This window comes from Adiantum capillus-veneris, chromosome 4, assembly GCF_014529385.1.
Source record: "Adiantum capillus-veneris isolate H3 chromosome 4, ASM1452938v2, whole genome shotgun sequence".
Taxonomy (NCBI): Eukaryota; Viridiplantae; Streptophyta; class Polypodiopsida; order Polypodiales; family Pteridaceae; genus Adiantum; species Adiantum capillus-veneris.
The window spans coordinates 15,065,927-15,210,105 of record NC_140934.1 but is presented as its reverse complement, the minus strand read 5'-3'; the positions used below and the strand labels follow the sequence as shown (position 1 = coordinate 15,210,105).

The following is a 144,179-nucleotide window of genomic DNA, read 5'->3' as shown; positions in this document are numbered from 1 at the left end:
AAGAAGAGAGATTTGTAGTTTGGGGAAATGTGTGTGGTGTAATGGCTGAAACGAGAACCTCTGGATTTCTCCCAAGCCATGATACATTGGCATTGTAAGAAGGCCTCATTAACTTGGGAGTCGATCGATGCATCCTTGACCAAGTGACATGCATCCCATCTTCCAAACCATTTCTTGATGTCAAGCATCCACCCCGAACTTAGTATTTTGCTCTTGCATGTCTTTTGGACCTTTTGACTTGCTTCATATGCGATTCTAGGAAGATGATACAAAGGGCTACATTGTGTCTTAGGCATGTACTCCACTTTAGAGATCCAGACTCAAGAAGTAAGAGCATGTAGGGTGTTTGTGTCTTGACTTGGAGAAAGTTGGTGAGAAAACATTTTTGGACATTCTCAAACTCTTTCCAAGTAGACTTCTCGATGCTACCACCCCACACCTCCACTCCATAAAGAAGCACCGGTGTCACCAATGTGTCAAAAAGATACTTTTTGAGAGCCCAACACCTGATCTCTTCAGCACTGCACATGTTCTCAAACGCATAATAAGCCCTCTTTCCGGCTTCCAAGCGATGCATTGCTCAATAGTGGTTAAGCCGTAGGCAAGCCCCGTAGGACTCCACTATTAAGACCATAGCTCTCGACGGTGATGCCCCGTTATCTGCACAAAGGCAGGCGCACTGCAAGGCTAAAAAATCCCTATTCTACTTACTCAATTGCAATTAATAATACCAACCATTTATAGCTAGCTTGAGGACCTCCCTTCTTGAACAAGAAAAGAGAAACCGTATGCTCTGATACCAATGTAACATTTAATGGCCTAGTAACTTGTGTGTAGCGGAAAATAGCATAGACATAGTGAGCATTTCATTAGAATAGATTCCTAATGAGCATAGCAAGAGTGCTTGGATGGAGAGAGCAACAAAAAGCATAACACCTAGTTAGATAGGCATGAACAATACTTCAAAAGAGAGAGAAATTAAGCTATTGACAACAATTGAGGACCGGATTTATATGGAGCCGGTCCCCCCTCCAAAAGGCTTTGTATTATAGGTTTCCCCCATCAAGGGAGACATTTTACAATACAATTCTTCGTGTTCCTTCAATAACTAGCTAGTGCAATGAAGATGGAAGCTTCAAGCACTAGCAAACACTTTAAAACACAACATCGATTCCCTCATGGTCTCAGACCCAAGACCTCACACACCTTCGAAGATGGTGAGAGCTAGCGGGGTATGAGAGTAGTATGAGAGGAAGAAGTACTAGTCTTACGAGAAAGATGTATATCTCCTCACATAATCACTCATATCAACATAGCATAGCTTAGTAATTAGCATGGTACAGGAGATGAGCATGCATTGAAGCTTGGCTCTTGGTTGGATTTGCATCACAAAGACAAGAGTTGTTGGTGTAGGCATCCCCTTCTCACAAGCTTGGAGTAGGTGATGAGCTTTCCATTAAAGCTTGAGAAGGAGAGAGAGAGTCTAATTGCTTCACACATGAGCTAGTGTGAATGTGTGTGGAATAATGCCTTTGACAAATCAGCCCCCTCTCTCTCTTAGTTGACCCCTCTTGCTAAATGCTCTTCTTGGCACCTCATTGGACCTCTCCAGGCTTAGCCAATAGGATTTAAGAAGCATAAGTGATAGCCTTCTGACATGTGTCCCCTTTTGTGAGAGCTTTAGGTAATTAATAATGCAACTAAACTCTCATTGGACCCCTTTGTCTCCTGGCCAATAGGAATCAGGCAAGCCATTGGGCTGTTGAATGCTCATTAGACCCTTTGGGAGACTATCCAATAGTCTTCTAGAGAGCTTAATTCTTATTGGTTCTTTTATTAAGTGTTTTTAAATGAATTAAACTAGATTTACTCTAGCCTAATTCTCATTGATCCACCTCCATGGCCATCCAATAGGATTCGAGTGCACCTTGTGGGCATCTCGGCTAGGGAGTTTACATGTGTCCCTCATTCCCTTTGTGTAAAGGGAGCCTGTGAGTGTGTGAGTGTGTGTGTGTGTGTGTGTGTGTGTGTTTCTCTCTCATCCCCTACTTACAGGGCTCGCCCCCTCCTATGTAGGAGCCTTGAAGACTATTTTTGGCACACTCACAAGCATCTAATTTTACTAAGCTTGAGGTATTGGACACAACCTTTGAATTTTGGAACCTTAGAATTTTGGAAGTCTTAATGGGCTGAACCTTAGGGTCTTCAAAGCCCATTGTTGCACATTGCTCTTTTGCAGATGGCCCCGCCTTTGGATCCCTATTTTCCCTCCTTTGGATCCCTACTGTGGCCAGTCTACCAGCTTAACCAATATTCTAGCTTTTTCTCTTCTTGCACTTCCCCATATTAAATGATCAGTTTACATGAGAAAATCATTTAGGAGAATTAGATATTAGTTATTATTACACACACACACACACACACACACCTCCTGCTATTTGTAGGCGATTCTCTGTGGGGCTACTATCCATGCCACCATTGAGGGCATTACCAGTAGCCAAGCATGCACAAATATGATCCATTGTTTTACATGGGTGGCTGTGTTGGCACGGCAGTAGATTTGCAACGGTGCTCTATATTGGCTTGCTTGGGAAGGTGATTATAATTAAGTATCGTCTAGTTCGTTTGTGCCTTGCCAGGTGGTGGTGTAGAGAGAGAGAGAGAAGAAGAAGAAGACGAGAATTTTAACATCGTGGGAAACTATCCCAAGAGACCTTAAAGATCTATCTGAAGAGAGAGAGAGAGAGAGAGAGAGAGAGAGAGAGAGAGAGAGAGAGAGAGAGAGAGAGAGAGAGAGAGAGAGAGTCTCCAGATGAGTGAGAAAGCGGGTGATAGTGGAGTAGAGAGAGAAGCAGGTTTGTTGTGCGGATGGGAAGAAGAGAATACACATCCCCACTTCACAATGAGAGAGAAAGAGAGGAAAGCTATCTGGTGTCTGGAAGCCGACAGGTGATAGAAGCTAACAAATCTATAAATTATAATCTATACTTCTATATTGTAATCTAGACTATAATAGAATGGAAAAGTGTTTGCCTTTACACATGTCCAAAATTGCGAGGTCTCGCACCCACATAATTGGGTGTGTGTGTGTGTGTGTGTGTGTGTGTGAGAGAGAGAGAGAGAGAGAGAGAGAGAGAGAGAGAGAGAGAGAGAGAGAGAGACTTAGTACATGGAGGTCTCGCACTCACAGAATTGGGTGTGTGTGTGTGTGTGTGTGTGTGTGTGTGTGTGTGTGAGAGAGAGAGAGAGAGAGAGAGAGAGAGAGAGAGAGAGAGAGAGAGAGAGAGAGAGAGAGAGAGAGAGACAGAGAGCCTTAGTACATGGAGCGCTCCTGCCTCCACTCCACAAAGCAGGCTGGGCGGCCAACGACCCTACATGATTGAGCACATGGGCATGCAGCCGGGAAGCGCAAAGGCAAGGAAGAGACCATCATTTGTGGGCAAAGAAACCAAATGATTTTATTGGCCCAACCACTTGCAAGTCGGTTGGCTAGACTTCGGTAACCCTTGAGCTTTCTTGGCAAGCGGCCAACCAAAAAGTGGTTTCCCCATCATGAAACTAGCGGTCAGTTGTCCATTGTGCTCATTATAAGAGATCAGCTATTTTCTAATCTCTTTTCTTTGTTGTGCATTAGAGTAGATAAGTGGGAGCAGCTATGTGAGAGAGAGAGAGAGAGAGAGAGAGAGAGAGAGAGAGAGAGAGAGAGAGAGAGAGAGAGACTCGTGAATCAGCTGGCTAGAAGAGGGAGCCCTTGAGCTTTCTTGGTGAGCAGCCAACTAAAAAGAGATTTCCATGTCATTAAATTAGCGGCCACTTGCAGCCAATAAATGATTTCCACATCACGAAATTGGCGGCTGATTCCATTGTGCTTATTACAAGAGACATTTTCAAATCACTTTTCTCTCTTATCATAGGTAGGCTACATAATGCATCTCTCTCTCTCTCTCTCTCTCTCTCTCTCCACATGTAGAATTTCCTCCCACTTACCTACTCTACTAGACAACAAGTCAGCTGGCTAGAAAAGGTAGCCCATGAGCTTTCTGGTGAGTAGCCAACTGAAAAGAGATTTCCATGTCATTAATTAGCGGCCACTTGCAACCAATAAATGATTTCCACATCACGAAATTGGCGGCCGATTCCATTGATTTCCACATCAGGAAATTGGTGGTCGATTCCATTGTGCTTATTACAAGAGACATTTTCAAAATCCTTTTCTTTGTTGTGTAGTAGAGTAGGTAAGTGGGAGGCAACTCTACATGTGTAGAGAGAGAGAGAGAGAGAGAGAGAGAGAGAGAGAGAGAGGAGAGAGAGAGAGAGAGAGAGAGAGAGAGAGAGAGAGAGAGAGAGAGAGAGAGAGAGATGCATTATGTAGCCTACCTATGATAAGAGAGAAAAGAACAAAAATGATGCAATAGACAGAGAGATTGGAAAGCGATCAAGTGGTTTTTGTGTTTGTGAATGCTTTTCTTGATGTATTTGTGCGCATGTGTGAAGTAACACAGAGGGGTACTAACCACCAACAGCGCAGTGTCCCACTAAAATGAAAATGTGTGCAAGTTGCCATGGTGGATGGTGGTGGCCAAGAGCTATATTGAGGTGGTAGGATTAGAGAATGAACAAGACACTTTTGCACACACACACACACAGAGAAAGAAAGAGAGAGAGAGAGAGAGAGAGAGAGAGAGAGAGAGAGGTGTATATGTGCATGAGTGTGTGTGAGAGAGGCTCCGTGTGTTTGTAGGCAAAAATAGAAGGCATACAACAGAGAGAGAGAGAGAGAGAGAGAGAGAGAGAGAGAGAGAGAGGTGTACGTGAGATAGGCTCTATGTGTAGGCCCCAATAGAAGGCATGTGACAAAGTGCAGTGGGAGGGTAGGGAGGTGCTACCTGTGTAAACAGGGACTATGATGGCATATGAGAAATGGTAGTGGGAGGGTAGGGGAGGTGTTACAAAGGAGGTGTTGCAAAGGGTGATCAAAGGTGGACGGATGATGAGGGCTTTGTTGAGAGAAAGGCCGATTAAGGGGTGCTTTGGCTATTATAGTGAGATAGAGGTTGTAAAGGGCAAAAATGGAGTCTTAAAGCAAACGACGCAACACATAAGGAAGACAATAAGGGGAGTGAGTCTAGATCCCTCCTCAAGCTCACGTAGTGACATCTACAGAGGCCTAACTTTGGCAAAACGTACATGCAAAAAGTGACTGTCAAATACCGGCATGATATTGGGTTGTCATTTGGGTGAATAAGGTCTATCCATTCAAAGCTTGGGTAGGCTTTTCCAAACTATTGAAGCTTTGTGATACCTACTTGCTATTATCTCCCTCACCTTGATTGTCAATCCTAAAACTCTAACACTCTCTCTCTCTCTCTCACACACACACACACACACACATACTAGAGGTGTTGTGAGGCTTAGGAATTTATGTTTTTTAATTGACTATTACTGTTAGAGCATTGCCTTGGCTATATTTGAAGGGTTTCTATAAGAAGTCACTTCAAATTTTGTAGGTTTTCTCATCTATAAAATTTAGAGGAAAATTTTGAATTTTTTAGGTGGGATAACACTAAACCTAGGTTTTTTATCAAGCATTGCCATGTTTGCCACAATGGGAGTTGAACCACCTTGACCCCTCACTTATCATGAGCATTGTGCTAACACACAATGGTTTTTGTGCAAAGAATAATAATTGAGTATGACCTATAGATGCTCCAATTTTACACGAGACACATTTCCAGTTGCGTATCAATAGTACACCTCAAGCATTTGAGGTACTTATGAAGGGTCTCACGTTTTTGCTGACAACACTATGCTGATAACAAGCAATTTTGTTGCACGCTGATTTATGAGTATTTCTAGCCTCATCCAACAAAGAAAAGTGGTAGGGGTAGATAGAGCATTTTGTAATTTTACCAAAAACTAAAACATTACACCCATGTCAATATTGTTTTGTTAGCAAAGCATCAGTTAACCTCTCCCTATGTGAATGCTCTCCCTGTCTCGTAAGCCTAATGAACCTAAAAATCTATCTAAAGAGAAAAAGACAATGGGTAATAAATGTTTGCAAGCATAAGTGAAAAACTACAATTTAACTATATATATTCGACACAAGTATGTGCCAACGATGTTCGAAAATTTCAGTTGATGGGAATCTTCGTAGGATTCCTCCTCGGCGACTCGATAGCTCTTCACATGCTTGTGTGAGCGGCATTGCAAGCCGCTTGAATGGCCATTGAGCTGGATGCGAGTCGTTGCCAGGCGAGGAAGGCAATGACCTCCAAGTGCAGTATGAGACCAAACACAAGGGCGTAGTCGCATCTAGATGACGGACGACAGGAGGAGACGCAGGCAGTGACGAGGAAGACGGGGGTGCCGATAATGGTGAGGATGCGTGCAGAAAGTGGGAGCAAGAGGAGGCCTGTCCAGCCAGGCCAACTTTCTTTTTTTCTTATTTAAAAAAGTGGAACGATTGGCATCGTCCGAACACAGTCGAATGGTAGGCTTGGAGTGTTTAGAGGCGTTATTATCCAGCACCCGTGTTCGAATACTACGCAGAGCTTTTTGACAACTGCATCAAAAGGGGAGAAGCAAAGGGATCTTGTGAGATTGGTGAGGAGCAAAAGGGGGATCTCATGAGATTCTAGTGGATTATAATAACAGATCTATCTACCAGCATGTCACGGTATATATATATTCAACACAAATGACGATAACAAAAAAGGAAGATGTATCTACATTAACGTCCTCTCTCTCTCTCTCTCTCTCTCTCTCGTGTCGAAGACGGAGTGGGACAAACTTGCATTTTGAGCATGGGTGGGAAATGTAAACACGCACTCTCTCTCTCTCTCTCTCTCTCTCACACACACACACACACACACACACACAAACCTTACCAATCTCGAAATTTCGAACACGCTCGGACTCAGCACTCGTCCTTCCAGAATGTTTACACGTGCTGCGAAATCTGCGAAATCTGTGTAATTCTAAGAGGGGTGAAGTACTTGTGTGCGATTATGCAGATTAGGGCTACTTCCATCGCCAGCCTCGTCACAAGGTGTCCTCTCTCTCGTTCCTGCAGGCCTTCAGCAGAGCGTCTTGCCTTTTTGCAGCGCCATCGCCACCCCCTCTTCTTCTCTCCCAGAATGGAGGTAACATCCTTGTGCAACTTTTCGAAGCGCAAAGTTTGCAGTCTCAGGTAGTCAATGATCATCCCCATTAGGGCATTGCCTATCTGGACTCGTCTGGATTCGTGGATATACTGAGGACTTTTCTTTCTTAATCAAGAGGCAAGCATGATGCCCAAGGTTTAGACTTCGCTTATTGCTAGACCTGTTGATGTCATGATACTGGGAAGGAACGTCACGTTGATATGAATCCTTTTGCAATGTATTGTTTGCCTCGCTAGGGTGAAAGTCAAAAGGCTCGGTGTTTAGGGATGTCTGGGTGCACCAACTCTTGAGATCTGTACGAGCGTGCAATGCATGATGTGTAGTCTTGCACTAATTGTCTTTTTTTGCCAGTTTTTCTGGGCACCGTCGCCAAATGACAACCATTCCTTAGTAGAGCTGCTACGACAGGGTGGCGTAATCAAATCTCAGAGGGTTGCGGAGGCCATGGAGAAGATTGATAGGAAACTGTTTGTTCCGGACAAAGCCTATGCGTACATGGACAACCCCATGCCCATTGGCTATAATGCCACCATTTCTGCTCCTCATATGCATGCTCTCTGTCTGCAGTTGCTGGAGAATCACTTGCAGCCAGGCATGCATGCCCTTGATGTGGGTTCAGGCAAGTTGATGCAAGTTTGATGTCGAACATGGGAGTGGTTGGCAGGCAGAGCTTACCGAGATTGGGTTTTGACTTGACAGGTACCGGGTACCTGACGTCATGCTTTGCCATCATGGTTGGCAAGGAAGGACGTGTAATGGGCGTCGAACATATTCCTCAGTTGGTTGAGCAATCGATAGAGAATGTCAAGGCCAGTGCAGCAGCACCGCTTCTAGAGTCTGGCAGGCTTTCATTTCACGTTGTAGGTTTGTATTTTGTGTTTTCGACGTAAGGAATGTAGGCGATTTTATCACTCTTTACTTAATAATGCAAGTATAAATGTCTTCCTACTCTTGATGCTCTTATTTCAGATGGGAGACTTGGTTGGCCAGATGAGGCCCCTTATGATGCAATTCATGTGGGTGCGGCTGCCTCGGAAGTGCCTGATGCTCTCCTTCAGCAGTTGAAACCTGGTGGGCGCATGGTCATTCCAGTAGGGGATGAATTTCAAGAATTGCGTGTAATTGACAAACAGAGTGATGGCACATTGAAAGAATGGTGTGAGACATCTGTCCGTTATGTTCCACTCACTAGCAGAAATGAGCAGCTCAGATGCTGATTCAGTTTTCGGCCTTTTATATACGTGTACATATACATCCCTGTTTTGAAGCCTGTATAAGGGACATTATAATGTATACGAGATACAAATTTTGTGATTTTGTAGCCCTAGCATTAGTGAGTGCAACCTCAACAACCACTCCCCCCCCCCCCCCCCCCCCCCCCCCCCCCCCCCCCCCCCCCCGCCGGGGCCTCCCTGGTTAAGAGGTAGAGTCTCCTTTTTTATGAGCTGTCTGTGGGCAACTTTCATGTGCTGCAGGTGGTGTTGTCCATATACATACCTGTTTTGAAGCCTGTTTAAGGGACTAATCTATACTAGACGAATTTTGTGATTTTGTAGCCCTAGCATTAGTGAGCCTATATAATCAAAGACAAGTTCACCCTATCAAATCAAGGATATATGCGATATAGTTATGGTAGATAGAGGTGGAATCTTTGCACTGAAATCTTAAAAAAGATTTCAGTGATATGTAACTTATTTCTAATGAAGTCCTTGAGTGAGCTTGAGTACAAGGGATTGTCGGACGCATGTTTTGACTTTATGTATAGCTCATGATTTTTCTTCCTATTTACGATCCATGGCATTTTTAGAGGAATAGTGAAAGCTTCACAACCAGTGGAGCTTATTCCGTTTACATTGTGGGAGGTTGCATTATATATCCGTGCCCTTTGTGAAGTGGAAAGGAAAAAGATACCCCAATTATGACATTTCCTATAGTTTGGGGCTTGAGAGCGTTGCATACGAGTTAGGTTTGGTAATTAGAGCCAGCTAGAGCCTTGCTCTTGTCAACACTTGTGCTATTGCCGCGTGTTAGATTTTTAGATTTTGAGCTTGTTGCCTTGTTACGACACTTCAAGCTTACATTTGAGGAGCTTTGGGTTGCACTTGTATGGGTCTAGTAGTAGTTGTTGTACTACTCAGTGCTTAATGCTTGAAGTGGTGGGCTGCTTCAATATCTAATTGTCAACATCAAGGATTTGCCCCGTTTGCAATCAGCAACAATTCATGATTGACTATTGGTCTAGTGCTTGTAGTACATTTTTTAGCATGGTCATATGGTCTTGAATGAAATCCTTGACGTGTTAAATTTTATTAGTAGCCATTGCGACCTAGGTTGAAAAATGTACATAAGCATGAAAGAACTAAAGGGAGTTGTAACATGCTTGGCGCTATTATAAGCAAACTCTAAAATAGGGGGAGAGAATCTTTTCAATTGGTTTGCTTCTTGCTAACCTATGCTCGTAGCATATCCTCCAGCACTTGGTTAACTCATTCAAACTACTTCACTCTCTCTGGATGATCTGTAGTATTGATATTGAGTTGGGTTTTTGATTGTTTACAGCCCTCTAAAAGTGATTGTTAAACTTGGGATTCCGATCATTCACAATGTTAGACAATCTATATAACCAATGCAAGTTGTCCACAGAGAGCTTGGTTAACTCTAGAGTCTTAATAGTAGACTTGGTTTGAATAATCTTGTAAAGTTTAGGTGATTGGTCTATAATCACACATATCTAGTCATGTCCGCGTAGCAGTTTATTGGTATATGATGAAATCCATCGAGATAATCTTGAGTCTTAATAGCAGACTTGGTCAAAATAAACTTATAAAGTTTAGGCAGCTATTCTATCCTCACCCACACCAAGTCATGTTTGCGTATGTTAGTTGGTAGGCCAACGATGAAATCCATTGAGATACTCGAGTCTTAATAGTGGACTTGGTTAGAATAAACTTGTAAAGTTTAGGTAACCAATCTATAATCACCCATATTGAGTCATATTCGCGTATGATAATTGGTAGGCCCACAATGAAAAATCCACTGAGATACTCTTCCATTTGCCATTGGGAATCTGCGAAGGATACAAGAGATCTCCTTCTAAAAGGTTTCATCTTGGTGATTCCCAATGGAAAATGGAAGAGGATCTCGATGGTTTGGGTGTATTGATTATACCAAAAGACATAACCAAAAACTCTTAATGTCCATCAGAAAGCATTTTAGGTGTATCAGCAAGCCGAATTTGCACTTATAAAATCTTGTTCACAAATTTATTTTCGTAAAAAATACAAGCATGGGTGAGCTTGTTGAACAACTCACTCATGCTCACTGACACTTATCCTTGATGGTAATTGTATTTAAACCATGGTAATCTACACATGTCTACTTCTGTCTCTTTTCTTCGCCAACAGAATGGGAGATGTCCACGATCAAGAACTAGGTCAAATAAACCCTTCTATTAAGGTATTCAGTAAGCAGACGTTCCATCTCAATGGCCTTAGAATGCCTCAGAATGACTCATCCTGTAGGGTGGTTTACTAATGGGTTTATTACTTGCAACCATATCTATGATGTATTGCAAAAAACGCATTGGTGGTAAACCCAAGAGGTAAATCTTTGGAGAATACATTGATGTATTTTCATAAAGGTTCCTTTGATTGACTAGCAACATTTGCTTGTGGTGACAGAGTAGTCGTAGGAGATTGAAAAGAAGAAAAATCATGCGTCATTGAGAAATTATCAACCATAATCAAAGTATTACTAACATTTGACAAAAAAAGACAAAGAATAACACAGAGTTATTTTATTTCATCATTAGAAGAAAGATTCATAAACTTGACTTAAAAATAAGTGGTAAGAAAGGCATATCCTTTCTTTCAAATAGTAGCACACACACACACACACCATTGGATTCAAATATTAAACTATTATGCTCATAGTTAGACACAATGATGACCTTAACCCATGCAACCACTCACGATTTAACACATCTACACTATTGAAACGAACAAACAGAGAGGATCTCCTAGCTATACGACCGCCTACAATGGACGAGCCACCCTGACCGTAGCCACCATTCGACAACACCCTGATGCTTGTCCAGCGTCCGAGGATGTAGGTTTGCACTTGTAAGACCGAAAAATACCATCCGGCCACACATCTTTGAGGTCTGTCCGGATACCGCATGTCCATCCTGATGTAGATCCCCTCTTCTACAAGCGGGAAAATACATACTTCCTCTCTTAATAACCATTGATGTCTTTATCAATGAAGTGGAGATATTCAGCCTTCTAAGCTCTAATTGATTCCCAAGTAGCAAACCTTTCAGATTAACCTTTCAATTTAATTAAGTACACATCATAAGCTTTTCGACGCGAATGACGGGTACACTGATCTAGAACAACCTCTGGTTCTTGAGGAATATACTCAGTTTTCATATCTTGCCATACATTTTCCTCAATAGACGTGACATTGTCGGCTTAAACTAACTTTTCTTTCAAGGTAGTTGACATGATACATTGGATATACGCTAAGATCCGAAGGGAGTATAGGCAATTTGGCCAATTTTCTTTGTGATCAAGAGCGGACCACAAAATCTAGCTAAAAGTTTATAATGATTTCCAGTTTGCATGGTTTTGGAATCCTTGGATATCTTCAGATAGACCCATTGTCCCACCTCTAGAGTCCTGGAGATTTCTTTTGATTAGTAGAAGTAGCAATTCAATCAGGAGCCATCCTTATACTATCCTTTGCCAATACGAGCATTTTTTGTGTAGCATACAAGAAATCACGAGCTTGGCGATCTTTGACTTTCTCTAAGCCACAAGCAATAGGGGATGTAGGCTCAAATCTATATCAACATTAATGAGTTAAATCCAATTACAGAATGCTTGCTATTATTATATGCAAAGTCTAATTGTGGAAGGTACCTTTCTCAATCAGATTGCATGTGACATACGCTCTCAACATGTACTTTGGTGTTTGATTCATTCTTTCATCGAACTCAGAATTCAGGATGATCAGAGGATGGCATACTCAAATTTGTTCGAGGTGAGCAAACACCTCTTGTCAAAAGTGCCTAGTGAACTTGGTGTCTCGATCTCTGACAATATTCTCTGGAAAACCATGTAGCTTATAAAGCTGATCGACAAATAAACCCGCTAACTCATGGCTTTTTACTGTCGACTTTATTGGTATAAACTTTGTCATTTTTGTGACCACAACCCAAATGGCATCATTGCCACGACTAGTATTTGGAAAACCAACAAGAAAATCTATAGAGATACCTCTGTCACTTGGCATTAGGGATTTCCAATGGATGTAGCAGGCCGGATTTCCTAAGGCACTCTACCTTATTGACCCGACAATGAGTGCATCTCTCACATCTCTTCACATAGCTCTCTATGTAAGAGCACATCCTTGGCCAATAGAAATATTGTTTGACCAATGCTAAAGTTTTTTTTATGCTTGGGTGCCAAGTGCTAGAAACATCCTGGAATTCAAACAAAATCCTTTGTCAGACCTCATTGATTTTTGACACGCATACTTTTTCATTTCTAAAAAATACTCCAGCTCTACTAGTATTTTATTGTCTCGTCTCTGCAACACGACTCACTTGGGTCTTCGGATCACCCAGGTTTGTATGCAAGTCATACCCCACTTCGATCTCGCTCCATATTTTACCAAAATAGCTATTGGAACGACATAGCCCTCGGAGAGAGAGTTAGAAATTCGCCAAAATTTCAACCATAGACAAGGCATTAATCTCAAAAATCTGGCTGAGGGTGTCAACAGCTCGATCGTTGGATACTTTTTTGTAATGGATCTCGAAGTCAAACTCTTGCATAAGCTCAACCCATCTAGCTTTCCGGTATGTGAGATCATCGACATCACATACATAGCGCAAATAGTGATTGTATGTCCATGCAACGAAAGTAGAGCCATCCAAGTAGTGTCATCACTTCTTCAAAGCGTGGACTACGACATAGAACTCGTTTTCAAACGTTGGATAATGCATTTCAATGTGAGAAAGTTTCTTACTTTCAAATGCAACAGGACTTTCATCGTGATATAGTAGTGTTGCACCAATCACATAATCATTGGCATCCTTTTCAAGTACAAAGGCTTTCTAGGATCCACAATATGTATTATACTGGTGTTGTAGTCACCAAGTGCTTACGTGTCTAAAAGCTCTCGTCAAGACGCTCATTTCAGACAATAGGGGGATTACCTTTATGTTGAGGTCCCAAAGTCTTTGGTCCTTTCATCCCTCCTTTTAAGAGTTGTGTAAGCGGAGCAAAAACTTTAGAATAATGCTCGATAAACTTGTGAAAGAATTGTGTAAAGCATAGAAAGGACTTGACTTGGCGTACATTCTTCAAAATGGGGCATATCCAAAATTTCAAGGTCAACACAAATTCCATCGTGAGTAATGGTATGACCCAAATACAGAAGCTCTTTCTTACAACTTCGCACTTAGAGGCTTTAGCATAAAGCTTCTCAGCTCTCAATACCTCAAGAACAGTGCGTATATGCATCAAATGCTCAGACAAACTTTGACTGTAGATCAAGATGTCATTGAAAAATACAACAACAAAGCTGCTTAGAAACCTCCTCAACAGATCATTTATCATCTGTTGAGACGTACCTGGAGCGTTGATCAAACCAAAAGGCAATTTAGACCAAAAGTTCATAATGACCATAATGCGTATGAAAACTTGTTTTAAGAACATCTTCTAGTTTGATTCTATCTGATGATAGCCTGATCGTAGATCTATCTTCGTAAAATACAACACTACATGGAGTCAAACTATCAGATCATCCATTCGTGAGAACGGATACTTATTCTTGATAGTGAGCTTATTCAATTCCTTGTAATCCACTCAAAAGCGCATAGTGTTATCCTTCTTCCAAGAAAGTAACATTGGTGCTCCCCACAGAGATTTACTTGGAGGAACGAAACCCCTCTTAAGATAATCTTTCACCTGTCATTGAATCTCATCCTCTTCGGTTTTACTAAACTGATAGGGTTACTTTGGAAAATACTGACTAACAACCACTAGTTCAATGGCATGATTTACTCCTCTCAAAAGTGGCAAGCCAAGGGGTAGATCGTCAGGAAAAACATTCTCGAAATCAGTCATGATTTCTCGTATAAGGGTGGATTCATTAGAATGTCAAAATTCAACAGAAGAACATGAAACATTTTTACAAAATTCAGTGCGGGGCATGTTCTGTTTAACAAAAACAAGAGAGTGATGTACATAGTCTATAAACAATGTATCTTGTTTATCATAAAATCGTGGAATTCCTAGAATAACATTTGTTCTATCCAGGCACATGATGTGAAAATCCACGTTCTCTTTGTAATCAACTAGCTTGAGCGTCAAGTCAAGAACCATCTGATTCCATATATTTGTATCTTCACCATGAACCATCTTCACGTGATACTCATAGTCACTATCTCGCATCTCCAGACGTAGTTTCTGGACCAATTTTGCATCCACAAAAGTATGTGAGCTCCATTATCAAGGAGTACGGTCACGTCGTGACCATTGATCTTCCTGCAAAAATGAAGAAGATCGTGATTATCGAACACTTTGGTGCTAAAAGTACAATTGGTGCATGAACTATGCACTAAGTGATGGATGTCAACTTGTATAACATCACAGTTACCTCAACTCTCGTGAATTTGAACCAAAGTGTGTCCTTGCAGTTTCTTGGGCTTCTTCTTTGGGTAGTCTTTAATTTGATGGCCCGTTTGGCCACACCCAAAGTAAGCTCCCTTTTTCACTGCATCAATGATGGCAGCATTCCTAGCTTTCTTCTTCTCTTGAGCACCATGACAACGGTTGTCAAGAGAAAGTCTCGATGGCAATTTAGAACTTTGCTGGAATCAAGGATGCTTTCTCGAAGTGCCCTCATCAGATTGGTGATTAGTACTTCTTTTCTTCTCATAAGTCGCTCCATTTATCAAATGGAACATTCTGGCCTTTGCCATAACATCCTCAACGTCAGTCGGGGCTTTATCTTTGATCAAGACCCAATGGTAATCGTCATGCAAACCCAGCAAATACATATGTAGAGCATGTGTAGAATCCACCTTGCAAAAAGTGAGCGCTTCTTTGAAAGCCCTTGTATACTTATCGAAAGACAAAGTTTTCATCGAAAGGCTATAATTTTACATAGGCTTTCAATAGGTCCATTTTGGCAAAATCCTTTTTGAATTTCACACCATGTCATGTCACCAGTCATGTCATGTCACCAGTTAAGTGCCTTACTGTGGAAATAGAGAGGAATTGTCTGAATCCTTTGTTCGTCATGCTCCCCATGGAGATCAAAGTACGTGGTCCACTAATGAAGCCTATTATTTACAGCCAAGCCAATTCATGTAATCCATGTGTCTAGAGTATGTGTGAAGGGAATTTGAATGTTACCTAGTGCGTCTTTACGTTGTGTATATCCGAGCTAGAGGAATCCATGGAAAAATCCGATGAAAACTGAAAGTTTCATGTGAAAATGAGCCTTTTTTTGTATTGAATTTTTGGGAGGCTTTGCACGTTGGCGGACGTGAGCATCCGGAGGCAGGTAGGTGGTGGCAGGAACACATGAGCCTGAGCGAAAGTGAGAGAAGAGTGTCGAAACAGGAGCCCCTGGAACTTAAATATGAAATTTTTGCAGAGTTTTCACTTTTGTAAGTGAGTTTATGTGGTGAGACTCATGTGTCATACTCTCTTTAAAAAGAAAAACAAAGTGTCCTCACTTAAGGAAAATCTTTGACCATATCAAAGGCCACTTAATAAACTTAACGTAAAAGAATAGATTTGCATCAAAAAATCGACAAAGAGGCTCAATTGTTGTTGATGCATGGAGAGAAAAACGCAAATGGGCGTGTGCCCAACACATTGATGCATGGAGAGAGAAAAACGCATCTGGTCATGTGCCCAACGCGTTGGAGCCAGCGTTGCCCTTTCCCTCCACGCTGGAAACTTCTCTTTGTTTATTCAGCGCAACGTTTTCCACTATGTCTTCCCATGCTACAGCAGCAGGAGAGTGACAATTCATTCTCTCTCTCTCTCTCTCTCTCTCTCTCTCTCTCTCTCTCTCTCTCTCTCTCTCTCTTTCTCTGTGCTTCGCACAAAGAATGGATACAGAGAGGGACTGAGAAAGGTGCTTTATGATTAAACTCCTTGAATTTTCAAAAAATTCAGCAAAGGAGGTATTAAATTCTCTCATTTTCTTCAAATACCAGAATAAAGATCAATTTTACTGTAGACAAATGCACCACTTAACTTATTTATCAAATAAGAAATAGGAAATGGACTCTTTATGGCGACGTTCATAAGTGCTTTATAGTCAATGCACATACGATAAGTTTTCTTTTTTATCAAGACCATTGGTGCACCAAAAGGTAAACTATTTGTTTAATCAAACCACGATTTATTAATTCATCAACTTACACTTGAATTTTCTTTTCTTCAATTTGAAGTTGATGATACGGTGTTGTACATGGTGTTGGATTACATGGGAGGAACTTTATGTATAGTTCTTTACTTTCATTCAAAAGCCAAATGTCCCATTTTTCCACAAAAGAAATATTTGTTATCATTTTTGTAGGATTGGACTTATGTTTTTTGAAGAATCTGTATTTAGGTCTTCTTTTGAACTTCTTCTTCTGCTTGTCCTTCTTTTCACATTTGCTAAAACATTTCTTTTTAGATTCTATATAGCCCATTTTTTTTTTTGATTTTTGGCAAACATCAATATAAACTAGTTATCGCACATGTTAAATCTTTGATTTGTATCAAAAATCAACAAAAAGAACATGAATTGTCACTTGCTCACATAGTCGTGAGAACAAAAACAGATAATTTCAGCAATTAGTCATAAAAAATAAGAGCAAACCGAGGTTATCCGGCTCGAACCGATCCATAGGTATGCACATGGTCTTTCTTGCAGCTAACCCGGCTTTGATACCATGAAACAAACAAACGGAGAGGATATTCCGGCTACAGGGACCACCTACAGACACGCACCAAACAAACCACCTGGCCGTTAGCTACCATCCAGAAGCACCCCTATGGACCAATGTTGGACGACGTAAGCATGCACCTGTAAGACCGAGTATCCCATACTACCCGACCTCACCTCCTCGAGGTAACTTTGCGCACTCCTAGACTCATGCGCTAACCACTGGCACTCTGCCAGTGGCGGTTGATAACTACAAATGAGGCCTTGGTCTCCCTTTTATAAAGTGGCCGGCCACACTGGTTGAGTTCACACTACATTCGCCCAGACATTGGATGCGCATCTGACGGTGTCTTAGACCAGATACCATCTCATAAGTGTGACATAACACCTATCCATATCATGACTTGAAATCCATGGTTGTCTGATACCCCTAAATCTCAAGTGGCCCCTTGTGTATCCCCACTTAAACATCATGGCCATTTATCATAGCTACCTTGTAGCAGTGGTGGGAACTAGGAGTCTATGGTAGACATTTGATCAACTTGTAGTTAATGGAATTGTGAGAGGCATCGTTATTTACCAAGATTCTCACTTTGTGACTTTTGATAGACCCATGCATTCTCACAAGCTCGTGTGGTCAAAGTCAGTTGCCACATAGAGGCCATAATACAAGACTCATGCACCTCTTCGGTATGTGTTACTTCTACTTTGGAATAGGGAGAAGAGAATTTTAGGAGAAGCAATTACACCATGTGAATAGCTTTCTCCTTGTGTTGGCAATAGATTTTTCCTTGGGCCATGTCCACTTCCCCAAGCAATCAAAACATAATTTTTTCTTCTTTGCGTTTTCAAATTCCTCACTTGTGACAGAGGACCTCTAGGTCCCTTAGGCTTTTTGGACGCATCAAACGAGGCCACCACAAATTTCCTTTTATTATGACTATGAGATGCAAGTGCATTTGAAGTATCATGCATGTGATCATCAAAATATGAGCCTGCACTATAGCTTTCATAAGCATTTTGGGACCTTGGGTTTTAACATGCTTCTCAAGCTCAGGATTTAACCCATGGATGAACCCTCGCACTTGTTGGAAGGCGTTTAGTGTTGGAAGGAGTTTAGACCCTCCAACTTAAGGATAACATCTCTATAGTGTGAGATATAGTCAAGCAGTGCCTTATGCTAATGTTTAGAATACTTATCCATGCAGTCAATTTCTGTCCTCCTCATTTGTGGGTAGAAATTCCTTAAAATAGCCTCAAAGGAAGCCCATGTACGTGACACGATGATGTTCTCCTTAAGAGACATTCACAATTTATAGGCTTTATTTTTTAGTGTCAAACTAGTTTGCAGTGCCTTGATTGCATTTGGAGTTTGATGCAGATCATATATACCATCCCATTTACTTAGGAAGATATTCAGTGCACCGTTGTTGATCGGCAGTTTTGTGTTTTTCAACAACTCGTCCACCTCTTTTTGAGTAAGAATGAGCAATAACTTGGAATGGAACCTTGCTTCGGCATGCCAGGGATAGAATTTGCAGGTACCATCCTTGACAAAACCCCAAGCTACACACTTGCAGGGCCGTCTTTGTTGATGCATTTATTGCACCATTAAATCAAAAAATTTAGTTACATTGTCATTCAAGCGTGCAAAATTTGTTTCAATGACATACATGCATGATTGTAATGCCCTAAATTCTTGCAAATCAAGCAACTTGATTCTATCATCCATGCTTGCTGCTATACAGGCACCCTCCATGAGAGTAGTCGACGACAAGACAACAATAGGTGTAATGTATACAGGATGTTCAAAGTCAAATTGATGATGCACATCAATGTTTAAATCCTCTGTGCTAATAGGAAGAAGTGTCGTGCATGCACCCTCCATGAGAGTAGCTGGCGATGAGGCTATTACATGTGCAACGGGTGTAGAACGTTCAAAGTTGAATTGATGATGCATGTCAATGTATGAATCCATGATGCAGTGATGTGTTAACAGGAAAAAGTAATACCTTGTATAAATTCCTCGTGCAAATTGTAGACCGAAATCACAACGTCCCTCGCAAACAATTTGTCGAAAAGAATGTTGATGGCGGTGCCGACGACTATCCAATGCCAACACCAAGGCCTTGCTTGATAATTTTTGTGAGTTTATTATTGCTTGATCAGACCTCTCTGACTCTGCGCGCGAAGATCGTAAAGGTACAAAGTTTAAGGGCTTCCTTGCTCGATCCTTGTCATGACATCTTTGGGTAGGGTTCAAATGGGAGAGAGTAGAAGATTGTGGGAACTTTGCTTAGCCCAAAATTTGACGAAAAAGAGGCTTTGAGTGTGAACTCAATGCAACTTGGCAATTTGCATAGGCAACGTAAGAGAGAGAGAGAGAGAGAGAGAGAGAGAGAGAGAGAGAGAGAGAGAGAGAGAGAGAGAGAGAGAGAGAGAGAGAGAGAGAGAGAGAGAGAGAGAGAGAGAGAGCGATGTGTGTGTTGTGCCAATGGTGGCGCTATAGAAACATGAATTATTGGGGATGCCCTTGCGCCCCCAACCAGCTGATTTGCATAATGTATGGTGCTCATCAATGCCGACCTTCCTGTGTGCAAGGACACGGTGCGAGATGTTTCCTCGACACCACCTCCTTGCCTCACCTTGCTCACTTTGCATGCATGCAAGCCCATGCATGAACTCGTGCAAGCAGAGCTCCACGACCCCCCTTTTACCAAGAGCATGAACTGATCTCATACCAATGAAAGGCCGAGAGGGCTCTAGGAGCCACTCACTCTACCCATCCTGCGTTGACCCTCTTTATAGGGTCGATCCCCCATGCTTAGTTCCCGTAGGGGCCCTGCCCAACTACTTTTGGCCTTATAGGTTGACAACCAATGGGCATGATCCACTAGATGTTCCAAGATTACCAATGATTTCGGGGGAAAGTAGAATTCCATTCAAACCATTTATAATGGATGCCTAGTAATATCATGGAGTGTTGTGAAAGATCAGAACACAATGCTACATAAATACAAAAAGAGGTTTTTGCAAGGTGCCTTACCACTAGGGGCATCGAAAGTGAAGGATTGCCAGCTCAAAAGAGACACATACGAGAATCAAGGGAGAAAATTCTATGGTGACCACATTTATACAAGAGATCATTATCTTAGCTAGACAATGTGTGGCGTTTCACAATCAAACTCAACACTTGTAAGAGGTACATATGGTTGTAGCATTCTCACCACTTTAATTTTGGTTGTACTTAAACTAGCTTTCTCTCACTAGAATTGGCCATTTTAAAGAGAGAAAAGAAGAGGGAAAGGATCAAGAATTATAAACATTGAAAAGAGGTGCATTCATACAAAATTAATGCCCAAAGGATGATGCTACCTTCAAAAGTTCCAAGGGAATTTATTTAGGATTCTAACATGTTTTTTACGGGTCAAAAATGGCATTTAAATTCCTTCTTCCTTCTCCCATAGGAGGATTGTCAACTATGGGAATGCCACATTCTAGAGTTTTCAATCTCCTTGATTCTAAAAATTTTAGGGTAAATGAGTTGATTCAAAGTCTCTCTTGTAGAGAAAGCTAATCAATACAATTCTTTTTTAGAGATTCAAGGATTTGTGGGGGATCCGCTCTGTAAATCCAACCCTCAATCGATTTCAATCTCCCTTTCTCTTTCTTATCAATACATGTGTCTATGTGTGATTGATCTAGACTTTTTTATCAGAGTTTTCACAACTTCATACATACAAGTTGATCTTAATTTAGTTGCATGAATCCAACTATCTGAAAATATTTGATTTTTATCATAAATTACATTAGTCACAAAGAATTACGAATTTACAATTTCCCTTTGGTAATGCGTTTGAGGGTGATAGGCTGATGGCAATTCTAGCTTTGTGCCCAAGTTTTCAAATAATCCTTATGAGAAGTTAGTCATTCTAAGATATCTATCTAAAAGTAGGTGTGGGTAAACTATGGTATTTGAAGATTTGAGAAATGAAAGGGAAATCCATATGATGTTCTTTGAGAGCCTTTTTGATAGATATGAAGTTAGCTCGTTTGTTAATCATGTCAACTAATGTTTCAAATTTTTATTCCCATTTATCAGCTTGGAAGCCCAAAGATAAAAGCCATGGCTATACTTTCCCATGTAGAATCAAGAGAAAAAAGTGGTTGTAGTAAGGACGTGGATTCTCTCTATCCTACTTAATCTCTTGCCAAATAAGACATTGAGATGCATAGTCTTTGATTTCTTTTTCCAATGTGGACGAGTAAAAGTATGTCTCAATTACAATCACTTTAGCTCGAATTCCATGATGCCGAACAAAGGATCGAGCATGTGATTCAAACATAATCTTGTTTCTTAAGGAGTGAGTAACACATGCATGAGCTATGCATAGAGAAGATAATCATCATGTAGCACATTCGATTCTTGTTTCTCGTTTAAGTGATCGAGTCTTGCAATTTTTTTTTATATGATGCATGTCTAAAGACAACAATGTTTAAGGTCGATTTTACTAAAGTTGCCAAATCCTTGTACCTTATCAAACATATCCTCTATCCTTGGCCCCAGAAAACAATTCTTTATTGTTATCTTGTTAAGCACACGATTGTCCGCACAAATACAATATGAACCATCCTTCTTTTGCAATAAAGGATATCTGAGTAGAAGGGTGAAGAGCTAGGCCCTACCATACCCTCTTCCACATAGCTCATTGACTTGTGTCGTAATCTGCTCTTGTTGAGTCGGTGTGACTCGATAAGGAGGTTTACATGGAAGATATCTTCCCTAGGATAGCACCTATGAACAAATCTTCATTCTCGTCAAGAAAACAAATCTTCATTCTCGTCTATTAGTAGAAAGAGAGTCAGCATGAGAAGACTCTTTGACCACTATTTCCTCTCTCATTGACATGGAGGTTCATCTCTATACCTCTTTGCTACAATTGAAAAACTCTATCTGGACACTTTAAAAAGGTTTCCATACAATCAAGCCATGGATCCCTAAATAAAACATCTTCATTTTTTAGTGGAGAGATACTGAAATCCAAAGATATGTCATGTGTAGAATCATGGGTGTAAGGCAATTGCGGGGCGGTCTGGCATGTTATTCTCCACCCATCCATGTGTAGAACCATGGAAGGCATTGTGGGGACTTGCATGCTATTTTCCAGCCATCCATGTGTGAAACCATGGGTGTAAGACATTGTGGGGATTGTCATGCTATTCTCCACCCATCCATACTCTTTGGATCCCTTCTTAAATAATTAGTGGGATAAAGAGTTGGAAAAATAAATGTAACCTGAAGGAATACACTCAAAAGATACCATATTGAAATTATTCAATCTAAGAGTGGCTCTTCATAGATGTGGGTTTCTTATGGTTCATAACTATGCTTATTGACAAGAAAGAGACATCATCCATTGCGTGCATATAAGGGTGAATAGATTCAATCATACATGAGCCATTTTTAATCCATAAGAGGCAAAATAAATGCCTAAAAGAAGTTATCCATGTCCTAAGCATAGTAAAAAATGCGTATAGGAAAAAGCAATTCCAACTAAAAAATAAAATTGTAAAATGTATGTTTAAGAACATGCCATGCACGTATATGTGCAGTCTCATGCATGAATTCATACCGAAGGTCTTGGAGGTGGGTGGATACACTTGTAGACATACGTACCCTTGTGCGTATTTTAATAGGGCACCTTTGTGCATAACCCTACATACTCTTGACCATCTATCCTCATGCTTCCTACAGAGGATGCAAGGTTGATTTGTTGAGCCAAATAAAGATGCCAAGCCGTTAAAGAATGCAAGTTGCTTGCCAATAGCTATATAGGCATTTTGCCATCAAAGAAAAGAACGTGCACTTGGTAAGGCCCATAGGGATTGTATATCCAATCATGAACTCGAATGGGTTTGTATCAGCAATGAGGTAGTATTTGTTGTAATAAACTCTCATAAATATATTACTTCAAAAATTAGTACCGTACAACAAAGTTTTGATCTGCAACATCCATGCGCATGTGCGCGCGCGCGCACACACACACACAAAATTGTGGATACAAGGAATTCTAAATTTACATGTTGAAATTGTAGCCCCACAATCATCGAGCTCAAAAGAGTTTTTCTTGTTGCAAAAACTCAAAATTAAAGGTCTAAAAATATTTAACAAATTATTGGATTCGAGTGAGACTATTTTAGGGCTTAACTACTCCCCTGTTCATACTCACGAGCACGACACAGACAACATACTTATCATCCGATGACATGACTAACCCGTAGGTGCACGTAGGCAATCTTGTTAGCTTGTCAGGCTGAGACCGATCTACACATGCGCACTTTTATGATGCATCAATCACTAACCCTGGTAGAATGCAACCCACCTTATCCCTTAACTCTCACAACATAGTTTACATGTCCAATGAACTCAGAATCGCATCAAACTTACTAGGCACCATCCTCTCACTAGGACATACTTACCTATAGGTCTAATCTCACCAGATTTGAACCCTAGCTATCTCGAATGCTGTCGCGATAGACCAACAGGTCATAATCCAAAAGTGGACGAAACTTAAGTTTATCAGTATCTATGTGTAGCTAATCTCTTTCTTATTCCATGAAGCACTTGATTATTGAAAACAGACACCGTTTGTGCTACTTACAAGCAAAACAAGCTCGAGGAAGAATCGATCGCGATCAACTCGAAACGGTGAATGTGTGGCGTGGGCGCGTAGCTCTCGAAGAGACTATCGCGGTGGTGTGGTCAGGTCGTGAATCCGGTGAGGGAGAAGCGTGTAGCGAAGAGGATAAGACTCTCTCTCTCTCTCTCTCTCTCTCTCTCTCTCTCAGACTCGTACAACACAGGATTAATTCAAATGTTCTCCAAAAAATGGTTCTAAGGTGACTTTTATACTTTAGTCACCTTAGCTCAAAAAATGTACATGGGGTTCTCTTGCTCATGATTACAAAAGTGGGAATAATTCTGAGTCCTGACTAATTGACTAATATTTACATAATCCAGACGAATGGATCAAAGTGATAAGACGTCTTTGACATAAAAAAATGGAATTTGATATGCTTTACAAATGGTCTCATTACAACAGTTGGACCAATCGGGCTCCAACACTCCCCCCCCTCCTAGTTCATGTCTACCACGACATGATCGTCTTTGTCTTTATTGTCATTGTCGCCTTTCTTGAGTGATTTGCTGTAGAAACGCATCATAGCGCATAGAGTCACTTGCCATTAATGGGCCAAATTTTTTTGACTTATACATGAAGAAGCCCGTGTAAAATGCTTCTTCAAATGTCTGGAGATGGTAGCTTGGCAGAAACATCAGCCGTTTGAAATAAGCATACAATACTGGCTTTGTCAGTGGCCCACTTAGATCGTATGACAATTCTGAGATGCTTCTTTCAATATTCATATACTCTGATGTCCAGCTTTCTGAGAAGGTTGTGAGACAGGCCAAAAATGTGCGAGCTATTTTACATAGCATCTTGCAGGATAGGTCAGGAGAGCCTCCGAATTCTGCTATGGCGCCCTGTAGGGTTTTCACCATGTAAGAACCGGATATTCTCTCTCCCTTTGCTGGCCCTGGCATTATCGGATAATTCAACCATGTCGAATTTCTGCTCTGTAGTGCTTTATGTTGGCTGTAGGTGTATGTTCGAGGAGTTGGGCAAAACGTTTTGTCATTCCTCAGCTTAGGCGGTACGTTGACTTAGTGGATCAAGTTATGAGGATGGTCCAATAGCCATTGACGCCTCCACTTTGGCTGGCTGTCCACTATTCTGTTTTGCCGTTCCCTATCTTGTACTTCTCCTTCAAATACTGGCACTTGTTCTTCTTTTTCGAGCTGCCGTTGATGTGTTAGAGTCTCATACTTCAGCAGAGCATAAGGTAACATAGGCGCATTCCATTCTTGCCGTAGCTCTACTGCTGTTCTGCCCGATTTGGAAAGCCCTTGTAGCAATTCCTTTTCGAGTTGCATAGCCTTGTACCATATCATTTCTGTTTGCTTTTCCATCTGCTCGGCTAGCCTCTGCTCTTCCATCTTCGTGACTGAATCTTCTTCTGTCTCTTGGTCTTTGGAGCCGGTTTGATCAGCCGGTTTGATCAGTCTCCTGTTCATCTGAATCTTCGTCGTACTCATCTTGACCCCCATAAACTTCGGCGAGTCCAGCAAATTCGTTGTTACTGGCTCCATGTGCACTCGTCCATGCCCTTGGTGCTGCCCTGCACTTTGTAGACTTGCGATTTGTGCGGTCATTGTTCTACTATTGATTTGGAGAGCTTGAAATTCCATGTATTTTTTAGCGGCCGACTCCTCTAACTGTTTTATCCTAATATGCAGGTTTTCATTTTCTTCCCTGAGAAGCCCCCATAGATCCTGTCATCACAATTATCAGTTAATGCACAAACATAGTACTACTCTCCTAAATTGATTACCACTTAATCATGCATCTAGATGAGCCTTCTTAATCCCAAGATTAGTTAAGATAAAATGTTAGCAGATAGACAAGTTCTTCCATTGTGCGACTTTGGCGGCTTTAAATTGATGTTGTTGGTGAAGGAGAACAAGTCCAAATGCCTTGAAAATTTGTGTGGTGTATTCTCTCATGGCATGTAAGGTCACTCCATAAGCTAAAGCTCAAAATCTGTCCCTTTGCTACTTTTTCTTAGTCTATCGCGATAGACTGGCATTTTTTTGATCTGGGTCGTTTTTTGCAGTTGTGACTCCACCACTTGGTTTCCCATACCTTGCACATGGTCTGATTCCCTTTTCACCTCAAATGAATGTCAAGTGACCCCTTTTTGGATCAACTCCCAATTTTCCAGATTCCCTTCAGAGAGATGTTGGTCTATCTCCTTCATTTTGTGTTGTTTTGGGCTCAAACTTAGTGGTGGTCATCTTGCATCATGTTGAAGACAACTGCTAATTCAGATTTTTGATAAGATGGTCCAGTATCCCTCTGCTTGGTCTGTCGTGATAGACTGGGACTTAGTGCCAGTTTGTCATTTTCTGGCTTTGTGACCATCTGTCTGCCTTCTCCTAGTTGATGTAAGGTTTCTTGACCCCTTACATGTAAATTTTACATTTTTGCCCTTGAGAATTTCTGTTCTGACTCTGAGTTGTCTGCATGTCTTTCTCAGCTTGCTATATGAGTCCATCTTGGCACCAAATTTGGTGTACTGCCTTCATTTGCTTCCCCAAGTCTAGCTTATAAAAATTTGAAAAGTCTTTCCCCCCAAAAATTGTTGCAGCAAGTCTATCGCGATAGACTGAGCTTTTTGGCCAAAATAGATTTTTCTGGCACTTTGACTTGATATTGGTGGTTAACATTCCTTGTTAGCACCCCTCATGAAGCCAAAGTCAAATTTTCCCTTATCTAAGTGCAAGTTCAAGTCTATCGTGATAGACTGGGCACTTTGTCATTTTTACCAGTTTTTTGATGTTAGTTGACATTCATGGTGTTAATAGGCCCTCCTAGACACACACATCAAGTTTTAATCAATTTAGTAGAATGTACTCCCTGTTTGCAGCACTTAGTTGGTCCTGAAGTCGAAGTAGACCACTTAGGTGATAGTCGCGGTTCCTTTTGGTCTTTGTATGATTCCGGTTGTCTTCTACTTCCTTTTGACCTTCCATCCAAGCAGTCGGTTGTTATTTTGGTGTTTGAAACACCAAGAACGACCATTTGGACATCTTTCTGGCCTGTTGCCGGCATTTGCCCTAGTGGAAGAACTTTTTTTTCTGAGTGGACACATTCCATCTCATAGTTGACCTCCTTTGGATGTTCCTTGTTGAATTTGGTGTAATTTTGTCACTTGGTCGGCCCGTTAGAGTATCGTGATGCTTTGTGCGGTTTTTGTCAGATAGGGACTTTAGGCTCCGTTTTGACGAACTTTTTCATAATCTAACCCTTCAGTCGGTTTGTCGAGGTCATTGGCTTGCTGCCTATGAATTTTGGCTCATTTCCGATCACCTTGGTTTTGTCGCCCATTTGCAGGTCCTGCTAAATTAGGGTTTTTTAAGCGGCTTCCTTCACGCTTACCGAGGTCATAGGCTCGATCCCTAAGCTATTAGCATTGTGCCTTTCACTTTTGGTCCCATTTGGTGGCCTCTAGGTCTCCCTAACAACCATTCTACCGTATGTGTGCACAGGTTGTGATTGTGATGCCGGCTAGGTTTTGCGACTAACTGAAGTAAACAACACTTAGAGTCAGTGTTGACGAGCATACCTCTTATATCTGATGTCGATCTGGCGACCGTGTGCGATGGATGAGCTCCTGGAATTCTCAACTGCTGTAGGGAGCTCTCTCTCTCTCACTATGGAAAATGACTCAAATGAGGGATTTCTAGCCTAGTCTCTCTATATGTAATCGAGACTCCGACACCAAATTTTTCCATCTTTTACTTGTGGCCATAACTTTTTGCGAGATGCGGTTTAAGCTCGCAAATTTCCTGATTTGGACTTCGGTTGCTCCAATTTTACCATTTTTGTAGATTTCTCCTTTTGGAGGTCCCTTCATGACGGTGGTCATTTTGCTTTGTCACCTTTGCAGTCCTTATTTTTTCTGTGTCTTCTTTACCTTGCTCTGATCAGGCGTCTCTTCTTTTGTGTTTCCATTTGGATTGCGGATTTTTTTCTATAATTTTTGTTAGAAAATGGCTAAAATAAAGCAAATAAATCCCAAAATAACCCGAAAATAGAAATTCTAACCTAGAAAAATACCAATGAGAAGCAAAACATTTTGTAGCTCACTTTTCTCTCGTCTATGTACAATTTCGCTCACTATCGTCAACCTTGGCCTATTTTTTGCTGTTTTTAGACAGTTTTTGGCCAGATTTGACTCTCTTTATAGTCTATACACATCCCTAGGGGCTCATGAATGATGATTTGGTCCCCGATTCTGATTAATTACGAGGGCATATTCTTTTTTCAAAAATCACACAATAAAACGCAAAAAATGGTTGAAAAATTGCTCGCAAACATTGCCCTCTAATATATGACATGATGAGTCCGCATTTGGAATGCCTCCCCCCCTCCTAGTCGGAGTCCTCCCGGACGACAGGGTATCGTCAAGGGTATGTGTTGTACATGGGTTTGAACTCGTGCTAATGCAGGCCTTGTAATATAGCCCTATATGCATGTACGGTCAATGCATGTAGAAAGAATGTATGCAGTGCAAGAGGAAGGTATAAGCGATTTGCTTATTGGCATTTGTCGTCGAGGTTTCCTGTGGTATCTTGAATTGGCTGGAAAATTTTCTTTGCAAGTAGTAGTTGTAACTCCGCCACCCGTTGTTTGATTGTTTTCCACTGGTTTTGAATTGGCGTATGTGGTTCCTTTGAAATTGCTATTGTCGTATCTAGTGGAACATTCTCTCTTGCTGCCTTGATGATTTGTGTCTGATACATCCTTGTAGTTTTCGTTGTTGATTCTGTTTGTTTCCTCGTGCTGTTTGTATGATGTTGCTTGACCTTGACGGTTGTAGATAGCTGCACGATTGTCATCTTTGTCCGTCCTTCTTTTGTTGTTGGCTCGTTTTGAATTGGCACTTTTGGCCTCCATACCAATATAGTCCGTTGCGTATTTGACAGATTGACTATGTTTCTCTGTAGATTTGCTGGCTTTCGGTGTTGTGTCTGTTCTTCAAACTCCTCTTTTATAGGAATTAGGCTGTCGCGCTTGATCCACACTTTGTATTGCCGCTTTTGATGTAATTGTGCCTCGGTCAGCTCTATACGCCGTACCCAAACTTGCATGGTTCCCTGCATGGTTGCTGATTTTTGATAAGACGTTGCTGGACTTGTAAAATTTGTTTGTTGTTGGACAGATTTTTGCGATTGTATTGACTTTTGTTTCCTCCTTGATATGAATTGGTTATATGATAAGAAGGGTTCTGAAAAGTTTTCCTTTCTGAACAGTGCCTCATTCGTATCCAAATCAATGATACCCTGTTAGCTTTCATCCATGACACTGCTAAGATACACGGAGTTACTGACCTACTTGGTGGCAGTACATGGAATTTTGTAGTGTACAGGTGTGCATGCACTGTGATTGGTATTATAATAGACCACATCGTGGTCCCCTCATCACCCGACGCTACTTTCAACCTGTGTGTCTCTGGAATCGTCTTCATTGGTCCAAGTTTCTGAAAGAGCTCAAAGCTGATGACATTCATTTTTGCTCCAGTGTCAAGCAATGCATAGATTTCAACTTGTTTTGTGCCTCCATAAGCTTTTATGTAAGGACTACACCATGTATCTTCCAAGTCGTTGATGATGCTATCGTCCTGAGCCCTAAGGTCTGTCATGGTCTTTTCTAATTCGTCGCTTTGTATATCCGCTTCAATTGTTTGGTATGTTGAAAGAGGATATTCGTCAGTCATCATTGGGGTGACCATGTTTATTGTCCTGAGAAACTGCTTTCGTTTAGCAATCCGTTCCTTTGCTTCTTGTTGTGCCTGGTCTTGAATTCGTTGTTGTTCCTGTCTATATGTTTTTCCATAATGCAGTTGAAACAACATTTCCGGTGTTAAAGGGAGATGATATTTTTTAAAACGACACCCACTAATCCAGTTCGGCATTTCTTTTCCATCTAGTGTCAACAGTTTTACTGCTCCACTGGACGATATTTCTTGGATCAAATAAGGTCCCATGCCCCTTTTCTTTATCTTTTTGGCATGCTGTTTAAGGGTGTATACTAAGACATAGTCGCCCATTTTAAAGTCCTTGTTCTTGACATGTTTGTCAAAAAACTCTTTCTGTTGTCTTTTTTTTGCATAGATGGCCGCTACAGCGTTGAGTCGTAACTCATCTAATTTTTCAAGGTCCTCTAACCGCTCTGAAAGTTCATGCCCCGTCCAGTCCAACTGTTTTGCTACCCTTAGTGTGGGGATCAAAAAGTCAATAGGCAATATTGCATTTAACCCATATACCATATTAAATGGTGTAGCATTGAGTGTTGTTTTATATGCAACTCGATAAGCCCACAATGCCGAATAGAGCATCTGATTCCAATCTGTTCTTGTTTCACTAACCAGTTTCGTGAGAACCGTGCACAATACTTTGTTGGTCGCTTCCGCTTGGCCATTGGCTTGTGGATGATAGGGTGCAGATTTGCGATGAATTACCATAAACTCATTTAAGAGATGTTGGATAACTTCATTTACAAAGTGTGTCCCTCTATCACTTACCAGCTCGATTGGAAGGCCATAACGTGTAAACATATATTCATATAAGAATTGTGCCGTGGTTCTAGCATCTGCTTTCGTTGTGGCTTTTGCTTCCATCCATTTGGTCATGTAGTCCGTGGCCACTATGATATATTGTGCTTGTGAACGATACGCTGGTGGAGTGATAGGACCAACAAAGTCCAATCCCCATTTAGCGAATGCTTGAGCACTCATCATTGGTCTTAAAGGCATTTCGTCTCTTTTAACTAGGAACTTAGTGCGTTGACATTCATCACACCTTTTCACAAATTCTTCTACGTCTTGAATCATGGTCGGCCACCAAATCCTTGCAACCATAATGATTTTTACAGTTCTCTCTGCTGAAAAATGACCACCTGCTATGCCTGCATGAGCCTGTTCCAATAATGGAAAGTAGTCATTTTCATGAGGAACTAACCTCAGCTGGTCATCAGTTCCTCTTTTATATAATTGGTCACTAATGATGGTATACCTATTCGCTTCGATTTGTAAAGCCTTTTGTCTGGCTTTAGACCAATCTCCTGGCAGCTCCTTATTAGTCAAATAATCCACAATAGCATGACTCCATGAGGGTGCTACTGTCACTTGGTATAATGTGGCATAATCCACAATGGTATTGGATGTGCAAAAGTCGCATTTCTTGATGTAATTGGCTACATCGCCTGCCATTCCTGGCCAATACACTCCAAGTCTTCTTAATTGTGCATACATCATTTGATTTCCTCTATGGAATCCCCCTGTTTGTGTGTGGGCCTCCTCTAGATACGCTTTGTACTCCTTTGGGCCTATACACAATCTTAGAATCCCATCGTTTCCATGATGGTACATTCTTCCCGCAAGCATTGTGTAATTTTGTGCTTGTCTAATGTCTTCCACCGTGTGTTTGTCGTCAAGATTCATTCCATATGTCAGCAACGGAATAATTTGCTTTGACCATTTCGGTACCATCTCTATATTAAACAGGTATGCGTCTGGGAGATCATCATCTACTCCGGTAGCTTTTTCGCCATGTAGTAATTGAGAAAGGTGGTTTGCTCTTTGATGAGTTTTTCCTTTCTTAACCACTACCGTAAAATCAAACTCCAGCAACACAATGAACCATCTTACAATTCGTCCCGTGTTGCAAGGTTTGTTTACTAAGTATAAGAGTGCCTGATGATCCACAAAGAATGTGAATTTGTTCGCGAGTAAGTAATGCAGAAATTTCTTTACGGCATATATCATACCCAATCCTTCTCTTTCAGTGGTAGTATAATTCTTTTCGTCACTGTTGAGTTGTCTACTAGCATAACTGATTGGAAAATCCGTCTTTCCCTCATCTGGTTGTGCTAGTATACAGCCTATTGCAAATGCCGAAGCATCTACATGTACATGGAAGATCTTTGACCAATCTGGTGCTTTTAGAATTGGTGCAGATACCAATGCATCTTTTAATTTTTGGAATGACTCCTCACATTCATTTGTCCAAATGAAGAGAGTGATTAGACTATACAAGGGTTTTGCTATTACAGCGTACATGTAGATAAAACGTCGATAGTATCCACAATGTCCCATAAATGATTGTACCTCTCGTACAGTGTTTGGTCTTGGCAATTCTATGATCACCTTCACCTTGTCTTCATCAGTGGTAATTCCATTAGCCGACACTATGTGGCCTAAGATTTTACCTTGTCGTACCATGAATACGCATTTTTCTGGGTTGAGGCAAATCCTATACGTTCTGCATTTTTCAAATACCTTTCTCAGATGATCTATATGGTCTTCTCTCAATAGCGAATAGACACACAAGTCGTCCATGTAAATATCCAAGAATTTTTGCAAGTATTCTTTAAAAGCGTGTGTCATTAATCTCTGAAATGTGGCTGGAGCATTGGTCAAGCCAAATGGCATTACCCTAAATGCTTATATGTCCCATTCTGTTGCAAATGCTGTTTTGTATTAATCTTTTAGTTTGACCCCCAATTGGTTATAACCAGAGAATCCGTCCATAAAGCTATAGGCTTGCTTGCCAGCCACTCGTTCCAGGACGTGTTCAGTGATAGGTAGAGGGTAGTTGTCTCTTATAGTTGCTGCGTTTACCTTCTTGAGATTTACACACACTCGTAATTTCTCGTTTTTCTTAGGTACCACCACTATCGGGGACACCTAGTCCGTGTGTTCTATCTCATAAATAAATTCAACCTCCATAAGTTTGTCTATCTCCTCTTTTATCCTTTTGGCGAATGTCTCATTGTACGTATATGGACGTTGTTTGCTTCGCTTTGCATCAGACTTCAGAGGGATTGAATGTTCACAAATGTTAGGATCCACTCCTTTCAAATCTCTGTACGACCAGGCAAATACATCTCGAAATTCCTTAAGTGTTTTGATCAGTAAGTCCTCCTCTTCTCGACCTAGATCTATGGCAATGTAAGCAGGTCGAGGATTTTCTCCTGGCTCTGCTAAGTCTATTTTCTTGGCGTTCTCTGGCCCGTCGTAGGACTCGTTTGATTTAGGCTCCCTCATTGGTTGCTGAACCACCAATCTTCTTTCCTGAATGGTGTACTTACAATAGTGAGGAGGTACATCTATCTTTTTATTCCCATCAGCGTTCGTTCCATCGCTACTTTCCATTTCAGTTGTCCATACATTTTTAATTTTTTGTTTCCACTCATTGTATCTCGTTTTCCGTTCAATTTTCGTCATAATTGGACTACCATAGACATTCAGTTTTTCTATTGGAACTTTTTTTTTGGTTTGTTGGTTTTCTTAGGTTTCAACAGTCTGGACTTAAATCCTGAGTCTTTAGCAACCTTAAGAAATCTTCCTAACACTTTATCCTTAGCACAATCAACAGCATGAATGTTCATAAGGAAATGTGTCTTACCCTCAAACTCCGGCATGGGTCTCAACCTGGTTGGTGTACTGATGTGGTGTCGTTTACTCTTGTATCTTTTTTGACGTCTCTCATTTTGGTTTGGGAAATTGTAGAAGACGTCATTGTCTTGATCTTGATTGTCGTCTCCCTCTGTATTTTTCGACTTCTCATCATCCGCGTTATCCTTGTTTTCACTTTGATTAGAAGAATCATAAAATTTTTCTCCTTCCTGCTTGATTTCCTTAGTGGGGATGTCCACATAGCCCGCTATCTTAATCTCAAGTTTCGTTTCTGTTTTATGGATCCTCGTATTCTCAGTATCTACCTCGTCCTCGTCCTCCTCCACAATTTTGCTCAACATGTAGTATGGTATGATATCGTAGCTATTCTCATCACAAAATTTAGTGGGAGTGACTTCATTGACGCATACATCCAATGTAGCTAAAATTTGAGACCATTCCAGGGGTTCTAGCTTCTCTTCAGGAAAAGGTTCTCGTATATAGGCATCGTCTTCCAAGACCCTCTCTAGTGTCTTTTCATCGTGGTCAAATTCACTACATTGAGATGCCCCACACATCCATATCTCTTTTTTCTTACAAAGCCACGCCGGGACTTCTGATCCACTAATGGTGGTTGAGTCAAATTCTTCCACTTGGATTCTCGTGACATCATGGTAGCTATGATTTTTCATGTTTACGCGTGTAGTAGTTTCAGCATGTCTTAGATACAAATAATCATACCCCCATTCCTGCACCATTTTGAGTTGCCTCATGAACGGCCTACCAAGGATAATTTCATAGTTGTTCTTCTTGCCGAAATCTACTATGGCAAAGGTATGTTCGTACTCTATGCCACAGGAAGATACCACGATTGCCTCAAGCAATCCTATAGGCCTTTCTATGTGCCCATCCGCCAGTTGCAATTTCATTCTAGTTGTTTGTATTGCTGGTTTTCCCCATTTTTCCCATAGCAATTTGGTCGCAATGGCAATGCCAGCTCCACTATCAAGTATTGCCTTAGTTTTTATGCCATTATACTCAATTGGTAGGGTCGTGTTGCCGTCTTCACCCTCACAATACTCTCCTACCTTGTTGAGTGACACTGGTCTAGTGTTGACTTTCTTCGGTTCTGTGTCATTAAGCTCGGTTTCGAAGAACTTAAAAGGCGTCCTTATGCCAAATTTTTCAAGACATTTGCCCACTTTCGTCCACATGCTTGGCCTATTTTTTAACAATTCTGTCAATGTGATTGTACACTTGACCGGAGTGGTCAACAAGTTTGTCAGAATTTTAATGTCCAATTGATTTGAACCGCCTATTCTCTGAGAAGGTACTCTTCGAATTTCTGATCTTGCCTCATAGTCCCCCATATATGATGGCAAAGTTCTGAGAGATTGTGGTCTGCTATCTTCGGATGCAACTGAACCATTATCCCCTTGAAATGATTTAACGTCCAAATCCCATGGAGTCTTATTCAAGTTCAGCTCCGAGAAAGGCGCTAACTCGGCTGTTTTTGTCTCATATTTTTCTTGAGCTTTTCGCACCGTTTCCCATAGCTCTTCAGGCCAATTTTCTTCCACAATAGGCAAATATGGTGGAAAATATTTCAGTGATTCATCAGTGCTATTAGGTACGTCTTTTGTATCCTCTACATCCGGCAAGGATTTAATGTTTTCTATCTTGTCGGGTATCCTTTGTTCGGTTTTGTGAGGTGTTTCATGGTTTGGTGGTTTGATTACTCTATCTCCCACTTCCATAGGTGGAGGCTCCAGTAAAGCTTGTGCAATTTCAATCAGCTGTTTGCACATCTCTAGTCTGTGTTTTTCTATCTCTGGATATGGATATGTCATCCACCTTTGCTCTAGGGTTTGTCTGTTCTTCAATCTTGCTTCATATGCTTGCAAGATTGCATTGAAAGGTTCATTGATCTTATCTACCAATACTGACCCTCCTGAGCTTGCACTCTTTGGTCCTTCCGTTGATTTTAGAGAGTCGGACTCTTTTTGTTGTTTAAGTTGTTCTCGAGCTATCGTTAGCTTAGCTTCTACATCTTTTTGTTTTCGCTCACGTCTAGCTTTCATTTTCGCTCTTCGTTCTTTCCAAAGATTATTACGACTAACACTAGACTTGTCAGTCTTGATTTCTTCTTGATTTTCATGGTTACTCTTTGGCTGATTGTCATTTTCCTTGCTTGGGCTCTCGTCAAGACCTTAACAGGAATCGGAGTTTCGTTTTCTGACCCTCCACTGGACGGTATCGCTCCTAGCATATTCAAGGTAGTTTTTGCTCCTTTGCTCGGGTTTTTAGGGCAATCAGGGATCAAGTGAGTAATTCCACACTCCGTGCAATATGCGTTGACCCTAATGATTTCGTCATGAGGGCAATCCCTCAGCCAATGGTCTCCTCCACACTTGTAGCATGGTCCTTTAGGTTGTTGAGGTGCTCCTGGAGCTCCTCTTTGTTGGTGCGCAATTCTTTGCCCGCTCATGCCTCCGTTGGCTATGAACAACAGTGTTCTTTCATCCAGGCTATATCGTCCTTCTCCCGCTGCCTGTGCAGCAGTTGGTGGTCCTGTATTTCCTATCATGCTCCATGGTTCTGGTGTAGAGGGTTCGTCCTGTGGATAATAGACAAAGTTTGCCGCATATCCATTGGGCTCGTCGTAGTATGCATACATAGGTACCAAAGCCTTCTCGTCCGACTCAGTTACTGTGGGTGTGTATCTTATGCCGACTGGTCGTAATGCTGGTAGGGGTGGTTGTTGTCCCAACACTGGTTGTGGTCTTTCTGCACCTACAGGTCCTGGTAGGTTGCCAGTCTGATATCTAGGCATCGGTTGGACTTGAGGAGATGTCGCCTGAGCTTGTGGAGCATACGGTCGTTCTCTCACATATCCCTTGTTATAATAACACTCCTCCATTCCATGGTTTGTCCGTTTTTGTTCAATCGCACACCATTTTGGTTGTTTAGCTTGAGATTTGGAATACAAGTTAATCTTTTTAAGCACTTCCTCTACAAGCTGCTCTTGGCTTACCGCTACTTCCCCCTTCAGTGTTGTCTTAGCAGACTTGCTCCCGCTTTGTTGTGAGGAAGAATCATCGTCAAGATCCTTGAACTCACCCTCTTTGTAGACCGCACAATTGTCCAAGGTATAGCGCTTCCTTGGTCAAATCATTCAACGTAGTGCTCCTTTTCATATGTAAGTCCTTTTGAAGATCTGCATTCCTTAGTCCTTGTATAAATATAAGCATAAGTCTGGACTGAGTTGGCAGTTCTTCCACAGGACAGAACTTAACATATCTTTTTAATCGGAGGGTGGCCTTTCGCACGGACTCTCCATCTTTCTGTTTGAATTTATGGATTTGCGAGACGCTATTATGAGCTATCCCCCTTTGTGAGAATTCCTCGATAAACTCATCAAACACTTCCTCCATAGACTCAAAGTCTCTTCGCTCCACCGAGTCAAACCATGTAGCCGCATCATCCTCTAAGGTTAAACCGAATCCTGTAAATTGGGTAGGAAATTCTAGCACCTCTTCATCTCTAATTACACGCACAAAGGCTGCTACATGATCTCTTGGATCCTTGCTTCCCGTATATTTCTTGTTTACCCATTTTTGCACTTGAGAAGATCTAATTCTATGATGGTCTCCAAATCTCATCATGGGATCTCCCCGTCGTAGTCGATATACCTCCTCTGGTCTTCTGTAGTGGCCAGGTTCTTCTCCCAATGGTGCTCCTAATCCATAATTTCTAACAGCTCTCGGGAGAGATGGTTCATCTCTCCGAACTCGTTCTCGGGGTGTTCTTTCAAGCTCAGTTGACCCCTGAGTCTTTGGCTTACTCTCTCCTTGATACTGTGCATAGAGTGGTGGTTCTTGTAAATCCCTTAACCCTCGTGCGGTTTGATAACCCTCTCGGGTTCGGTCTTGTTCTAGTGTAGCACTCTGTCAAAGCCATGCCTACAGTGATGGCTGAGTAGCTGGTTGGTCCTGGTAGTTGGTCGTCGGTGGTCGGGTAGAATGTGAGGTAGCATCATACTCTTCTAAAAAGGGATTAGTCGACTTGCTAGGGGAGTAGGTGGCTCTTGGTACCTCGTCGGGGCCATAGGTCGATGCTCCCGGAACTGTTGCCTTTTCAACCTCTTCTGGGAGAATACGTTTGTATTCTCGCCCGTATCTGTCAACAAAAACAATATCCTTCCCCATAGCAGTTTCATAAGAAAATAAGTAAAGAACCTTGTCTTTGCTTAATTCATTCGGGTAGGGTTCCTTGCATTGAAAGTAAGAGACTATTCCTTCGCTTTCATGCTTGTAAATCCCTACATTCTCATTATACGTTGGGACTCTGGTTGTTTTCTTATCATACATAAAAAGCGCTCCAGGTCGATCAATGTTAGGAGGCGGTTCTTGGGTTTCTGAAACCATTTTCCCTTTGGCCACGTTATCCCCATATCTGTTGTAATCCTCAAGGTTACTTACTATCAGATAGTGGTTTCCCTTTTCGTCTCTGAATCTGTCTCCATCATCATAGACTCGAATTATCTCTAGTCTCTGAGCCGGTCTTTCTTCAATACAGATACACTTGCGTCCCTGATAGTCAGAATAGACTAGGGCTCCCCTCGAGTTAGTTCCTTCCAAGAAGATTATAGTGAACTTGGTTTCGTTTAAAGGATGTAGGGAGGTGCTCCCCCCTGGCATTGGTCCTTCACCGTTGAAACCTACTGGCTGTTGACTCCCCATCATGAAGAAGGACTTTTCTGACGAAGTGTCAGTATCACTTCCCTCTTCAATGATTGGTGCCAATGGGTCTAGTTTCGTCTGAGTTACACTCTCTTCTGTGGACGTGGTGCTAACTTGACTTTTGACACTTTTAGCTCCCGACTTAACAAAGGCTCCTGACCTCAAATACATAAGAATGAAAGTTTTGTTGCAAACTTAAAGCTTACCTGGACTCCTTCTTCCTGTATAGCTTTGTGATGACCTCCTTCTGGGATCTACACAAGGATGGTTAGTCTGTTCACAAGTGTTTTCCCTGAATTACCAAAAAATCTTTCAAGTATATACAGCAACCACTTAGTCAGTCTTCTGGTGGTCCAATTTCGATGATGAAATGATGGCTGGGATCTATATAGAGAGTATGTCCTAGCAGTATAGTCACAAAATGCAAAAAATGTCTGACTCACTACTTCCTTAGTCTATCGCAATAGACTGACAGTTTGCTCAGCACAAGTCAGTTCAAAATTGTGACTTTACCCTTGGGTTCCAGTTACCCTCTATAGCCTATCCCTCAAGTTTTGTGAAGTTTGGACACTTGGGTTGGGTTTTGGTCCCCTTTTAGTATTTCAGTCAGAGCTTGATTCTCTATTTGACCCTCAGATTGACCTTTAGTGATCTAAATGCCTTGAATTTTGGTGTGTCTGCTATTTAGGCCCTGATAAAGCTCTCCCTAGGGAAAATTTGAAAGAAAAGTTCCCCAGCAGAAAGTTCCTTGGTCTATCGCGATAGACTAAGCTCTTTCTTCATTTTCAGCTTTTTTCCAAAGTTTTCCCCACAATTAGTTTAGTCTCCCCTTGTGTAGTGCATTGACCAATTTTGACACTGTTTGGACATCTGGTCAAAGACTTCTTGCCCTTGTCTCTGAATCCAGACTCCAAACACCAGTTTTGAAGTTTTGGGGTCAAAATTGGTGTTCAAATTCACTCAATTTTTGTGAGTACCCTTGTATTGATGTGTTAAGCTTGTGGTGTAAGGGTTTTTTGCTTGTTGCTAGACAAACACCACCTTCACCAGTCTATCGCGATAGACCAGGCAGTGAGCAGTTTTTGCATAATCTTGTTCCCTGTGCCCATACAAGTCTATCCCCCAAGTTTTGTGAAGTTTGGACTTATTTTGACTTCAAACTCAAGCACTTCAAAAATTTCACTTTTCTCTAACAATTCACAACTCCATTGCACTTGAAGTGATGCAAATTTGATGACACTGCATCTTAAACTTGTGCACATCAGTCATACCTCATGACACAATCAGTTTACCCTTGGCTAATGGTTATATCTCATCTTGACCTCTTTTAGGTTCACTTAGTGTTTCCTTATGACAATCACCTGTTTCTTTTTTTTTTTCTTTTTTTTTAAATTGGTTTTGGTCACAGTTTTTATGTTTTCTCGAGTGTTGAATCATAAATTTCAATGTCAACTCTTTTCACCCCTTTCAAGGGTATATGAGGTGGGTTTTGCTTTCAAGGCAAGCAAACAGCCTTATTGTTTCTTCTTTTTGTTTGTTTTTTGCGGTTTTACAACGTTTTTCTACTCTATTTCTTCACAAGTATAACAAGCACTCAAAACCAAAAACCATAACTCCTCATTATCCTATTTAACTAAATCTAACTAGTCGCAGACCCTCAGCAAGACACAGGCTTCCTCGCTATCCACTAGACCTCAGGATACTTTATCCTGGATCTTGTTCTAAAAGTTTTAAGCTCTCTCTAGTCAAAACTAAAGTAAGCTAACCATCACATGAGTGACGTAGATCTCCCTACTTAAGGTCTTGTGTCCCCGGCAGCGGCACCAATGTTTTAGGGCTTAACTACTCTCCTGTTCATACTCACGAGCACGACACAGACAACATACTTATCATCCGATGACACGACTAGCCCCTAGGTGCACGTAGACAATCTCGTTAGCTTGTCAGGCTGAGACCAATCTACACATACGCACTTTTAAGATGCATCAATCACTAACCCTGGTAGAATGCAACCCACCCTATCCCTTAACTCTCACAACAGAGTTTACACGTCCAATGAACTCAGAATCGTATCAAACTTACTAGGCACCATCCTCTCACTAGGACATACTTACCTATAAGTTTAATCTCACCAGATTTGAACCCTAGCTATCTCGAATGCTGTCGCGATAGACCAACATGTCATAATCCAAAAGTGGGCGAAACTTAAGTTTATCAATATCTATGTGTAGCTAATCTCTTTCTCATTCCATGAAGCACTTGATTATTGAAAACAGACACCGTTTGTGCTACTTACAAGCAAAACAAGCTCGAGGAAGAATTGATCGCGATCAACTCGAAACGGCGAATGCGTGGCGTGGGCGGGTAGCTCTCGGAGAGACTATCGCAGTGGTGTGGTCGCGTCGTGAATCCGGTGAGGGAGAAGCGCGTAGCGAAGAGGATAAGACACTCTCTCTCTCTCTCTCTCTCTCTCTCTCTCTCTCTCTCTCTCTCTCTCAGACTCGTACGACACAGGATTAATTCAAATGTTCTCCAAAAAATGGTTCTTAGGTGACTTTTATACTTTAGTCACCTTTGCTCAAAAAATGTACATGGGGTTCTCTTGCTCATGATTACAAAAGTTGGAATAATTCTGAGTCCTGACTAACTGACTAATATTTACATAATCCAGACGAATGGATCAAACTGATAAGACGTCTTTGACATAAAAAAATGGAATTTGATATGCTTTACAAATGGGCTCATTACAACAGTTGGACCAATAGGGCTCCAACAGAGACCAAAGCATGTGGACATGGTAGCCTTGAGTGCCCTTCACTAGCATGATAATGCATGGGTATAAATGTGGAAAGTATGCAATTTAAAGCTTCTAAAGCTCATGTTCTAGATTTGAACAAATCCACCTAGCAAGAGTTGTTAAAAATGGAAGAAGATTAATATGAGGGTTGTTCTTGTACCAACCGTTGTTCGAGATCACAAAGCCAAAGTTAAAAAGACTTCTTTGGGCTCAAGATTAACGTCAAGAAAGGTGACTTTATATTGGTACGATAGTTTGATGCATTGGATCCAATATGGCGAGGTGTTGTTGCCCAATTGAATGTTGAAGTTATGCAATCAAACACCACAAGATGTTTCTTATTCAATATACAATCCTAGTGTGCAAAAATAATGGAGCAATTAGTGAATATATTTAATGAATATTGCAATAATTAGTGGGCCTCAATATAACAAATCCATGTGTTTGAAAGAATTTTGATACAATTGTCGTTTCGTGGGACCAAAGAGGGCACTAAAGTGGGAGAGCACAATCTCTATCTATGGATGTTGCTCTGTTTCACACTTCAAACAAAGGTAAAACAATCAAGAAAAATATCATTGAAATTCTCTCCAAATAGAGAGAACACAACCATCTACTCTTAGCACTAAGATTGGACCGTCAGTGCTAACATGCCTTCGTTCTGCAACAGAAAAAGGTTTGGCATTTGAAGAACCTCCCCTATCAAACCAAAGTTTTGCCTCTTAGTTTGAGCCTTGCTTTCAGAGGAACCTACACTTACATTTTTCTTTGGTAGACATTGGTCCACAACATTTGTGGTTTTCTCAATAACATTCTGTTTTGAAGGACGATGAAACTACTAATGTTCTTTATCTTTTCATTGTTTTTGTTTCTTTGAATTCAATCTTGATAGAGCATGCCTTCGGTGAGCATCTCTAAAACATTTATTTGAGATTAAAGGGTCTCCCTTATAAAACCTATCTCCACCTCGAGATAGGACCCCCTTGCCCAAGAATCTTTTATAGACGTATAGATAAAAAAGGAACCTTGAAAGCTTCTACACATTTTGAACGAGCACAAAAAAAACAACATTAAATTATTGAAAATGCTTATCAACGTGATTTCCATTGTAGGAAATGCTCTTTCCTCCATCCTTGGGTTCCTTGAGATAGGGATTCACCTTTTACACATGCGAATTACATTGCTGCCCCGTTAACGCTTTGCTCCTATTTCCTCTTTAATTTTGCCCATCACCATTTGATGACAAGCTCAAAGAAACAATGTAAGAAGAGGGAATAGAAGAAGCCAAACGGTGTATATTGGAAGCTTATCCTGTACGACAAGGATGGCCATGCACATATTCTTTCTTTTCTTTTTTGAATTCTTGCATTATCTATAGGTTTAGACAAGTGATACTATTTTGTACCTCCTTAATTTGTGTTCTCGATTATCATTTTGAAAAAAAATTGCTATTTTTTATGTGCTCTTGCCTAAAACTACCAATAAATATAGTTTACTTCAAATGCAAATTTCATCTTGGACTACACGCAACAGACTTTCACCACCCACATATAGTTGAAAGGACCATAAAACATTACATATGGAGGACAACGGACAATCACCACTAAACAACACTTGTGCAAGGCCACCAAACACGAATTTAACTGTTGTGCAACACCCCAAACACAAGTGGGAAAGGAAAATAACTGCTTTAATATAATTACAATCTTTTTATGTGGGGAACAAACAAGAAAAGAAAAGAAAACCCAAAACCCTTCAAATTTGGGCTTCTCACCAAGATGTGAAGTAGGCAATCCACTCCATGTTCTCCTGTTTTGAACAAGTGAAAACTGGTGCAACCTTTACGTTGGTATTCCCTAGTACCTCATTAAGTGTTGAATCACAACGACACTCTTAAGCTAACACAGCTCTCTAACTTAGTTCAGCCTTGGGTGGTAATAACAAACATAAAGCAGATGTTCTGGACGACTTTGTAACCCGTTTCCCTCATCAGGCACACGTCGAGTGCAAGCCCAATGATACATCATTTATTTCACTTAGTCGACCTGATGTTATCCAATTTGATATTTACAAGGACGACCTTCAACCACCAAGTAATTGAGCAAGTAATAAGCCATCAGAACTGTAAACACAACCAGATAGTTAGCTCTGCAAGCTACTCCAACCATACCCTTGCCTACTATTCGAAAGCGTGTATTGATCATAAGGCATCTCAGAATGGCCCAGTCTGTCTGAAGGCAAACCTACATTGTAATTTTCAACGCCTGGACCCAGACCAAGCCCAGAAATTCCAAGCCCCGGTTTTCTTTCCTGGATCATTTGATGCTGATATGGATTGACTCCTGCAATCCCCTGAGATCCTTGAACATGGTTTCCTGGAAACCATCTGTCTGCCAGAGGGCTGATCCTTGGACCAGTGATTCTGGGATCAGGCATGCATTGACTTGGGTTGAAACCCATTTGTATTGACTCTGGATAACCTGCAGAAACAGAGGGAAGCACCCTGTATGTTCCTGCCAAACCAGAAGAACCCTGTTCAAAGTGTCCAGAAAGATGGCTGTTGCCAGCTCGAAGAAACTCTTCTTGAAATGGAAATAAGAGATTGTTTGGCGCATACATGCCTGTGGCATAGAGCGAATTTTCATGAATGAGATGGGGCTCATGCATTGGCTCAAGCTGCAACCTCTGAGAAGAGATCTCTGACGGTGGACGACGGTGACCCTCCAGCTGTTGCCTGTGACTTCCCTGGTAAGGGTGATGAGAGAACTTATTGTGACTGAAGTCACCAAATGATGCCCCATTTATTGATACCCCTCTTGAAGAAGGTGTATTCTTTGAAGCTTTCATAGGGGAATGGTGATGAACCGACACATCTGTCAAGAGATCACCTTGCAAATCCTGCAAGTCAGATCTTGAGGTGGTCTCTAAGCCTTTCTGCTCTGTCACAACAAGGCCATCGTAATTCCACCCAGCTTGTTCCTGAAACGGCACATCAGCATGCCCTGGTTTCCTTGCATGGCTCTTGTTGGACAAAACAGAATTGAGCAAACTGCCCTCGTTCCCAACATGAATGGAATCATCGACTATCTGCTTTGAGGAAACAGGCTCTCCCACTGCTCGCAATTCATTTACAAACTTCCTTCCAAAAAGAGTCTCAAGACTAATTATCTCTGCTGTATTAGATTGATCCTCTACATGGTCCTTTTGTCCCATTGACTGTGCGGATGTCTCTGTTGACATGATACTGGTTGAATCCTCCAAAGGTGAAGCCCTTCCAGCATTCTTCTGCAATAACAACATTAAATGCGTGGAAGCGCTTCCATCCATCATATTTTCTGACTCTTGCTCGGCAACCCAGCCCTGCTCTTTATTTCTGACTTCCCTTCTACTGGGACCCATCTGAAGAAGCTTCATCAGATTAACATTATTGTCCATATCAACCTGTTTATCTTCCATCCTCGTGTGGCTTCCAGTGTCGACTAATTCAGATAGCAAGGACTGTTCAAGGTCTTCACATGTTAAAAACACCGGAGGATTTTTCTTTCCAGGGATATTCTTCCTGGGAGGCTCTTGACTATCCAAGTTCTGAGCTGCATCATTCATGACTGCATCATTACTGTCTGACAAGAGATGACGATCCAGCGGCACATGGTTCTTCATCTTGAAATCTTCAGCTGATATTAGATCCTGCCCAAAGTCTGCTCCAGCAGTCATCACTTTTTCCACATCCTCCAGAGAGGGTCCAACTGGCATTGGAAGGACAGAGCCATTGCTTTTAGTGGGCATCAAGGAAGTGACAGGGTTTACTTTACTCGCAAGCATATTTTCACTGCTTCCGGCCAGCTCATGTTTTGCAGAAGAAAAGTCTGGAGACAATCCCGAATCCTCCTTTACCGTTACCACATTCAAGGGCTCTGAGTTCGATGAGCTTTCATCGAGCTTGGGTCCTGCTATTGAGAAAAGATGATCAAACACATTCTCAAACAAGCAAATCAGTCTTATGAAAACCAACATTGGATGAGACATAAAATTATCAGACAGCAAATAACCTAACATGGCTTTTACAAGAATAATGAAAACATCATTTATGATATAATAGTAGGCATCAAAAGAGCGCATTTACATGTGAGTTCCCTTGAAATGCAGACTACCAGCAAATTAAATACATGGTATCTGACCTGGCCAATAAATCTGATCTTTATTCAAGGCATTTCATCAACTACTCAACAGGTCAACAGCTAGATTAACCAATTTTATAAAGAAAAATTCTTTACCAGGTAGTTTTGCTACAGCATCGTGAATACGGCAACAAAAAAGGTCATGTCTGTTGAGGATTAACATACTGATGAGGGTTACATTAAGAGAGAAGTTTAATGATTGCTGGTACTACATGTGTCAGGACATCAAATCAGATAGCCCTTCCTCTTCTAACTAAATTGATGGTCAATAAACATATCACTACTATGCAAGTACCATATTTACTACGGTTTAGTCAAGGCTGGTGGCCTATGACCACTATTATACAAGAAACCAGTTAATATGGTCTCAAGCTGGTCTTGGAGGGTTGATCCAACTTCAAGGGCATGCATTCCAAAACTCGTTTAGATTGGCCAAATGGTGGAGAAAATAAAATTCAGCAAAGAACAATTGCTCAGTTAGGAAAGCATTATTGTCTCTCTCAGAAACAATTTCCGGAATGGGACACTAGGCTCCACCTTCTCCCTACAGATTATGTGCTTGTAAACAACTCGATTGCAAATTGTCTTGCTCTCAAATTTAAAATTTCAGTTCTTGATTGTAAAGTGAATATCCTTTTCTGTTACCATGGTATCAGAGCAAGCCCATTCCTCTTTTCCTGTGAAAAGGAATGACTCTTGGCCAACAAACCAATATGTCAGACCAAGCTAAGGAGAATGCTCTTCTCAAAGCACAGAGTTAAGAAATGCGGGCAGCCTTTGCCTTCATGTCCCCAATCTGGAGTCATTTGCAAATTGTCTCGCTCTCTATTGTTGAATTTCAGTGTTCGATTGTAATTGAGATAATTGAAGATTATACAATTCCTATTCGGTGAAAGTGGTACCAGAGCAAGGGCTTTCCTCCTTTTCTGTGAAAAGGAGCAACTCTTGGCAAAAAAACCAATATGTCAAGCAAAGCTGCGAAGAAACTCTTCTCAAAGCGCAGATTGAAGAAATGCAGGCAGCCCAGTCCTTGCCAGAAGTTCAGGAGCTACTCGGTTATATTGCTAAGGAGAAGGCTGAGGTGTCTCAAGAGTCCTCATGAACGACCAACAAGAAGTTCAAGAGCTCCTCTCTATCGACCTCGCAAAATTCAATAACAAATAGAACAAAATTCAAATCAGTTGAATACAGTGACTTCTCTATCTCTCCAGAATCAAAAAGTAGAAAAAGTGTGATCACTTCCAACAAGTGATCTGGCGGAAAACACAGAGATGACTACAATCCGCAAAAATCTCAAAAAACTTTATCACCAAAAACAACTTGAAATAACTAGACTGCAACCCTCATTAAGCACTCTTGCCGACCAACCTTGTCAACCCTAAAATCGAACATGTTACCGAAGGAAAATTGCAAATAGTACGAAAGTAGTAACCCAACATTGTACTACACCGGCCGTGCTCATTAGCACCCTTGCACGGAGTCTTGCTCATGGCAATACCGGTCATAGCCTTATTGACCATTACTGCTAGGCAACGTTGCCGCCCTACATAAACCATGAGGGTAATCAACTTGATAGAAACAAAATTGGAAGGGGTTACCTTGTTTCCGTTCTCGTATTCCAATATGGTGTATTCAAAGCCGTGCTTCGCCCATCATGTGCTAATGTTGGCCTTACTTTGGCCAGTCGTAATCCATACCGAGGCCCTTGAAATCCCGTTGGTCAAATAAACCGGGTCGGCTTCTCGCTCCCATCCCGCATGTGCAGGCCCTCCAAGTCCAAGTAAAGGAATTCTGAAGAAGGTGAATTCAATCAAGGGAGAATCGGGCAAGCCAGGAAAAGAATTGGGGGAGTTTATGTAAGAAAGAAATCGAGAGCATGAGCCTGGGGGATTGCCAAGATGCGAGCTGAGCAAGGTCGAAACAAACAAATCAAGGCAAGCAAGTGAGCACAATCTCCAAGCCATTATAAGTCAAATTTGGGCAGAGCTGTGAGAATTTCTGAGTAGTAAGTTTTGTAAGGCAGAGTCAAGCTCACAAACTAAATCAGGCAGCAATTAGCAGTGCTGGAGTCGGGCTTGAAAAAAATCGGAAGTAGCTCGCTGAGCGCAAGGGGAGTGAAGGCTTCAATCGTGCACAAATCTAGGTACAAGATTGAATTTCTCTTCAGCCTATCACCCACAAAAGGATTGCCAAAATGAGATAGCCAATCTGATCTACTAAAGACTTATGTTATAGAAGTAGATCAACGATCACAATGGGAGAAGTACTTACCCCTTGTAGAGTATGCATACAATAATATTGTCCATACTACTGGAGTGAAGGGAGATAGAGAGAAAATGTCGGAGCGGGATGCCCCAATACACAATCGGTGGCTGCCTGTTATGTCCCGCTTACAGGAGAGGGGATCTAGTCTAAGACACCGTTGGGACGGACGTCCGGTGTTCGGGGGGATAGAGAGAAAATGTCGGAGTGGGATGCCCCAATACACAATCGGTGGCTGCCTGTTATGTCCCGCTTACAGGAGAGGGGATCTAGTCTAAGACACCGTTGGGACGGACGTCCGGTGTTCGGGAGGACATAGTGTGAACCCGGCCAGTGTGGCCGGCCACTTTCATAACATCTTAAAGTCAGGAGACCCTATGGAGCTCAGGAACTATCACACTCTTCCTGCAGACTTGGCAATGTCATATGTAGCCGCCAAGTGTCCACTTTGCCTCTTTTGAGTTAATTTCCTAGTGCCCACCGACTTATAAGTATAGCGAGGGGGCCTAAATGACTTTGAACTAAGCCTAGACACCCTTTTACTGCTCGGATTCAAGTGCCGGTCCGACCAACTCGTGGCGACAAGGCCTTCCCGTCAGCATATGAAACTCTCGGCCATCGGCCATTTCACACTTGCCACACAATGTCTGGCTGATCCCAAAATTAAATAAAAATCACCGGAAAGAAACCAACAACTAAGGTTAGCAATTGCCACGTCCTCGTGACAGTAATTAACTGTTGCCACGTCCTCGTGACACCCTCCCTCTCTGCCTCATGACAGTAATTAACTGTTTCCACGTCCTCGTGACACCCTCCCTCTCCCAATTCTCATCCTATCAATGACCTTCTTCACCAGATCAAGGGTGGAAAAAGCACATGTATGTGGGTACAGTTCAGGGGGGTCAGGAAGGGGCGGTTGTCTAGGAACTGTGTACATAGATGATGCATACTGGCCCCATGCCTTTGTAGAAGTAATGGCAAAGGGAAGGGGAAGGGGGGGGGGGGGGTCATGAAAGAGTCGCCATGCCTCACCAGAGTCCTGACTCAAGAACAGCTTGTATAGATTTTTCTTTAGTTGAGCCAAAAATGCCATCTTCTTCTGCTGCACTTGGTGTCGGCAGTCAATCCGTGATTGTCTGTGAGTGATGTCCCCCAAAAGCACCTCCCTCTAAAGTCTGGCTTTGGTCATGCGGCATTCCTCATGAGTCATACCGGTTGTTCTATGCCATGCTCCCAGAGCGTTGTCTTTGTCCAGGTTGGGTGTGTGAATATGCCTCTGCTGCTGCTACATGCAATGTATGTGTCAGTATAGCAGTAAGCTCCTTCAAAGGTTGCCCTGGCTCCTCAGTGCACAAGTGTATATAGATCCCGTCTATGTATACCGATTCTGTCTCCCTACGTGAAGGTGTAGCGAGTAGGGGCTGCTACCGATGGCATGTGTACACACTAAACTGGAAAGAGATGGTCATCAACACAAGGGCATGATCTACTGCCACACCAACAGGTCTGGGTGCAACTGTGAGATCCTGGATACTAGAGATGAAGCTCGGTTGTGCCATGACATAATCCATTGTGCTAGCTCCATGTCTGTGTGGAAAGCATGTAAAGCCTCCCGCAGCAGGAAATCTCTGTAATCCATTCAAGATGGCCAGCCCATGTTGTGGGGGAGCAGGAGAGAGAGCCCACTTGCTATCCTATGCAATGAGAGTGAAGGAGGAGAGGAGATTGGCGCAGAAAGAGCATGCGCAGGGAAAACGTGAGAGAGAGAGAGAGCTCGTTGAAATCTGGAAAAAAAAAACCACGCTATTGTTCTTTTGGGCTTCATATTTGAGTATATGAGTAAGTGACTAGGGGGCCATTCACACTTGGGCCCCCTCACTTATAAGTCTTTTAACTTATAAGTTAGTAAATACAAGGCACTTAGGCCTTTATTCCCTAACAACCTCCCACCTAAAGGCAATGTACCTTGGGAGATCAAAGAATCAGCTAACTATGATACAACAGCTGATCATGCACTTACTCATCCAACACCCATCATCTGACGGCAATATGCAAACCGCTCTGCTGGAAGACTCTTGGTCAAAAGATCTGCAGGATTGTCATCTGTGTGCACCTTGACAAGTGTAATGCTCTTGTCATCAAGCACACTCCTGATAAAATGATACTTCACCTCTATGTGCTTTGTCTTGGCATGAAAAACCGGATTCCTTGCAAGCATAATAGCACTCTGACTATCAGTGTAGCACAGGAACCGGTGACTTAATGCCAAGCTCTTCTACCAAACGCATGAGCCACAAAGCTTCTTTGCATGCCTCAGTGGCAGCCACATACTCAGCCTCAGTGGTAGACAAAGCAACACATTTTTGCAGTCTAGAAATCCAAGAAACTGCACCTCCTGTGAATGTAAACACATATCCAGAGGTAGACTTCCTGCAATCTGGATGTCCAGCAAAATCTGCATCTGTAAAGCCATGCACAGATGTCTCACTCTTCCCAAAACAAATGCACAAGTCTTTAGTGCCTTTCAAGTATCTCAAGATACACTTCACTGCTTCCCAATGCTTTTTGCCAGGATTGCTCATGTACCTGCTTACCACTCCCACTGCAAATGCAATGTCCGGACGTGTAGCAACCATAGCATACATCAAACTGCCAACGGCTGATGCATAAGGAATCTTGGCCATTTCAGCCCGCATATCATCTGTGTTTGGGCAGTCATGTGCAGTCAGTTTTACATATGGAGGCAACGGAGTACCAAGTGCCTTTCCCCCATCCATATGAAAACGATGTAGCACCTTATTAACATAATCTCGTTGAGATAGATACAGACGCCTGTTAGGTCTATCTCGAGAGATACGCATGCCCAAAATATGATTAGCATCACCAAGATCCTTCATGTCAAAGCGATTCTTTAAGCTTTGCTGTAATGCATCCAACTCCGTGACATTTTTACCCGCAATAAGCATCTCATCAACATACAAAATCAGCAATAGAAGAGATCCATCACTTGCCGTTTTGATATACAAACAGTGATCAGAATTACTTCTTTTGTATCCTTGAGACCTCATGAATGTATCAAACTTGTGATACCATGCACGGGGAGACTGTTTCAAACCATACAAGCTCTTCAAGAGTCTACATACTTTCTTCTCTTGCCCTTTTGACACAAAACCTTCTGGCTGCATCATATAAATCATCTCAAGCAAATCGCCATGCAAAAACGCTGTTTTGACATCCATTTGCTTTAACTCCATATCTTCAGAAGTAACCAGGCCTAAAACAAGACGTAATGTGGCAAGCTTTACAACAGGAGAAAAAATCTCATCAAAATCCACACCATGCTTTTGCTTGTACCCTTTAGCAACCAAACGTGCCTTGTACTTAGAAGAAGCATCAGATGTGACCTTGGTCTTGTAGACCCATTTACATGGCAGAGCCTTATGCCCTTTAGGCAAATCAACCAAGTCCCATGTATGGTTTTTCTCCAAAGACTGCATTTCCGAAACCATTGCTTTGAACCATTTCTTACTGTCTTCCCGTTGCATAGCCTCTTTATAACAAGACGGCTCACCACAATCAGTAAGCATGACATAGTCCAAAGACGGTTCATATCTATCGGGGGGCCTTGTCACCCGAGTAGACCTATGCACCCAATGATCCATAACAGGTGGATTTTCAGCCTGTAAACCATCAAAAACAGCAGGCTGTTCAGCCGGTTGCATCGCAACGACGGGCGGTCTAGGAGCATCAACCTGTTCCCCTTCCTGTGGTGCATCAATGGCAACTTGTTGGAGCTGATTTTCAGCACCATTTTCAGCATGTAAAGGCTGCTGAACATTGGGCCTTCTTGGCTGTCCATATGTAACATCTTCACGAAAAACAACCCGGCGCACTTCCTCGACCTTTGTGGGCTGTTTGTGCATGCAATTCTCATTGAAGATGACATCATTGCTGCGTATGATTTTCCGTAATGCGGGATCCCATAATCTATACCCCATTTCACCATCCTCACCATATCCTAGGAAAATGCATTTATGAGACTTTGGTTCTAGTTTGGTGCGCAGTTCACTCCGGATGTGAACATAGGCCTCACAACCAAACACTCTCAAATGTGCATATGAGGGTGGCTTGCCAGACCAAACCTCCTCAGGCACCTTTCCACCCAAAGCCTTGCTAGGCGATTAATCAAGTGAATAGCTGTTTGCACAGCTTCTGCCCAAAAACCATGAGGTAATGCAGCATGTGACAGCATACTCCGAACTTTCTCTTGGATAGTCCGGTTCAACCTCTAAGCAACTCCATTCTGAGAGGGTTTAAAAGGAGCCGTGAGCTCTCTTTTAATACCTTTAGTAGCACAAAAGTCAATAAATGCTTTTGATACATACTCCCCCCCATTGTCTGAGCGCAAAGACCTAAGCTTCTTGTCAGTTTGATTCTCAACAAACGCAAGAAACTTCTTGAAAGTATCCAAAACATCGCTTTTAGCACGTATTGGATACACCCACACCTTACGTGTAGCATCATCGATAAACGAGACAAAATATTTCTTTCCCCCTAAGGACAACTGTGGCATTTCACATACATCGGAATGCACTAAGTCTAACCTGTCAGACTTCAAAGAAAGTGACCTTTTGTGCGGTGTTTGACTGTGCTTACCATAAATACAGTGCTCACAATCAGAAAAATCAGCATACCTCAAACACGGCAAATAACCACAACGAGACAGAGTTTCCATTCCTCTTTTACTCATGTGTCCCAACCGGCCATGCCACAAAGAAACACTTGGCTGCTCGGTTACGGCGACAACATGGTCACGCACACTAGATACATGCAAAGGATACAAAGTGTCCGATTTACAACCCTTGGCTACAATCCGGGCCCCCCTTTACAAATTTTCCACTTGTTATCACCAAAAGTGGTGTGATAGCCTGCATCATCTAGCTGCCCGGTACTAATCAAACTCTTCTTGAGTTGTGGCACATGGCGCACTTTGTGCAAAACAAAAGTCATACCATCAGCAAAGGAAAATTGGACACTGCCAATACCTGCAATGTCACATGCATAGTTATCTCCCAAATAAACAGTGCCCTGCACCTCACCTGAGTACTGTGTAAACCAATCCCTATGAGGTGTTACATGAAAGGGGCACCTGAATCAAGAATCCAAGTATGCATGTCCACATCAGAACCCATAGCAAGGGTATGTGCATCCACAGAAGAGGCATTGAGTACATCAGTGCTGCTGTCACTGTCACAACTACTAGCAACATTGATTTCCTCAATCAACACAGTACTCTTCTTGGCATTTCCCTTGTCCTTTGCATCAGTTTCAGCACCCTTGTTCTTCTCTTTCTTCCACTCATAGCATTCCCGTTTATAATGCCCTTTCTTTCCACAATGATGACACACAACATCTTTCCTACGAGATTTGTTGCGTGCCCTGTCCTTACTGTCAGATTTCTCCCTCTGTTGAGACCTGCCCCTCAAGTGCAATGCATTAGAAGACCCACCTGTGGTGTTCTTCCTGTTCATCTCTTCCATCAAGAGAGAACTCTCTACATCTGCATACTTAAGTGACGCACTTGAGTTACTAAGAGCTGTCCGGAATACATCCCAACTCTCGGGCAATGTGCATAGCAGAAAAGTAGCTTTGAACTCCTCATCAATCGTGAATTTCAGCCCTGTCAGTTGGCTGAAAATAGAATTGAATTCATTGAGGTGCACCGACATGTGCGTGTCCTCCTTCATGCGGAGATCCATAAGCTTCTTAAGCCAATACACTTTACTGGCAGCACTCTGCTGTGCATACAACTCGTCTAAACGCTTCCACATGCCCCATGCTGTCTGCTCATTCTCTACATTGAAGAGTAAATTGTCAGACACCGAAAGCATGATCGTGGAGCGAGCCAACTCGTCCACTTCTTCCCATTCTTCAACCTCCATATCATCCGGTTTCACACCCTGTAACTTAATAGGTTTCGCCTGTTTCTTCTGCAACATCACATTATAACATTGCTTCTTCCATATAGCAAAGTTATGGGCCCCTTCAAGCTTGCGAATGTGCAACAAATTGCCACTTTCACTGCTAGAAGCCATTCTGAGTGATTGCAAACACTGAAACCCTGTTTTGCCGACCTAAACACGCCCAAATGTGCGCAATCGGGCAAAAACAGCTTGCTGTTACAGAAAAACAGCGAGCAAATTTCACGCGAAATCATCCCAAAACGGCGTACATTCATTGCCAAACCCTTACCAAAGGTTTCCACAAGGTGTATACATCATTTGCTTGCTGAAATTCCCTGTTTTGGGGCAAAAATCAGACCTGTAAACACCTGTTTTGCTGAATTTTCAGAACCTCGTTGGTGGAAACACCTGTAAGATTGACCTGTGAGACTTGCCCTAATGAAATTGCATCAAATTGACCCCGAAATTGGTCAATTTCAGCAGAAATAGGCTGTTGTTCGCCAGTTTTTGAAACCCTAATTTTGGGGAAACTGTCACCGGAGGTCGATTCTACACGGTGAGAGGATCCCTTCGCGACAGAGTTGATCGAAAACGGTTGAATATCCTTCCCGCAGCGAGCAAAAAAAGAATTCTGATCTGTGTTGCGAAGATGGCTCTCTTGGAAACCCTAAAGCTCTGATACCATGTGTGGGGGAGCAGGAGAGAGAGCCCACTTGCTATCCTATGCAATGAGAGTGAAGGAGGAGAGGAGATTGGCGCAGAAAGAGCATGCGCAGGGAAAACGTGAGAGAGAGAGAGCTCGTTGAAATCTGGAAAAAAAAAAAACCACGCTATTGTTCTTTTGGGCTTCTATTTGAGTATATGAGTAAGTGACTAGGGGGCCATTCACACTTGGGCCCCCTCACTTATAAGTCTTTTAACTTATAAGTTAGTAAATACAAGGCACTTAGGCCTTTTTTCCCTAACACATGTGCAGTCCCCATGTCTATCAAGTGTCGCCCATACTCATCACTCCACATCCTGTGATAATCTAGACAGGCCAGTCTCTTCAACTTCCAGCTCCCTCAGCATCTCCTCTGAAGTATCATAAAATACTGTCTGATGATGGGCAGTCCTAGCATTGTACCTTGGGGTAGTGTTTAGCGGACCAGCGTTTTCACTGAGGAAAGCAACCGAGACTAGACTGATCGGAGACTATGCAGCATTGGGTGGATTGGAGAGGATGTGCTTATAGGTTCTGTTTCAAGAGCCTCAATCGAAGCTCTGGCTCTTTAGGAGAGGGGATCTAGCCTAGATGCTGTCGGGATGGGCATCCAGTGTCCGGGCAGACGTAGTGTGAACCCGGCCAATGAGGCCGGCCATTATTATAAAAGGGAGGCCAAGGCCTCATTTGCAGTTATCGACCCTACTGGCAGAGTGCCAATGGTTAGCCCGCGAGGCTAGGAGTGCACGAGGTCACCTCGAGGAGGTGAGGCCGAGTGGTATGGGACACCCGGTCTTACAGGTGCACGCCTACGTCTTCGGACGTTGGCCCTAGCACGAGGGAGCTGCCGAATGGTGGCTACGGTCGGGTGATTCGTCCGACGCGCATCTGTAGGCGGTCCGTGTGGTCGGGAGATCCTTTCTCCTCGTTCGTTTCACCTCCACACATACTCGGTATACCTTCACGAGGGAGACGGATCACGTGTACACTGATGAGATATACAGGCAGCTATGCACTCAGGAGCCAGGATGACCACTAGATGACCTCACCCACATTCTAACAGACGCTACATGATGCAGCCTCAGAGGCATATCCCCACAGCCAACCTATACACAGACGATCTCGAAGCATGCCTCAGAACAGTTGGTATGATGAGGAGTGTAGAGAGACGAGGCTCATGGGTACTACTACACATAGACAGTCACGGATTATCTTTCGCCGCCCAAGTGCGACGAAAGAAGAGGGCTTACCTATCTCAATTAGAGTGTGATCTATACCAGCTGTTTATGAGTCAGGACTTTAGTGAAGCATGGAGGGTTTTCAATGAGCACTCTCCACCGCCAGCCATCACTTCCACAGAGACATGGGGGGAATATGCTACATCTCTCTACACAGCATCGGGGCAGCCACCTTTGCCTGACCCTCCAGAGGCATGCCCAGAAACATGTACTTTCTTTACTACTGAGAGGGTAAGGAAAGCCATTGACAAGATGAAGACAGGAAGAGCACAGGATCATGATGGTCTGGTAGCAGAGCACTTTATCCATGCCAGAGATATGCTTGCAGAGCCTCTTGCTATGATGTTTAATAGAGCCATGCATGAGGGTCTCCCTAAGACTTGGAGTATGTCCACTATTGTGCCTATCTTCAAGTCGGGAGATCCTATGCTTCTCGGGAATTACCGAACCATCATGGCTGGTCACACTCTAGCTAGGCTATATGAATCAATTCTTGAGCATGAGCTGAGTGGATGGGCAGAGAGAGAGGGCATACGGACAGCAGGACACGCAGGGTTCAGGCGAGGTTTCTCCACTCTTTACCAGATTTTGACACTCAGAGCCATTATTGAGGAGGGTAGACACCATGGCAAGAGGATATATTGTAGGTTTGTGGATTTCCGCAAGGCCTTTGATACAGTGCCACGAGCCATACTCATACGCAGATTGCAGGACATGGGGCTGCCCACAGAGCTGATCTGGGGGATCTTAGCTTTATACAAGACAATGGTAGGAAAGGTACACACTACTCAGGGCATGTCCGACATGGTTCACTCCACAATTGGGGTGAAGCAGGGTTGTCCCCTATCTCCGACTCTCTTTGGGATATATGTAGATGAGGTTTCAGATTATGTACATACATAGGTTGATAGAGGTGCCCAGCTTGCATGGACATGGATTTCGTTGCTATTATATGCTGATGATATTGTGCTGATCTCCAATTCTCCAGAGGGGATGCAGCGTCATTTGGATGCATTGCATGGATTTGCATGGGACAGTGGATTGTCTATGAACCTTGGTAAGACCAAGGTAATGGTGTTTAACACCACGGCACAATGGGTAAGGAGGTCAGTCCCCACTTTTACATATGGTCAAGAGACTGTGGAGTATGCAGATACATACACTTATCTTGGGGTGGTTTTCAATGGTCCAGTATTTTCCCTCAGGCGAGCAGCAGATACACGATTGACTAGAGCCTATGCAGCATTGGGGAGACTTGAGAGGATATGTTCGCAGGTTCAGTTCTAAGAACCTCGGACAAAGCTTTGGCTCTTTGACACTTTGGTCACTTCGACCATGCTGTACGGAGTGGAGATATGGGGCCCCTCAATTGATCATCATAGCAGATCTGGCAGTACTGATGGATGGAGATGTATAGAGAAGCCCTTAATGTCTATGATTTCTCGGATGATTAGGGCCAAGGCCTCAGTACCACATGACATTGTTAGGGCGGAGCTCGCTGCTCCTCCATTGGTAGTGGAGGAACTCACTCAATCAGCTTCATTTATGCATAGCACTTGGGCTCTCCCTAGAGTCAGATATGCTCGATTAGCACTAGAGTCTTCGCGATAGCTGGCATTGCACGGAGATAGATCATGTTGGTATGCAGAGATGGCATCTTGGTTTCAGTTACATGGCTTTAGTATGGATCGGCTACCCCCATTTCAGTAATCTTTGGATGCACCCTCCATCTCCCTCACTAGGGCAGCGATTGCCACGCTCATCAGACAAGACTTGATTCAGCTGGATATGAAGAGGACATGGATACAACCTACACATCAGCTAGGTACGAAGATGACTTTCTATAGACAGCATCTTCTCCAACTCACGGAGGATGGTTTTGTGATCAGATCAGGATACACGGACACTCATCTATCCCACGAAATACGATGTGCTATTGGTCACATACACACATCCTCACATCAGCTACAGATCGAGACAGGCAGATTTAGAGAAGTACCCGCTGAGTCCGGGATTTGTCAGGTATGCCAGATAGAGCCAGAGACAGAGCTACATTACATATGTCACTGCCCAGTATAATATGAGATACGAGGCCGCTTTCACTGTCTATTCAGAGAGGATTTTGGACCACTTTCTAGAGTCATGAGACACCAGGATCAGAGATGCCTCGGATTATAGTTACTGGAGATTTGAGAGGACCTCTTGAAGAGGGACACAATGAGAGAGATCCAGCAACAGCAGAAAATTACAGATTTCTTTCAGTCATAGACAGGGGAGTCCGAGCAGCCCCAACAGCATAACAACACCAGAGGCATACTGCTTGATCAGGCGATAGAGTTGGGGCGGTCCCGTCGCCCACGGATGAGGGGGCCCTCTTGACATCGACGCAGACTGAGACAGAGGATCCATACCATACTGGCGCGACATAGGAGTCGTCCCGACAGAGTGCCTACCTTGGAGGACATTGAATCTCTATTGTCTTTTGGATACTGATGTATATGTATATGATGCCTCGACTGTCAGAGAGCTCCATTGTATCAGGCTCACCCTTGTATCAGCTTTCACCCCACCCCCCTACCTACTATTTTCTTTTCAGTTGTTTGTACTTTTTGTACCCAGACCTGGTATTAGATTCACCACATATAACCTTTTGGTCTCATAGGTCATTTTGGCCTTTTGAAGACGTTAATATTACATTTCATCTCTCTCTCTCTCTCTCTCTCTCTCTCTCTCTCTCTCTCTCTCTCTCTCTCTCTCTCTCTCTCTCTCTCTCTCTCTCTCTCTCTCTCTCTCTCTCTCTCTCTCTCTCTCTCTCTCTCACACACACACACACTATCACGAGGACGTGGCAACTGCTAACCTTAGTTGTTGGTTTCTTTTCAATGATTTTTGTTTAATTTTTGAGAACCTCTTTTTGAAGTTGCAAATGGTCGGACATTGTATGGCCAATGTGAACGGTAGTTTCACCTACAGACGGGAAGCTGGTCGGCACTGGAATTCGTATAGTAAGAGGATGTCTAGGCTCAGTGCAAGATCATGTAGGTCCCTTCATCGCACTTAGCAAGTTGGTGGATACTAGGAAGTAAACTCAATAAAGGCATAAAGTCCAGGTGAGATCACCAACAGAAAGTATCCGACAATTGGGCCACATTGCACTTTTGAATGCGGTACCAATGAGGATAGATGGTCAGAAGACCAATGGGAGCCCAATGAAAGCATCTTCTAAAATTTAGGAAACTGCTATTTTGGGCCATGAAATCTGTTCGCGTCATTAGCTTCAGAATGACAAGGGGAACATTTTATTACTTTGTTGCAAAGTCAACTGATGCAACAGTTGAGAGATTTTTAAGCAGGAAGCCCAATGCGGAGAAATTACATGTATGAGTGCCAAGTGGCACTTTTTGGTCAATTTACCAAGTCTGGGAGAACAGAACCCGTAACTGACTTATTGGAGCAGTTTTGGAGGCTGATAACTTTAATTTTCAGCCATTTCTCTCCATTTTTGAGCTTCCCATGACTTTACCTAGGACCAAGGAGCTCATTTTCAACATTGGAAGGCATCAGATGCGTGTTTACAGGGCTGTTTTGCTTCGTTTTCAACGATACGCAGGTTTTGGCAGCCATGGAAATCTTCCCCTTTTGCATCAATTTGTTCACAGATGCATTACAGGTCAAGGGCAGAAGAGGGGGCGCTCGATTTATGCTAGGGGGATTCTTCATTGAGAACTAGTCACAGGTTAAGAGCTATGGAGTGCTTCCTTTCCCTCTATGTACAGTGTGGTGCTAGGAGTGATGATCTGCACACGCACACTGCTCTCTCTCTGCCCTACGTGCAGTTATGTGATGCCCCACAAGAGGGCTTTTCATTTGACTGATGTACAGCTGTGTGGTTTCATGCTTTTGTGCTGAGGCAAGAGCCTCCTTGAGCAGGAACAGGGGTAGCTAACTGCTACTCCAAAGCAAGCACCGGTGAGGGTCATAACCTCACCGTACAAGTGCGTTTTCAGCGCTGTGTATGCACTGTAAATTGACTGTTTTTTAGCCATACGGACGCCAGAACCCTTGGGAATAGTGCCCCACTGGCAGAGGACAGTTAGGGGACTGTTTGGGGCTGAAAACAGGGCAAAAACCAGTAAATACAGCGTGCTGAATTTACTGTTTTTGGGCAAGAATCAGAGGGTTTATACCAGTGCAAGTGAGATCCAACAGGGGAATTGATTTCGCGCAAGTTTTGGGGCTGTTATGCTGCCGAAATTTGGCCAAATCAGGTAGTATCTAGTGTGATACAAGTAAAGGATTCCCAGGACCTTACTTTGTAAATTTACCCTCTCAAAGTATAAAGAAATACCGAAAGGGGTGCCAATTTTGGAACCTATAGGTTGTCGGCGTCTGCTCGGAGCGTTCTAGCTATTGAGCCGTGTGTGTGCACAAGTGTTAATTCCCGTCGCAGGTTCTCTTTGCAAAGTGCTCTGTGTGTGTGTCTAAAGTAAAGAATTTCGGGTAAAAGCCAAAGCCTACCACCCCCACGGGCCGGTTTCATGGTTCCGTTGCCGGGACATCAGTCACTTTTTCCTCAAGAAGTGAGCCTCGGTTGTTTTGGGTAAAGACACAGAGTACAAGAACGCGGGATTACACTATGGCCGACAAAGAAAGGGCATTATGGAAGAGGGTTCCTCTTCACAGGACAGACAGGAAATTCTGCATGTTCGCCCTGCCAAAAAGTGGTCAAATTAGGGCTGATTTTCTGTTGCTTTTAGGGTTTGCAAGTATGAACCAAGATGAGATAGGGAGAGGTCTCACGGTGGTAGATTGGCCACAGTGATGTGGGTCTGCTAGGTGACACGCTGCTTGCCGATTCTCTAAGGCGATTGCTTGGATTCTATGACACAATGGTAGATCATCTTGAAATTTGAGCTTGCTTGGTCGTGGGTGGTACGTCAGTGTTGTAGAATTATGCTCGTTTGCAGAGGCAAGAGCCTCTTGCACAGGTAAAAAGTTAAGGGACGGGTTGCAAGATGCTATGTGGTGAAGTTCAAGAACTATCCACCTATGGATGGAAAGTGGATGGAAGAGCATGAACTGTCAAAGTCACCAAATGTATTGCAGCTTTACCTTGAGATCCAACAGGGGAATTGATTTCGCGCAAGTTTTGGGACTGTTATGCTACCGAAATTTGGCCAAATCAGGTAGTATCTAGTGTGATACAAGTAAAGGATTCCCAGACCTTACTTTGTAAATTTACCCTCTCAAAGTATAAAGAAATACCTAAAGGGGCGCCAATTTTGGGGCCTAAAAATTGTCGGCGTCTGCTCGGAGCATTCTAGCTATCGAGCCGTGTGTGTGCACAAGTGTTAATTCCCGTCGCAAGTTCTCTTTGCAAAGTGCTCTGTGTGTGTGTGTGTCTAAAGTAAAGAATTTCGGGTGAAAGCCAAAGCCTACCGCCCCCACCGGCCGGTTTCACACACACACAATAACCTGCTCGATACTGCTCGAGTCCCAGACATCTCTGACCTTGGTATCTCATTACTCTAGATAGAGGCCCAAAACCCTCTCTAAAGAGGCTGGCATATATACTAGAGCTCTATCTTTGGCTCTTTGTGACACAGCTGGCACAACCTGGCCGCAGCTAAGATCTCTCGAAACCGGCCAGTCTCAATCTCCAACTCGTGTAAAGACGTGCGAATCTATTCAATAGCACATCGTAAGTAGTGGGACACATGAGTGCCCATGTAGGCAAACCTAGATAAGAACACATCCCCTATACATGAGCTGGGCACGAAGATGACTACATATAGAGAGTATTTTCTAGGCTGTCCCCATGTCCTCTAGGTATCCAATTGAAACGAGTCCTGTAATATAAGTCTAGTAACCTCCCTATGTGTCCGAGAGAGAGAGAGAGAGAGAGAGAGAGAGAGAGAGAGAGAGGGTGTGTGTTATGTCCCGCTCATAAGAGAGGGGATCTAGCCTAGACGTTGTCGGGATGGGCGTCCAGTGTTCAGGCGGACGTAGTGTGAACCCGACCAGTGTGGCCGTTCATTATTATAAAAGGGAGGCCAAGGCCTCATTTGGAGTTTTCGACCCCCACTCGCAAAGTGCCAATGGTTAGCCCGTGAGGCTAGGAGTGCGCGAGGTCACCTCAAAGAGGTGAGGCCGGGTGGTATGGGACGTTCGATCTTACAAGTGCACGCCTACATCCTCGGACGCAATTTTTACGCTGCCCTCCTTATTGTATTAAGTGGCTTTTTTAAAAAAACATGGCCAAGTGAGTTTTTAAGTGTGGTCGAACACTTTGAGTCTTTTTTTTTTTAAGGTCTGAAACCTGCAATTTACTAACACTCACTTACAAAGACTAATAAGTTTGCGGAGAATTCAGTTTTTGGCTCTGCTACTTCTCTTCCATCGCTCCACTCTCTCGTCTTCTTGCACTCCCGCCATCGCCTGCTCGCCTCAGACGCTCTCACCGACACGTAGAGCTTCTCAAAATCCAACTTTCCGCAATCCGAAAGTGCAGTTAAGGCCCGTTCTCGCGTAAAATTTTCGGTTTTTCACGCATTTTGCCATGGATTCCTCCAGCTCGGATGCGATGTGAGACAACGCGCCAAGTAACATTCAAATTCCGTTCACGCGCTCTGTACACATGGATCACAGGCACTTTCCAGAGCCTTGATCAGCGAATCTCCACTCTGAAAAACGTGAACGTTCAGACGAACATTCGCTTGGCCTCTCTCGAAGGGGCTACGCAAGGGCTTAATTCCCGACGTACCGCTCTGGAAAATACAGCTCATTAGACGGCTGCGAGTATTTTCGAGGGTGAAACCCATCTCCAGAAATTGCAGATGCAGGTTGTTGCTTTTGGGCGTTCACAAAATGGTCCTACTACCACGATTCCGTACAAAACCACTAATTTCTCAGGAGAAGAGAAAGAATGTACTTGGCTTCACCAGTGGACCAAGTATTTCTATCTCCATGGGGAGCATGATGAACAGAGGATTCAGACGATTCCTCTTTATCTGCGTAGTAAGGCGTTTACTTGGTGGTGCGACATGACAAAGAAGCCTACGATGTGGGCTGACTTCTGTGTGAAATTCATTCAAGAGGGATTTCGCCAAAATGGGCCCTTTGAAAGCTTATGCAAAATTGCAAAGTCTTTCGATGAAGACTCTGTCTTTAGATAAGTACACGACATCTTTCAAGGAAGCGCTCATATTTTGCAAGGTGGATGATGCGAATGGGATTGCGCTAGCTAGTGTGGATGAAAGAGAAACATTGTGCACACAAGTGAGTGTGTGCAGGCTAGATTATCACTCAAGCGAATTAGGTTCCAAGATGAATTAACTTGGACTCATAAACACGACCTTGAGTAGTTGCTAAGTGTCACAAACTACGGACGTGTCAAAGCCCTAGAGAAGGGAGCCAACTTGCAGATGTCGATCGAGGGGGCCTAAACCCTAGGAAGAACGAGTAACAAAAGAAGAAGTCCTACCAACTTATGGGGGACCCATCCGATGGGGCCCCAAGTGACATAAAGGATTAAAATAAAGCTCGACTCTCACACACACACAAAAGACTTGCGCAAACTCATGATGTGGCTAATTTCCGAAAATTGCGTTGACATGATGATGTGGCAGGCTGTACAAATTTCCGTGTTTTGCGTTGAGGTTGTACGAGCGTCCGTGAATTACGCTGGCAGCTTTTTAGCATTGCTTTTGGACCAGAAGCTTTTGAGTTTGAAGGCTTTTCATGTAAAACTGCTTTTCATAGGCCAAGGGCCGTTAAATATGTGCTAAGGGCTCATTCTCTGGCATGCTTCAGTGAGAAGGTGCAGAGCGCGAGTACCGGCATTGTACTGTGTTGATGCAATATGAAGAAATACCGAAAGGGGCGCCAAGGTTTGGGACCAATACTCTCTGGGGTGGAATCCGCAACAACGAACAAATTCTCGAGAATCCCGTGAAAACCAACCTCAACCGCCTCGTCTGACACAACGTCAACGAGACGCCTTGTTACAAGAAGGCCGATGCTTCGAATGTTTCCAAACAACGCATACGTTCGATACATGTCCTAAGCGAGCCTCGACGTCCTCAATGCAACCTTCTGCTCCCACGTCAGATAGATCCCCGAGGCCACCTCTGGCCAAGAAGGCTAGACCTGCTATTGGACTAGTACCCGATGTTTATGGTATACACCTCGAGAGTTTTAATGAATTATGCAGAGCTTATGGAAAAGTCAACGGCTTGAAAGCCCTTATTTTCTTTGACCCTGGAGCTATGGGGAACTCCATCCATCCAGAATTCTTGAAGCATATGCACTTTGATTATGATGCAGAGGGTGGAGAAATTGAAGCTGAGCTAGCCACGATGCAAACTCAAAAAGTGGTACCGCTCATTGGTTCACTTCCAGAAATTATACAAGATTATCATGGAAAAGCCGATTTCCATATCATGTAGTTGGGCAATTGCGACGTTCTCTTGGGCATGCCCTAGCACGACAAGAATGATGCAACTCTCAAGGTCCGGAACAGAACCATCACCGTGATGCAGAAGGGCAAGCCCGTTGTCCTCAAAGTTCGCTTGTCCGAACAAAACCCTAAATGACCTCTAATTCTTTTCTAGTTAGATACTTTTGAACATTGTTTGAGAAAGTATTGTTTGAAATTTGTTTGAAATGGATGCTATGTGTTTTAAATTTGTCTTGGTGCCGATTTGAATTGTTTGACTCTGGTTTTAATACTGGTTTCAATAATTGGTGATTTTAGTCCCGGGTGGAGAAGTGAGATATACTATTTTGGTATTGTTTGAACCTCGGAACCACGCAGGCCGATGCCTAGGGAATGTTCTCTTGTATGCTAAAAAACCTCCGAACAACGTAGGCCGATGCCTGGGGAGCGTTCTGTTGTATGCTAGAAAACCTCCGAACAATGAAGACCGATTCCTGGGAAGCAAGCGTTCTGTTGTATGCTTGAACCTCCAAGCGATGCAGACTACGGTCTGGGGAGAGTTTGGTTGTACAGTCCTCTGAGCTCATGGCCCGGACCATTTTAGATTATTTACGGGGGGAGTGACGATATAGTAGTTGAGTAGCTTCATACCGCAGACCGTCTGTCTCGGGGTGTTGCTAAATTGGCTTTATCTGACAGAAGAATAATTCTAAGTGAATTATTGGATTTATAAGTGAGAGGGTTTTCTCGCTTGGAACAACAGGAAAAAAATAATTCTAAAAGAATTATTGGAATTTTAAGTGAGAGGGTTTTTCTCACTGGAGACATCCGAGTACAGAGTATTCCTAGTGCGTCATTCAAAGTAATGACGGGAGCACTGTGAACGGGAATATCTGTAAGGCCACCAGGATAGGGTACTTCTGATGCGTCACATCGGATGGGTGACAGGGAGCATCGGAAAGAAGTATCCGACCATCCGGGAACCGACATCTCTGATGCGTCATAGGATGGGTGACATAGAGCATCGTGAAGGGGATTGTACCGTAAGTTCGGTAGGAAAGGACTAGGTGATGGGTATTCCTAATGCGTCACAAGGTGGGTGACGGGTGCATCGAAAAGGGGATATCCATAGTCGAGAGGAAATGGAACTGGAAAAGAGGAATACGCGTAAAGACACAAGCACAAGAATAAAGATGGGTTCTGAGAAGCTTTACTTAAAAAGCGGAAAATTTTAACGAGTTTTTCGGGAAGAGCAAACGCTTTCCCGCGAGGAATCTATGTCTGCATTGCATTTGTGCATGTGGTTGCATCCAGGGACGCCTGGGAAGTGTTGTGAAAAGCATTCTTATGAGGTTTTATTGAGTTTTTGGGCAGGTTCATACCAATTTTAAAATATGCCGACCGTCCACTTAATAAGTGGACAGCCACTTAGAAAATAAAGCAACAAAACCAGCCAGCGAATTCTCTCTCCCTATTTCGAGTAGAACACAAAAAAAAAATTATAAAAAGAAAAAAAAAAACGGCCATGATCTCTACGCGAGCAGCTATTCGTGCCGTGGTCAAGGAGCTATAAAAGCACCACATGCCCTCACTGGAAAGGAGTTACCAAGGTCAGCAAGAGAAGACTCTGCCGCCAGATAACGCAAGAGATCGCGAGACTACGAAGCACGGTAGTCGCTTTTCGCACGAAAGAGCGGCAGGTATCTATTGTGGATTCGCCATACGAATTGTTGTCCCGTGTTTGCGTGTGTGTTTGCAGGTACTTCATCGCGAAGGAGAAGCGAGAAGGCTTCGGCCTACGCTTGGGAATTCCGGAAACGGAATTCGGAACTTGTCTGCGGAGTCTCGGCTCCAAGTACAGACGGAAAAAGGATTGAGAGCTCGTCTCTCGGATTTCACTTACGCGAAGGAACGACCATCGAGTCAGAGATTTAGAACGGAGGGGTTTTCTCCGGTTCTTGTGCTTATAAAAAGATTCTCCCTAATAAAGGATTCTCTTTAAGGGGGGGGGGGACCAGCCCATCCTCTGGTCCCCAGTACTGTGTCGATCTTCTCTCTCTCTCTCTCTCTCTCTCTCTCTCTCTCTCTCTCTCTCTCTCTCTCTCTCTCTATATTTATTTATTTATTTATTTATTTATTTATTTATTTCTCTCTATATCCTTTGGCTTCAGTATTAAGTGATAAATTTTATTTATCCAAGTATATTTTATATTGTTATGCGCTCCCGTTTGTGACACGGGGGAGTGCTCAGCAGTGTTGTTTGTTGTATCTTGTAACATGCATATGTAAGCATTTGTGTTGCATTGTGATGTGCCAACTACTGAATATTCCTAATTGGATGAGATTGCCTGGGTATGTAACTTTAGTGCATCAAGACACCCGTGGAAGATCAGTACGCTCTGGGTGTGATGGCTAATTTTACTACGCCGGAATATCAAGAGTTCCGATATGGACGAAAGGAGAACCTAACTCCTTGATCAAAAGAGCCGAAAGGAGAAGCTAACTCCTTAACAAAAAGAGCAAACTGATTGTCCCTCAGAATGTCCCTCTGAATGACCCTCGGAAATTTTTGAGCTAACTTGAGTTTTTGTTTTTTCCAAAAAAAAGATCCTTCTATTAGTTAATGAAACTACCCATAGGGCTACAAACACCTCTTCGAGAGAGGGCTGCAACAACCATCATGGGGAGACTCTCCCAATGAAAAAACAGCATATGTACAATGAGGTTAAATCAAGAAATGGGAGGAGGGAAAAGCCACACAGGTGGACAGCATTGCCATCTGAGTACACCCTGGACCATGGTGAAAAAAGGCCCAGGACGCCAAAGTCGAAGGAAGGCCTCTCTGCGCTCCCGCATGCGGTCGGAGCTGCCTTGAAGTCTCTCGAGCTGTCCTTTGTGTGTGTGGATCAGCTCTAACCAAAGATCGCGAACAGTCTCTGCTGGTGGTACAGGGCGAGCCTCAAAGATGCGGAAGCGACGGGCCGGCCAGATGAACCTGAGTATCAGGCCACTGATAAGCTCCCAGCACTCCTCCCTCTCACTGCACCACTCCTGTGGAGGAGTAAGCTATGTGGCAGGCTGAAGTGTACGTCGCCCCCCCTCCATCACTGTCATCCTGCTGGTGGAAGATAGCTCAAGCTGAAGTGCCGGGCCCGTGAGGGTGGACCAAGCAGCTGCCTCCCAAGTGTACTGCCAAGCCGTGGAGAGAGCAGGCATCCGCCGAAGAACACAAAGCCACACCTGTTGTGCCAAGGGATGGTCCCAAAGACAGTGACGCTGACTCTCCACAAGATGGTCACAAGCTACACATGCGGCCGAGAGACCACTATGCACAAGCCAACTCCCAACTACTGTAGCTTTGTGTGCGACTAGCCACTGAAACAAAGTGACTCGCCTCGGCTTTCTGGAGTCCCACAACCTCTCCCAAAAAGTTGCCAAGAACTCAGTTGTCAGACCCTGCCAATAAGGTGTTGCAGCAGGGCGAGCCTCTCTCTGTGCTGCCAGTATGTGACGTCCCAGTTGAACAGTGTACTAAAAGAAAGGGACACTTGGGTGGTCTGCAAAAGAGAAAGGGTCCCTCCAAAGCCACTCTCCAGGATCCCATTGTACTCATGCCAGTGGACGGCACTCCCAAGCCCACAGTCTCCAATGTCCAGTCTCAAGAGCATTTGGGTCAAGATCGATGACACAAGTCCTCCCACACATGCCCACCACTCGGATCCTCTGAAAACAGCACTCTGCCACCTGTGGGGCCTCTACTGCAACACGTTGTAAGCGTCCCTCACACTATAACTCAAAAAACACGGAGGGAACAGTCTCTGAGCAAGCCCGAATTGAGATGAGAACCTCCAGCCGCGCGAAGGCTCCCATCCATACTCGAGAGGTGTGAGCCGCTCAGCTGGTACTCCCTATGAGATGTCCTAGCACATGCTCTGCACCTCTCTCATGCCCTGTAGTAGCTGAAAGCCCTGCAGCTCCTCTGACAAGCCTGAAAACTGTAACCAGTCACCTAGAGAGCGTGCCGGACCCGCTACCATGGGACCCCAGGAAACATGAGGCCGACTACCAACCAAGTGGCCTCTCTGAGTGCTAACCATGGGGATCCAAACAAGGGGCCGATGCAGGCGCTCCTCCGTGCAAGTAGGTTGCCGCTGCTCCAGGCCTCGCCGCAAATTCTCCCAAGATCAAAGCAAACCCACAGCGAAGCGGTCCTCCAGTCTCTTGCTCAAACCAACTCTACGCATCTCTGTGAAGATCCATCTCGTCGAAGGTTTGCCAGGGGCCTCCTGCTTGAGGCACCCTAGCACGAAGCCGCTATAGCAAGAACTCCTTCCAGGGCTCCACACCTGGAAGAAGTCCTCGGACAATGAACTTCCCAAGAAGGGCTCTGCTCTGCTGTGCTGGGTCTATGATCCCAAGCCCTCCCTGTGAACAAGGAAGAGTGATGACCTGCCCAGCCACTTTGGCCCGGGCTGTCTAAGTGTCACGCCTTGACCAAAGGAAGTTCCTGATTAGCCTCTCTACCTGGTTGATACAAGAACTCGAGAAGATCCAGCAAGAAGTGATGTACCACATAGTAGCCAACACACCTGGCTGGCCACTACAACTCTGTCAGCCAAAGAAAGTCGTGCGGAGCTCCAATGTAACAACTTCCTCCTGATAGACAGGAGGAGGGGAGCAATCTGCTGCTCGGGAGACAAGTTCAAACCAACCTGACAGCCCAAGTACCGAACTGCAGTCCCTGGGGGAATCCACCTGAAACCCTCACCTGGCATCCAATCGAGCACAGGAGCACTATGAACCGAGAAAGCCAGTGTCTTTCTCCAATTGATCAGTGCGCAAGATGCACAACAGAAGGTCTCAAGAGCCTGCTCACACCTGTGAAGGTTGGCCTCCTGGCCATCCAAGTACAAGGCTGAATCGTCAGCAAACTCAGTGTCTAGTAGCTCATCTCCCCGAATAGAGAGTGCTAAGCCCCGTAAACCAACCTACTGCGACACCAAAAACCTCCTCATCGCCTCAACATAGAACAGAAAGAGGAAGGGGGCAAGAGGCAGTCCTGTCTGCCCGAGCGTTTGAGCATGACACGATCGGCTCTACCTCCTGACAAACCTCCTGACAAAAGTACCTGACCGTGTGCCCGTCTGTACAAAGCTGACAACCCTCTGATCCAACCATCTGAGAAGCCCATCCTGCGTAAACTGCCCTCCAGAGTGTCCCAGTCAACTCTGTCGTAGGCCTTCTCAAAATCAAGAAGAATAATCACCAAATCCTCACCACGAAGCCGCGCTAGGACAGAAGCCTCCCAAAAAGTAAAGATGTTGTCAAGGATACTGCGCTCCTTGACAAAACGTGTCTGAGTCCCATGTATAAGACTCTCTAGAAGTGGTTGGATCCAACCTTGGCAAGAATTTTGTAGACTGAGTTGAGGACGATGATGGGGCGCCACTGTCGAATCTCATCCAAGTAGCCACCCTCCTTGAGGATGAGGTAGATCAGACCCTCACTCATGCTGTCAGGCATCTCTCCTGTGTGCAAGATGTATTGAAAAGCACTACAGAGATCTGGGCCAAGCAAGTCCCAGTAATCCAAGAAAAAACTGGGAGTCAAGCCATCCTCACCTGGACAGCCACCACGGGGAAGTACACTAAGAGCTATGTGCAACTCCTCAAGCTGAAGTGGCAGCTCAAGCCTCTGACGCATCTCCTCAGTCACAAGGCAAGGCATCTGTGCCCACACTTGCTCCCTGCATGCATCCTGACGCTCTGACTGAGGCTCTGCAGACAATAACTCACAGTAAAAGTCAGTAGCAACTGCACGCATGTCCTCTGGCTCAGAAGCAACTGACCCGTCGAGCCTCCTCAACTGACTGACCTTGGCATGTGTATGCCGAGGTCCCACTGCCTCGAAGAAAGCACCAGTCACTCTGTCACCCACCCGTGTCAAATGAGATGCCTGTCGATGGAAAGTAAATTCATGGCGCCGCTCCTCTATGCTAACAAGCTCCTGGCGAGCCTGCTGTAACTGCTCCTCCAACCAAGGACTGTCTGGATACTGCTCCTACATCCTCTGCAAGGAAGCAACGCCCCGTCTGAGTCGCTGCTCCTCCTCTCGCAGCAGCAGCCAGGCGAGCCAAAGACTCCTGGAGAAAGAAACGACTAATCTGAGCTATTCCTGAGGCCACTCTGTCAGCAGGAGAATCCTGCATGTCCAAGCTCTCTGTCCAAAGAGCCTCGACTCGCTCTCTGAGTACAGAGTCGAGCAAGACCCTCTCAGGGATGCGAAGCATCGTGCTCCCCCTCCTCTGCCTATCTGCCACTGTGAGGATCACTGGAGCATGGTCCGAGAAGGAAGTCCTTGCCAGAATGCCAACTGTCCCACCCAAGTCACAGAAATGGTCACTCTTGTAGAAGCGATCTATCCGCGATAGATTCACTCCTCCCACTCTGCTGTCCAAACGAGACAAGGCCAGGCTGTCTGGGGGCCTCACAAAGCTAGAGTGCTGCCACACATCCGAAACCCTCAGTCATACAAAACCTCTCACAAGCTGCCAGCTCAACTCCATGCACAGTAGCATGGTGTTATGTCCCGCTCACGGGAGAGGGGATCTAGCCCGGATATAATCGGGGGGTGTCCAATGTCCGGGCAAGCGTAGTGTGAACACAACCAATGTGGCCAGCCATTATTATAAGAGGGAGGCCAAGGCCTCATTTGCAGTTATCGACCCCCACTGGCAGAGTGCCAGTGGTTAGCCCGCGAGGCTAGGAGTGCGCGAGGTCACCTCGAGGAGGTGAGGCCGGGTGGTATGGGACGCTCGGTCTTACAGATACTGGATCGTGGCTATGGTCGGGTGGTTCGTTCAACGCATATCTGTAGGCGGTCTATGCAACCGGGAGATCAAGCCCCACGTTCGTTTCATGGTATCAGAGCCGGCTTGGCTGCACAAGCACACCTACAGACTGATTTAAGTCGGATAATATCTATTTCATGCAATTTTTGATGAATTGGTTATTTAATTAATCGTTTTTCTTCTCATGAGTGTGCGTGCAGGTGAAAATTAATGTTTCTTTGCTGTTTTTTTTTTTATAAAATTCAGCGATTTAAAAGGGGTACGTGCTGAAAATCAGAAGATTTTTATTGAATTTACTTTTACTGGTTTTCGATGAAAATCAGTGTATTTATCCTTAATCTGCTGATTTTATATTAAAATTCAGCATATTGTAACTCTTTCAATCTCTCTGTAAGTCTCTCTGTGCGAAGCATAGAGAGAGAAAGAAAGAGAGAGAGAGAGAGAGAGAGAGAGAGAGAGAGAGAGAGAGAGAGAGAGTACCTCTCTCTTGCAAGCAAGGGCCTGCTTGTTCTTCTGCTGTGAAGGGGAGAGACAGAGCAGTAGCGTGCCTTTGTTGCAACGCTACAGGAGAGAGAGAGGCCAGCCTTTTCCAGCGTGGAGGCTGCTCCAACGTGGACTTTGCCTTCGCGTGTTAGCCACAAGCCGGCACAAGCCCCAACGCCTCCTCTTTTCTCCACGCGGCATCTTGCTGTGGTCAACGCTCGATTTTTTCCCTCAGCGAGCGCTGGAGTTTATTTTACACTACCTTGTTTTAATACTTGACCAGGGACTTTTTTTTTAGAGTGACTTGGTCACTTGAGGTTTTTTTTTAAAAGTATGGATAGGACACTTTAATTTTTAAAGATGAGTGTGAAACCTGCACATTAATAAAAAAACTCACTTACAGACATTTGCAGAGCTTACACAGAACTCATTTCTCAAGTCTTCTGCTTCTCTCTTGCGCTTCCTCTCTCTCACCTGCTCGCGTTCCCGCGCTCCCGCCATCACCTGCTCGCGTTCAGACGCTCATGCCGACGCGTCGAGCTCCTTGAACTTCACTTTTCCGCGACCGAAAAGTGCAGAAAAGGCCCGGTATCGCGTGCAAACTCCAGTTTTTTCACCCACTTCGCCATGGATTCCTCCAGCTCAGATGTGCAGCGTGACGACGCACCAGATAACATCCAAATTCCATTCACGCATGCTCTCTATACATGGATTACAAGCACTTTCCAGAGTTTCGACCAGCATGTTACCGCTCTGGAAAACGCGAATGTTCAGACGAACCTTCGCTTGGCCTCTCTCGAAGGGGTCGTACAAGGGCTCAATTCTCGACTTTCTACTCTCGAAAATATGGCTCAGTCGACGACTGCGCGTATTTCTGAGGGGAAAACCCATCTCCAGCAATTGCGGACGCAGATTGCTGCTTTTGGGCGTTCGCAGGGTGGTTCGACTGCCACAATTCCGTACAAAACTACAAATTTCTCAGGTGAAGAGGAGTGTACGGAATTGGCCGTAAATAACTGGCTGCACCAGTGGACCACGTACTTTGATCTCCATGGAGAGCATGATGAACAGAGGATTCAAACGATTCCTCTCTTTGTGCAGTAAGGCGCTTACCTGGTGGCATGACATGACAGAGAAGCCTACGACGTGGACTGACTTTTGTGTGAAATTCAAGAGGGATTTCACCAAAATGGACCCTTTGAAAGCTTATGCCAAATTGCAGAGTCTTTCGATGAAAACTCTGTGTTTTGATAAATACACGACAGCTTTCAAAGAGACGCTCACCTTCTGCAAGGTGGATTCTACGCACGCTGTGCACATGTATCTGCTGGGATTGCATGAGGATTACCGTTGGGCCTTAATTAAAGATAAAGCCCCGACTGACGTCGAGGATGCAGTGGCAAAGGCCAGGACGTTCCATTTAATAAATGGAGTGAATTATGAGAAGAAAAGAACTGCAATCCGGTGAGGGTGCTTCGAGGAAGCAACCCCGATTCCAGCATAAGTCCAAATCACTGCCGAGATCTTCTCAGGAGAAGAAGAAAGCCAGAAATGCTTCGGTTGCTGATGCAGTAAAGAAAGGGGCTTGCTTCGGATGTGGCCAGACGGGTCACCAAATCAAGGATGCCCCAAGAAGAAGAAGACGCAGAAACCGCAAGGTCGTCCTTCGGTTCAGATTCACGAGATCTCAAGTAGCTCTGATGTTGTTCAAGTTGAAATCCATCATTTAGCGCACACTTCATGCACTAATTGTACTTTTAGCACCAAAGTGTTTGATAAGCACGATCTTCTCCGTTTCCCCAAGAAGATCAATGGTCACGACGTGACCGTACTCCTTGAAAATGGAAGCTCACACAATTTTGTGGATGCAAAATTGGTGTAGAAACTGAGCCTGCGGACACAGGACAGTGACCATGAGTATCACGTGAAGATTGCTCGTTACGTGGATACGGATGTATGGAATCGGATGGTTCCAGACTTGTCGCTCGAGCTGGCTGATTACAAAGAGAACCTGGATTTCCACATCATGCGCCTGGACAGAGCAGATGTTATTTTAGAAATTCCATGGTTTTATGATAAACAAGACTCATTGTATATAGACTATGTACATCACTCTCTTGTTTTTGTTAAGCAGAACATGCCTCATGTATCTGTGTCGCTTTGTAATTAGAAGTCTGTAAATAATGGTTTTGCAATACCAGTTGTTACTGCTTTGGAAATGTATAAAGAAATAAAGTCTTATGATGTTCACTTTTATCAATGTGTACCATCTGCTTGGTTTGATTCATTAGTGCTTGGTACTTCTGTCACTGAATTTTGTAGAAATGTTTCATGTTCTTCTGTTGAACTTGGGGATTCCGACGAATCCAACCTTATCCGCGAAATCATCACTGATTTCAATGATGTTTTTCCTGATGATCTACCTCCTGGCTTGCCGCCTTCGAGAGGAGTAGATCATGGCATTGAGTTGGTGGCTGGTAGCCAACCCTTCTCAAAGCAACCTATCGGTTTAGCAAAACCGAGGAGGACGAGATTCAGCGACAGCTGAAGGATTATCTAGACAGGGGTTTTGTTCGGCCTAGCAAATCCCCGTGGGGAGCGCCAGTGTTACTTTCTCGAAAGAAGGATAACACTATGCGCTTCTGCGTGGATTACAAGGGGTTGAATAAGCTCACTGTCAAGAACAAGTATCCGCTCCCAGGCATGGAGAATCAGATAGATCGGCTCCATGATAGACCTGCGATCAAGCTATCATCAGATACGGATCAAACTGGAAGATATTCCTAAGACAGGCTTCCATACGCGTTATGGTCACTACGAGTTTTTGGTCTTGCCTTTTGGTTTGACGAATGCTCCGGCTACATTTCAGCAGTTGATGAATGATCTGCTGAAACAATTTTTAGGCAGCTTCGTTGTTGTATTTCTCGATGATATCTTGATCTACAACCGAAGTTGCCTCAGCACCTAGCGCATATACGCGCTGTTCTCGAAGTACTGAGAACTGAGAAGCTTTACGCTAAGGCTTCTAAGTGTGAATTCTTTAAGAAAGAGCTTCTGTACTTGGGTCACATCATTACTCGCGATGGAATTCGCGTGGACCCTGAAAAGTTGGATAAAGTGCGAAATTGGCCCATTTTGATGAATGTACGCCAAGTAAATTCCTTTTTAGGCTTTATTGGATTCTTTCGCAAGTTTATCAAGGGTTACTCTCAAGTTGCTGCTCCGCTTTACGCAACTTCTAAAAGGAGGGGTGAAAGGGCCGAACACTTCGGGTCCTCATCGTAAAGGTAATCCCCCTGTTGTCTGGAGTGAGGATCTCGACGAGAGCTTTCGGACAATAAAGCACTTGGTGACTATTGCGCCAATATTACACATTGTGGATCCTGCAAAGCAATCTTTGCCGGCCAACTGTTGTACTCTGTTCGACATTAGCTTTTTTGCGTGCTAGCTACACTACATAAAAGCATTTATGAAAATGTGTAAAACCAGATGTTAAAAGAAAAGCATTAATTGCACCATGCTCTTGTTTGGTTTAGGTTTCGTTGCGGGGCTTTCCGTAAGCGGAAGCTGTTTTTTTGTTTCTTTTGTGCGGGGCATGCTTTTGGAATTGGAGAGGCTCTGAAACCTTGCGGCCTAGCACACCGTTTGTGGTTCAAAAGGACGCTAGTGATTATGCTATTGGTGCAGCATTATATCAGGATGGACATCCTGTTGCGTTTGAAAGTAAGAAGCTTTCTGACACTAAGATGCGTTATCCAACGTATGAGAAGGAGCTTTAGGCCGTAGTCCACGCCCTGAGGAAATGGCGGCACTACTTGTATGGCTCTACGTTTGTTGCATGGACAGATCATCATTCCTTGCGCTATGTCTGTGATCAGGGTGATCTCAGAGGCCGGAAGGCTAGATGGGTTGAGCTTATGCAAGAGTTTGACTTTAAGATCCGTTATAGAAAAGGGTCCAGCAATCGAGTTGCCGATGCACTCAGCAGGATTCCTGAGGTTAATGCCTTGTCTATGGCTGAAATCTCGACAGATTTCTATCTCTCTCCGAGGGCTATGTCGTTCCGATGGCCATTTTGGCAAGATATGGAACGAGATCGAAGCGGGGCATGACTCGCATACAGGCTTGGGTGGTCCGGAGACCCAAGTGAGTCGTGCTGGAGAGACAAGACAGCGACAATATTCCATTAGAGGTGGACTATTGTTCCGAAATGGTAAAGTCTGCGTGCCGGAGATCGATGAGATTCGACAAAGGATTTTGTGCGAATGCCACGATGTTCCTAGCGCTGGGCACCCAGGCATCCAGAGAACTTTGGCTTTGGTCAGGCGATATTTCTATTGGCCAAGAATGCGCTCTTACATAGAGAACTATGTGAAGAGATGCGCTGAGTGTCAGGTCAATAAGACAGAGCGCCTTAGGAAAGCTGGCTTGCAACACCCACTAGAAATCCCAGATGCCAAGTGGCAAAGTATTTCCATGGACTTTATCGTTGGTTTGCCAAAAACTAGTCGGGCCAATGACGCTATTTGGGTTGTGGTAGATAGACTCACAAAAATGGCGAAGTTTATACCAACGAAGTCGACAGTAAAAAGCCATGAGTTGGCGGTTTTATTTGTCGATCAGCTTTATAAGTTGTATGGTCTCCCAGAAGATATCGTCAGTGATCGAGATACTAAGTTCACTGGCCGATTTTGGCAAGATGTCTTTGCTCATCTTCAGACGAAGTTGAGTATGTCGTCTTCTGATGATCCCGAGTCCGACGGACAAACTGAGAGGATGAACCAGACATTAGAAGACATGTTGAGAGCCTATGTCTCTCATAGGCAATCTGATTGGGAAAGGTATCTCCCACAGTTAGAGTTTGCCTATAATAGTAGCAAGCATTCTGCTACTAGATTTAGCCCATTCATGCTGATGTATGGATTCGAGCCTAAATCCCCGATTGCTTTTGGCTTAGAGAAAGTCAAGGAACGCCAAGCTCGTGATTTCTTGTATGACATGCAAAAAATGCTCGAATTGGCTAAGGATAGTATAAAGACAACTCGTGATCGAGTCACTACTTATGCTAATCAAAAGAGGTCTCCAAGGACTTCAGATGTGGGACAATGGGTCTATCTGAAGATACCCAAGGATTCCAAGACTATGCGAACGGGAAAGCATTATAAGCTTCCAGCTAGATATTGTGGTCCGTTTTTTATCACAAAGAAAATCGGCCAAGTTGCCTACAAACTGGCTCTTCTTTCGGATGTTAGTGTACATCCAGTGTTTCATGTCAGCCGCCTTACAGTGAAATTGGGCGAAGCCGACGTTGTTGTGCCTATCAAGGAAATTGTATGGCAAGATATGCAAACTGAGTATATTCCTCGAGAACCAGAGGCGGTTCTAGATCATCGTACCCATCATTCGCGTCATAAGGCTTATGATGAGTACCTAATTAAATGGAAGGGTCAATCTGAAAGGTTCGCTACTTGGGAACCTGTTCGAGCTTTGAAGGCTCAGTATCCCCACTTCATTGATGAGGACATCAATGGTTCTTAAGGGGGGAAGTATGTTATGTCCCCCTCACGGGAGAGGGATCTAGCCCAAATGCCATCGGGATGGGCGTCCAGTGTCCGGGTGGACGCAGTGTGAACAAGGCCAGTGTGGCCGGCCATTATTATAAAAGGGAGGCCAAGGCCTAATTTGCAGTTATCGACCACCCACTGGCAGAGTGCCAGTGGTTAGCAGGCGAAGCTAGGAGTGCGCGAGGTCACCTTGAGGAGGTGAGCCGGGTGGTATGGGACGCTTGGTCTTATAGGTGCACGCCTACGTCCTCGGACGCTAGCCCCAGCACAGGGGAGCTTCCGGATGGTGGCTATGGTCGGGTGGTTCGTCCGACGCGTATCTGTAGGCGGTATGTGCAGCCGGGAGATCCATCCCCACGTTCGTTTCACATAGCTACCACCAATCCTGTCAGAAGGGTCCTCCAACATGTTGAAGTCACCCCCCTATGCACCACTGCTCTGCCTGAGGCAGAGACTCAACAATCTATGACCAAAACTCTGCTCGTGCACTCGCCACATTGGGCGCATATATGTTCAAGAAGCCCACAAGGCAACCCTGAACCTGCATAGTGATCCACCGAGCCCTGCCTGGCACAATAATCCCTCTACCCACAATGGCCTACTGCAAAGAATCCGCAATAGTCATACATACCCCACCCTAGATGCCTCCAGGGTCCAAAGCAGTTGACCAAAAGCTAACTTGAGTTGTTTTGCAGATAAGCTGTAATCGCTGACGATCAATCTCTTTCAAGAAGGGGAGATGTCACAAACTGCTGACATGTCAAAGCCCTGAAGAAGGGAGCCAACTTGCAGATGTCGGTCAAGGAGCCTAAACCCTAAGAAGAACAAGTAACAGAAGAAGAAGTCCTACCAACTTATGGGGACCCCGTTCGATGGGGCCCCAAGTGATATAAAGGATTAAAATAAAGCCAGACTCTCACACACACACAAAAGACTTGTGCAAACTGATGACGTGGCAGATTTCCGTAAATTGCGTTGACATGATGACGTGGCAGGTTGTACGGATTTCCACGTTTTGCGCTAACTGCTGTACGAACTTCCGTGATTTACGCTGGTAGCTTTTTGGCATTGCTTTTGAACCAGAAGCTTTTGAGTTTGAAGGCTTTTCATGTAAACTGCTTTTCATAGGCCAAGGGCCTTTAAATATGTGCTAAGGGCTCACGTTCCATTTAATAAACAAAGCGAATTCAAACCATCAATCCGGTGAGGGCGCTCCGAGGAAACGGCCTCAATTCCAGCAAAGGTCCAAATCCCCGTTGAGACCTTCTCGTGAGAAAAAGAAAGCCAAAAATGCTTTAGTTGCTGATCCAGTGAAGAAGGGGGCTTGCTTCGGATGTGGCGAGACAGGTTACCAAATCAAGGATTTCCCCAAGAAGAAGACTAAGAAACCGCACGGTCGTCCTTCGTTTCAAATTCACGAGATCTCAGGTAACTCATGTTATTCAAGTTGAAATCCATCACTAAGCGCACAATTCATGCACTAATTGTACTTTTAGCACCAAAGTGTTTGATAACCACGATCTTCGCCGCTTCCTCGGGAAGATCAATGGTCACGACATGACCATACTCCTTGATAATGGAAGCTCACACAATTTTGTGGATGCAAAATTCTTGCAGAAATTGAGCCTCCACACGCGAACAGTGACCATGATCATCCCGTGAAGATGGCTCATGGCAAGGATACGGATGTACGGAATCAGTGGTTCCAGATTTGTCGCTCGAGGTAGCTAATTACAAAGAGAACCTCGATTTCCACATCATGCGCTTGGACAGAGCAGATGTCATTTTATTCCATGGTTTTATGATAAACAAGACTCATTGTATATAGACTATGTATATCACTCTCTTGTTTTTGTTACACAGGACATGCCTCATGTATCTGTGTTGCTTTGTAATCAGATTTCTGTAAATATAATTTTGCCATACCAATTGTTACTGCTTTGGAAATGTTTTAAGGATACAAAGTCTTCTGATATTGACTTTTATCAATGTGTACCATCTATTTGATTAGTGCTTGGTACTTCTGTCACTGAATTTCGTTAAAATGTTTCATGTTCTTTTGTTGAACTTCGAGATTCTAACAAATCCAACCTGATCCAAGAAATCATGACTAATTTCAAGGATGTTTTTCCTAATTATCTACCTCCTAGCTTGCCGCCTTCGAGAGGAGTAGATCATGGCATTGAGTTGTGCGCCAAGTCATTTTAGGCTTTATAGGGTTCTTTCACAAATTTATCAAGGACTACTCTAAAGTTGCTACGCCGCTTACACAACTTTTAAAAGGAGGGGTGAAAGGATCGAAGACTTCGAACTCACCGTAAAGGTAACCCCCGTGTTTTCTAGAATGAGCGTCTCGATGAGAGCTTTCGAACACTAAAGCACTTGGTGACTACTGCACCAATATTGCACATTGTGGATCCTAGCAAATCGTTTGTGGTTGAAACGGATGCTAGTGATTATGCCATTGGTGTGACGATATACCAGGATGGACATCCTGTTGCGTTTGAAAGTAAGAAACTTTCTGACACTGAGATGTGTTATCCAACGTATGAGAAGGAGCTTTACGCCGTAGTCCACGCCTTGAGAAAGTGACGACACTACTTGTATGGCTCTATGTTTGTTGCATGGACAGATCATCACTCCTTGCGCTATGTCTGTGATTAGGGTGATCTCAGAGGCCGGAAGGCTAGATGGGTTGAACTTATAAAGAGTTTAACTTTGAGATCCGTTACAGAAAAGAATCCAGCAATCGAGTTGCAGATGCACTAAGCCGGATTCCTGAGTTAATGCCTTGTCTATGGCTGAAATCTCGACCTCTCTCTCCGAGGCTATGTTGTTCAGATAACTATTTTGGCAAGAAATGGAACGAGGTCGTAGCGGCTTGGGTGGTCTGAAGACCCAAGTGAGTCGTGTTGGAGAGATGAGACAGCGACATTATTCCATTAGAGGTGGACTATTGTTCAGAAATGGAAAGGTCTACATGCCGGAAATTGATGAGGTTCGACAAAAAAAATTGTTTGAATGCCACGATGTTCCTAGCGTCGGCACCCAGGCATCCAAAGAACTTTGGCTTTGGTTAAGGGATATTTCTATTGGCCAAGGATGCGCTCTTACATAGAGAGCTATGTGAAGAGATGCACTCAGTGTCAGGTCAATAAGGCAGAGCGCCTTAAGAAAGTTGGCCTGGTACATCCATTGTAAATCCCACATGCCAAGTGGCAAAGTATTTCCATGGATTTCATCGTTGGTTTGCCAAATACTAATCGGGGCAATGACACCATTTGGATTGTGGTCGATAGACTCACAAAAATGGCGAAGTTTATACCAACGAAGTCGACAATAAAAACCATGAGTTTGCAGTTTTATTTGTCGATCAGCTTTACAAGTTGTAAGGTCTGCCAGAGGATATCTTCAATGATCGAGATACTAAGTTCATTGGGCAATTTTGGCGAGATGTGTTTTCTCATCTTCAAATCAAGTTGAGTATGTCATCTTCTGACCATCCTAAGTCCGTCGGACAAACTGAGAGGATGAATCAGATGTTAGAGACATGTTGAGAGCTTATGTCTGTCACCGGCAGTCTGATTGGGAAAGGTATCTTCCACAATTAGAGTTAGCCTACAATAGTAGCAAACATTCTGCTACTGGATTTAGCCCATTCATGCTCATGTATGGATTCAAGCCTAAATCCCTGATTGCTATTGGCTTAGAGAAAGTCAAGGAACGCCAAACTTGTGATTTCCTGTATGACATGCAAGAAATGCTCGAATTGGCTAAGCATAGTATAAGAACCGCTCGTGATCAAGTCACCACTTATGCTAATCAAAAGAGATCTCCAAGAACTCTAGATGTGGGACAATGGGTCTATCTGAAGATACCCATCTCCAAAGCTGCGTGTGCTCTAGTCAATCTAATCTCTACCGCTCTCCTCATGGAGAAAATCAGGCCATTGAAAACCACCCCCAACGTAAGTACATATCTGTATAATCCACTTGCTCCTGTCCATAAGTAGAAGTGGGTGCTAATCGTCTGACCCATTGCGTTGTAGTATTGAATTACCATGACCTTGGTCTTCCCAAGGTTAACAGACATACTAGTATCCTACACAAATGATGGGACTGCATCTCCTCAGGTGAATCTGAAATAAGCACAATATCATCCGATATAACATAAGGGTATCCATGTCCCAGCCAACTGTGCTCCTCTATCACCCTCCCTCTCTATGTAGTCTGAAGCCTCATCCACACATACATTTCAAAAAGAGTGGGGGATAGTGGGAACCCTTGCTTCACCCCCCTGGTGGAGTGAATAATCTCCGACATCCCCTCAAGCGTACGCATTCATCCTGTAACTAACCTGTACAAGGCCATGATCCCCCATATGAGCTCTACAGGCACTTCCAGCTCCTGCAGTCTATGAAATAATCTGCCCCTCATCCTGTAACTAACCTGTACAAGGCCATGATCCCCCCATATGAGCTCTACAGGCACACCCAGCTCCTGCAGTCTACGCATCAATCTGCCCCTCGGGGGGTCCCGGGGGGGGGGGGGGGGGGGGGGGGGGGGGGGGGGGGGGGGCGGGAATTGACTGCTTTGTACGGAACACAATTTAAAAATCTGTAGACTTCCAAGGTGCAGCACCAATAACACATGACAAAGCACCATCCCCAGAGAATCAATGGCATTCATCAGTGCTGTTGACCTTGACTAGAATTTTGTGCATATAATATCACTCAGCTTTTAAAGCCTCCCTCAGAGTAGTCTCTGATAGGTGATTAATTAGAAATAAATCTCAAAGTTATTACATACCTTGACTAGGAAACCAGCGAGCAAACTTTGACATCATTGGCGACTGTGAAGGAGAAAAAGTCTTCTGATTTTCATCCTCAAGTTGATTCTGCATACCACAACAAGACTATTATCTCCGAAGTAGCGGTCAGTATCATAAGCACAATGGGAGGCAAAAATGGAAACATACAAGTTTCATCAGCAAGGAACTGAAGTGATCTTCATTTCGCATCTTGACCTCATCAGTAGAACTTGTATGCTTCAAAGCATCTATCTCATCATCCTTCACTTGGGACGAAAAGCTCTGTCAAACAACGCAAACTTTTTAGTAGTCAACACACACAACTAAATCTCTTCCTAAATCACAAAACAAATACAACTCATACAACTCCACTTCCTTAAAAATGCTTTTTCCCATAACTTCTGGTCAGAAAAAATTCACCCATACATTTGACCAATATTCAATACCAGCACAAAAAACGCATGAAAAATATCCTTTGATATTCTGCACACAAGCCAAATCACAAATGTCTACTCATGAGCCCTTGCAAAGGCCAGTGAGGTAGTACACAAAATACTACACCACGACAGACATTCTTCTATAGCCGGGTAAATGCAATGCATCCTGATAACAACAATGTTCCTAAAACAGATGCTGGCACTGTCTTCTACACGTTTACCAAGACACAACTGAAATAAAATAAATGGTTCTATTAACGTCTACAGCCAAAAGGACCTATGATGAGCAACAACCACCATATGACAGAGACAATCAATTAATGTGATCACAACTAAACTAGGGATTGATCTGGGCCGAACAGTGATAAAAAGGGAGGTAGAGGACAGTGAACTACAAATGTAGGTAGGGAAATGAAATGAAATGATATATTAACGTCTTCAAAAGGCCAAGATGACCTATGAGACCAATTCGTTACAAACATGTGAATCTGGTACCGTGTGTGAGTACAAAAAAATGAAATACTAAAATGAATCTAGAAGTGCTACTAGCTCGGATTGTGCGGGGTATGTGTGATCCCTGATACAATGGGTGTCAAATACAAGAGAAAGATACAATGGGTGATGGATCCATCCTCATCTGTACTCTGGATGTCAAGATAGTATGGCTCGAATCCTCTGTTGTAGTCTCTATCCATGTTGTGAAGCTCCTCTGCTCAATCGTGGGCGTCCCGACCTCCCTAGTTTCAATGCTTGGTCAATGAGAGCACCACGGGTGTGAGTATGAGCTGAGCTTTGCAATGGTGGCTGCTCCTCTATCTGTCCAGTGTTTGGTGTGAGGAAATCAGTAATCTGTCTCTGGGATTGTCTCGCTCCAGATCTCTTCAGTAAACTATATATGTGTCTCTGTAACTCAAGTAGATACAGGCCAACACATCTCTAGTCCTGATTGCTCATGACTCGAGAAGGGTCTGAAGCCTTCTCAGAATAGACAGCGGAAGCAACCCCGTATCTCGTAATACACTATGCACTGACATATATAATGTGTCTCCGTCTCTGGCTCTGTATAGCATAGATGGCATATCCTGCTAGCTGATGGTATCCCTCTGAATCTACCAGTCTCAATCTCAAGCTAGTGTGTCTCCGTCTCTGGCTCTGTATAGCATAGATGGCATATCCTGCTAGCTGATGGTATCCCTCTGAATCTACCAGTCTCAATCTCAAGCTAGTGTGAAGATGTCCGTATCTGACCAATGGCACACCGTAACCCATGAGATAGATGTGTCTCCATATAGCTGGGACGAATCACAAATCCATCCCCTGTGAGTTGAAGAAGATGCTCTCTATAGAAAGCCATCTTCGTGCCCAACTCCTGTGTCGGCTCTATCCATGTCCCTCTTGGTGTCCAACTGGGTCAGGTCCTCGCGAATGAGTCTAGTAATTTCCCCCTATGTAAGAGAAAACGATGGTGCATCAAGGGAGTACTGGAAGGGAGGCAAGCTGTCCATGTTGAATCCATGTACCTGGAACCATGATGACATTTGTGCATACCAGCATGATGTGTCCCCCTATAAAGCTAATCGTCTGGAGGACTCAAAAGGCCAATCTGGCATATATTGTCACCAGGAGGTGTATTTTTCCTGTTGCCTTCCATAAATAAGTACTAGATATTTTTATTCATTTTTATTTTTACTTGTTTTATCGGAACCCTTGAAAAGGTGCAAGTGGACATTGCATGGCCACTGTGAAACGGCTGCGGCCAAACAAGTAACTCGCATCGGGAGTCTAGGTCGGTCAGTCTGGGACTGGTTGGGCCAGTTAGCACTGAATTCTAATGACTATGGAAGCCTATGTGCGCCAAATGAAGTCTGGGCCAATCGGAAAGTCACTTATAATTTTATAAATCAGTGGGAACTAGAGAATTAACTCAAAGGGGCAAAATGGACACTTGGCAGGAGGAGGTCAATCTACAGGACATCTCAGCAAGAGGAGGCGCCCAATTTGAGAGAGGGGCTGAATTTTACACACAAGTGACCTACAGTGTGTGTGTGAGTAGTGGGTGCAGGTCTACACCTTTAATGGAAAGCTTGCCTTCTCCTCTGTCTCATGTAGCGCGATAATTTGCTCTCGTGCATCTCTCCCCCCTTTGGCACATATGGTAATGCCCCACTAGTTGGGCTACTCAGATGAACATGTATAATTCTGGGGGTTTATGCGCGGTTGCCAAGGCTCTCGAGAGCCTTCTGCACAGGAACCGGATTAGCTAATTGCTAATCCCCCATAGGTACGCTCAGTTCCATCGCGAAAGATTGCGAGTTTGGAGAGTTCTCTCGCGTGAAAACTCGTCCAATTCACAAGGGAACTGTCCTATTGTGTGCGGGAGCCCTTGGGACACGCCTACTCGCTCCGCTAACAGCGAATTACAGCTTGCTGTGTTTTTCTGCAGGTTTAGGGTTTCACACCTAAACTACAAGGGAACACCGGGGGAGCCTCGTGAGAGCCTTGAGATGTGTGTACAACAAGGTTGCATCCGTACGTACGTACGGATCAGTACAGTACGGTACGGTTCCGTACGTACGGATAGGTAGTGTAGCCTTTTTTTTTTCCCCATAAATTTTGTTTTTGGTTTTTTTGTTTTTTTAGGGACATCTTGCCATTAGTATCTAGATTTTAGACGTATTCAATCGAATACAGAATGGGGAGGTAGTAGCGGGATATTCCATTCGGGATAGCTACTTGATGAAGAAAACGTTGTTGTGCGTTACACAACCGTTGATATTGTTTTTAGGAACCAGATTGAAGCAGTATCTAATGGATGTTTGAAGTAGTATCTATGTCTAGACTCTATGTAGTTCCTAGTATGTATAGGCTGAAAAAGGCTAAAGTCACTATTCTTTTTGTTGTAACAAATGTTACGTACTGGTCACATACCTTAAAGGCCGATTGACAGCTTTGTGAAAGCTTGTGCTAAGTGGTCGGATCGTCTACCTTGATTTGAATAAAGAAATACCGAAAGGGGTGCCAATCTTTGGGGCGTACAGGGTGTCGGTCTCGTGTGCGCAGTGACATTCTAGTCGTTGGACACAACTGTGTTCTCTTCCCTTCTCAGCGCTCTGTGTAAAGTTAACAGGTAATTGAAATAGTACCGCCTTCTACGTTGTATAGGCCGGTTATATGGTTCCATCGACGGGATAGTCACTTTTTCTTCAAAAAGTGCAGCGTGGATTATTGTGGGTGAAAGCAACACAGAGCTTGTCGATATGGCAGAGAAGAGAGACCAAGTACCTGAAGAGGGATCTTCCTCACATGGCACAGAGAAAATTTCTTCAACTCTTCAAGAAGAGGACAGGTTGTTTAGAACTCAACTGCGTTGCTGCATGGACATGTTTCAGCAGTTGGCTAACAACCCAAGGATGCAGGAGTTCTTACAAGCTCCGACCCAGGGTTTTCAGCCTCCTACACAGGGCATGACTGAGCCGTAGCAGGAAAAGGAGATTTCCAATGCACAGAGGACTCATGATGCTCGAGGGAAAGCCCATGTGGTTGAGCAACTAGCGGTGTCCAATGATCCAAAGCAGCTTGCTTTAGCTGGAAAAAAACTGTTTGTGAATGGTCAAGGGAGTAATGAACAGGCTATGCGTCAGACCCTTCCATTACCTATTACTTATCCTAGTTATTTTGGAGGTGGTTCAGTGTTTCAAGCTATGGCTGGACCTTCCACAGGTTATATGCCAGGGAATGTGTTCAGGACAATGCAAACACGCATAAGTAACCCTATGTACGCGAACATGGGTGTCCAACCAGGTTTTCAGGGTGCCTATGGCGAGTCGAGTGCCTTGAACACAATTTGGTATGGCTGGTTTTTCGCAGCCATACGTACAAAATGCAGATATGACAGGTAAAACAGTTGATGCGAGTGTTGGAATGAACAATAATGGAGCACCATTGTTACAGGCACCTGTTTATGATAATGTGGCTCCTTTGAGTCAGCCTAAGGATTACAAGGAAGGTGGGCAAGGAGTGAAGTTTGAAACTTTCAGAGGAACTAAGGATCAATTGAAGGCTTTGACCTTTATACAGTAGTTCGATGCAGCTTATGCTGGAGGAAACTTCACAGAATCTTCAAAGATACGCAAGGCTGCCACTTTCTTGAAAGGGAATGCGCTTCAATGGTGGACCGCATTGTTGAACCAGGGTCAAGCCCCCAACAACGTGGGTCCAATTCAAACAGCTTTTGCACCTGCATGGTTGACAAACACTTTTAAAGTGGATGTGATGACGAATGGTACGAGTTGAATGCGAAACAGTGTGCGAATCTGGAAGAGTACAATAAACAGTTTTGGGCCGCAATGTTGCCAATCACCTCTTACAGGTTTGTGCCATTGTCAGAACAGATTGAGAAGTACTGTTGCGGATTGCCCAAGAAAATCAGGGACTACTGCACGAAGACTATTGTCATGAATATGTTTCAGTTGATAGAGAATGCAAGAGTGCCCAGCAATCTGTCGAAGGGAGATTCCAATGGATTTAATAGCCACAAGAAAGGGTCCCAGGGCAAACAATTTTCAGCCAAGGGCAATGTTGCAGCAAAGCCTTCTGAGCCTCCCACAAAGAAGCCCTCCACTGAAGAAGCTGATACGTCCAAGAAGCAGTCTAAATCTTCTTCGAGACGAAGACAAGGACAAAAAAGGCATTTTTCTGGCATAACTTTCGAAGAAAGGAAAGCTCTTAGGGAGGCCAAGAAATGCTATATTTGTGAACAAGAAGGACATTTTGCAAATGAATGCCCACAGAAGAAGTCACAGGATAAGGATGACAAGTCAGACCATAAAGGGAAGAAGCCAAAGCCAAGTGCAAGACTTGTTCCAGATTTGGTCGGAGATCAGCCAAACACAGATGCCACGGAGCTGTGCAGAGCTTGAGGCAAAGTTAGAGACCAGACAGTGTTGGTTTTCTTTGATCCAGGAGCCCGTGCAAATTTCATATCACCAGAATTGGCATCAAAGTTGGGCATTCGTGCAGAGGAGATGGGTATGACAGGGGAAGCAGGTTTGGCATGCCCAAATCATTCAGAGCCTGTTACTCCCATTTTGGGGAAGCTTCGTCTGCCCATTCAGAGCTATGTGGATGCGGAAGAATTTCATATTATGCCACTTGAGGCTTGTGATGTGTTACTGGGTATCCCATGGTGTTACAGGTTACATGCTATGGTGGATATTTACAACAAAAAGATTACCCTTGTACATAGAGGAAAGACTCGTGTCCTTGATGTAAAGCTTAAAGGCGAGTCTGTTCCAGTTGTTTCTGCTTCTGCTATTTCATCTGTAATAAAGAATCATCTTTCTGCGTACTTAATCTTTGCAAAAGAAGTACCTCAAGTTGTATCTAATTTGTCTACCTTAGATAAAGACAGGTCAACTTTTTTGAGTGGTTTCAGTGATTGTTTTTCGGACTCGTTGCCAGGGGAGTTACCTCCTGAGAGACTTGAGGATCATACCATAGATCTTGTGCCAGGTTCTAGTCCACGGAATAGACCACCATACAGGGTTAGTGCAGCCCAGCAGAAAGAGATTATGAGTCAGGTCAACGAGCTTTTAGAGAAGGGGCTGATTCAGCCCAGTTCATCCCCTTTTTGTTCGCCTGTAATCTTAGTGCAGAAGAAGGATGGTTCATGGCGCATGTGCATTGACTATCGCGCCTTGAATAAGAATACCATCAAGAACAAGTTCCCCATACCGAGGATAGATGACATTCTTGATTGACTTGAGGGAGCGTCATTGTTTACAAGGATAGACCTAAAGAGTGGTTACCATCAAATACGCATTAGGCCAGAAGATATCCATAAGACAGCGTTCAAGAACATTTGATCTCTATGAGTTTCTTGTTATGCCATTTGGTCTCACAAATGCTCCTGCCACCTTTAATAGAATGATGGACAGAATTTTTAGACCACATAGAAACTTCGTGGGTACCTTCTTTGATGACATGATTGTCTACTCGAAGTCTGAAGAGGAGCATAGGGATCACTTGACTGCAATTTTCAATGAGTTACGTAAGAACAGGCTACTCATTAATGCGAAGAAGAGTGAGTTCTTTTTGCAAGAGATTCAGTTCCTTGGGCACATTGTTTCAAAGGATGGGGTACGCATGGATCCTGCGAGAGTGGAAGCAATTAGGTCATGGCCAGACTTGAAGTCCATACATGACATTCGAAGCTTTCTAGGCTTATGTTTCTACTACAGGAGGTTCATCCGAAATTTTGCTAAGATTGCTTCTCCACTGCATGCACTGCAAGGAAAAGGAGTTACTTTCAAGTGGACAGCCAAGAAAATTTTAGCGTTCAAACACTTGAAAGAGAAGCTGACTTCAAATCCGGTAATCAATTTGCCAGATCTTTCCAAACCTTTTGTGGTTCAATGTGATGCGTGTGGCCATAGTCTTGGTGCAGTTCTGATGCAGAATGGCCGAGTAGTCGCATATGAAAGCAGAATTCTTTTGAAGATTGAAAGAAACTTGCAAGTCTACGAGAAAGAATTGCTAGCAGTAATTCATGCTCTGACTAGTTGAAAACACTATCTGCTAAGGGCTGATTTTGTTGTCCAAACGGATCATCAAACCTTGCGATATTTTCTCACATAGACGAAGTTGTCTGAGAAGCACATGCGATGGGCAAACATCTTGTCAATGTTCCATTTTCAGATTGTGCATGTGCAAGGGAAAAAGAACGTGGTGGCTGATGCGTTGTCACGAAAGCCCCAAATTTAAGCAGTGTCAAATTCCATACCATTGTGAACTAGATGAAATGAAGACACAATATGCTGAAGATTCAGATTTTGCAAGGATCTATGACCAGCTTGTTGATGGGCAACATCATGAGCACTATATGCTTAAGAATGACTTTCTCATGATGCATGGAAAGTTATGCGTTACTAAACAGTTACGGCCAAAGATTTTGATGGAAAGTCATGCTCCACCTTATGCTGGGCATCGTGGAATTGATGCGACAGTGAAAGGGGTTAAGGCATTCTTCTATTGGCCAACTTTGCGTCAAGATGTTGATACGTTTGTAAGATCATGCTTAGTTTGCCAAAAAGTCAAATTTGACAGGCAAAAGCAACCGGGATTGTTGCAGCCATTGCCGAACCCAGATAGGCCATGGGAAAGCATAGCAATGGACTTTATCTTTGATCTTCCAAGGACGCAAACAAGCAATGATGGGATTTGGACTATCATTTGTAGGTTCAGTAAGCAAGCCGAATTCATTCCTGTGAGGAAGAAGATAGAGTTAGAACACATGGTCAAGATATTCATGAGCAATATCTTTAAATATCACGGGATGCCTCAGTCAATTGTCAGTGTCAAGGATCCACGTATGACGAGTCTTTTCTGGAAGGCATTGTTTGAGAACATGGGCACTACGCTATAGTTCTCTTCTTCAATTCATCCGCAAACTTGATGGACAGTCAGAAGAGGCAAATTCTACTGTCCTGGACCTGCTCAAATGTTATGTGTCAGAGCACAAGGCAACTTGGGAACACCATCTTCCATTGGTTGAATATGCTTACAATAACACTGTGCATACGTCAATAGGTAAGGCACCATTTGAGATAGTGGAAGGAGGAAAGAAAGTCCTGCCCATTTTGCAGACTAAGGACAAGATTTTTGAGGCAGACAAGTATGTGCAAGATATGGATGAAACATAGAGAAAGATAAAGATTGCTCTTGAGAAGACTCTGGCTAAGCAAAAGAAAGCTGTTGATCGTCACCGTCGTGAACTTGTATTTTCACTTGGTGATTGGGTGCTTTTGCGCTTTGAAAAGGCCAGGTTAAGGAAAAGGAAAGGCAAGGAACGCTTGTTTCCTAAGCTCAGTATGCGATATTATGGTCCTTTTCAGATTTTAGAAAAGATCAGCGATGTAGCTTACAGGTTAAAGCTACCAGAAGGCTGGAAAATACATAATGCTTTTCATGTCAGCCTTCTAAGACCCTTTGTTGGTAATGTGCCAGAGAATATGCTTGATGAGGAACAACACGAAGTGGAAGAATTGGATGAGATCCTTGTTCCTGAACAGTTATTGGCACATAAGGAAAGAAAGGTTAGAGGAAAAGTTGCAAGACGTTATTTGGTGAAATTCAAGAACTATCCATCTTTGGATGCCAAATGGATGGAAGAGTCTGAATTGGTTGATTCACCTCAACTATTGCAATTGTATCTTGAAGCCTTTCAGATGGAACCCACAGTGACTTGATCTAGCCTTCTTGGAGCAAGGCAAGAGCATGGTTCATGATGCTCAAGAGAGTGGTTAAGCAATTGTATCTACTCTTTCCATACAAAATTTAGCTAGAGAAGTTTGTGCTTGAGAGTACACTAGAAGACTTCTATGCTTGATATATGTGTCGTAGCCAGGTTGGTGGGATTGTTTAATCGTCCAACGTTACATTTCCGGAAGCATGTATATCTTGGATTCCCATCATAGAATATGTGTGATATCAAGAGATACCGCATATATTATTGGCATGCAAGCGAGGTCGCTTGCAGTATTTCAAGGGTGGGGTGTGTCACCAGGAGGTGTATTTTTCTTGTTGTCTTCCATAAATAAGTACTAGATATTTTTATTTTTACTTGTTTTACCGGAACCCTTGAAAAGGTCCAAGTGGACATTGCATGGCCACTGTGAAACGGCTGCGGCCCAACAGGTTTCTCACGTCGGAAGTCTAGGTCGGTCAGTCTGGGACTGGTTGGGCCAGTTAGCACTGAATTCTGATGACTATGGAAGCCTATGTGCGCCAAATGAAGTCTGGGCCACTCGGAAAGTCACTTATAATTTATAAGTCAGTGGGAACTAGAGAATTAACTCAAAGGGGCAAACTGGACACTTGGCAGGAGGAGGTCAATCTGCAGGACACCTCAGCAAGAGGAGGCACCCAATTCGAGAGAGGGGCTGAATTTTACACACAAGTGACCTACAGTGTGTGTGTGTGAGTAATAGGTGCAGGTCTACAGCTTTAATGAAAAGCTTGCCTTCTCCTCTGTCTCATGTAGCGCGATGATTTGCTCTCATGCATCTCTCTCTCCCCTTTGGCACATATGGTAATGCCCCACTAGTTGGGCTACTCAGATGAACATGTACAATTCTGTGGGTTTATGCGCGTTTGCCAAGGCAAGAGCCTTCTGAACAGGAACCGGATTAGCTAATTGCTAATCCCCCACAGGTACGCATAGTTCCATCGCGAAAGATTGCGAGTTTGGAGAGTTTTCTCACGTGAAAACTCGTCCAATTCACAAGGGAACTGTCCCATTGTGTGCGGGAGCCCTTGGGACACGCCTACTCGCTCCGCTAAAACCGATCCGAAACAGGGAATTACAGCCTACTGTGTTTTTCTGCAGGTTTAGGGTTTCGCACCTAAACTACAAGGGAACACCGGGGGAGCCCCGTGAGAGCCTTGGGATGCGTGTACAGGCTTTTGGGCACCCGGCAGTGAAAAACAGAGAATTACAGCCCGCTGAATTTCTGTAACAGCTCACCAGAAAGCTTCCAAATAGCGAGGGAATCCGTCCTACACAGGTGCTTTTGACCTACAGGGGTTTTTGCGCCGTTATGTTGCCGAAATCAGGTCGAAAACCTGCGTTTTCAGCCCTCGCCAGGTTTGGACAGCTTTGTGAAAGCTTGTGCTAAGTGGTCGAATCGTCTACCTTAATTTGAATAAAGAAATACTGAAAGGGGCGCCAATCTTTGGGGCCTACAAGGTGTCGGTCTCGTGTGCGCAATGACATTCTAGTCGTTGGGCGCAATTGTGTTCTCTTCCCTTCTCAGTGCTCTGTGTAAAGTTAACAGGTAATTGAAATAGTACCGCCCTCTACGTTGTATAGGCCGGTTATATATGTCTCTCTGGTAGTATCCCATAAGCTGTGCATTAAGGAGAGTGATCTCGTAAGCGCCTCTATCTCCATAGGGGGCATCTCGTGTGGCACGGGGGCCTTGGCTCTAATGAGCCGAGAGATCATAGATACCAAGGGGCTCTCCATACCTCTCCACCCATCCTGACCCACAGAGGGTCCCCAAACCTGAACCCCATAGAGCATAGTTGAAGCTACCAAGGTAACAAAGAGCCAGAGCTTTGTTCTAGGTCTCTGGAATTGAACCTGCGACACATCCATTCCAATCCTTCCAAGTTCGCATACGCTCTAGTTAGTCTAGTCTCTGCTGCTCTCTTCATAGAAAACTTTGGCCCAGTGAAGACGACCCCAAGATAAGTGTATGCATTTGTGTACTCCACAGTCTCCTGACCGTAAGTGAATGTAGGTGCTGATCTCCTTATCCACTACGGTGTGGTGTTAAACACATAACCTTGGTTTTACCAAGGTTTACACACAATCCACTATCCTCCGCAAAGCTATGTAATGCATTTACGTGTTGCTGCATACCCTCCTCCCGTGAGTCAAAGATCAAGACAATATCATCAGCATATAACAACAATGGAATCCATGTCCGTGCCGGTTGGGCATCTCTATCACCCTCTCTATCAATGTAATCAGAAACCTCATCTATACACATACCAAATAGAGTAGGAGACAATGGACAGCCTTGTTTCACTTTAATAGTGGAGTGAACTAAATTAGACATCCCCTCTAGAGTGCGTACATGTCCCACCACTGATCTGTATATAGCCATGATTCCCCCAAATCAACTCAATGGGCACTCCCATCTCCTATAGTCTACACATCAATCTGACTCTGGGCACCATGTCAAATGCTTTGCGGAAATCCACAAAGCTACAATAAATCCATCTCCCATGTGCCCTACCCTCCTCAACGATGGCTCAGAGTGTCAGAATATGGTCAAGAGTGGAGAAGCCTCTCCTAAAACCGGCCTGTCCACTGCTCGTATGCCTTCGCTCTGCCCGTCTGCTCAATTGTTGCTCAAGGATAGATGCATACAACGGTGCCAATGTGTGTCCATCATAACAGTACGGTAGTTTCCAAGCTCCGTACGATCACCTGTCTTGAGGATAGGCACAACAGTAGACAGTCTCCAAGTCTCAGGTAGACCCTCACACACGACACGATTGAACAGAACTGCAAGAACCTCTGCCAGCATATCTCTAGCATGTAAAAAGTGCTCTGCTACTAGACCATCATAATTATATGTCCTCCCGGTCCTCACCCTGTCAATGGCCGTCTTTAACATCTCAATGGTAAAGAAGGTACTCGTAGATGGGCATGGCTCAGGAGGATCTGAAAGGGGTGTCTATCCAGGGACGTATATAAGGATGTTGCATATTGACCCTACACATCAGGAGAAGTAATCACTGGGGGAGGGGAGTGCTCATGAAAGAAACGCCATGCCTCTCCTGAGTCTCTACTCAAGAACAACTGGTATAAGTGAGAAAATCATCCAAAGAGCTGTTGCATGGGTTCTACAATATAGCATCAATCTCGTCCATCATCAAAGATCGAGTAGGCCTTGCATGATCCCTAACAATGATGCCATGCACACCCACAATTATATGGGGCACCTGTACAATGATCTCTCTCTAAGCCTCACCCATATGAAATGAATTGCTATTGAAAACACAAGCGGTGATGAGCAAAACAGACTTGAATCACACATGCAGAGCTAGAAACAACTGGAAACAACACATGCACAAGACACAAGAGGCGTAGAATTCCCCTCTCAGAGATGCCTCAACCAAAACACGCACCTGACCCACTTCGAGATTCTCTTTTGGCGAGCCTAGTTTTGAAAGAGTGGGTTTAGAAAACCCAGGAGGAACAAGAAGGCGAGGCGCTGATGATGTGGTCACAGATTTATTATGGGGTTTCAAAATATCATCCTTGGAGGAGGAGGATTGAGGAGTGCCCGGCGATGAGGATACAAAAGTCTCAGTACTTTGTGAGCCTTCTCCAAGCCAAGTGTCATTATGACTACGAACTGTATTTAATGGCTTCTTTCTTAACTCCTTCCGCATCTGCTCAAATTGATCTGTCAAACAACATAATGTCACTTTGAGCTCATGTAAACACAATATAAAAACTGCCTACATCTTGCCCAAGAGTTGAATATGGACCTCTGCGTTGGCGCTCTTGCTCGGACCTCTCTCCATGTGGCCAATCATCCGATCCAAATGTCTCATCACTAATCGAATCAGTATCCTCTCGGCGTGAATTTTGTGCACTTGGATAATTTCGTGACACCTGCAATTTCTTAGATCAGAAAAAAATATATTTTCTAGTAAAACAATCCCTTTCCAGTATCCTCCACCGGTAAATACATCAGAGAGGCTATCTGTACCTTTCCTCCACGAGTAGAATGGTACTGTTCTCCAGTGCGACCAATTCTGGTGGTTTTTTCAGCACGATGCCGATCATGTGTAGGTGTCGTCTGGATCATACCTCTGTGCACAATGGGACCACCACTCCCTAAGAGACCATCGTGCTCCTGAGAAACCACTAAACCAGAACGTGCAAACCCTCTGTTGTGTAGACGAGAACCTAAATCGACATTAAATCCTAATGAATAGTCTTATAAAAGAGGAATCCATTTGGCGCTGCACAAATTTTTTTTCTTCACAATTGTGACAAAAAGAGTACAAAAGCTTTGTAAAGTGGTACTTTAGGAAAAAAAGATCAGAATAGTCTAAACTTACAAATTATAAGAGAAGATAAAACACTCACAAAAGTACAAAAGCAAGGGATATAAGGAAACAGAAAAAGGAAAACTGGATCACTTTATTTGTTACTAAGCAAAACGAGATGAAAACAAACCATTATTCGCTTAAAAATGATTTTAGAAAAAAAATAAACAAAATAAGATAAAGAAGCTTAATTGACTAAAACTTGAAACACGTACTCAACTTTAAACTAACAAGGATAAGACATCAAAAAATCCTAGAAAAACTCCACACGACAACTTCTCAAAGAACAAATTCTTAAATTCTAAACTAACAAGGATAAGACATCGAAAAGACTTAGTCCTAAAAAGACCCCACACAACAACTTCTAAAAGAACAAATTCTTAAATTCTAATGTCAGCTAAATACTAGAATTGAATACTACTACGAACCTACCTAGAAGAGCCAAAACATAACCAAGGAACTACAAAGTTCAAAACTTGACAATATGCGACCTTAACTTCAACACTTGAAAATCAGCATTTGCATTTGCTACTTCCCTCCTAGAAAATCTTTTTCAGCATTCAAAGTGTCCAAGACCAACAGTGTACGTAGAAAAAGAACATGAATGCTCAAAAAAGAAATCTTTATTTTGTACTGTTGGTAGGTTATTTTGTTACTTTGTTACTCTGACTTTGTATCAGATCCACCACATTGTAACTTTCTGATCTCATAGGTCACTATGGCCTTTTGAAGACGTTAATATAACATTTCATTTCATTCTCCCACTTGTCTCATGGGATACGATGTGCTATTGGCCAGTTACGCACATCTTCTCACCAGTTGCGGATTGAGACTGGGAAATACAGCGGAGTACCAGCAAAGGACAGGACATGCCCCTTGTGTAACACGGAACCTGACACAGAGCTACACTATACATGCCGCTGCCCCGCCTACTACGAGATACGAGGTCGCTTCCACTGCCTGTTCAGAGAGGGTTTTGGACCACTCTCAAGAGTCATGGGATACGAAGATCAAAGATGTCTGGGTTTGTTCTTGCTCAAGTTGCGCAGACACAAAGATAGCCTGATGAATGGCGAGGCTAGCCAGTCTCAAAGACGGATCACAGACTTCTTCAGAGCAGACACGGGACAGCCGCAAGAGCCACTCCCACAACAGAGCTCCCCCTCATCTCACACTAGAGGCACACTGATTGACCGAGCGATTGAACTAGGGAAATCCAGGCGCCCGCGACTACGAAGAACTACACAGCATCGACGGGTTCTACGACAGAAAATTCGGAGCACGCTGGCCAGGCATGCACGACGCCCAGTCAGACTACTAACCATGGAAGAAATTGATGAGATTTGCCAACGACCGATGCTAGATCTCTTGTGATTCAGCCATCCCAACAAGCCGCCCAATTTTTTCGCTTAGTTTTTCTGCTTGGCTCACATCGACCAACTTAGGACCCCATAGTAGATATCTTTGTTTTGTACTGTTGTTAGGTTTTTTTTTTGTTACTCTGACTTTGTATCAGATCCACCACTTTGTAACTTTCGGGTCTCATAGGTCATTATGGCCTTTTGAAGACGTTAATATAACATTTCATTTCATCTCTCTCTCTCTCTCTCTCTCTCTCTCTCTCTCTCTCTCTCTCTCTCTCTCTCTCTCTCTCTCTCTCTCTCTCTCTCTCTCTCTCTCTCTCTCTCTCTCTCTCTCTCTCTCTCTCTCTCTCTCTCTCTCTCTCTCTCTCTCTGTGCGTGTGTGTGTGTGTGTGTGTGCCGCGCTCGCGTAGGTAGTTTGCACATGTGAATCAACGAGCAGGCCTCGCCATCACCCTCCTCATCGGATTGAACTGTTGGACCTGCACGCATTGAAGTGCTGGACAAGTGCGAAAGGGCTTTATGCGGGACCTGCTCCAACTCTGCGACGTACATGTGTTGCGCGTGCTGCTCAATCTCCACCTGCTCCTGCTAACAGCTGCACCTACCGACTTGGGCACCTGTTGCAGAACACCCGCCTGCGCTATTGGCTGCAGAGGCTCACACGTCACTTGCTGGCTGCCTTCCTGCGTGCACCTACAGCAGAACAGGTTCAAAGTGGTTGGAAGCTGCCTGGTTGCTTCAATTGGGAGCTCTCAGTAGTGCAAGGACCTTGCAAGTACCCCCTTGTGGACTGCAGCAAATTCAGAGATTTTTGCATAGATTTAGGGGTTTTGCTGGCATAGAATTCCCTCACACTGTAGCTTGAAAGAACCCCTTTTCTGCATTCCCACTGAAATTCAGAATTTCAGCAATTTCAGAAAGGCAGAAATTTTTCAAAATTTTCAGCTGTTCAGATTTTCAGAAATTCAGAAGGGCAGAGATTTTCAGATTTGCAGAGAATGTAGATGGGTGTGGCATAAGCATGTATGCGTGATGTGGGAGCCCAATACGCATGTATGCATAATGTGGAAACACGTATCTGCATAATACGGTCTTCTCCACTCTTTTCCCCTCCTCCCCCCCCCCACCCCCCGTGCTTCTCAACATGAGGGACAAGGACGGTCGACCCCCCTGGATAAGGCCATTGAAAAATGCAAAGAAGAAATGGGCGAGGTCATCAACAAAATTAATCGCAACCACCTAGGCACAATAAAGGCGCTCGAAGAACTCGTGCCGACCCAGGAAAGCAAGATAAACACACTTGAAAGTCGTGTGACTGCCCAAGAAGTGGAGATTGCATTTCTCAAGAAGGAGCTTGTAGAGGTGCAATCACAAAACACACTTGAAGAGGGAGAGCTCCAACCCTCAGTAATTGAAGAACTCCACACAATTAAAGAGCAAATGCGGGCCATCAAAGAGGGGGAGGAACAACACAAAGAAATGACAACTTCTCGGGTGGATGTTATCACAAAGACCCAACAGAGAGTGGACACGGCCGAGAAACAGATCGAGGTTGCAAAGAAAGGGAAAGGCAAAGAAACAACGTCCACACCTACCATTATTAACTTATCACTAGAAAGGCAAGGGGAAGCAGAAGAAGAGTACCTACAGCACCAAGCCAAGTACCAGCATCTTAGAGCTCGCTGCTGCTCACGCCCCCCCCCCCAGCTGCGCGCGCAGCTCCCTCGCCTCTGCTCCCGCATCCCCCCCCCCCCCCCTCCCTCGCACTGCGCGCTCCCCTGCTTGCTGCCCTGCCCGCCGCTGGCCAGCCCCCAGTGCGCTGCTGCACAGGTACAGCCAGCCCCCACGCCCCCTGTTGCCGCCACTTCAGCCTCCCGCCCCCTGGCCTCAGCCTTCGTACACCCCCCGCCCCCTTTTTTCCACCCCTTTTTCGCCTTCTTCGAGCCTGTAGGCTGTTTTTTCAGCTTGTTGGCATTCGCCTCGCCTCCAACGACCCTATCCTCTCAGCAACAGACACAGAATGGCGGCCTCTGCTCCACCTCAGAGGGACTCCACAGAAGCCCCCTCGCCGGACACCCCGGAGCCGACCCTTCGACTTGCTCTTTCGCCAGAAGAGCAAGCGAGCTTGTGGCCGAAGTGGAGCGCTTGCAGGCCACTTCGGTTATCTGTAAACTCATTGGCACTCGGCCCAGTCGGGGCGAAGTTCGGGATTTACTACAGGCCCATCTTCCCTCCGATGTGGGCAAGATTACAGATGTCCAGATCCTCGGGAGAGGGTACTACCAAGTCGAGTTCGAGTCTGCAGACATGGCGACCAAAGTGATCTCAATGAGCCCGCTCAACATCAGAGCAGCTCAAGCTTACTTCCGACGTTGGCATCACGGTTTCAACCCTACTACAGATGTGCTCAAGGAGGAGGCAAACTTCCCGATTTCGGTTTGCTTTTCAGGCCTGAGGCGAGAGTACCATCCCCTCCTACCCACGATTGGTTCCATGTTCGGGACAGTGTTGGAGTCTCCACGCACAGCAACTTCAGTTGTGGCCAAGGCCGCAAGTCTACCTACTGTGCGGGTTCTTGTTCGTGACACACTCCCTCCCCAACGTGGTACTGTTGCCTAGGGTGAGTGAGGGATGGATTAGACAAAGTGTGGAGTATTCGGGTCTCTTGAACCAATGTTTCATTTGCAGGCAGATGGGCCATATGGCAAAGGCCTGTCCTCGTAGGAGACCTCGACCCACAACGCATGCCCAACCGCCCAAGGCTGAGCATGCCAAGCAGCCAGGTACACAAGATACACAGGCTGGTACTTCGACAGAGACTAGTGACCAGCGAGCTGATGGTTGGCTGCAGATGCCTGGCCGTCGCCGTCAGGGGAGAGCTCACCCCACTGCTGAAACCGGCCTGTTCAATCCAAAAAGGGCGGTAGACTTTAGACTTAAACCTTATTTGCTTTCACCCATTTAATTTGTCGCCCACTTTACCTGTACTTTCAAGACACAACAAAGGGGAGAGGGATACAGGCTGCTAGATTGCACCTGTATGAGTAGACCGACACCAGATTGGCCCCTAGCTTAGGCGCCCCTTTCGGTATTTCTTTATTGATTAAAAGAGGGAATAAACGTTGTGGTTCCCTACGAGTTGTGCCCCGCACAAACTTGGTTGAATTCCAACTGTTCCGGCCCGATTTCGACAGCATAACTGTACTAGGATCCTTCACAGTCAGTATTCCCACACATTGAATGATTTTCCCGATGCATACGGGCACTTTGCCAAACCTGGCGAGAATCTACAGCACGCTGAATTCTCTGTTTTCAGCCCCGAAAATGCACCAGATCACTTATACAGCGGTCCCCTCACGTCCCCGAACCTCCTTGGGGTATTAGGGATCGTTTAGGGCCAAAACCCTAAACCTGCAAAAATACACAGCAGGCTGTAATTTACTGTTTCGGGCTCCGTTTCGCGTGCCGGTCGCATCTGTAGCAAGTCCTCAAGCTCCCGCACCTATAGGGCTACTTGCCCTTTGAATCGGACAAGATTTCTGGCGTGAAACCTCTCCGAATTCACATGTACCTGCGGGGATTAGCCGCGAGCTAATCCAGTACCTGTGCAAGAGGCTCTTGCCTCGGCAATCGCGCATGAACCCACACAACTATACATTGGTCAATTGAAAAGCCCACTAGTGGGGCATAACATACTGCCATAGAGGAGAGAGAGGGTAGTGCGTAGCGTGCAGGGCATCACTCCTGGCACCGCACTGTACATAGGAGGGAAAAGAAAGCACTCCATAGCTCTTAACCTATGACAAAATCTGAAAATGAGCCTCTCCCAGCTTAAAATTCAGCCCCACCTTCTCCTGCATGAGGAAAGTGCACCAAAATGTGCCACTTGGCGCATTTACAAGCAGTTTCCCGTTTCGGGGTTGCCGCCTAAAAAATCTCCCAACCGGTTGCCCAGTTGACTTCACGGAAGAGTAAGAAAATGTTCTCCTTGTCATTCCGGAGGTAATGACGCAAACACATTTTCAGGTCCCAAAATAGCAGTTCCCTAAATTTTAGGAGATGCTGCCATTGTATCTTTCTAGGTCATCTGACCCCCTTTGTACACTGCAGCCACACCCAGAACTGAAATGTAGCCTCTGTAGCAAAGGATTCCACTTTGGCTAGACCCCACTTTGGCTAACCATAGTCCTTGTCCAACCTTAGTGCTCTCTTGCCCTCAGGCCTGGACTCCCTCTGGACAATTCCACACTAGCTATGCAATGCAGGGCAGTTAGATTTCCCGAGGAGTGTTTCCAAAAAGGAAAGTAAATAAATAATAAGAAAGAAATCAACAAAAAGGATAGATAGCAATCACACGCTGGTGACATACCCCCCTCTTGAAATCTCAAACGTCCTCGTTTGCATCTATGTCGTACATGCTCATAGTCAACATTGATGTATTCAACACCTGTCGACACATGTACGACACATACATGCTCATTGTCAACCCTCGTGTATTCAACACCTTGTCGACACATGTATTGCTTGCGTGTGAACCCTGTCCCAATGACATAGTGGTAGCTTCGCACTCTGCCATTGCTTTGAGTCACTAACTTTCCAATGACAAAATGGTAGCTACACATTTTGCCATTGTCTTATAGTACACGTTGGGCCCAGTAACACTTTCGAGCATACCCAAACCGACAGTTTAAGAATGCAGTTACACATGTACCCTTTAATAGAAGCAATTACTGTATCCTTGACAAACTGACAAGAAATACTCACTTCTATAGCACTAACCAAACTTTTGGACATTTCATAAGAGCAATTGCCAAACTGACAATCTGTACAGCTCTAACATTCATGTAACAGGTATTTCATTTGAGCTCACTTTAAATACCATGTACATCATTTCTTTCAGAAGGCATTGTCACACTGACAATCCATGTAGCTTTGAAACTCAAGGGGTCAATGTCACCAGGAGGTGTATTTTTCCTGTTGCCTTCCGTAAATAAGTATTAGATATATTTATTTTATTTTTACTTGTTTGTCCCAAAACCCTTGAAAAGGTGCAAGTGGACATTGCATGGCCAGTGTGAAACGGCTGCAGCCAAATGGGTTTCTCACATCGGGGATCTAGGTCGGTCAGACAGGGACTGCCCGGGCCAATTAGCACTGAATTCTAATGAGTATGGAAGCTCGTGTGCCCCAAACTAGAATTTGGGCCACTCGTCAAGTCACTGCAACTTTATAAGTTGAAAGGGGCCAGTAAATTAACCCACATTGTAGATGTTGGTCAAATGGTAGTCTTCAATGATGGTCAGGAGACCGATAGGGACGCCATGGAAGCATCTCCTAAAATTTAGGGAACTGCTATTTTTGACCAGAAAATGTGTTCGCGTCATTAGCTCTGGAATGACAAGGGGAACATTTTATTGCTCTGCTGCCAAGTCAACTGACGCACCAGTTGAGATATTTTTAGCAGGGAAAGCCCAAACTCGGAAATTGGGCGACGTGTCAGCCTGTGAGCGATTCTGCCACTCTGGGAGGCAAAAACGAGCTGCATATCAACAAAGGGGGCGTCATTTTCAGCCTCAGGTGGATTGTAGCACGTACAGAAGCTATGGAATGCTTACCTTGCCCTCTATGCACAGTATGGTGACGGGAGTGATGCCCCGCACGCTACATACTGCTCTCTTTCTTCCCTACGTACAGTATGTTATGCCCCACTAGTGGGCTTCTCATTTGACCTATGTACAGTTCTGGGGGTTATGCTGAACAGGAACCTTCTGAACAGGCAAGAGCCTTCTGAACAGGAACCGGATTAGCTAATTGCTAATCCCCCACAGGTATGCACAGTTCCATCACGAAAGATTGCGAGTTTGGAGAGTTTTCTCGCGTGAAAACTCGTCCAATTCACAGGGGAACTGTCCCATTGCGTGCAGGAGCCCTTGGGACACGCGTAGGCGTGTTCGCTCCGCTAAAAACGATCCGAAACAGGGAATTACAGCCTGCTGTGTTTTTCTGCAGGTTTAGGGTTTCGCACCTAAACTGCAAGGGAACATCGGGGGAGCCTCGTGAGAGCCTTGGGATGCGTGTACAGGCTTTTGGGCTCCCGGCAGTGAAAAACAGAGAATTACAGCCCGCTGAATTTCTGTGACAGCTCACCAGAAAGCTTCCAGATATCGAGGGAATCCGTCCTAGACAGGTGTTTTTGACCTACAGGGGTTTTTGCGTCGTTATGCTGTCGAAATCCGGTCGAAAACCTGCGTTTTCAGCCCTCGCCAGGTTTGGACAGCTTTGTGAAAGCTTGTGCTCAGTGGTCGGATCGTCTACCTTAATTTGAATAAAGAAATACCGAAAGGGGCGCCAGTCTTTGGGGCCTACAGGGTGTCGGTCTCGTGTGCGCAGTGACATTCTAGTCGCTCGACGCAACTGTGTTCTCTTCCCTTCTCAGTGCTCTGTGTAAAGTTAACAGGTAATTGAAATAGTACCGCCCTCTACGTTGTATAGGCCGGTTATAGTCAAGGTAGGTTGCAAATCGAAGGCTTCAAGGTAAAGTGATAACACAGTTGGTGACTCTGCAAGTTCACCTTCTTCCATCCACTTAGCATCCATTGGTGGATAGTTTCTAAATTTTACCAAGTAACGCCTAGCAACCTTGCCTTTCACTTTCCTTTCTTTGTGTGCCAAAATCTGTTCCGGGACCAAGATCTCGTCAAGTTCCTCGACTTCCGGCTGATCTTCAGCTGGCATATCTTCTGGCACATCACCCACATAGGGTCTGAGAAGACTCACATGAAACGCATTGTGAATCTTCCAACTGTCAGGCAATTTCAGCCTATATGCAACATCACTGATTATGTCGCACACTTGAAAAGGCCCATAGTAACGCATGCTGAGCTTTGGAATAGTCTTTCCTTGCCCTTCATCTTCTTTAACCTTGCCTTTTCAAAGCGTAGAAGCACCCAATCACCAAGTGAAAATACCACTTCACGACGGTGACGATCAGCTGCTTTCTTTCGCTTTGCCCGAGTCTTTTCCAAGGCCACTTTGACCTTCTTGTACATTTCATCCATGTCCTGAACATACTTATCTGCTTCAAATATCTTGTCCTTTGTATGCAGTATGGGAGGAACTTTCTTGCCACCTTCAACTATCTCAAAAGGTGCCTTGCCAGTTGATGAATGCATTGTATTATTGTATGCATACTCCACCAATGGCAAATACTGCTCCCACTTTCCTTTATGCTCTGACACATAGCACTTCAGCAGATCTAGGACAATAGAATTTGCCTCTTCTGACTGCCCATCTATTTGAGGATGAAATGACGAAGAGAATTTGAGCGTTGTGCCCATATTCTCAAACAAGCCTCTCCAGAACAAACTTGTCATGCATGGATCATGATCGCTAACAATCGACTGTGGCATGCCATGATACTTGAAAATATTGCTCATAAACAAGCGTGCCATCTGATCTGGCTTTATCTTCTTCCTGACAGGAATAAAATGAGCCTGCTTGCTGAATTTGCAAATGATGGTCCAAATACCATCGTTTCCTGTCTGCATTCTCGGAAGATCAAAGATAAAATCCATAGCAATACTTTCCCATGGTTTATCTGAAATAGGTAGTGGTTGCAATAACCCTGGTGCCTTTTGCCTGTCAAACTTGACCTTCTGGCAAATTAGGCATTCTCGCACAAAGGCATCCACATCTCTTCTCAATGTAGGCCAATAGAAGAATGTCTCAACCGCTTTAACTGTAGCATCGATACCACGATGCCCTACATACGGTGGGACATGACTCTCTTCCATAACTTTGCGTCGCAATGGCTTTGTGACACACAATCTGCCATGCATCATCATGAACCCATCTCTGAGAAGATAGTGTTCATGACGTTGTCCATCCATTAGCTGCTCGAAGACCCTTGCAAAATCTTCATCATTTGCATACTGTTCTCTCATATCATAAAGTTCATGATGATAAGGAATTGACACAGCTGAAATTTGTGGCTTCCTTGACAAGGCATCAGCCACAACGTTCTTCTTGCCTTCCACATGCACAATCTAAAAATGGAACATGGACAAGATATTTGCCCATCACATATGCTTCTCAGATAACTTTGTCTGTGTCAAGAAGTATCGCAAGGTCTGATGGTCCGTTTGGACAACGAAATCTACACCTAGCAGGTAGTGTTTCCAACTTAAGAGCGCATGAATCACACCCAGTAACTCTTTCTCATAGACCTGCATGGTCATCTCTGGCCCTTGTAAAATTCTGCTCTCATAGGCTACTACCCTGCCATCTTGCATTAGCACTGCACCAATGCTACTACCACAGGCGTCACAATGGACCACAAATGACTTCCTAAGATCTGGCAACACAATGACTAGATCTGAAGTCATCTTTTCCTTTAAGAGATTAAAAGCTGAAATCTCTTTCTGTGTCCATCTAAAGGTGACTGCCTTCTTTTGAAGAGCATGTAAAGGTGAAGCAATCTCAGCGAAATTTCGGATAAACCTTCTGTAATAGGAGCATAGTCCCAAGAAGCTTCGAACATCATGCACCGTCTTCAAATCTAGCCATGACTTGATCGCTTCAACTTTTGCAGGATCCATTCTGACACAATCCTTTGAGACAATGTGTCCCAGAAAGTGGATCTCTTCCAGAAAAATTTCACTTTTCTTTGCATTGATGAGCAACCTATGACTGCGTAGCTCTTCGAACACAATGGCCAAGTGATGCCTATGCTCCTCTTCATTCTTTGAGTAGACTATCATGTCATCAAAGAATGTACCAACAAACTGCTGGTGTGGACACAAAATTCTGTCCATCATCCTATTGAACGTAGCAACAGCATTTGTGAGACCAAAGGGCATCACTAAAAATTTGTAAAGGACAAACATTGTTCTAAAAGCAGTCTTGTGCACATCCTCTGATCTAATGCGGATCTGATGGTACCCACTCTTTAGATCTATCCTACTAAACATAGCTGCTCCTTCTAATTTGTCCAGAATATCATCAATTCTAGGTATAGGGAACCTATTCTTGATGGTATTCTTGTTCAGTGCACGGTAGTCGATGCACATACGCCATGAGCCATCCTTTTTCTGCACCAACAACACTGGAGAACAGAATGGGGATGAACTGGGCTGAATCAGCCCCTTTTCTAACAGCTCCTGTACTTGGCCCATTATCTCTTTCTGCTGAGCCGCACTAACCTTGTACGGAGGCTTATTTGGTGGGCTACTGCCTTGCACCAAATCTATCACATGGTCCTCGGGTCTCTCTGGCGGTAATTGAGACGGTAATGAATCGGAAAAACAGTCACTATACTGTTGTAAAACATTGACCTTTCTTTATCTAGCACAGATAAATTTGATTCATCACAATCTAACACTTCACGTGCAAAAACCAAGTACGCAGAAAGATGCTTTTTCATTACAGAAGTAATAGCAGAAGCTGATACAGTGGGAATAGACTCCCCTTTAAGCTTTACATCCAGAATGTGAGTCTTTCCCCTGCTCTGTACAGTGATCTTTTTGTTGTAGGCATCCATGATTCCCTGTACACGAAACAACCAAGGAATACCTAACAACACATCACATCCGTCCAGTGGCATGATGTAAAATTCTTCAGCGTCTACATAGGATTGGATATGTAGGCGCAACTTTCCGATGATGGGTGTCACAGCCTCTGTATGGCCAGGACATGCCAAACCTGCCTCAGCTGTATACCCCATCTCTTCAAGTCTGATTCCCAACTTTGAAGCCAATTCTGGGGAAATGAAGTTTGCTTTGGCACCTGGATCAAAAAAAATAAGCAATGTTTGATCCCTAACCTTTCCCCATGCTTTGCAAAGCTCACTTGCATCTGAATTTGGCTTGTCGCCCACCATATCTGGCACTAGACCAGCCATGGGCTTCTTTCCTTTCCTGTCCTCCTTGTCTTCAGAATCAACTGGCCTTTTCTTTGTAGGATAGTTGTAAGCAATGTGGCCAGGCTGCTCACAGATAAAGCATTTGTTCTCTAACCTCAGGACCTTCTTTTGCTCTTCCGACTTGCGAGGAAAACATCTTTTCCATTTTTTCGCTGGTCCCTTTTCTGATTCAGCCGAAGCTTTGCCTTTCCCGGCGTTGGCTGGCTCCTGAGTCACTTTCGGAGCCTCCTTGGGAACATACTTCTTCGCTAAATTTTTCTTGGTTGATCCTTCCTTGACGCCAGTATTGAATTCACAATCTTCTCCCTTGAGCAAACCATTGCCAGTGTTTGCTACCTCGATGAGCTGCGTCAAAGTAGTGACTTTGGTCTTCGTGTAGTACTTTCTCAATCCTTTGGGTAGGCCACAACAGTATTTTTCAATCTGTTCTGTCAATGGCACAAACCTATAGGAAGTTACTGGAAGTAGAGCTTTCCAAAACTTCCGATTGTAGTCATCCAGATTCTTGCAAGTAGCAGCATTAAGCTGGTGCCATTCTGTCATGACATCTGCTTCAAAGTCATCAGATAACCATGCTGTTGCAAAAATCTGCTTGAAGTAAATCCATGTGGACGGAGCTTGCCCTTGAAGCAATAAAGTTGTCCACCATTGTCCCGCATTCCCTGTCAAGAAAGTGGCTGCCTTGCGGACCTTTGAAGCCTCTGTAAAGTTTCCCCCTGCATAGGCCTTGTCAAACTGCTAGAGGAATGAGAGAGCCTTCTTCCTGTCATCAAACCCTGTAAAGGTCGTGAAAGTCACACCTTTGCCACCTTCTTTGTACGGAGTTGGCCTCTCCAGCGGCGTTAAATTGTCATATGGAAGTGACTGAAACATGGGAACACTGTTAGGGTTCATTTATGTTCCCTGACCGCAATTAAGTTGACCTGGAAATGCCATATTTGGCTGCTGATTTGTAATTCCAGCCATACCAAAATTTGCTTGTGACATCCCAAATTGGCCCTGAGTGCTTTGAAACCCTGGTAGCGTGCCTGTGACACCATACATGGGGTTAGGCATCATCGTTTGAGCACCCCCGAACACTGTTCCTGACGTGTAAAACTGATTTCCATGTGCATGACCAGCCATGCTCTGGAATACCGATCCACCTCCATAATAGCCAGGGTGTACTGAAGGTGGTGGGAAGACCTGTTGCATAGCCTGTAGGTTGCTTCCCTGCCCATTAGCACCAGCTATAGGCTGCTGAAAGGTGGCTGGCTGAGCTGGTACAGCTTGAAAGACTGGCATCTCAGCCACCTGTTCTTGCACCTTAGGCACAGGTTGTGAAGACTACATGTTCTTCGTCAAGTGTACAGGTGTTTCCATTGACTCTGCAGTCTGAATCACCTATGCTCGAGCCTTGACAGGCTTTTGAATATGATCCAGTGACCCAACTTGCTGAGATGGAAGAGGAGGTTGCAGAAAGGCTAAAAACCTCGGGTTCTGCATTACTTGCCTGAACATAGCCACAGCAATAGCCAACTGGGTCCTTAATATATCATCATCCGTCTGTGGTGGTCTTGAAGACTCACCCACTTCATGTGTCTGTTGACCCTGTGAAGAGGAAACCTCTTCAGTCACATCATTTGGTCTGTCAGCCATAATTGCAATTCCTTGTGTCTGGTCTATGATCCCCTATGTCTTCAAGCCCAAACTGACCAAGGCTCACTTCTATGGGAAAAAAGTGATTTAATCCCGGGGATGGAACCATGAAACCGGCCTGTTCAATCCAAAAAGGGCGGTAGACTTTAGACTTAAACCTTATTTGCTTTCACCCATTTAATTTGTCGGTCACTTTACCTATACTTTCAAGACACAACAAAGGGGAGAGGGATACAGGCTGCTAGATTGCACCTGTATGAGTAGACCGACACCAGATTGGCCCCTAACTTAGGCGCCCCTTTCGGTATTTCTTTATTGTTTAAAAGAGGGAATAAACGGTGTGGTTCCCTACGAGCTGCCCCGCACAAACTTGGCTGAATTCCAACTGTTCCGGCCCAATTTCGGCAACATAACTGTACTAGGATCCTTCACAGTCAATATTCCCACGCATTGAATGATTTTCCCGATGCATACGGGCACTTTGCAAAACTTGGCGAGAATCTACAGCACGCTGAATTCTCTGTTTTCAGCCCCGAAAATGCGCCAGATCACCTATACAGCGGTCCCCTCGCGTCCCCGAACCTCCTAGGGGTATTAGGGATCGTTTAGGGCCAAAACCCTAAACCTGCAAAAATACACAGCAGGCTGTAATTTACTGTTTCGGGCTCCGTTTCGCGTGCCGGTCGCATCCGTAGCAAGTCCTCGAGCTCCCGCACCTATAGGGCTACTTGCCCTTTGAATCGGACGAGATTTCTGGAGTGAAACCTCTCCGAATTCACCTGTACCTGCGGGGGATTAGCCGCTAGCTAATCCAGTACTTGTGCAAGAGGCTCTTGCCTCGGCAATCGCGCATGAACCCACACAACTATACATTGGTCAATTGAAGAGCCCACTAGTGGGGCATAACATACTGCCATAGGGGAGAGAGAGGGTAGTGCGTAGCGTGCAGGGCATCACTCCTGGCGCCGCACTGTACATAGGAGGGAAAAGAAAGCACTCCATAGCTCTTAACCTGTGACAAAATCTGAAAATGAGCCTCTCCCAGCTTAAAATTCAGCCCCACCTTCTCCTGCATGAGGAAAGTGCACCAGAATGTGCCCCTTGGCGCATTTACAAGCAGTTTCCCGTTTCGGGGTTGCCGCCTAAAAAATCTCCCAACCGGTTGCCCAGTTGACTTCACGGCAGAGTAAGAAAATGTTCTCCTTGTCATTCCGGAGGTAATGACGCAAACACATTTTCAGGTCCCAAAATAGCAGTTCCCTAAATTTTAGGAGATGCTGCCATTGTATCTTTCTAGGTCATCGACCCCCTTTGTACACTGCAGCCACACCCAGAACTGAAATGTAGCCTCTGTAGCAAAGGATTCCACTTTGGCTAGTTAATGACCCCACTTTGGCTAACCATAGTCCTTGTCCAACCTTAGTGCTCTCTTGCCCTCGGGCCTGGACTCCCTCTGGACAGTTCCACACTAGCTATGCAATGCAAGGCAGCTAGATTTCCCGAGGGGTGTTTCCAAAAAAGAAAGTAAATAAATAATAAGAAAGAAATCAACAAAAAGGATAGATAGCAATCACACGCTGGTGACAACTGCTGCTCTTGGTGGTCGACCTGCTGCAACTTAGCAGCACTGGGTTCGACTAGGAACCGTGACCTACCTGAGGAGGCCCCGTCCGCTTCTGTTCCTCCACCACCGCCTCCTCCTCCCTCAGCCGCTGCCGCCCCGCCTCCTTCCCCCCCCCCCACCTCCACCTTCATCCCCCGCCCCTCCCCTCTCCTCGATGGGGCCCACAGCCTCGTCTTTGGACCTTCCGCCGCTCCTCCTCAGACATAGGGTACTAGCCACGCTTTTGCCGCGAGGCGTTCTCTTTGTAGTGCTTTCGCTACGAGCCGTGTGGCTCGTGAGGACAGCCCCACTTGAGGCCGCCTTTTTTAGTGCTCACTTCTCCCTTTGCAACGATCCCCAGAGGTCTGACCAGCTTCGACATTCGCAGACGTTGGGATTTCTTCGATTATAGCTTCACTCAGTTTCTGGGTGATTCCTCTTCCGACTTGGAGAAGGCCAGCTTTGGAATCCACGTCCTCTTTCTTGCAGCTAGAGGCAGTGGACACAACGATGGATTTCTCCTTTCCGTTGTGTGGTAGGGATACCACAGAGTGGACCCAGCACACAGTCCTGGACTGGAGTGGACAGGGAGCCTGAGGAGCAACCTAAAGTAGAAGAGAAAAAGGAGATTCTCGTTCCAAAACAGATAATGGCTCACAAGGAAAGGAAAGTGAAAGGTAAGCTGATACGCCAGTATCTAGTCAAGTTCAAGAACTATCCGGCATTGGATGCGAAATGGATGGAGGAGGACCTAGGAGATACTCCTCAGATTTTAGAGCTTTACCTTGAGGCTTTTGGTTTAGCTTCAACTATTCCGAGAGTTACCGATGTTCAGCGGGTCAAATCTGGTGCGGTGTGGACTGCACGAGGGAAGTTCCTCCGCTCCTTTGTCACAGATTACCCAGATGGATTAAAGTCACTGATTTCTCTTGAGATTTCAGAGCTATTGATGGGCTGACAGTATTTTGCTATATGACTTTAAGACAAGAAGTACTTTGAAATCGGAATTCCTCAAATGAATTTGATATATGTGCTCTCTCATGTGTGAGTTGTTTGAGTGCATGATTGAAAGACAAAATGACTAAAGCATTTCGGTCTTATTCACATGAGGGGTGATGTGGATATGATAGTAACAAGATTTAGTCAATCCCGACATCTACTAGAGATCGGTGAGATCTGGATGTGATTGCTAAATACGTTATGATGATCATGATTCTCATCAAACATCTCGACGGGGAAAGTGATGTGAATGCCATGTGAATGTTCAATGACTGTCTTCTTCGTGCAAGTACTAGATATGTGTAGTCTAGTGCATCAGTACTTCCAGTCAATGTCTACTGAACTAGTTGTTCGCTTATGTTGGTTTTGCATGCGTAATCGAGGGGGAATACATTTCTTTCAAGAGCAGGGTATGTCACAAAGTGATGACCATGACCTACAGGACAGACTACGGATAAAAGAGGTCAGAGCCCCACTGAAAGATGCAGAAGAAGTTGTGATAACTTGCAAAATCAATCCGAGAGGCCAAAACTAAAAGGACACTAATTTTTATAAGTTGTACCAACTTATGGGGTCATGTCCAATGAGGCCCAAAAGGGACAAAGGCTAAAAAGAGGAGCGCAAAAGGCTGATGACGTGGCCGCTGTACGGATTTCCGCAAAACGCGTTGGCTGCCATAGCGCTAGCTTTTGGGACCCATATGCTTTTAGACTTGAAGGTTTTCATGTACATTGCTTTAGGAAGGCCCAGGGCCTATAAATAAAGTGTCGAGTCTCAGTCTCAGGCACATAATCTTGGGAGCACTGCTAAGACGAGGACCCTCGGACATTGTACTTTGTGAAGCATTAATAATAAAGAAATACCGAAAGGGGCGCCAGTCTTTGGGGCCTATCTCTCAGGGCGCGAAACTTCGTTGTGCCATGTCGTCTCTCTCTCAGTTTTGTTCAGTTTTTTCAGTTTTCTCACGTGTTGTGGTAGATTCCTGACTTGGGGTGTCCAAGTCTGTTACATGGAAACCGGCTGAAGAAGCTTGGTAGAAAGAACTACCCCGAACAAACCAACCACGAACAAGCAACAACCAAAACAAAAACCAAAACCCCAAACAAACAACCCAAGCCAACCAAAAGAAAGCAAAAAGAGCAAAAACAACAAAAACAAAACAAAATGGCAGAGACAAAAAGCAAACAACACAAAACTTAAGACACACTCGCACACGCACACACCCGAAAGCAAACCTTAAGGACACACACCCCCACAGACTCTAAAGGCAAGCTTCCACGCACATGCACTCAAACCCACACACACCCAAGAGCAAACCATCAGAGGGACGCATAAAACACACACCAACGCAAACACAAAAGCATAAACAAAACAAGAACCAGAAAGGAAAGACCAAGGGACACACAGACGTACACCAACACAAGCACAAAAGCAAAAACAAAACCAGAACCAAAAAGCAAACCCGAAACTGGCAGGGCACTGACAAACTAGCAAAACCAACGTAAGGAGAAACATCCAAACAAGTGCCAGGGAGTTTGGAGCACCAGGAGGGGCAGCTGGTGTGGGAGCAAGGGCACGGAAGCAGCCTTCTCCAGGTAGAGACAGTTGTCCTGACGGGCTCCGTGTTGAAGGAGGTAGATCAAGCATCAAGACGGAGAAGCTAAAGGATGAGACCACGAAGCGAAGCTATACAGGCCAGCGGCGGTGCAGTAATAGCCGGCACCCACAACTCTCTCTCTCTCTCTCTCTCTCTCTCTCTCTCTCTCTCTCTCTCTCTCTCTCTCTCTCTCTCTCTCTCTCTCTCTCTCTCTCTCAACCCGAGACACTTTTCATATGCACTTCCACATCATGCCATTAAGAACTTCCAATGCTCCTCTATGCAATATATCCTCATGGACTATTCACAACTTTTCCTTGCAATTTAGGATAAAAAACTTAATCATTGATCTATTATACCAATGGTTACCTAAACGCTTGCTTCTCAATTGACATTCACACTCAAACCTTTGTTTTAAACACTAAATATCTAAACTCTTTTTTCATGAATCCTCACTCTCATAAAATGTGGTTTGGCATCTTGGAGCTCAAACCGGAAGTGATTGTGCAAATTGAGTGGCGAGAGAGAAAACAAACACAAAGCATCGAGACTATGTTTGTGCGGTTCCTTAAGTTAAATGCATTGACAGTGGTAAGGCTTGTGGCAAGAGATTAGTTGTTAGTGAAGAGCCTATATCAAGGGAGGGTTTTGTTTTAGTTCCTACTTGCAATCAAGTTCTCTAAGCTTAAGGGGAGAAGCAATGATGGTGCACATTCAATACCTGATTGGATCACTCAATGGCAGGGGAATTTGAATAGGAATCTTCCAATTGTGCAGCTCAAAGCAGTGTGCCCAAAACATCATTGTAAAAGGTGGAGGGAGAAAAAGTGCTTTTTTTTTTTGTCTCAGACCCAGCTTTCAAAGCACCTGCAAGAAATCATGTGCCATCTACAGTACCCAAGTCTGAACCTTCTGGCCCTTTCTGTAAGGCCTTTGCACAGGAAACAAGATTTCTTTATTTAAGGCCTTCGCAAGAAAGGTACCATACAGTCAACCAAAAAACCTTTGAATGCTATTAGAACATTTATCCAATATCCTCACGCCTCACCATCTTCAATTACGACTGACCCCTCATGCCTCATTATGAATCATGATTGCAAAAACAAAACCTCTCCCTGTTCTCCGGTCCTATACAGAATGTGGAGTTGAACTTTATCTGGCTATCACATATAAGAGAGAACAAGCTCAGTAACCAATATTGCAACCTAACAACTAATGTAATCTACCTGATTCAGTTGGTGATGATAACTCCCACTCAAAAGGGTTGCGATTGACGTCTCTGTCTCGGTCTTCCCCATTTGAACGCAGCTCCCATCGAGCAGAGCCAGATCTACCCATGATGCTTCGTGCGGAGTTACCAGCTCGTGCAGGTCCAGGCCTTGGACTAGAAATCTTTGGTTCAGCCTGCCTTGGACCAGGCTTAAGAAAAGGACTTCCTGGAAGGCTGCAAGGTCGTCTCCATTCAGGCACATCCGGCGGGCTCTCAGAACAAGCATCACTGAAAGATCGAGAGAAAATCTTGTACGGAGCATAAAGCGACGTGATGAAGCATTAAGAACACCACACTTCAAAAAGCTGGAACAAACACTTACTTTTCTCTCATTGTACGGATTAAACCTCTTGAGGAGGCCCCTGGTATCGCAACTCCTTTTTCGTCCAGCTTGGACTGAGTTTCCCTAATGATCAGTACCATCAATAACATGAGATAATATAATCATGCTGTATACACCATCACAAAATAACCCTTGCTTGAGAGCATGGGGCCCAACCTCAAAAGGGAAGAATCCAGGCCAGCAGGCACTCTTTTGCATTCTTCAAGCTCAGCAATGGAAAGCAGAAATTCCTTGGAATACACATGCTTCAAGTGCCTAAAGGCCATCAAGGACAACTTATGTTCTGACTACAACTTAAACCTCAAACAATCAATAAAGTCTTTTCAAATCAAGGATACAATGTCATTGCTAATGCAGTTGTATGAAGACCTTCAGACAGTCCATTCTGTTCTGTTGCCTCCTGCCCCATGACTCAAGACAAACAAAGATTGACAAAGAGCCCAAAACCACCCCGTACTGTCTACCAAATCACATTCAGGCTGCACACTCCATTTTGATCTGTGTAAGGTAACTGTCCCACGATTGGTGACACAAAGTGATAGGCAACCCAAATGAATATGCTATCACAGGACCTAAGGGTGGACAACTTGATTTATGTTAGATCAATTACAAATTGCATCATCGTCATGGCATCCCAGTGTTGACCTTGCTTATGTCATCGATTGCCCACAGATTGTATTTTTATTGTCATGAATTGTGGCAGCAGCATCAAGGAAAGAGTTCACCTCAATCACTATAATGACGTTCGCCCAGATCAGCACAGTTATTGATTAGAGTCAGCTGCCTTTTATAGCTGACATAATCTATCCCTGTACCGAACTCCTTGATCCTCTGCTGTCATCAAAGCATTTGCCAACTACTAGCTTGAGATCTTTTGACCAAGTTGGATGGATGGTGCAGCTACACAAGAAAAAGAGACTGTGAGAACATGTGGAAAAACCAATTCGCCTAAGATCGACTCTCGTCATCAAATAGCATGGAGTTAAGCAGTTATTAGCACTCGCTTTAGAAGAGCAAATACACATGGCAGAAAGGGCACACAAGGCTCTCATAACGAAAAGGGGAGGAGGCAAAGAGAGGGAGAGGAGGCCAAGACAAGAGTAGCAAGGGCACGAGAGGAAGAAAAAGAGGCGATCAGGAGATACACAGGGAGACAAAAATGCATCACAAATGTACACGCACAGAGAAATACAGAGAAAACAGCCAGCAAAAGGATGGTGGGTAACTGTATAGAGAGAAAGGAGTAAGCTAACCTGACAAAGAGAAGGCGGAGCGGCACGCAGAAGAGAGCGTCGATGAGAGATGGCAGCAACGACTTTATTGCGATGGATCGAAGAGGAAGAGGACGACGATTTGGGAGGGACGAGAGAGGGACGACCCTCAGCACCATCATGCGGGGGTGCCTTGTATGCTACTGTTTACTCCTTCACCCTCCTCTCACTCAACATTTTCTAAATTCTTCGTAATTTTCAATGTTCACCTCCTTATAATCTTTATCCAAAGTCGCTCCAACTATCCTGCATTCTCTTCCTTAGCTATAAGTTACACATTGGCACAACGTCTCGTGATCAGTAGCCATACATGATAGTGTATGACCAAGGAGAAGTTGCGGATTTGGTATGTCAATTGACCAAATGACATGAAGTTTATTAAAAAAAAGTTGGTGCTAGTTAGGACGAGAGTGTAGCTTTTGAGGATGTATGTCGGGAATTTCAAACATTGAGTTGCCTATGGATAAGCCATAGGGTGGCATGTAAATTATTACAAATGTATATGAAAAAGGAAAGAAGAAAGTTGGTGAGCCTTTTGTGGTGTTAAATTTATGGGGAACTCGTTCTATTTTTTTTGTTGTGATTTGAATGGCTTGGAGACAAATTTTGATGATGAGCTTGGAATTCTCTTTTTTTGGAAATTATACCTGAATATATTAGAAAGAACAAAAGATCACAATCTCATAAGATGGAGCTTGAGAGGGCATAATACATTTGAGCGAAGTACAATCAAGCGTGCACAATGCCTCATTGATGTCTAGTACAAAAAATAGATACAGAATTCTGTAACTCTAGTGCTTATGGACACTTGCGAACAACTAGACATAGGTATCTGAAACCTTCTGAATATGCTTCTGTAAATATCCAATCCCACTAGCAATGGCTCGGCAAAATCCACCAATTCTCCTTTCCAATCATAGATAGGCTTCATTTATGCATCCATGTGCTCCACAAGATCTTTATCGCATCTTTTTTCTTGAGCTTTAACATATCTTTTCAGGTTACGTTGTCGCATGAGGGTCTAGCTACATAGACAATCTTCACTTCCGAATCTTGAAGCAGCATCATGAAGTGCCAATCATCGCCATTTGGATGTTTATTGTCAAAAAGTTTACACCTTTTAATCCAAAGAGGCCATAAATATTCATCTCTTACGGCATCTTGGAGAGTGGTAGGTAAGCCCATAAAAGTCCCTAGCAGTATATGATGCCAAGTCGATAAGAGCATTTAATACTTGTAAAGTGATTCAAAATTTATAAATCCTCTTTATTATACTTGCAAAAAATAAATAAATGAAAAATGCAGAGTTGCACCGCTGGCATAGCAAGGCCTGAATGCTTCTACGTTCCTCTTTGTGGTAGGGTGCGGTTGCACGGCATGATGGAGAGCTCGTGATGGTTGTGTAGCCGAGGATACTAGACCATAGTTCTCCTTGACCCTTGCGAACAACTAGACAAAGGTATTTGAAACCTTGTGAACATGCTTCTAAAAATATCCAATCCCACTAGCAACAACTCTGCAAAGTCCACCGATTCACTTTTTGAGTCATGAATACGCTTCAGACATGCATCCACGTGCTCCACGAGATCTTTGTTGCATCTTTTATCTTGAGCTTTAACATATCTTTGCACGTTACGGAGTCGCATGAGGATCTAGCTACATAGACGGTCTTCACTTCTGAATCTTGCAACAAGACCATAAAGTGCCAATCATTGCCGATTGGATGTTTATTGTCAAAACTTTTATGACACCTTTTAATCCAAAGAGGCAATAAATATTCAGCTCTTCCAACATCTTGGAGAGTGGTAGAGAAGCTCATAAAAGTCCCCAGTAGAATATGCCGCCAAGGTCAATTAAGAGCAATTAATACTTGCAGAGTAATTATAAATCCTCTTTATTATCCTTGCAAAAAATATATATATGAAAAATGCAAAGTCGCATCGCTGGCATAGCAAGGCTTGAATGCTTCTACGTTCCTCTTGTGGTAGGGTGTAGTTGCACAGCATGATGGAGAGTGGGGATGGCTGTGCAACTGAGGATACTAGACCATAGTTCTTCTGGACACTTGCGAACAACTAGACATAGGTATCTGAAACCTTGTGAATATGCTTTTGTAAATATTGAATCCCACCAGCGACGACTCCGCAAAATCTACCAATTCACTTTCCCAATTGTAGATAGGCTTCGTACATGCATCCACGTGCTCCACAAGATCTGAGAGAGAGAGAGAGAGAAGGTAAGAACTATTGAACCCTAATGTACACTAGTCCTTACGAGTAGTTTTGAGGAAGAGACAAATAGCTAATAAGCAAGCTAGCATAAACGCCATCTCAAACCTTCAAGTATCATACTAGTCGTCGAACGATAAGTATTTAGTGTCAACTATAACAGCTGTGCATCTTTCCACTAGTAGAGAGAGGTGTTACTTGCTCCATGTTGCATTCAAGGTTCTCTCCTCAATAAAATAGAGTTTTGAGATCCTTTATTTGATGATGTCTTTTGGGAATCTAAAGTACCAACAGCCTTTGGAAGATGCCTTGTGTGCTTTAGGATAGGTGTTTAAATTTTAAGCCATGTTGTCTCTTGGAACACAGTATTGTAAGATATGTCCGACAAGGGCAGGGCCTAGAAGCTCTGGGCTGTTTCTAGTGGATGAAAAGCAAGGGCATTCTCTAGATACAATCACCTTTAAAGGCATGTGGCACTATGCAAGACACTGACATAGGCCAAAATATTCTTGATGATATTGTTAGTCAGAGGTGGCACTACCTTGGTCAACATGTAGTCCAAATATGGTGTACTTCAAAAAGCACAAAACTTGCATCAGGAGATTCTTGTTCAGTATGTTGTCTCTTGGAGTGCATTGATTGAGGGATATGCCCAACATGGACAAGGCTAGGAAGATTTGGGCTTCTCTCCATATGCAATCACTCTGAAGGCATGTGGCGCTACACATGACTCCAATATGGGCAATGATGATATTGTTAGATAGGGACTGCATGCTTGGCATTGCATTGATTGACATGTATGCTAGATGTGGTGTGCTTGAGAAAGGACAAAAAGTGCTAGAGGAGCTTTCTATCCAGAATGTTGTCTCTTGAAATGCATTGTGGGGATAGTTACGGAGTGAGCTCAATGAAGCGAGCTTTGGAGCGAGCTTTTTTTTTTTCATCCCACCACCACTAACTCCCATTGCCGCCCCTTAGCAACCATCACCACCACCACCCTAGCCCACCATTGGTGGTTAGTGGTGCTAGCTTACTACCACCATGTGATGCCCCTACTCCTACCACCACCGCCCATTGCCGCCTCTCCCTCCAGTGGAGTAGCCAAGGACCTTCTCCTCTCTCTCTCTCTCTCTCCCTCTCTCTCTCTCTCTCTCTCTCTCTCTCTCTCTCTCTCATCCCTTCTTCTTCTCGTTCTTCTCTCCCTCTCTCTCTCTCTCTTGTTATTAAAATTATCTTCTCTCTCTCTCTCTCTCTCTCTCTCTCTCTCTCTCTCTCTCTCTCTCTCTCTCTCTCTCTCTCTCTCTCTCTCTCTATGTCCGCCCCTCCATCTTTCCTCTCTCTGGCCCTTCCTCTCTCCTCCCCCCCCCCCCCCCCCTCTCTATAGCCTTTCTATCACCCAAGTGTGGTAGATTGGTTATGCCATTTCCCTCTTGAATAACAGATATCGAGTTCAACTCTCCTCGTCGGATAGATCTTTAAGGTCTCTTAGGATATTTTCCTATGACGTTAAAATTCTATTCTTCTTCTTCTTCTTCTCTCTAAAAAAAAGAGGCCCCAACGATATCGCCAGTGCCTCATTTACTTTAATTGGCTCCCCCCCCCCCCCCCCCCCCCCCCTCTCTCTCTCTCTCTCTCTCTCTCTCTCTCTCTCTCTCTCTCTCTCTCTCTCTCTCTCTCTCTCTCCACCACACCGCCCGATCCTAGAAGAAATAAAATGAGATGGATTGAAACATTAAATTAACCAAAATGGAATAAAATGTTATATTAAGCGTTTTCATAAGGCCAAAATGACCTATGAGACCAAGCTAATACAATCTTGGTGGATCTAATACAATGCATGGGTACAAAATAAAATGAGAGAGAAAGAGAGAAAGAGGGGGGGGGGGGGGGGGGGGGGGGGGAGAGAGAGAGAGAGAAAGAGAGAGAGAGAGAGAGAGAGAGAGAGAGAGAGAGAAGGAAGGGAGCAGTTGGCAGGGGAGGGAGAGAGAGAGAGAGAGAGAGAGAGAGATAGAGAGAGATAGATTTTATTATCGTCTTTGAACGTCAAATATGACCTATGACACCAAAGTTACATGTGATGTAGTATGTGTATGATTGATGAGAGATCCTCGGTGCTCCAAATATGCGTGGGGACAATATGCGTGGTGTAATGCATGAAGCATGACCCCCCGAATTTCTCCTGGGCCATAATACATTGGTGTTGTATAAAAGCTTCATTCAATAGGAAGTCTATTGAGGCATCATGTGACAAGTGTAATGCATCCCATCTTCCAAACCACGTCTTCATATCATGCCGAGAACGGGGGTTTGGGGGGGAGGGGGAGGTAGGGAGGGCGGCAAGAGGAGGAAGGGGAGGTAGGGAGGGCGGCCCTCCAAAAAAAAAAAGCTTGCTCCGTTGAGCTCGCTCGAAAACCTAACTCATTGTATATAGTTAACGTCAAGACTGCAGCTAGGGAGGATGAAGCCGAAGGGCTGCCATGGCGTGGTGCAGCAGAAAAGAACGAGAGAGAAAGAGGAGAGAGCAGAGATTCGACACCATTAGAAAAATAACGCTATTGTTTATTACATCTTGTGTAAGAGCCTTACATTGTATATATAGAAAAAGTGTGCCATGCAAAGTAGGCTTATAACTGAACTTTAATGCATGCCTTATGAGACTTGTTCTCAGGGGCTGACCGAAAAAGGGCTTGAACCCAACAATCCCCCCCTCAAGCCCAAACTAGACATGCCGTCTCATGATATCTCAAGTTTTTGGTGTACTCGTCAACCGTGAGTTTTAGGTTTTCTCACAACCAAGGATTTCTGGTGTATCCATAACCTGGTGCTAGATTAGTAACCCCCTCTTGAACAGATAGGGTGTAGGTCAGAAAAAGTTAGCTACCAAAGAGTTTTTGGTTCACTGCCAAACCTTGGGTTTATGGTGTACCCATTAACCTCATGAGAGTGCAAAAAAAAAGGGCTGAGAACTGATAAAAATTGGGAGGTCTTACCACTTATCTGTGTGATGGCAGTGTTTATAACCCGTACAAAGTTTTTATCATGGCAGCATGACTGACAACAGATATAGTAAAGAGGCTTTGGCTGAAAAAGTGTATGATTGTCTTGATAGTAAACAAAATCTGACAAATCTATGACACTAAAAGTGGCAAAAATAATTTTGAAAACTTGTAATGCAATCTCAAGCAGATCTTGATGTTCAGCATTTGTTGATGTACCTCTTGGTTCTCGAAGCAAATCTTCTTTGAAAAGAGTCAGCAGTTGCTTTAGTGATAGAGCTTGCTTTGCATATACTTGATTTTTTTTTTTCATGTCGAACAGTGGTTTGAGAAGCCCTTTGTTAGGCAGCGCGCACCGCCAATTGCATTTGAAGTGCTTGATTTAGCCAATCGGTTTTCCTTTGTTCTTGCATGCATTTTTGACATGATGTTGCAAGTTAGAGACTAAAACTTTTAGTATCTCAAGATGTTCTTGTTAGGAAATAAGACATAGCTAAATAGATAATTGAGTAGATTACTTAATGGAGAAAGACAGATTTACATACACGAGATTATAGAGTAGAGAGAGAGAGAGAGAGAGAGAGTATACACGATATACGTGGTTCACCCAATGTGGGCTACGTCCACGGGAAAGCAGCCACTCAATGGCTTTAGTACTTCAAAACAAGAAGTAATTTACAAAGGGATTATACCCTTAATGGAGCTCCCGCCTTGCTTCACTCTCACCACCTCACACTCACCTTGTTGCATCAACTTCACACTATGAAATGTGTGTAGAAATGGCCTCCTTTTATAGGCCAAAAGGGCTACCCTCTCTTATGAGAGACAGCCATGTGTAGCCGCCCTTGTGCGAATAAGTCCAAATCGGACCCTCCAATTTGCCTATGTGTGGCCGCCCTTGAGAAGACAAGTCCCCTTTTGAATTCGGCCACCGGCCATTGAATTCGGCCATCGGCCACCGGCCATTGACTTCCGGCCATTGGCCATTGACTTCCGGCCATTGGCCATTGACTACCGGCCACCGGCCAACCGACCGGTTGTTTTTCGACCACTTTCCAGCCGCCGTCCGGCCATAATATTCCGGCGAAAAAAAAAGTCTCGGGGCCCTCCGCCCCCGAGGCCTTTAAAGTTGCCCCTGATTCTTGTCCGTGAAAATTTTGGTTTCCGATGAGTGATTTTCCTTCACACACGATGGCTTCTCCTCATAATGGGGGCCTTACAAATGTGCGCTTTTACCACTGAAAATTACAAGGGTAAATCGGGCTCCATACTTAACAATCTCCCACTTGGAGACTGATCTCCAAACCAAACCTGTGACTGCTTTCCATTCTGGCTTCTTATCCTTGAATGCCGATTGAAGATGAGCAAAAGCTCAACTTCTCCTCGTTGACCACCTTTGTAAACATGTCTGCAGGATTTTCACTTGTATGCACCTTTCCTAGCTTTAGTTGTCCCTCTTCCAAAAGAGTGCGTATGAAGTGATATCTCACCTCAATGTGCTTTGTCCTTGAATGAAAGGCTGAGTTCTTCGCAAGATGGATAGCGCTTTGGCTATCACTGTACAAGACACAATTGTCTTGTTTGAATCCAAGCTCTTCTAAGAATCTGTGAAGCCACAGAATTTCTTTGCTTGCCTCGGTCATTGCTACATACTCTGCTTCCGTGGTAGAAAGTGAAACCACTTTCTGCAGCTTTGAAGCCCAGCTTACTGCTGTGCCTCCAACCGTGAACACATAGCCAGTAGTGCTCCTTCTAGTATCTTTGTCACCTGCCATATCTGCATCAGCATACCCTTCTAGAAAAATATCAGTTCCTCCAAAATACAAAGCATTTGTTGTTGTCCCTTTTAGATACCTAAGTATCCACTTCACAGCTTGCCAATGCTCTTTACTTGGGTTGTCCATGAACCTACTCACAACTCCCACTGCATGTGCAATGTCTGGCCTTGTCCAGACCATAGCATACATTAGAGAACCTACCGTTGCAGCATATGGAACTTTAGACATATAGGCTATCTCCTCTTGTGTCTTTGGACACATATCCTTCGTTAGTTTAAAATGACCAGCCAAAGGTGTAGAAACTGGTTTTGCATTTTGCATTGCAAACCTTTATAGTACCTTCTTGATGTAATCTTCTTGAGATAGCTTTATTGTTTTCTTCGTCCTGTCCCTTGATATTTTCATACCAAGTATCCTCTTTGCAGCACCTAAATCTTTCATTGAAAAAGATTTGGACAGCTCCTCTTTTAGGTCTTTGATGTCCTGCATGTTAGCACTTGCAATCAACATGTCATCAACATACAACATTAGGATGATGAATTTCCCATCTCCCAAATTCTTCGTGTAGACGCAGTGATCCGAGTTGCATCTTGTGAATCCATGATCCAACATCCATCGATCAAACTTCAAGTACCATTGTCTTGATGCTTGCTTTAAACCATACAAGCTCTTCTTTAATCTGCAAACCATTTTCTCCTTACCTTTTACTTCATACCCCTTTGGTTGAAGCATGTAGATTTCCTCCTCTAAGTCACCGTGAGGGAATGTCGTATTTACATCCATTTGCTCGAGATTTAGATCATGAGCAGCCACAAGGCTTAAGACAAGCCTAATTGAGTTCATTTTTATAACAGGAGAAAATATTTCATTGAAGTCAATACCTTTCTTTTGAGAAAAACCTTTTACCACAAGCCTAGACTTGTACCTTTTCTTCCCACCTTCTTCTTCCTTTATCTTGTACACCCATTTGTTTTGAAGTGCCCGCTTACCTTTAGGCAACTCAACCAACTCCCATGTTTGGTTGTGATGTAGTGAGTCCATCTCCACTTGCATGCTCTTCGTCCATTCTTCTTTGGATTCATGTTGCATAGCTTCTTTATATGATTCCGGCTCTCCAGAATCTGAGATCAAGAGATGGTTGAAGGAAGGAACAAACCTTTCTGGAGGTCTACTTGCTCTTGTAGATCTTCGGGGAATAGGTTGAGGCTCCTCATTTGGTTGACGTTGTTGCACATTGTCACCGTTTGCAGTCCTTGAGTCTTCACCGTCCTCAAGCTCCATGTACTCATCACCTGTTTCTTTTGTTTGTTTTCTTTCCAAGTAATCTTTGTACATATTTTGTTCGTTAAAAATTACATCCCTACTCCTTAAGATTTTACCATCTTCAGGATTCCATAGGCGATACCCAAAGTCTCCTTCTCCATAGCCAATAAAGAAACACTTTTTGGACTTTGCATCTAACTTTGATCTTAGGCTTCTATCTATGTGCATGAAAGCCTCACACCCAAACACTTTGAGAAATGCATAATTCACCGGTTTACCTGTCCATGCCTCTTCTGGAACTCCCCCATCCAATGCCGTTGAGGGTGACCGATTGATTAAGTACACAGACGTACTTACAGCTTCTGCCCAAAGTTCAAGCGGTAGGCCTGCATGTAGCCGCATGCTTTGTGCTCGTTCCATGATTGTCCTGTTCATCCTTTCCGAAATCCCATTTTGTTGAGGTGTCCTTGGGGTTGTCCTTTGCCTCCGAATGACATTGCTAGCACAAAAGCTTTCAAAAGCTTGGCTGCAATATTCGCCTCCATTGTCGGATCTGAGGCATTTAACCTTGGTACCTGTTTCATTCTCCACAAAGGCTTTCCACCTTTGAAATATGGAAAATACATCGGATTTATTCTTCATGACATAAACCCATGTTTTTCTAGTCGCATCGTCTATGAATGTTACATAGTACAATGAGCCACCAAGTGATGGTGTACTTGCAGGACCCCAAACATCAGAATGAACCAACTCAAGTTTTTTATTCTTTCTTTCATTTCCTGATTTTTGAAATTTTACCCTCTTTTGTTTACCATAAACACAATCTTCACAGAACTCTAAGTCCACTTCTTTCAAACCTGGTAGAAGCTTCTTTGTTTGAAGGATTTGCATTCCTTTGGCACTCATATGCCCAAGTCGGTAGTGCCACACCGCACTGTCAACTTCTGTATTTGCTGCACAAGCTGAAGGTTGCGTGCTAACAGTACACAAGTAAAGTGTACCGACTTTTTCACCCTTGGCAACCACCAAAGATCCCTTTGAGATCTTCCACCGTTTGTTTCCAAATGCAATGTTGTGACCTTCATCGTCCAATGTCCTGTAGAGATCAAATTTTTGCGAAGAGAATGAACATGCCTAACATCTTTAAGCTTCCATTCATTTCCGTTAGCAGTTTTGACAGAAACTGTACCCTTGCCGACAATCTCACAAGCTTCATCATCTCCCAAGTATACATACCCAAAATTACCTTTAGTGTAGTCTTGGAAATGTTGCTTGTGTGGTGTTGCATGGAATGAAGCCCCGGAATCTACTATTCAGGAATTAGACACATTGTCTAATGAGAGAATTAGAGCATCTTGCTCTACTTTACCTGCCACATTGGCCTCCGATGTTGGCTTGTTGTCTTGAGACTCTGTCTCCTTCTTCTTCTTGGACCAGCAATCCTTCTTGACGTGGCCTTTCTTGCCGCAGTTCCAACATTCAAGAACTGACTTTGTGCGTGACTTGCTCCGCCTTGAGCGATCACGACCCTTTTGGTTTTTGAACCTCTCCTTAGGCCTTCCTCTTGTTTCCACTGATAGTGCAGCACTTGATGATTCTCCTGTGCTTCTCCTTCGCATTTCCTCGCTTAGGAGAACACCCACAACATCATCAAACTTAAGAGTATTTGTGCCAGAGATAGAATTACTTACAGCCATCACAAGGCTGTCCCAACTATCCGGTAGAGATGATAGTATAAGCAAAGCTCGTACTTCGTCATTGAAATTGATTTTCACTGATCGAAGTTGACTTATGTTTGTGTTAAAGTCATTTAGGTGTTCTGCAACTGAACCATTCTCTGCCATCTTTAGATTGAACAAGCGCTTCATAAGAAATACCTTATTGGATGCCGATGGTTTCTCGTAGAAGTCGTCAAGTGACTTCATCAAGTCCTCCGTGGTCTTCATCTCCGAAACATTGAAGGCCACCGTTGACGCCAAGCTTAACCGGATTGTTCCCAGTGCCTTTCGATCAAGGACAATCCATGCTTCATCTGCCATTGTTGCGGGCTTCTTCGCAAGACCGCCTAGTGGCAAATAGAGGTCCTTTTGGTAGAGATAGTCTTCAATCAGCATCTTCCAATGTTGGTAGTTTTTGCCGTTGAACTTCTCAATCTTGAGCTTCCCTTCCTCTGCCATAACTCCCACTCAATTCAAGGAATCCTTTCCTTGAGATAATTTAGCTACGAGCAAACCTTGCTCTGATACCAGTTGTTAGGAAATAAGACGTAGCTAAATAGATAATTGAGTAGATTACTTAATGGAGAAAGACAGATTTACATACACGAGATTATAGAGTAGAGAGAGAGAGAGAGAGAGTACACACGATATACGTGGTTCACCCAATGTGGGCTACGTCCACAGGAAAGCAGCCACTCAATGGCTTTAGTACTTCAAAACAAGAAGTAATTTACAAAGGGATTATACCCTTAATGGAGCTCCCGCCTTGCTTCACTCTCACCACCGCACACTCACCTTGTTGCATCAACTTCACACTATGAAATGTGTGTAGAAATAGCCTCCTTTTATAGGCCAAAAGGGCTGCCCTCTCTTATGAGAGACAGCCATGTGTAGCCGCCCTTGTGGGAATAAGTCCAAATCGGACCCTCCAATCCGCCCATGTGTGGCCGCCCTTGAGAAGACAAGTCCGCTTTTGAATTTGGCCACCGGCCACCGGCCATTGACTTCCGACCACCGGCCACCGGCCATTGACTTCCGACCACCAGCCATCGGCCATTGACTACCGGCCACCGGCCAACCGACCGGTTGTTTTCCAACCACTTTCCGGCCGTCGTCCGGCCATAATATTCCGGCGAAAAAAAGTATCGGGGGCCTCCGCCCCCGAGGCCTTTAAAGTTGCCCCTAATTCTTGTCCGTGAAAATTTTGGTTTCCGGTGAGTGATTTTCCTTCACGCACGATGGCTTCTCCTCATAATGGGGACCTTACAAATGTGCGCTTTTACCACTGAAAATTACAAGGGTAAATCGGGCTCCATACTTAACAGTTCTTGAACCGGTAGCAATTTGCCACATCTTCGCTTTTCAAAACCGTGATCGTATTTGTATTTTTGGAAGAGCGTAGTTGGCTTCGTCTTCATATAGTACTTGCAGCCCAAGGGAGGCCCATGTTTATATGTTGAAAACTATCAGTACCGTAGCTGTGAGCGGTTTTGCGATGCTTGTGAACCAGCTTCACGATTTTGACAAATGGGGTGTGAAGACCCTCTAAGTAAGGCTCCAAAGATAATGGCCACCTTGTATAAGGTGTGAAAAGGAAAAAAAATGGCGAGTGTTTGTAGCAGCGAACTCTGGAACCTGCGCCTTGATTATGGCCGTAGCTTAGAGATGAAAGCAAAACACTGTCGAGAGCTTCTTTTCAAGCCAGGGCGACCCTATTGAGAAGAGTTTGACTCAGTTTTATGCAGGTCGAAAAGCTTCTTGTTCCCTCTGCAAGCGACTGTACCCGCGAGCTTGAGTCGGGAGGCTAGAGCCAAGGCATGGTAGGGGCTCTGATACTAGTTGTTAGGACTGCGCTAGGGAGGATGAAGCCGAAGGGCTACCATGGCGTGGTGCAGCAGAAAATAACAAGAGAGAAAGAGGAGAGAGTAGAGATTCGACACCGGTAGAAAAATAACGCTATTGTTTATTACATCTTGTGTAAGAGCCTTACATTGTATATATAGAAAAAGTGTGTCATGCAAATTGGGCTTATAACTGAACTTTACTGCATGCCTATGAGACTTGTTCTCACGGGCTGACCGAAAAAGGGCTTGAACACAACAGTTAATAGGACAGGGCTAGAAAGCTTTGGGTTGTGAAGCGAGGGCATCTATCTAGATGCAATCACCTATGCTGGCATCTTGAATGGACTGCATCTTTGACGAGGCCATTATGAGCCATGTAAGACTCTCTCTAATGTGCAATAGCCACGTGCTTGTCTTCGGGGTGTAGCTCTTTGAGAGGGGTTCCAAGACCATGTTCACATGGGACCGTGGTTGCGAACATGTTCGCAATTAGTTGCAAATTATTTACGTTCACATGTGAGGTTTTCACAAATTTCTTAAGTAGTCGTTGCAGACTGGTTTGGTTGAGAGCCTGCTCCATGCCAAGGGGGTGGAGCATGAATGCAACCACAAAAAAAGAACAAGCACCAGATTCGTATTCGTGGCACGATGCTTTGACATTTACTGCTAAGGGGAATACAAGTAATAAAAAATAGTGTTGCATGAGAAGAAAATGCTGTAAAAGACGATTGCACAGAAAAAATCAAATCGCCATGGGAACATAAGCAGGGCTGGTTGTAGGTTGCGAACATGTTGGCAACCATGCACCCATGTGAACTGACTCCAAAACTCCATGCAAATATGAAGGGATCCACAACTTTGCATATCCCATGGCCGATCCTTTGCACCTGCTTCCACGGCCTTTGCAAAGGCTGCATCCACGTCATTTTTAACCACATGAAGGATGGCTATTGATCCCTTAAGTGAGCTTGGAGACTTGACATTGGGACCAGACTCTCTGACCTGGTTGCAAGGAGATGCTGCTAATTCTTCTCACTCACCTCAAGTTTGGCTCTACGGATATCATGCTGACTCTTGTGAAGTGTCTTTGCCACCTCCTTAGCTCCAGAGTCCAAAGGACGGCTTGTAGAAGGGAATGGCGTCTCTGCAGCATGGGGAGCCTCGACAATAAGATGAGAAATGCAGGCCTTGTAGATGCAAGAACCTTGCATGCCATTTGTAACTTGCTACTGCTCTCCCATGGCTATGAAGAGAGAAGAAAAGATAGGGAGAGGAGAAGACATGGAAGAGCTGGTGGCTGGTTGTGAATTACCACGATAGAGAGCAACGAGAAGGTCTAGCTATGGCGGACTCTGATTTTCCCTCTAATTTCATTTGCACCTTTCTCTTTGTCTAGGGAGCAATAGAAAGGTCTCACTTTGGCGGACTCTAATTTTCCTCTTTTGTTGGAACCACATTCTCTCTCTCTCTCTCTCTCTCTCTCTCCCTGTGTGTGTGTGTGTGTATGTGTGTGTGTGCCCACATGCATTTCTTCCAAAGTGGTGCCGAGAGAGAGAGAGAGAGAGAGAGAGAGAACATTATTGCAAGCAGAGAGGTTTGCAAGTATTAGTGTGCATAGCACCCATCGGTCACTACCTACATTGATAAACTATTTGAGCATGCTCTCCTTCTGTAGACCCATCGCACAAACCTCAGCAGGGCAAGCTCTATTGACTCTACATCGCGGGCCTACGAGAGAGAAAGCTAGAGGGAGAGAGAGAGAGAGAGGGAGAGAGAGAGAGAGAGAGAGAGAGAGAGAGAGAGAGAGAGAGAGAGAGAGAGAGAGGGAGAGAGAGAGAGAGAGAGAGAGAGAGAGACTCGTTGTGCTCAGTACACGGGGTAGAAATAGAGAGAGCGATGACATACTAGCCACATTTGAGCATGCAAACAACCCTTCTAGAATCCTCAGTGGTCACCATCCCCACAATTTTGGGATGGACTTTTCTCTCACTTAAAAATGCTAGCATCTTTAATAGATTCTTAATTTTCAAGCATTTGTTTGAAATCATGTGCACATACTTCCTTGAATCAATGGAGACCCATAACTATGATGGGCATTTTATACAAGATCCTAGTCAAAGTTATTGCTTTGAGGCTTTCTCCATTTCTCAGTAAGTTTATCCATAAGGCTCAATCTGGATTTATCTATGGCAGGTCTATCTATGATAATATTTTAGTTGTCATGTTGGACATTGAGGCAGTTAAGAAAAAACATCAACGTCTTGTGTTGCTTTCGTTAGACTTTGTCAAAGCCTTTGACACTATCCAGTGGGATTTTATAGCCTTAGTGATGCTTAAGATGTGCTTTGGACCTAGAATGGCCTTTGTATCGTATTGTTGGGGCAATGGAGCCACTTCGAGAATCATTACTAATGGTAAACTATCTACCCCTATATCTATTGCAGATCTCTTAGACAAGGATGTCCTTTGAGTCCACTTCTTTTCCTTGTAGCCACCCATCCCTCTTTTGTTTTCTTGAAATGCAAGTTATATTGGGTAATGTTAAAAGGGCTAGTGATTGGTTCTTAGCACATTGTTGCCTTGGGCTTCGCTAATGATATTATCACTTTTCTATTTGATGATAATCAAAATATTGAGAAATGTATGTCTCAGGTTGCTTTGTATACATTTGCTTCGAATCTTAATCTTGTCAAATCTCATTTAAAAATTAATCTTGAAAAATCTCAGATTATAAATATTTTTGCTGCTAATTTTGATGCCTTGGTCTGGAGGGGCAAAAGGTTATCTGCTAGTTCTGTTTTTAGACACTTGGGATATCCTATGAGCATTGTTGTTACCAATAAGCACATTACAAATTGGATTTTAAACAAAGTTCTTCAAAAAATTACATCTTGGCATTGTTTCGAGTAGCATTTTCATGTTAGACTGAGGATTGCACATGCTCTTCTATTTCCTTATTTGATGTTTTACCTACCCCTTATAGATTGGTCTTCCTATGCTCTCAAAAAATCTCACTTTGTTGCACTTCAATTCTTTTGGAAAACTTCTCATTGTTCTTAGATTGCATGGCATAATGTTCAGTTACCCATGGATCAAGGAGGATTGGGTACGTGGGATATGTCCAAGTAGAAGAGCCACACTTCATAAACACATGTTTTATAAGGATACTTTATGGGCTATTATATTGTGGGACATGCTTGATATTGCCTCTATGTACTTTCAAGGCCATTGGACACTGTCTTCTTGGGATAAATTGTTTTCATTACTGCACATTTAAGACTTGTGGCCACACCGATGATGTCCTTATTACATCTTGGAAGTATTTCCTCTCAAAATTGTCTTAGAATGACGGCTCTAAATATATTTGAAATTCTCTTCGTGCTGAAAATGTCTTTTGGAGTTTTTATTTAAGGAATATTGTCCTACTTTGTCTCATTGAAAGAAAGCCCTCTCCCTTTTTAAAAAGGTAGTCTGCTCTATTCAACAAGTACTAGACTCTCATACCAACTCTATTGCTTTTTTGGTTGCCATGAGAAAGTTCAGACTAGGACATGGGTTGCGGATTGCTTGGGAAAAACTTGGTGAGTTTTGTTCTGATATTTCACTACCATGTAACATGAATGAGGTGGACAAATTTAGAGATTGGTCTTTGCTTGCTTATACTACTAATTGGTGGACTTTGTCCACCAACAAATTTGATTTTTCTACCTTGTCAGATTTGTGTATTTTAGTTAGATGCAAAAGGATATGCATAGTCTATGCACAAACCCCAAGAATGTTGGATTGGTAAGATCCAGTTCATATGGTATTTGCATTTCTCTCTCAAGCACAAGGTCTTTCAGTGGTCATTGCTTGCAGGTGCTCTCCCTATAAGTGACTTGCTATTCAAAAAATCCTATACTAGTGAAAGATATTCCATATGTGGTAAGTTTGTGACTACTAAATGCATTTTTGGTCTTTCTCTATTGTGCACTCTTGGTGGTAGGATTTGCAGTTTAGATGGAAACCGGCCTGGGATGTTAGACTCTCCAAATTTAATGTCACATTTGATACATGTTGACCATCCTAATGCAAACCTAGCATATTGCTTATTGTTAGTTAGAGTATGGATGAAGTCCTTCATTTGGTATGCTAGAAATTCTATAGCCTTTGATATTGTTACCTTTACCACTTATTACCTACCTTGGTCCCTCTTGCTTGCTAAAATATTGAAAGGTAGGCCAGTTCTCCTTCCAACACAACATCACTTGTTGGATTTTAGACCCTAAGGTTTGCATACAATGGAGAATCTGACATGATGGAAGAAGGAGAAAGCTAAAGAGCAAAGAAGGGTCCTAGGAAGCAACATTCACTCCTAAAGACAAGGGTAGGGGCATTTAGAGCATGACCATGAAGAGGAAGCCAAAAACAAGGATAAACACAACAAAAATCTATGATGAAGGAGTAAAGTTGAAGCAATGGGCACAACATGGAAAAACTGATAGCCAGGCTACAAGAAATGCATTAAACTGCTTTGAACTTGATGCCGTTCAATTTAGTTTTTGGATTGGATGCCATCCTTGTGATGGAATTTTTTATTCCCACACTTAGGGTAACGAAAACATTTGAATAGAATGACCATGAACTATCAATTAGGATAGATGAACTAGAACATATTAACAAAATTTTGGGCTCTATTCTCACAAAAATTGTGAGTATGTGAAATATTGATCGAGAAACATGATTACATTTTGCAATATGGGCATGCTTAGTGGCATAAAATTTTTCTTTGAGCTTGATTCCATTCAATTTAGTTTTTGGATTGAATGCCATTCTTTCGATAGAGTTTTTGATTTCCACACTTAGGGTAGCCCCATGAGCTATCGACCAAGATAGATGAACTGGAACAACTAAATGAGCAATGGTTGTTAAGTATTACCCATATATATGTGCTGAAACAAAAACAAAAATAGTTCTTTGATTCCAAAGTACTAACCAAAGAGTCCTAAAAAAGGAGACCTAGTTTTGGTACACTCACTGAAACAACATGTACCAATTTAAGAAAAAAGGAAACGGGCCATTTGTCATTGAAAACATGTCTCTTGGTGGGGCAGTGCAACTTGCTACTCTCCAAGCGAAAGTAATGGCTAACTAATCAATGTGAAGGGCGGTTTCCCCGTGCGAGTGCAAGGAAAGGGGAAGGAGAAGAAGAAGAGAAGAGGTTTGGGGGAAACACGCAGTTGTAGTCTTTCAACTTGTGTCTCTTTATTGATAGTTTTTATATATGAGAAATGAAGTTAGTAAGTGTAGGTTAGTCTCATGCAGTGTCACACAAGTTGAGTCAGCCACGACGGCTTTTACCCAACAATCTCCCACTTAAAGACGAGTGTGGTCGTAAGTGGTGACTATGGAAAATATGTACAACCATGAAGCATGACAGCTTCACCCCTATTCAAAACTTCTCAACCTACACCCATTAACTCAATGCAATGTGCAAACCACTCCGTGGGGCTAGGCTCTTTGTGAGAGCATATGATGGGTTGTCCGCAATGTGGGCCTTGACAAGCTCCAACCGCTTATCTATCAACATACTCAGCCTCTGCAGTGGGAGAAGAAATACAATCTTGGAGAGATGATCACCAAGAAATGGCTCCTCTTGCAAATACAAAAATGTAGCCAGACATAGATCTCCTACTATCTCTACAACCCGCATAATTTGTATCTTGTAACCAACAATAAATGCATCACTATTGCCAAAACGTAAACACCTGCTTGTTGTACCCTTCAAGTATATGAGATATAAATCACCGCTATCCAATGCTGACTGCTAGGATTAGCCATTTACCGACTAACCACTCCCGATGCAGATGCAATGTCTAGCCTTGTAGCTACCATAGCATACATAAGGCTACCTACGGTCAAAGAGTATGTCACATCTACCATGTCTGCTCTCTCAACATCTGACCTAGGAGAATCTTCCTTGCTAAGTTTCAAATATGATGATAGTGAGGTACTCACTACCTTCCCCCTGCATATTAAAATGCTACAAGACTTTGTGGATATAGGATTCTTGAGATACCTCAAGAATGCCTCTTTTCCTGTCTCTCTGGATACGCATACCAAGAAAATGATTTTGCTTCACCCAAATCTTTCAAAGCAAAGTTTTTGCTCAACGTTTGCTTCAATTTGGCAATCTCCTCATTGAGCTTTCCTGCAATGAGCATGTCATCTACATATAAAATGAGAATGACCAAAGAACTATCATTAAGTTTCTTTGTATACAAGCAACGATCCTCTTGACTCCTTCTAAAACCCTAGAATCGCATAAAAGCGTCAAATTTTTTATACCACTGCTTAGAACCCTGCTTTAATCCATAAAGTACTTTCTTAAGTTTGCATACGAGCTCCTCCCTGCTAGGATGTTCAAAACCTTTAGTTTGCTTCATGTAAACATTCTCTTCTAGATTTTTGTGAAGAAAAGTTGTCTTCACATTTATTTGGACAAGCTCCATGTCCTCTATGGCTACTAGACCAAGCACTGTATGCAATGTAGTCATCTTACCACTGGTGATAAGATTTTGTCAAAATCAACTCCCTTTTGCTGCTTGAATCCCTTTGCAACCAATCTTGCCTTGTTCTTATGCTTAGGATCATCAGATGTAAAAAACTTATTGTAAACCCATTTGCAAGGTAAGGCGTGCTTGCCTTTTAGTGATTCAACCAAGTCCCATGTCTCATTATTCACAATTGAGTTATACTCAGATTCTATAGCTTGCTCCCACTTCACGCTATCTTCCATTTGAATAGCTTCTTTGTAACAAGTGAGCTCATCACACTCAATGGCTAACACATAGTCCAATCCTGACTCAAAATGCTCAAGTGCAAGATACACACGTAGATATCCTCACTGCCTAAAACCAGATTTCGCTCTCTCTAGAGAACTACTAGTACTAGGAACATCACCAATAGACTGAGTTGGTTTTCCCAAATTTTGGGAAAACCTCCACAAAATTTGGTTTTCCCAAATTTTGTGGAGGTTACGTCTTCAAATCTGACTTTCCCATATTCAACCTTTTTAATAGGCTGTATATGCATTTTAGACTCATTGAATATAACTTGTGAGCTGCGAATAACCTTTCTAGATTCTGGGTGCCAGAGACAATATCCCATCTCTCCATCTGTACCATAACCAATGAAGATGCACTTGTGTGACTTGGCATCTAGCTTCTCGCAAAGATCTCTAGGAATGTGTGAGAATCTTCACACCCAAACTCACATAATCTATCTTAATAAAAAGCTTTGTAAAAGGCAGCCATTCAATAAAAAGCTTTGTAAAAATGGAAAATAAATTGTGAACTAAAGATGGTACTAGGTCATTTATTCATAAAAGAAAGGTGGTATTCAGATAAAAAAAACACATAGACTAAGTGAACTATTGGGTTATACATATAACACATAACTCATTGGGCTTATGGTTTCTTTACAAGATCTATTGAAAGTTGGTAAAAAATGAAGAGCATTTACACTTTGGACTTTTGCTGAAAGATAAAATTTTGTAAGCTGGACATGGATAACAAGTGATATAGTTCCTTGACACCTGTAAAACGCATTCATGTCTAACATCTCTGTTGTCTTGATTGAATGGATGCAGGTGAGGACTCTATCCTTTCTTGGAATTTTTTTAGCTTGAAGCAATTTTTTGTCCTAGATTACATTGGCTCATATCACTTGGGAAGTACTTCTCTAATGGGTTACTATCATTGCATATTGGAATGAGGCATGATTCGTATATACCATGTACGAAGATAATTCTAAGACTAAGTTGTTTTTGTACTAATCTTTACCCTTTCTCTAAAGCCAGCTGTCTTTTGAATGATAAAGTTCATTTTTGTTTTATTATTTAAAGTAAAAACATCTACACACACGTCCTATACATAAGGTTTTTTCATTCATCCTGAAAAAACCAGGATGCTCGCTTTGGAAACTAATATGAATCTTAGTTCTAGGTTAGACCCACTACCTATAAATCCAGCAGGTGTTAGGTGGTCTTTCATAGACTAAGGTTCAAGTTACCTGCTCACAGCTATTATAGTCTCTGACTTTGACGGTTTAAGGATTTGCAGGCCCAACCTATAGGCCTAATTGTATATTTTCTTTTAGGATCACAACCACTTTAAATTGACAGGTTGCATGAGAGTAAACCACGACCCGGAGAAGCATACAAGGATTTTAGAACAAATTAGGTTTTACCTAAAGGACCACTCTTCAAAAAAAGCTTTAGCTATTAGAATTAGACCTTTTTTGGCTCAAAGGGCCAAATGTTGTGTTACATATTATCAGAAATAATCCCTAACTTACTCATAATTTTGTCTATTGTAGACACTTGCCCTCTCACAAGTCCTGGAACTATCTTTTGAGCCCCTCTATGTGACTACCTCTTTTGTTCGAAGATGTATTGGCAGTCTGGATGCTTCTCAATTAATATATGATTTGGCTCTTGCCTCGGATGAAAAACTATCCATCTTACACATGCCGTCTTTCAATGATTGGGTCAAGATTTTGGCCACCTTGGACAAGGATCCCAAAGATGGGCCTTATTTTCTTCACTTGGGGCCGAATTATCTAACTTTCTGAAAAATGTGGCCTTAATCCCTCTTTTCTCAGTACCCCTACTGCTTCAACTGTCCCTTCAAACTGGTGGTATCGTTTGTAGAGATAGTGCAACACTTGAAGCTATCAAGGAATTCCAAAACAATCATTGCTCCCTTACTGATTCTAATCTCCTGGAAATGGTACCCAAAGTGTCCAAAGTCTTTCCTTTTCTAGACAAATAGAAATTGAATCCTTTGTTGTGGACCATCAACTCTGGGTTCTTCCTAAGAAAGCCTTTTTGGCACCAATTCTTAGTGAAACTTGGGTCTATCTGGTTAATCTTCCCGCCTCCACAGTTGAGGATTTTAGACTTGGAATTTTGAAATGATGGCAATACTTAGACAAAGGAGAACTCATAAAAGCCCCTTTTAACCTTAACCTTATTGACCATTCCAAATGCTCTTCCAATATAGGTTTATACATTTGGACAAAAGGGAACATGGAGTTTGCAAACAAAAAGCAATCCTAACTTCTACACAGAATCATTTTGGAATGTCTTTCACCCTTATGTTAAATGTGCTTGCAAATTTTTGGACCCTAAAGCATCTCGCGAATCCAACATTATGTGGTTTGACCATGCTATTTGGTTTATCCTCAACCATCTGGACCAGCTCTTCCCTGAAAAGCCGGTGGACTTTTATCTATCCCTTATCTATTCTTGGTTAGGTGGCCAAGCTAAACGACTAGTCATTGCTCAGATTGCTTTCAATATTTTTCATGGGCTTATGCTAGATATTCTTAAAGATCTGAAATCAGATGAACCTGGGACTTATTTGACTACATATGCAAACTACAAAAGTGTTAAGATTATTACCAATTTACTCAAGCCATGTATTGAGGATGATGATTCCTATCATTGATAGATCACAACAACATGCTTATGGTAGCATGGGAAAGTCTTGGGGCTAAGGTTAAATATTGGCTACCTAGATTGCATGTAGGTGGAGGTAAGCAACTAGGCCAATCACTATGCTTTTTGGGGGGCTAGCATAAGCTTTAGGTATATGATCAATAGCTTGTCTTTTTCTTGCCATCACCCACATCTAGGGAGCATGTAGGAAAGATGGTAGGGCTTTCTATTGGGGATCTCAAGTTTGTGGGTTTTAGGCATACACATCCAAACCGCATTGATTATTTTGATAAACTAATGGGAGTTGATCATGTTTTCTAGCTTGGACTGCTTTGCCATGAGGGAAAGCAACCTAATATCTAACTAAAACCACATGTGGGTATTGCCATTCGAAAAGCTTCATTAGAAAGGGACGTTAGCTAAGTGAGTAGTTGATGAACTTATTTGGATCACGCTACATCACTCAATATTTGCGAAGGAAAGTGCATGTCTGGCATGCCTTGTAGCTCATCTTCCTACATATCCTACATTAATTGGAGCTCTACCTAAATACAGTAGTGGAGGAAAATAAAAGTTGTATATAGATTATGCTTGTGTTACCTAGATGTGGTTCCTATAGGTGTGCTTTAAAAAGGCTCACCTTACCCCACCAAAAAAAGCAGAGTGATCCCAAAAAAGGGTGGACGAGTCAGGCATTAATGCTAGAATTTGAAGAGCTCCATGTTCTATCGAAAGAAATGGACCAAAAAGTTTGTGAAAAGCACATTACGGCTTTGGACAAGTTGACATCTTAATCTCATGCTAGAAAGCTTGGGACTTTCTCCATGCTATTTCCATGAAGACTTTGAGTTGTCAACCATAAGTCTTTTTTGCTTGAATCATTGCTTGGTTTGTCTAGCTTTGAAGCTTGCTTTGGGTGCGAGTAGGCACAAAACATTAACGCCCTTACCATCCTCCTATGGGCTGATCTTGGGGGCTTGGAGATGAGAAGCAAAGATGGTGAATGGATTGTGTTAGGAAATAAGACGTAGCTAAATAGATAATTGAGTAGATTACTTAATGGAGAGAGACAAATTTACATACACAAGAGTATAGAGTAGAGAGAAAGAGAGAGAGAGAGAGAGAGAGAGAGAGAGAGAGTACACACGATATACGTGGTTCACCCAATGTGGGCTACGTCCACGGGAAAGCAGCCACTCAATGGCTTTAGTACTTCAAAACAAGAAGTAGTTTACAAAGGGATTATACCCTTAATGGAGCTCCCGCCTTGCTTCACTCTCACCACCTCACACTCACCTTGTTGCATCAACTTCACAATATGAAATGTGTGTAGAAATGGCCTCCTTTTATAGGCCAAAAGGACTGCCCTCTCTTATGAGAGACAGCCATGTGTAGCCGCCCTTGTGCGAATAAGTCCAAATCGGACCCTCCAATTTGCCCATGTGTGGCCGCCCTTGAGAAGACAAGTCCGCTTTTGAATTCGGCCACCGGCCATTGAATTCGGCCATCGGCCACCGGCCATTGACTTCCGGCCATTGGCCATTGACTACCGGCCACCGGCCAACCGACCGGTTGTTTTTCGACCACTTTCCAGCCGCCGTCCGGCCATAATATTCCGGCGAAAAAAAAAGTCTCGGGGGCCTCCGCCCCCGAGGCCTTTAAAGTTGCCCCTGATTCTTGTCCGTGAAAATTTTGGTTTCCGATGAGTGATTTTCCTTCACGCACGATGGCTTCTCCTCATAATGGGGGCCTTACAAATGTGCGCTTTTACCACAGAAAATTACAAGGGTAAATCAGGCTCCATACTTAACAATCTCCCACTTGGAGACTGATCTCCAAACCAAACCTGTGACTGCTTTCCATTCTGGCTTCTTATCCTTGAATGCCGATTGAAGATGAGCAAAAGCTCAACTTCTCCTTGTTGACCACCTTTGTAAACATGTCTGCAGGATTTTCACTTGTATGCACCTTTCCTAGCTTTAGTTGTCCCTCTTCCAAAAGAGTGCGTATGAAGTGATATCTCACCTCAATGTGCTTTGTCCTTGAATGAAAGGCTGAGTTCTTCACAAGATGGATAGCGCTTTGGCTATCACTGTACAAGACACAATTGTCTTGTTTGAATCCAAGCTCTTCTAAGAATCTGTGGAGCCACAGAATTTCTTTGCTTGCCTCCGTCATTGCTACATACTCTGCTTCCGTGGTAGAAAGTGAAACCACTTTCTGCAGCTTTGAAGCCCAGCTTACTGCTGTGCCTCCAACCGTGAACACATCGCCAGTAGTGCTCCTTCGAGTATCTTTGTCACCTGCCATATCTGCATCAGCATACCCTTCTAGAAAAATATCAGTTCCTCCAAAATACAAAGCATTTGTTGTTGTCCCTTTTAGATACCTAAGTATCCACTTCACAACTTGCCAATGCTCTTTATCTGGGTTGTCCATGAACCTACTCACAACTCCCACTGCATGTGCAATGTCTGGCCTTGTCCAGACCATAGCATACATTAAAGAACCTACCGCTGTAGCATATGGAACTTTAGACATATAGGCTATCTCCTCTTGTGTCTTTGGACACATATCCTTCGTTAGTTTAAAATGACCAGCCAAAGGTGTAGAAACTGGTTTTGCATTTTGCATTGCAAACCTTTCTAGTACCTTCTTGATGTAATCTTCTTGAGATAGCTTTATTGTTTTCTTCATCCTGTCCCTTGATATTTTCATACCAAGTATCCTCTTTGCAGCACCTAAATCTTTCATTGAAAAAGATTTGGACAGCTCCTCTTTTAGGTCTTTGATGTCCTGCATGTTAGCACTTGCAATCAACATGTCATCAACATACAACATTAGGATGATGAATTTCCCATCTCCCAAATTCTTCGTGTAGACGCAGTGATCCGAGTTGCATCTTGTGAATCCATGATCCAACATCCATCGATCAAACTTCAAGTACCATTGTCTTGATGCTTGCTTTAAACCATACAAGCTCTTCTTTAATCTGCAAACCATTTTCTCCTTACCTTTTACTTCATACCCCTTTGGTTGAAGCATGTAGATTTCCTCCTCTAAGTCACCGTGAGGGAATGTCGTATTTACATCCATTTGCTCGAGATTTAGATCATGAGCAGCCACAAGGCTTAAGACAAGCCTAATTGAGTTCATTTTTACAACAGGAGAAAATATTTCATTGAAGTCAATACCTTTCTTTTGAGAAAAACCTTTTACCACAAGCCTAGACTTGTACCTTTTCTTCCCACCTTCTTCTTCCTTTATCTTGTACACCCATTTGTTTTGAAGTGCCCGCTTACCTTTAGGCAACTCAACCAACTCCCATGTTTGGTTGTGATGTAGTGAGTCCATCTCCACTTGCATGCTCTTCGTCCATTCTTCTTTGGATTCATGTTGCATAGCTTCTTTATATGATTCCGGCTCTCCAGAATCTGAGATCAAGAGATGGTTGAAGGAAGGAACAAACCTTTCTGGAGGTCTACTTGCTCTTGTAGATCTTCGGGGAATAGGTTGAGGCTCCTCATTTGGTTGACGTTGTTGCACATTGTCACCGTTTGCAGTCCTTGAGTCTTCACCGTCCTCAAGCTCCATGTACTCATCACCTATTTCTTTTGTTTGTTTTCTTTCCAAGTAATCTTTGTACATATTTTGTTCGTTAAAAATTACATCCCTACTCCTTAAGATTTTACCATCTTCAGGATTCCATAGGCGATACCCAAAGTCTCCTTCTCCATAGCCAATGAAGAAACACTTTTTGGACTTTGCATCTAGCTTGATCTTAGGCTTCTATCTATGTGCATGAAAGCCTCACACCCAAACACTTTGAGAAATGCATAATTCACCGGTTTACCTGTCCATGCCTCTTCTGGAACTCCTCTATCCAAAGCCGTTGAGGGTAACCGTTTGATTAAGTACACAGACGTACTTACAGCTTCCGCCCAAAGCTCAAGCGGTAGGCCTGCATGTAGCCTTAGGCCTTCCTCTTGTTTCCACTGATAGTGCAGCACTTGATGATTCTCCTGTGCTTCTCCTTCGCATTTCCTCGCTTAGGAGAACACCCACAACATCATCAAACTTAAGAGTATTTGTGCCAGAGATAGAATTACTTACAGCCATCACAAGGCTGTCCCAACTATCCGGTAGAGATGATAGTATAAGCAGAGCTCGCACTTCATCATCGAAATTGATTTTCACTGATCGAAGTTGACTTATGTTTGTGTTAAAGTCATTTAGGTGTTCTGCAACTGAACCATTCTTTGCCATCTTTAGATTGAACAAGCGCTTCATAAGAAATACCTTATTGGATGCCGATGGTTTCTCGTAGAAGTCGTCAAGTGACTTCATCAAGTCCTCCGTGGTCTTCATCTCCGAAACATTGAAGGCCACCGTTGATGCCAAGATTGTTCCCAGGGCCTTTCGATCAAGGACAATCCATGCTTCATCTGCCATCGTTGCGGGCTTCTTTGCAAGACTGCCTAGTGGCAAATAGAGGTCCTTCTGGTAGAGATAGTCTTCAATCAACATCTTCCAATGTTGGTAGTTTTTGCCGTTGAACTTCTCAATCTTGAGCTTCCCTTCCTCCGCCATAACTCCCACTCAATTCAAGGAATCCTTTCCTTGAGATAATTTAGCTACGAGCAAACCTTGCTCTGATACCAGTTGTTAGGAAATAAGACGTAGCTAAATAGATAATTGAGTAGATTACTTAATGGAGAGAGACAAATTTACATACACGAGATTATAGAGTAGAGAGAGAGAGAGAGAGAGAGAGAGAGAGAGAGAGAGAGAGAGAGAGTACACACGATATACGTGGTTCACCCAATGTGGGCTACGTCCACGGGAAAGCAACCACTCAATGGCTTTAGTACTTCAAAACAAGAAGTAGTTTACAAAGGGATTATACCCTTAATGGAGCTCCCGCCTTGCTTCACTCTCACCCTCTCACACTCACCTTGTTGCATCAACTTCACACTATGAAATATGTGTAGAAATGGCCTCCTTTTATAGGCCAAAAGGGCTGCCCTCTCTTATGAGAGACAGCCATGTGTAGCCGCCCTTGTGCGAATAAGTCCAAATCGGACCCTCCAATCCGCCCATATGTGGCCGCCCTTGAGAAGACAAGTCCGCTTTTGAATTCGGCCACCGGCCATCGGCCATTGACTTCCGACCACCGGCCACCGGCCATCGGCCATTGACTACCGGCCAACCGACCGGTTGTTTTCCGACCACTTTCCGGCCGCCGTCCGGCCATAATATTCCGGCAAAAAAAAAGTCTCAGGGGCCTTCGCCCTCGAGGCCTTTAAAGTTGCCCCTGATTCTTGTCCGTGAAAATTTTGGTTTCCGGTTAGTGATTTTCCTTCATGCACGATGGCTTCTCCTCATAATGGGGGCCTTACAAATGTGCGCTTTTACCACAGAAAATTACAAGGGTAAATCAGGCTCCATACTTAACAGATTGGTAGGAAGCCAATTCCTCAATGTGGGGGACATCACCTAGTTATATTAGCATGGTGAGTACGAAAGTGTAGAGCATCAATTTGTTATGAATAAGAGCAAGGACAAGCATTCGTTCCCAAATTCCTTCACCCTTGCTCATTGGGTCAATTTGTCCCCCATTGCCGAGGTAAACAATGATCAGAATTGTGTGAGATATAGGCCATTCAGTTGGGGGAGATACTTGAAGAGGAGTTTTGATAGCAATTACAAGAATCTAGGTATCAAAAAACATGTCTCTCATTACAAATTTGTTGCTACTCTACGATTTGTTTAAGACTGTACTGTAAGGTAGAGCTGCTTGTAGGTTACTTGTTTTGCAATGTAGCTTTGTATTTTAACTAGTTCAAATAATTTCAAGGATAATAAACTACTGCTCAAAGCTCAAATGTTGGATTTTGTGCACAATGCATATTGCCTTTTTCTAGCGAATTTTTGTGTGTGTTTTGACCTTTTTTCTTTTCAATTGGTCCTTGAATCTAGTTTCCTCTTATTTCCATCAAATACAGTATTTTGATAGCTTAGAAAAATTGTATCTAATTAGTAGTGATAGTGGTTGTTTGTGTCGGGGCATGATTGAATGGCTAATCTATGGAGTTATTGATGTCCACACTTGATTCTCATTATGTTTTGAGTGTCTTGCAACGCAAGAGCTTTTGTTCATTTCCATGATCTTTACATTACATTATTGTTCTTTTATATTCAACATACATCGGAATGTTATATTATGTAGCTTGATGGTTTAATATCCTAAACTTTTGCTACATGTTTTACTATCATTCTGCCTTACGAATACAAATGGCATACATGAGTCTCATTGTAGAAAACCAGTATTTCAAGTTTTATTTAAAAGAGTACAATTAATTCACTCAATGTTTTGATGATTGTGCTTGCTTATTGTCTTAGTGAAAGTCTTGGTATATTTAGACCCTATGTGAATTAAAGGTTTTAAAGATATTGTGATTATTTGAGCTAATATTGTGGGTTTGACAAGTTTGTAAGACCATTTTTCTTGTGTTTTCTACTTTTTATGGAGTTCTTTTTCAAATAATATGAGAATCTTTTGTTTAATTAGCAATGTAGAACCAAAATTATGATTAGTGCTTACAACAATATGATCTAGTTGCTAGCTCCAAAATGTTATCGATTATTATCATGGAACGAAACTGGTTTACTTGAAGTTGCCCACTTTTATTGTCTTTTGCTACAGCTTCAATGAGTTTCAAGATATACTATTTAAGGAACCATTTTATTTATGTGTCTTTATGATAATATTTTTTATCTTGTTTATAAGTGATTTTTGTCTATCTTTCATGCTATTCACCTTAAGGACTCCATTATCAAGCTATCCTCTTTGTAGAGATAGAGTTATAAAGACAAACAAGGCATGCCATAAGTGGAAAGATAAAATCTGTTGGCATACACCTGGATCATGGTCCACTTCATGATTTGGCAGCTATATGTATGAGTTAGATAGATCTACATCAATATACAACTATAACTTTAAGTCTTCCTTTACCCAAACTAAATCACATTCATTAAGTTACATTGATAAAAAATTCTCTTAGGTTTTGAGCAAACCATACGATAGTAAACTTACTGTTGTGATTGTTTTAATTGGTTGGATTTGCAAAATGGTAGATCTTAGTGAGATTTAAAAGAAAAAGTTTATTTGGCTAGACGATTATGACTCAGAGTAGAAACCCTCTTCACTACTTTGTTCAAAAATTTCTTTGGTTCCTTTGCCATAATGATTAGAGGTAAGATACCTTGAGATCTATTAGAGTTTCCATGTCGTTGTTGGGATCACATTAAGAGCAATGGTGTGAGTCATCTCTTAAGATATTGGTTTGTATTACACCGTTATAAAATAATATTGATCTTAAGGGAATCTTAAACAAGGGTTCCATTATCATAAATCTTTCTTTAAACAAACTTACTCAAGCTTTGAAGCTACATTGGTAGTACATACAATCTGGCTTGCCTTTTGTGGTTCATTAGTCACATGTAAACAAACTCATTGGTTTAGGCACTATACAAATTTTCATCCTAGTGTTGATTTATTGGTTTAGGTAGTGAACAAATTTTCATCCTACTATTGTATTAGCTCGGTAACATTAGGTTGGGTTCAGATGCATTGTTGGAAAAGAAAGTGGAACATACATGAAAAACAGGTGGCACCCACTATGGTTGCAAGGTGGACATGTGTCTTTTGGACCTAGCCACAAAAATGGGCAAGAAAAAAATGGAATGCTAGGTTAATTAATGTACGTGTTGAGGGGAATCACAATCATAAGCAAATCAAACAAACCTTTGTGTAGCTACAAGTTCTTGAACATAATAGGGAGCGTGAAAATGGAAGGGTGCAAATCACCCCTCTAAAGCATTCGTGACAAAAAAGAATGCACCTACAAACTAGTGGAGAAAATGTAGTTGTTGAGGGCAAGCGTACTAAAGGCAAAGGGACTGGTTCTTGTGTGTGAGCGTAGTGAAGGAAAAGGGACTAGCAATGAAGGATGTGAGAAGTAGCTCTCTTCCATCCTTATGTCAAGCTCATCATTGAAGATAAATGTATTCAAACCCCCACTGTTTGAAATGCAAGTACCATTCTATAGTAGGATCACCATGATGCCACTATTTCTAAAATCTTGAAGGTAATAATCTTCTCCCAATGCATTGCATATCCAAAAAAAGGTGACCCTCCTCTATACTGCATATCATAACTCTTCAAAAAAGGTGACCCTCCTTTATACTGCATATCGTAACTCTTCAACACTGAAGGAAGAAACAAGTATACGTGGGAAGGGCATGTTCCTATAATTTATAATAACTGGGTGAGGACAGTGCCACCTCCCTGCCATACATACATGTAATTTGTTTTTTTTGGTAGGCACGACATGCTAGCACATGATGTATTTTATCATGATCTTTTGACCCCAATTCTGCCAAACTTTTATTGCTAATGACATCTACTGACTTCTAATTTTTCAGTCTTGCAAGGTTTGGGCGGTTCATAACTTGTACACATGCACTTTGAGATCAATTTTCGGCACAAAATGGTGGTAC

The 144,179-nt window shown here is 43.6% G+C and overlaps 2 protein-coding genes across 8 annotated transcripts; one reads left to right on the top strand and one right to left on the bottom strand.

Annotated features, from left to right (window-relative positions):
- The first annotated feature begins 6,810 nt into the window (after positions 1-6,810).
- LOC147458762 (protein-L-isoaspartate O-methyltransferase 1-like) lies at positions 6,811-8,480 on the top strand. 2 transcript variants are annotated; one of them, XM_086510205.1, is made up of 4 exons: positions 6,811-7,145; positions 7,518-7,785; positions 7,866-8,026; positions 8,136-8,480. In XM_086510205.1, the coding sequence occupies exons 1-4, from the start codon at positions 7,011-7,013 to the stop codon at positions 8,229-8,231; spliced, it is 660 nt and encodes a 219-aa protein (XP_086366331.1). In that variant the 5' UTR covers positions 6,811-7,010; the 3' UTR covers positions 8,232-8,480. The 2 variants fall into 2 exon arrangements, with proteins under 2 accessions (XP_086366331.1, XP_086366330.1); XM_086510204.1 differs by having other exon boundaries at positions 6,821-7,145; positions 7,866-8,030.
- Positions 8,481-42,415: 33,935 nt separating this feature from the next.
- LOC147458761 (chorismate synthase) lies at positions 42,416-113,841 on the bottom strand. Of its 6 annotated transcripts, none has more exons than XM_086510203.1 (11): positions 113,377-113,841; positions 113,195-113,293; positions 113,018-113,101; positions 112,652-112,923; positions 93,963-94,162; positions 93,739-93,865; positions 93,373-93,653; positions 81,404-81,517; positions 81,235-81,322; positions 43,366-44,698; positions 42,416-43,261 (listed from the first exon to the last, which is right to left on the bottom strand). In XM_086510203.1, exons 1-11 carry the CDS (start codon positions 113,445-113,447, stop codon positions 43,177-43,179), a joined length of 2,754 nt encoding a protein of 917 aa, XP_086366329.1. In that variant the 5' UTR covers positions 113,448-113,841; the 3' UTR covers positions 42,416-43,176. The 6 variants fall into 6 exon arrangements, with proteins under 6 accessions (XP_086366329.1, XP_086366327.1, XP_086366328.1 ...); XM_086510201.1 differs by having other exon boundaries at positions 43,370-44,698; XM_086510202.1 differs by having other exon boundaries at positions 43,370-44,695; positions 93,963-94,120.
- Positions 113,842-144,179: the final 30,338 nt, after the last annotated feature.

Coding starts and splice junctions, on each gene's coding strand:
- LOC147458762 (XM_086510204.1), top strand. CDS start 7,011: ATGCAGATTAGGGCTACTTCCATCGCCAGCCTCGTCACAAGGTGTCCT. Junction 7,146..7,517: donor TCTTCTCTCCCAGAATGGAG/GTAACATCCTTG, acceptor TTTTTTTGCCAG/TTTTTCTGGGCACCGTCGCC. Junction 8,031..8,135: donor GCTTTCATTTCACGTTGTAG/GTTTGTATTTTG, acceptor CTCTTATTTCAG/ATGGGAGACTTGGTTGGCCA.
- LOC147458761 (XM_086510198.1), bottom strand. CDS start 113,447: ATGGGGCAGGAGGCAACAGAACAGAATGGACTGTCTGAAGGTCTTCAT. Junction 93,654..93,738: donor GCAAGAGCGCCAACGCAGAG/GTCCATATTCAA, acceptor GTTGTTTGACAG/ATCAATTTGAGCAGATGCGG. Junction 81,518..93,372: donor AGAATCTCGAAGTGGGTCAG/GTGCGTGTTTTG, acceptor GTTGTTTGACAG/AGCTTTTCGTCCCAAGTGAA.